The sequence below is a fragment of the Gadus morhua genome, chromosome 9, assembly GCF_902167405.1.
Source record: "Gadus morhua chromosome 9, gadMor3.0, whole genome shotgun sequence".
In the NCBI taxonomy this organism is placed as follows: Eukaryota; Metazoa; Chordata; class Actinopteri; order Gadiformes; family Gadidae; genus Gadus; species Gadus morhua.
Genome location: NC_044056.1, coordinates 21,066,823 through 21,189,476, shown reverse-complemented (window position 1 = coordinate 21,189,476; position 122,654 = coordinate 21,066,823). Strand labels below are relative to the sequence as shown.

Sequence of the window (122,654 nt, the reverse complement as noted above, 5' to 3'; positions counted from 1 at the left end):
GAGTGGGAGGGGGAGGGAGGAGCAGGGAGAGTGGGAGGGGGAGGAAGAGAGATGGGAGTCGATGGAGGAGGTCAGCTACCTTGGATTTCATGTCACAATATGTCGCTAAGATCTATCTCTCTTGTACATTGCTGATTTTATGAAGTCTTTTATAAGAAAAATGGGAATATTTTGTCAGAATTTCGACATACATATAATAAATGCTAATATAACAATAACACAAAACATATTAATATCATAGTTCCATTATTCCTTTATATAAAAAATGTTTTATTGTGACCTGGTAAAATAAGGGCATCCCCAGTGGACTTGTGTTGAAGGTTCTCAGCCGTCGTCCATCCTCTGCAGCCAGGGGAGGGCCCACACAGTCGGCGGGGGCTGACCCCGCAGGCCTCTCACCCGGTCGCCGCTCCAGCCAGGGCACTGGGTGGTGTGAGGAGGTCCACGGAGGAGCGCTCGTTTTGGGGTGTTTGGAGAGCGCCGTGCCTGTGGCCTCCTTCCCTCCTTCCCAAGGATACTACGCGACGCCCAAGGAGACTTGAGAAAAATTGAGTTCCACCAAAATAAACCTGTCTTCTAAGATGCATGTGCTGCAAGCACAAATTGGCCTACTTAAAGGCATATCCATAGACAGACTTTGAATAATATTGACTTGCAAAGCGAGCTGTAGGTCAAGGACACCACGCGGCGCTGTGCTACTTGGAACAGAGGGAAGACAGAAGAAAGCTCAACAGGTAGAAAGGTCCAGAGCAAAGTTACGCACTGACATTCATTAATTTCCTGGGTGACTCTTATCAATTAATTTAATAACTTTCTGACAGCACTGTGGATTTGTTTTTCTAAAAACGTGTTTCACGCTTCAATGAGACGCACTTTCCTCGATATAATTAATTTTAAATTAAATGATTTGTCTAGAATCCATAACTCATTATGTTCTTCAGACCAAAATCTCCTGATAATACTCAACACTTCATCTAGCTTGATTAATTGTTGTCAATGTCAGTCTTCTATTAGAACGATATATAGCGTGAATTATCTGCTAAATGAGTAGCCGACATACATTCAATACCCCCTTAACGGTGGTGATATAGGCCTATTTTAGCAAGCTCTCCAGAGCTCAAGAACCCCTCTTCAAATAGGTTTTTAAAATACATCAACCAGAGAATTCACATGGCGTCTAAAATGGTAAATTATTACACTACACTTCAGGCCTACCTATGTACCACATTTTACGTGATTCTTACATATATAGCGCTATGCCTCTAGGACCCTGGGGAGCAAGGGGAGGGTATAAATTGGGCCTTCCTTTGTGGACCTCAAAAGCCTGGTTTAGGTGTTTCTTCGACAGTTATCAGACAATCACTTAAATTGTCTCTCAACATCAGAAGGAAGTAGCCGGAATGATGTGATTTTAACATTTGCCATAATGATATATTTTAATGATGAAACGATGACATGTTGCATTTGAATTGAACTTATTTGTGAATTCTGCTCCATGAATCCCGGGCCACTGTTTGCCTGAGAGATCCTGGGCAGCTGGTCACAGAGCCAACGAGACGCAAATGTTTGCTTCACATTTGTATTCATTTAACTTTACTTGATAATTAATTACAGGGAATACCTTTATATATACGTGGATGAAACTGTATTTGAATAGTGGATGAAACTGTATTTGAATATTTTACCACAGGAAGAGGGAACAAATTATATTCTATTCACATGTTTTCATTGTGTGCTACGTTATACATTTTACACATTGTGTCTTTTTTATTATTAAGGGCCTGGCAAGCATCACTTGAGCACAAGCTACAACATGGTGAGGGAGGAATGCTTATTGTGGGTTTGATATATCCTGAGCTTGATTGTTACTTAATCTTGAATATATTGTGGTGTTGTTGCTACTCCGGCCTTGTACTCATGTTTGGCCCTTTGTCTGCAGGTCCATTCCTTTAAATGTGTTGACATAATTGTGCCCTTCCTGTGTGGACTTAGATGCTGTTACAAACTAAATAAGGTAACCTGCTACTTTTACTTTGGCCCTTCGTCCTATTTACTGTAGACCCATAGGCCTACCTATTTCTGAATCACTCATCCAAGGTTGCCATCTATTACGGTCATATTCACTATTACGCAAACATTACGTGGCATTAACGAGGGGAAAACCTTCACCTCTCATTTCCATTAAGGTCACACTTATTGTTGTTATTCGTAAAATAATGATTGAATGATTTCATGAAATAAGACCAGGATGTTACACCACCACCCCACGCTCAGTGTTCAGGCCTATCGGACTCACCGACCAACTGTCTGTCTGAATCACTGCTGTCTATCTGAATCATTGCTGTCACGCTGCAAACAACTGCGCACAGCCGAGCGCCATATCCATATTCATGCGCTTTTTCGGCCAGAAGGCATTTGTGTGGACTAAAAATAGCGCAGTGAGCGTACACGGCTCCGACACCGTGCGTCCCAGCATTCATGAGCTCGGTCCTCCGAGGAGCGATCGGCTGTAAACAAGCGTGTCCTCGCCGAGACCATCTCTCACGGTAGAGAGTAAACACACGTAAATAATGGCTGTCGGGCCAAAATAAAAGACATAACAGAGTTCCCACCGCATGAATCAACAAAGTTTGCATGCATTGGGGCCTCGGCGGAGATACGTTGATGTTTGTTTTGGTGAATATCTTCTAATGAGGAGATAATGAAGTGACCGCGCGTCCGTGCAAGTGCGCGTCGGGGAGGAGCGCATGTGCGCAAGTGCGTTTGTTCGGTGGATAACAGCACACAAGTAGGCTATACAAGGATTGGGATTGATTTATTTTAATCTTAATTCAAAAGCTGCATTTTACACTACCTCAAAAAATCGAATGCCCTTTGTGGGTTTATAGTTTATTTGTTGATCTGATAATATCACATTTATTATTAATTGTAACAAACATATTAATAAGTTAACCTGTATTAACTGCCAATGTTGACCATTGTTGTACTAAATCTGCAAAATATACATTTTGTGTATTTTAACAATTACTGTAATTTTTATATTTCCCAGCAGGTGGCAGTATCTTACACGCCAAGAGGTTTTAGTGAACCACAACAGGCGTAAGAATCACGACCATCTATTGTCCACACAAGTTTCCTTGTATGACATGATGCTTACTTTAAAATTAGCTTCAATTTCTTTGCAGTAGTCAAAAAAATATATACCATTATGTTGACACAGACAAACCATGTTTGGAGGCATTCCAACAATCTCATTCATTACAGATAGAACAGGGAGCCAAACAATATACCACTATTGTCTTCGGGACATTTAAAGCAACACTTTACATATACCAAAATAACTTTACTTTCCATTTCTGGAATCTTAAAGGAGGTCTTTCAATATATGCGCCCTCAGATGAGTGAGGTGCAGGTCACTTCCGTTTGGCAGACTAATAGCTGAGATGCCTGGAGGCTCTGCTTCGACCGCTCCCACAACCACCATGACGACAAGACGTGGAAACTATTCCAGTGAGGCAGCGTGTGGGAAGAGGCCCTTTGAATGTGAACACGTGCAAGAAACACTTTTAATGCTGGAAGCAGGCACAGAGACGCCGGTGCCCAAGGAGTTTTCACAAGAAAATAATTCGATTAAATCTGGTAAAATCAATTAATCTTCCCTTAGTGCAGTCTAAGGGCACGCTAAAAGGATACAATGACACAATATTTGCACAGCAGAAAACACCTTGCAATGGCTGGCTTCCAGTTGGGTTTGAGTGTAGTTTAATCTCTTTCCCTCTGTTTACCTGCTATTTCTGTTCAGGGTCGTGACTTGCTACAGTTAGAGCCTGTGTTGAGTGCCAGCTGTCAGGGAGCCACACATACTCTGAATATTCACGTTATTAGATAGTGAGAACCATCAGGGGAATCAGCTAGGTTGTGTGTTTCTCTAATGAGTCATAATAACAGTCATAATACATTCCAGTATAAGCACCAAAGAATAAAAAAAAAATGTGCCTTTCAAAATGAATAGCGTATAAATTGATATTAAAGTTAATATCAGTTAACTTAAAATTGTAGGTGTACCTAACTACTACAAAACATTATTGGGCACTATGTAAATATTCAATTTGTCAGACAGCAACAGGTCCATACAGAAGAGGTGGAGTGCTGCTATCAAGATTCGATTGATCGCAGCTGATAGAAAAGGTTGTTCGGTTTTCTCTCTATAGTTCCAAGGCTAAGAGCGTATTTCAAACCAAACAGTCAACACTCATCATGCTGGTGTTGTGCTTCCACAAGCACAAGACCGGCTCACACCTAAAGAGGTGCAGTGAGGCGTTGCCAATGTTTTAGATACACTAAAGACATTGGCTGTTATATCAGGAAAGGTCAGCCTGATTCCCGGCACCACAGCAGACGTGTCAGGATTTCCATGACTTCACCCTGAAATTCATTAAGTCTGCTGCACGTCAGTTACACGTGATCGTGTAACGTGTCTCAATTACTTCTATGAAGCATGAAGCATGCATAAACACACATACAGGCACACACACACACACACACACACACACACACACACACACACACACACACACACACACACACACACACACACACACACACACTTGCATCCTCCACACACACACACACACACACACACACACACACACACACACACACACAAACACACACACACGCACTCACACACACACACACACACACTTGCATCCTCCACTCACACACATAACAGGGACATGTGGCTAGACACACATGTGATCGCTCACATGGTGTAAAGGTGTGCACTGCTGAGGCCTGAGCCTAGTGGCCTTTACAAGACACACCTCCAGATTGTGCACAGTTGTGGACAAGCTGTAACAAAGTAACAACAACACGTGAAGGATTGACCCATCATGCTACCTCTCTGGGATTAAAGTCGTATGATTCTGAGAGTCCTCACCTGTTGGTCGGGTAGCACTTTGAAATAACTTTAATCAAAAGTTATATCCAAAAATGTATCAAGTAAATTGTGAAATGATAGTGAATTCAGCCTTTTTCAAACTAGTTGAATATTCAACTTTATTCAGTTATATTTTATTAAGATAATGATTTGTAAGATAATTTAAGAAGCATAAGCTGCAATTCAAGATAAGTTCAGGTAAAAACTCTTAGTCATTTATTTGTGTGAGCTTATATAAAGTGAGTACCATATATGCCTTGCTCCTAACTTATAATTACTTGGTACTGCTGCAAAGATACTAAGGCTTGGCCAGCTTTTAAATGAGATTCATAAATACAGAGTAAACAAAAGATAGTCGCCAGTTTGATGAAATCAGACCCAAGACAATTGGATTGAAATAATCGATCCATGTCCTTTTTACCTGGTAAGGCATAGATTCACAGTATTCTTCACAGGCTCAAACTAAATACTTAACGCTTTTTATAACGCTTTCTCACACACTATAATGATCACACATAAATTAATGAGGTATTCACTATTTACAGCTCTTTTATTAATGTTGTAAAGCTGCAGCTATTCTTAAGTGCTTCCAAAGTATTTATTTAGCCTTTTATCAAAGTACGTTATACCGGAATCTACATGAAACAACAGAAATATAATTAAGAACAGATTAACTGCACCTATTCTTAAAACAAACAAAACTTAAAATGTGATCCATTTTCCTTTCTCACAGAGCCAATAATTAATTATTCATTTTGAATAGCATAAACAATCTGAAATTGATCCAGGTGATTGTATCTACCTGACTGCATTACAATCAGTTTTGTATCAGTATGTTGACTACTACCCTCAGCAAGGCCTGCCGACATTACTCTTACTGCTTCTGTTCACAAAATACGTGTGGGTGTGTAGCACGAGGCCTGCTTCGGACAAGCTAATGTATGATGATATGATATCTACCACTTAATGATGAATACAATATGAGATCAAACCTAAACCCTAATAAAACAAATAAACAATAATAAATGATAAATATCACCATGTTGATCGTCAATAATATCATCATCATGACCGATTTTGAAATGTGCATAAATAATGAACATTAGGGCACTTAATAACTCTGTTATTGACAACAAATAGAAAGATGCGTTGTCATTATGACCTGCTGACCAAAGTTTTATAATAATAATAATAATAATTATAATAACAAGCACATTTGAAGCTCATATTCCCTATGTTGAGCCACGAGGAGGTGTTGTACTGCTCACTCACAGAGCACCCTCCCTCAAACCCAGACGGGCCTGATCAACGCATGGGTCGGTACAAAAGGATGTCACACATGAAAGGCACCATCTCCATGGTATCGCTCACAGCGAGCCTGGTTGCCATGGGAGTGGAATGAGCCAAAGCAAACGGAAAAACACACGCCCGCATACACACACACACGCACACACACACACACACACACACACACACACACACACACACACACACACACACACACACACACACACACACACACACACACACACACACACACACAATCCACCATCTAAAGCAAAGGACTTGTATCATATCTGTGCTGCCGCTGCGTTTAAGTTTATAGCACTGCTATATGTGAGCATGCCCTTATTGTGAAGGGAACTTTCAAATGATGTTCTCCATATATGAAATTGTAGAGCATTAACCCTCAGGGAAAGTAACTCTATCATAAACCAAGGAGCCAGCGAGAAAGTTACATAACAGCATATTGTGTATTGACGTTAGACAGGGAAACGTGTGCCTTCAGGCATATCTATCCTCACGACTGTTCATGGATAATATTGGGAAATTCTGAAAGTCTTCCTAATGGAATCAACCAAGCAAGCAGCCAGGACAGAGAATGTGGGCTCGGATGATACTTAAACCCTCTGCTAATAATCTAATGCCAGTAGGTCCTACCTGAGACCCACAGAAGATAAGCCTCCTTGTTTCAGTTATTAACGTCCCAGTCAAAAGGTTGTTTGGTTTTTTTTTTCTCAAACATAATCCTAGCCATTGCCTCAGTAACTGTAAAATAAAATCCAATGAGTTCAAACCCATTTGCCCCCTTGACCTCAGGTTGTTCAGATGTAAGGTACCATAGTGTGTATCAGGGCCGTACAGAGACCTTCAGAGGGGTGAGGAATAGGTACATTATTGTTGCCTCTAGGATGCAGTTGTAGTAGCCGAAGGGAAGCACGCCCGCAAACACTCGGTCTGTCGCTGAACACGGCCGTGTGGGGGGTCGTCTGTGTGAACGGGTCAGCTAACTGCGGCCATCTGCTGCAGGGGGACCCTGAGAAGGAAATATAACATGATACAACCAATTGATTTTAAACACAAATGAAACGACCATGCGAACGTCACTGAGCGTCTGTCCACAGCGTCCCAGGGTTGCAGGTTCAACTCCGCAGGGAAGTTGGGTTCATCATGTGACGCAGCCTCACTGACGGCAGCCAGTTTGTTTTATTTAAAGCTAAATTAATGTTAAATTATTAAATGTTCTTCTTGATAAGGTCCTTTGAAAAACACATGTGACATCAAGGGGCAAAGGGGAAGTTTGCATCAAAGCCCCCCCCCCCCCCCCCTCTTTGTGTGTGCACACTGTGCTAGCATGTGCGTTCGCTTGTGTTCTTGTGCGATTGTAAATAAACAACTATACTACCAAAAACTTTGTAGGGTTCTTCCTCCAGGCTTTTTTGTAAATTGAAAGTGTCAGAGATATTCAGGCTTGGCAAGGGTCAGCTACGTAATTAAAAAAAGAAGCATCCAGATACATTCTAGTGGACCAATTCAGAATGCAGTCATCAATGTATCAATGGCGATCGATTCAACAGATTGATGTCCTCCGGGGTTTGGGGGATCACAATCACGCGAGAACCCGTCTTGCCGGACTTTAAGTGACGCACCTGATGCCAAACCACAAGGATTTGGATCAATCTGCGTCCTGTGAGGAACTACCTGATCGCAGGGATAGATGATAGACGGTGATTGACAGATTGTTGTGCCAATCCCCTGCCAAGAATTATCTTCCAAGGAGGAGTTCCCAGATGGTTCTGTGTGACATACCATCTGGAGCGGCTGGTTAGCTGGAGGCATTCCTTGCATGCATTCCCACTACAAGTGCAAAAATAATAGGAATCAAATTAATAAATACAATACGAATAAATAAAACTTGGTAAAACAGTCTACATACCAACTTGAGAGAGAAAATGATTTATGAAAAGTGGAGCGGGGGATTGTTACGACCCCAATTAGTATCCAGGGGGATAAGGGAAGCAACAAAGAATATTGTTTTTCTGGGGGGCAAAGAAGAGACACAGACAGAGGTAGAAGTAAACAAAAGGTTTATTAAATGAATCAAGATAACAAAGAATCTTTTTTCCCAAAAGGGAAAATCTCTAAACAAAAACAACTACTAATCATCCAAACTACAACTAAACACTATCTAACCAAAGTAGCTTATTCGACCACTTCCATGAAACAACACGAAACACAGCAGTGCATTCACTAGGTTCCACACACTGGCCCTGTGCTCCTCTCTGCTCCCAACTTCTATGTATCACACTCTGCTGAGCACAGGTGCACTCGATTACCTGATTGCTAGACTAGCAGGAAGGAGGGGGAAGGGCGGCAGAGAACGCAGATAAAGACACTATGACCGTAACAGGGATTGTTTGCCTGTCAATCAGGTGGGGAGCCTTTAAACGTCGCCGTTCATAGAAATGTCGCCTTTGTGAGCCTTTGGATCTTCAAAAATCCACAAATTGTTTGATTGTTCAACTACCAATAGGAAAGATGAGTTGGTGTTTCAGTGTCCAGAGATGTTTTCGCTTTACGGCTGATCTGTAATTGGGGTGTGGGAGGGTTGCGTAGAAAAAAATAATAATAATAGCACGCATAAACATGACAACTGAAAATTGACAAATGCTTCTTTATTCAATTTGTTGAGCTCCGCTTGCCTGGGCTCAAAAACCTCTACTCCTGACATCCCCCCCCGGGTTGGAGCGGAACGGGTGTTACCGGATCAGCTGAGTGGGCCTTCAGCGCTGCGTGCTGACACTACTGCCTTCTTCACTACTGCCTTCTTGAGGCCTTGCCAGGGGACCCTCGCTTGAATGTGGTCCCTGTTTTTTCGTCCTCACCCCAAATGTGCCCCAAGGAGGTGATAATGTGCCAGCACTACCATGAGTTTTTGTCCACTACTTTCAGTCAATTCCTCGCTTGTGTTAGCTTCCAATCCTAGATTTTGCTGTGCCAGCAGTTGCCTCTGGTCACCCCTTCTGGCCTGTCCTCACTTGGGACGAGTTTGCAAACCGATCACATCCCGTGGAGACGTCCTGTCGTTTTAGGTGAAGGTCCATTTGGCCGACATCACTGTTTTTTTTTACTTTCGTTTTTTTAATTACTAGTCGCAAGTAATTTCCGGTACACCGAGCAGACTCGTTCTAGCTGTAGAGGCAAACGTAAATTTGGCACAACCCCGGTGGTGAAAGGGCATTTACCCCCCTTTGTGGCAGTTAGCGGGAGCTGAGCCACAGAGGGTACGTTTTAGAACCTCCATGCGGACAGAGAAGGTAGCCAGACCTCTGCCAGACCACCTGGTGCAGCTGGACCGGTGCAATTAAGCTTCCCAAGTCTAGCAGCACCGAGGTGGCTTTACTGTTTAAATGCACCAGCAATAACAGTGTTTAAAATAATATGTAGCTTTGTCCTGCTGCACACCATGAAATATTTGTCTACTCCTGATATTTTCTTTATACCCAGATCCATTGTTTACGAGGTCCCACCATTCCTTAGAACTTTTCATTTTTTGGATCCTGGATTACATTTATTTTGTTTTTCTTTGCAGCTTTCATGAGTTTTTGCACTTTGTTTCTCTTCCCTTTTCCCTGCGTCCGTCTTTCCCTACCTACTGGATATTCACTTCCCTATAGTGATGTAGGTTTTTTTTTCTCTTCATGTGCATGCAGAAATCATGGGCAATGGATAGAATGAAATCTCTCAAGCATCCAGTTGATGCTGACTGTGCACCAGGCCAAAGCCTTCTTCATGTCCCTTCCTTCCCTATGTCTCTTCCTCCATCCCATTTTCCACTTTCCTGCTCTTTCTGTTTGATCATTTGAGGAAAGGTAATGCTAGCTGGAGCAAGGTGGAGCCAAAAAGGTGTAAGTGTAGGGTCTCTTGAGGTGGGTTATGATCCAAATCCAGGAGAGTCTCCCCTGGATATTTAACCACCTGCTTCCTGTCCGGATGGGAGTTTTCAAACATCCTAACAGGCAAGTGGTCAAAACCTCAGCACAGAATAAGGCCCATTAGAGTGCGAGGCCAGTTTGATTATGGCTATGGTGTTGATAAGCTCACACATTCAGAGGAGGATGCTCTAGATCTTTGGAGGTCCATACATGTGCATAAATGCCGTTTGTGTGAATCCATATAACGGCCTAGCTGCATCCTGATCAACAGCCCTTGTGCAAATGCATGTAATCCACACCCTGCCCACGTAGGAGGAGGTGGACAACCCAGAGGTGGAGGATCTACACAGAGGATCAGTGGAGGAGGAGTGGACCACCGAGGAGGAGAACGGAAGCCAGCTTACATAAAGAATTTTTCTTTGGATGTCTTTGGAAACACAAATAGAAAAATGGACATTGCATGAATTAATTCTGATGCATTGTTTGTTTCCTCAAACAATTGGCTCATCCATCTGCTTCATCTGCTCTCGCTCAGCTCGGGTCAGGCGGCCTCTTTCACCAGCCAATGAGGGGAAACATGGAGGAAAAGCACCAGCATGTGCTGTAAAAAAAAAAAAATGAACCCTCAATATTTCACTTATTTAAGTTTGACCAGGTTAAAGCCAGAGTTGCCGGTGCTACTCAGACGTTAAAATGCAACTTTCTGGTGCTTTCTCTACTGTCTGTCATCATCTTCAATTGAGCTCTTGTCAGCTGTGACTGCAAGCAGGTTGCTGCTCAAGGTGTGCCTTCCTTTACCTTCTGTCCATTCGACAGGTTGTGGGCAAAGTCATGTCTGCTGGGAAGATTCAGTGTTGAGACAGGATGGACTGAATGCCCACTGGTCTCCCTGTGTTGGCTCCCTGTCTCCCGGTTTTCTCCACAGACCTGGTGTTGTGGTCTGTCAGCAGGTTCTGGTGGCGCGGGTTCTGAAGGACCCTATGGGCTTGACGATTGGGTTTTCAGTCGTAAGGCCCAATGCAAATATGCGTTGCAAGCTCTTCCCCAAATTCCCCTGTTTATGGACTGTAGCCGTTATGTCTCCGGCACGTTTCTACTGGTTAAATGCGGATCAAACCACTAAAAGGTCAAGAATATAAAAAAGGTTAAAAAGAATATGTTGGCATCACGGCTAGTGTTCGCCTCCAGCCAATTGATGCTCTGAGTTGTTATATGGAGGGTTTTCTAACGCCACACAGGTGAAAACATGCTTACAGTTGACTTGGAAAATGCTGATAAAGGCTGATGTACCGTTTTTTTTGTGTTTAAACCTCATTCACGCAAGATACATTACAACACAATATCTGACACTAATGTAATACAAACACCAGGAATGGCTTATAACATTTCTATGTCAAGAGCCATCTCATCATACAGCCACAATTTGGATTATATTGTTCTGTCAAGCACTTTGTGACCTGCTTTCGAAAGTTGAACACAAATAACGTTATTTTTACACAGAGTTTGGATGTTGTGGTGATTGGAGACATGTATTTGTTGTTGAAATCACTACATCATCACGTGCTGCTTGGTTGGATGCTTCGTGCAAAGTGCAGCAGATTAAGTGTCTGACGTGTGTGGCTTGCAGGGTTAGCTTAAAAACAAAATCTTTATCTTCCGCCCTTTCAATCTTGCAATCTTAAATCAATAGAATCCAGTGACATTAGCGAATTGTGTATTTGCTTGTGCAATTGCTTACTGATGTGGCAACTCTCCCAGAAGGTGGATATTCTGTAAGACAGTGATCTGCTTTGAACATAACAAACTCACACCATCTGTCCATGCTATTTCAATGTTATTGCACTCATTGCAGCCAATGATTTGGCCCATATTTTATAGCACACCTTATCCTTAAGTATCGTTCATCACAGAACAATGAGCACCAGTTTTGGGCAATGAAATCACCACTGATCACCTTCAGAAATTGTGCCCAATATTTTGTTTCTGTGTGTTTTGTCTTGTAAATAACCGTTTTTGAAACATGTTGCATGCAAAATGGAGGAATAATAATATTAATTCCAGGAAAATATATCACAAAGTTCTGGTTCTATTTTATTACTTTTATTTTATTGTACTTTCTACTTGGTACCTGCACTTTCAAGGAGAGTTTAGAACACTGGAATTTCATTGCCAGCCATGACTGATACTGCATGTTTCTTGTGCATTTGATTAAATAAAGAACTTGAACTTGAACTTACCATATGAGAACACAAGAAGGCTGAAGGTATATTCTAGCGAATACAGACTTCCTTTTTTTGGCCACAATTAAGAGGCCTGGTCAAACAAATTTCATGACAATCAACCTTGTTTAAAGGACTTTAGATTTGACTGGTCCAAATAAATTGTACTTGTTCTGTGGCTTCCAATACATGGTTACCATTGTGTTAAGATAGACAGAACATGTATGGGGGCCATCCAAATAAGACAAGCTGTTTAAATTGACAATCAATACGATTGACAAACAATATATCACTAAAGGTGACTTTGCTGTGTTTTAAGCAACACTTTACATGTACCAAAATAACTTTTCTTTCTTTTCCCATTATCTAAAAGGAGGTCTTTCAATATATGCGGCCTCAGATGAGGGAGGTGCAGGTCACTTCCGTTTGGCAGACTAATAGCTGTGATGCCTGGAGGCTCTGCTTCGACCTCTCCCACAACCACCATGACGACAAGACGTGGAAACTATGAGGCGCATTCCAGTGAGGCAGCGTGTGGGAAGAGGCCCTTTGAATGTGAACACGAGTGTGAGAAAGGTTTCTATGCTGGAAGCAGGCACAAAGAGGCTGGGCCCAAGGAGTCTTCACAAGCAAACGACTCTATTCAATCCTTAAAAAAACATTGATGAAAGCAATTCCGATTTCCTACTGCAGAAGGACACAATATAAGGATACAATATTTGTACAACAAAAAACACCTTGCAATACATTCCTGTTCCGTTTGTGAGCCTATTTCTCTCTATTGACCTGCTATTGCTGTTCAGAGTTGTGGGTCCTGCTACAGTCTATATACTTCTATAGCAGGACTATATATACTATAAAGTCTATAGTATGATATAGAGCTTTCACAGTTGGATGCCAGCTGAGTCAGTGGCAGGGCAACAGAAATCACTGGAATCACTGAAATGTACTATTACTTGGATAGTATAAATCCAAGTAGTTTATCCAAGTAAAAAATGTTCTCCTATCAATGTATTTTGATAGTTGCTATTAGTTACAATTTTTGTCGTCAATAATAATTATAGTGAAATATACCTATTTAATTGTTAATATCAGTTAACTTGATGTTGTATGCATGACTAACCAACCACTTTAAAAAATATCTTTCATCTGGTATATGGTTCTGCCTATTGGGTATTATGTAAGCTTCCGATGTGTCAGACAGCAACAGGTCATTACAGAAGAGGTTGCTGCTATCAAGATTCGATTTATCGCAGCTGATAGAAAAGGTTGTTCGGTTTTCTCTCTATAGTTCCAAGGCTAAGAGCGTATTTCAAATCAAACAGTCAACACTCATCATGCTGGTGTTGTGCTTCCACAAGCACAAGACCGGCTCACACCTAAAGAGGTGCAACGAAGCGTTGCCAATGTTTAAGATACACTAAAGACATTGGCTGTTGTATCAGGAAAGGTCAGACTGTCCCCCGCCCAGTATTGTCAATGCACATGGTAGAAGGCAAGGTCGTGATTAATTTGAATTCTGGTTTGAATTGTAAGTGGTCGAAAAATAAAACAGGCAGAGAAATGAAACAACCAGACACCACATTAGACGTGTCAGGATAACCATGACTTCACCCTGAAATTCATTAAGTCAGATGCACGTCAGTTACACGTGATCGTGTAACATGTCTCAATTAGTTCTGTGAAGCAATCGTAAACAAACAAGCGCACACACACACACACACACACACACACACACACACACACACACACACACACACACACACACACACACACACACACACACACACACACGCACACACACACACACACTTGCATCCTCCGCTCACACACATAACAGGGTCATGTGGCTAGACACATGTGATTTCTCACATGGTGTAAAAGGTGTGCGCTGCTGAGGCCTGAGCCTAGTGGCCATTATAAGACACACCTCCAGCTTGTCCACAGGCAGCATCATGTGGAGGGAAAAAGATGTGCGCAATTCTTCATTATTTAACAAGTAACAACAACATACGAAGGATTCTCTGGGATTCTCTCTGGGATTAAAGTGCTATGATTCTGAGAGTCCTCACCTGTCGGTGGTACATGCAAGAAGTATTTCTATAGCCTTCTTACAGAATATTAACCCCTGAAAGGTCAAATCTGACAACACAGAGTAAATTAGTTTATTCCTGATAAACATGTGAAAACCATTTAGCTGCCAGCCAAAATGCGGGGATTCTTAAGTTCATGATGAGTTGGGTTCTTCATAGATTAATGTAATAAGTCATTCCTGGTGTTATGACATTAGTGTTAGATGTTGTATTGATGCATCTCCATGCATCTTGAATGAATTGGGGTTAAACACAAACTAAAACACGCAAAATAGGTATCCTCCTTCCAATGAGGCATAAGGGCAATAGGCATTGAACAGACAAGGCATACATAATGGTAGTTTCAACACTATAGCTATAGAAACATTCATTAAAACAGATTAACTGGAATCTATTCTTAATCCTAACAAAACAGAACAAAACACGTTATCCCTTTAACTTCTGTATATTTAATTAAGCCTTTCACAGTGCATATACAATTGGAAATTGATACAGATGATTTTATCTGCCTGGATTGCATTAGCAAGTTTTGCCCCGGCATTTGTCCACAACTCTCCCTCTCTCATTTAGCCTGGGAACCAGACGGTTATCTCCCTGTACCAAGGCCAGAAGTCTCAGGCACAGCTCTATGTGGACCAGATGCTGCAGCTTGGCATGGACTACTCTGTCGAAGGCCTCGGACCTTTTGGCCAGCAGTGGTGTCTTTGGCTATTTGATAAAAGTGTGCGGCTCGCACCAGAAAAGTTGAAGCACTGGATCGTGGCAGGTAGCCATATTGATTGTTGCACTCGGAAAACACTGTTGCATTGAGTTTCGTCACATGAATGAAACTCCCAGTAACTTGTATATGACACAAATTGTTTTCCATGTTGCATAGTGTGGCAGATTGATACATTTTTTGTACTAATCGACCAAATGGGGATACAAGCACCACATTCTGCATATACAATTCATTTGGGTCAAAAAAAAACATTTGGGACACTTTGGGACACATCAAAAGAGAGGCCTTGATATGATATCTGCAGTTCCAGGGGCGGCTGAGGAGTAAGACTCTCTCCCTCCAGGGATTGCAGCCTCTCTGGGTGGATCTCACCCCCTGCGACTGCAGAGCTTCCTCTCCGCAGTGACTTCTGCCAGAAGAGATTGGGTTTGACCCCCGTAAGCATTTCTCGGATTCAGTTCATACACACTTATAGGAGGCTCATTTAGCTATTCACAGTGGTGAACTTGTGTTATTTTATTAGAAAATAATAAATTGTTACAGCAGTGCTATATTTCGTTGATGGTATGTGAGGATACTGTCCGTAGCATAAGCTATGGCACGGTCAATACATAAAATTACATTTGTTCCATTTTTAGAGCCTTATATTTTATATAGCGTATTACAAACCAGAATGAATTTAACTGGCGTTTTTAAAGAAAACATCTTGCCGCGACCGTGAGCCAAAGTTATGCGCACGTACAGTCTTTAATTTAGGTTGCCTTACATTTTCATATTTAATTGTATCACATTATATTTATTGAGCATCCAACCAAGCATTGTATGACGCTTGGTTGGATGCTTCGTCCAAGGTGCAGCAGATAAAGTAACTGACCAGGTATGGCTAGCAGGGGTTATCTTAAAAACAAAATCTCTATCCTACGCCTTTAAATCTTGCAATCTTAAATCAATAGAATCCAGTGACATTAGCGAATTGTGTATTTGCTTGTGCAGCTGCTTACTGATGCAACTGTCTGCATATTCTGTAAGCGATATCTGCTTTGAACATAACAAAAACACACACAATCTGCACAAGCTATTTGCTTGGGTTACACTCTTAACAGCCAATGATGATGTAAATGACAACACAAAATGAAAACATGAAACAACTTGGTTGTCATGATCAGAGTTAGCAAATTGCGATGAAGAATGCAGACATCTTTAATGCCTTCAAAACTGAGGGAATTTGAATAACGGTTGCAATATCAATGCAATAATGAAATGTATTCCAGTAACATATATCACTGCAAGTCTTGCCATTAGTTTCTGACAATGAGAACATAACTAGGCTGAAGGTAAACGTAAGAGGCCATTGCAGGCTTCTTGTGGTTGGCCACCATTAAGTGGCCTGTTCAAACAGAATTCCTGATAATAACATTTATGTACTGGACTTATTTAACATTCGGCTGGTCCAAAACATAAACAGAAGATAAGGGAGAGGAAAGGAAAAGCTCTGTTTTCTTTCCGATGTGCGACAGCAGGAAGGAGCAGGAACGCGTGTTCTGAGCAAGCGGACCACATCATGAAGGACAAACACTGGAGAGTGGAGCCCCAGGCCGAGCAGGGGGCCACGCCCGTCACTCCGTCCTTTGTATACCACTGCAATGTCTAACTGGAATGCTCACCAGATATTGTGTGTTTGCAGGTATTTTTTGTATTATTATTCTGTATTATTCTGTACAAATAATGGCTAAACTGACTAATATACACGATATTAAGATTTTTTTTTTGCTCATATTTGTTACAAATCTCGAAAATCTTCCATAAATCTTGTATCTGTATCTGTCGCAGGCCTGTAATAAGCCTGTCCACTCATTATTGGATGGCCTACCTGTCTGTCTACCCATCTACTTGGCTACCATGTATTCCAGAAGGCTGGGCACACCTAATGCTAAAGCACAGGACCAAGCAGGTCATGTGCTTCGGGGAGTGGCTTTAGAGGGAGGCCTGAAGGGAGGGGTACGATACTCTTCAGTACTATCCAAATCTAGCTTACTCTGGTTTTGGGCGGGTTTCTGCACATTGCCCACCCTAGCTTTTATATATCATGGGAAGAGTGTTAGGGTTAGGACATCAGAGGCTGACCCAAGGTATTCTCCCTGGTTCCCATTAACAGTCACCATGTTGACCTCCAGGCATGAGATGCCCTGCAAAGGAAGAACATCGTTCATTCAATTCATTAATTCCTTCCTTTGTAGGGCATCTGATACCACAGAGATCCTAAAGGTCAACTTGGTGTTGAACTCTAGGCATGAGATGGCCTGCAAAGGAAGGAATTCATTGAAATAAATTTCTTAACCTATTAGAAATAGGGCAATATTAACTTACAAAAAACACAAGCAGTCCAATATGTCACTATATATATATTAGATAATGATGGATTTATAGCAGGATTACATCTGGAGTGACAAATATATTGATATATATGATATGTAACCCGAATGGTATTGCATTCAATGACTGTGGGTATGCCTAATAAACACACACACACACACACACACACACATATATATATATATATATATATATATATATATATATATATATATATATATATATATATATATATATATATATATGTATAATATAACATCTGATTCAACAAAGAATGTTCAATCTGCTTGTATATATATATATATATATATATATATATATAATATATAACATCTGATTCAACAAAGAATGTTCAATCTGCTTGTTGATCTCAGCCGTATTATTAAAGGAGTATTAACTAAAACATAATATGCACAGTGAAGGCTAAATGCTGCTACATGATCAAAATGGAGTCCTACCACTGTCACAAGTGGCCTGATGTTTATTGAGAAATGAACACCCCCTCAAATCGAGTGACGCACTCCAGCCATTGTGCTCTGCTGAGAGCCATTTTATGTGGCTTTTTTCACAGAAAATAAATTAGAAAGCTTAGAATGTTATCAGGGGTTGACCAGAGAGGAGAATCCCTGGCTGTTCCTCTTTTATTGCAAGGCACGACACAGCTGAGTCAACACTCAGATACAAATGAATCCAGAGGCTTCAGAAGCACTCCTAACATAATGGACAAAGAGCTAGCCTGGTTGTAATTACAAAAGAAAAGTAAGTGTTATCAACAAAATTTCTCCCTGGGAATTGGAGGAGACTCCCATTAAATAATGAATAAATACAAAAGATATACAGAGATGACTATTGATGATAGATGATTGTAATTATTTGTACTTTGTTTGTATTTATTTGTGTGTCAGATCAACCGACTGTCTGCAATTATTCTCATAATAGTTTCTATGTTTATTCTCTGTAGCACATGACATCAGTTATGGCTGATAGGCTATACCTGATGAACCTTTAGGCCTTGCATCATCACCACAGTAAGCATCGTTCTCCCTTTGAAAAAAAGAAAACCCAGAAAAATACAATTTGCATTACGCTACGCTGTCAGCCAATGTTATGGATGTCATTGTAAGTGAAAGTCATCAGCCCTTTTATCTCAGAGATTTTGTAAGCCCATGGAAATCTATTAATCTTTAACCAGGAGCAGTAGTGGAAACGGATGCTTTTAAGTCCCTTTTCTCGACCAGTGAGAAAAGCAGGATGTGATTGCCCAAGGTCAATCTCTGTGTAAACACTGACCTATATCATGCACCCTAAAGTCTATATTCTAGATATAATACCATTCATAAGATGTATAGTCAGTGTTCCTCAGGGCGTGCCTGGGAAATGACCTCTTTATCAGTTTGTTCATGCAGACCACGTTGGGCTGGAGCTGCTATAGTGCAGTTTATAAAACACAGCTCTATCACTTTGTATTTTCATGTCTTTTTACCAAACCACAACTGTTATGGTTGCAGTTCTTTGGGAGATCCACTTATTTAAACATTACAAATTTCAAAAGAGATAACATAGAAAATAAATAAAATATAGTTAAAAAAAGAAAATATTCACATTGAACCACCAGGTTTGTTACAGCCTGATAAAGCTGGAATCATTTGTTTTTGCTGATTAAATGTATGCCATTGGGTCGAAGCTCGCATTGAAATTCTCTGGTTGCCAGAAACATTTCATTAAAAGAAAGGTCACGAGGGAAGCAACAGGCTTAAGAGAAACAGCAGAAGGTGAATAATCAAATCCTGACAAATTGGCGGCCTTGTTGATGCTAAGAGATACAGAGGAAACCCAGGGAACCTAAAGACGTGTTTAGACCTCAGGGTTATTTTTGGCCTGACTAATGACATCTGCTTTGGCCCCTCATTTCTTAAAGAGCATTCACTACAATGCCAGGGAGATGTATTTAACTGACAGGTTAGGGATTGTTTAATTAAAAAAAGTGCAAAGTACAAGAAACGACAATGTTTCATGTAATTTAATTCATATAAAATTATGATATAAAACGTAGGTAATAAATAGTAAAAAATAAAAAGGTTTAAAAAGTTACAAAGCTAGAGAGAGGCAGATCACAATCCCCCAAAATATAGTCCCTCTTCATGGACGACTTCTTGTTCACCACTTTGAACCGCAGAGAGCGCAGACAGAGGTCTTCTGCGGTGAGGCCGTCGAAGAAGAAGTCCTCGTTGAAAATGGGGTTACGGCTCTTCCGGATCACGGTGCTGCGCTGCTTCTGGAGCTTCCCGGGAATCAGCGAGAGGCTCACGCTGCAGTTAATGCCCTTGGTGTCCGAGCTGGCCGCATACAGCCCCTCTGCGCTGATCAGCCTCAGCCGCAGTCTCTGGTTGTCGGCCGAGTACTCGGCCGAGATTCGAAGGCTGCCGTTGTTCCCGAGCGGCACCGTGCTCTCCCGCATCGCCCTCTCCCGGCTAAGGGTGAGGTCCGAGGGGAAGAAGGCGGGGGGCGCCAGCCTGTAGCCGCTGGACAGGCCCTCCGTCGTCTCCTCGGACAGCCTCCTCATGACGTTGGGGCTGTTGTCGGTGGAGCTGCCTTCGTCCGTGGACAGGGAGTTGTTGCGTGAGGGCAGACCCCTCCTCTGGTTCTGGGTGAGCAGGCGCTCCTGGCTCAGTGTCTTGAAGATGGAAGGCTTGCCGGCCGCCCCGGGGCACCTGCCCAGCAGCGGCGAGCCAAAGGGAGAGGACTCGTTGGAGGAGGTGGTGTCGCTGTCCAGCGTGCTCTGCCGGCTCAGGGTGTAGCTCCGCGGGGACAGCCTGACGGCGAGGGCGTTCAGGCTGTAGGAGGACGGGGAGGTGGAGGGGCTGGGCCGGGGGGATGTCCTCTGGGTGTAGGTGTTGGACCGGCTCCGGGGCAGCAGCAGGGGCAGGGAGCCGGGCTCCACGTGGAACAGGGACTCTTTCCTCCGGGTGTGGGGGCTCTCCAGCAGCGTGCAGAAGCCGTAGCAGGTCTGCGCCCGGGCCACGTGCGGCAGCGACAGGGCCGCCTGGCTGCGGGGGTCGGCGTTGGTGGTCTCCTCTCCGTCGCTGCCCGCGTCCTCGTCGTCGGGGCCCTCCTCCACGCTCTCCACCTGGATGATGTGCGGGCGGGGGGGGCCGCAGGGGGCCTCCCAGGGCTTGGGGCTCCCCCCCTCGCAGGGGGACACCCTGATGCTTGGGGCGGCTCGGGCCTGATCCGAGGGCTTGGCCTTCTGGATGGGCTGGATCTGAGGCGGGATGAAGAAGTCCGGTATGGTGTCCGGGGTGATGACGTTGGGGCACAGCGTGATCCTTTGGGCTCCTTTGGCGGACTTCTCCCCAAACAGGACCATGCTCTTCCCCACCGACTCACAAATCTTTTCAGCCACCCACATGGGATCTCCTGCAGAGGATTAGATTAAAATGAACTGTGAATAAACGTCTGAGCAGGAATACACATGGGTGCATCCGGGTTGTTTGGGTCTCTTTACAAACAATGCTCTTACTAGACAAATAATACATAAGTACGTATTCAAACCCTTTCAAATAGTGGACTAGAGCAGGGGATTTTCTTACCTTATAAGAATTGATATGCTGATAAATCCATGAATCTGTAGAATTTGTAGTGGAAAAGCGATGGTTCTCGACCGGTCTCCAAATGCCACCGTGAGGTGTTCTCCTGTGATGCTGAGCCGTACCTCTGGCATTAAGAGAGAGGCGGTCGGGTTTAAGTACAGCCCACCCGCGGGGGAGGCAGCCACCAGGCCTAACACACACCCCCCCACTCCTCCGACAGAACCGTGGTTCCCATGGAAATACCGCAACCGTGTGAGGCAACAATGTCTCCGGCCAGATGTAAGGCACAAAAAGATAAGCCCACTCTTACACACAACTGGGTTCGACAAAAGGAGAAGCATTTTAATTTGTTTGTTTGAGTTTGGGCTCATGGTGGAGATAGTGTGAGCGCGAAGGAGAGACCTTGCTTTAGTTGAGTATAAACAAGGTTAAATTATATGATATGAAGTGTGTGGGACAGATTCGGTGGATGTGATCAGGCCCTGACCTATACGTGGTAAACATAACCTACGTTGGCCTCAACTGGAGTTTTGAGTAATATGCCGTTATGTTGTTGTTAAAAGGCTGGTTGTTAAACTCACCTTCTCCTGACGTCGGCTGCTGTTTATTCAATGAAGTCAGTGCATTGTTCATAAATGTTACAGGGAATATTTATTGAACCCGGGCCCCAGGCATTTTATCAACGTGTTTCTTGTTGTCACAGCTAAACTGTGCGTCACTATGAACTCTAATAAGTCACTATAAGTGTCAAAAGGTATTCTGTACTCTTTTAAGTAGTGTTTAAGCACCGTTGTTTACTTTAACAACAGTCCAAAGCAAAGACAAGTCAGTTTGTTCAATGGCAGATTCCATTTGACGCATGAGGTTCACGCAAAATGAAACCTGAATAAATTCTGTGTGAATGGGAAAATAGTTACCCTTATAACTCATAACACATCCAGGCTACAACTTGTTCTTATTTGTATAGGCTGATATTTAAAACGTTGGCTGTTAATATGTTTAACTAATCCAGATAACAAAGGGGTTAGCAGAGTTTAGATGCTACTACATGTTAATACTCCCCTCTTCTGGTGGGACCGTTTAAACTGCACATGGGCACAACCCCATAGCATAGATAGCCTCATACCACCACTATGACATAGAGCAGGATAAAGAAAAATTACAAATATATAAAGCAAGTTGCTACACCTCAGTTTTTACAATGTTTTACGATATACTTTTTACTGTAATGACAATAGTTGACGCCATACTGTGCTTAATAAAAAAAAAGCCTGACGAGAGAAGAAACACAAGAGAAATATCCCTTTGATGAATCTCTCTGCTCTGCGGCGGCCGAGGTTCAAGTGAAATGACTCGGTTGCTAAGTGACACCTTAACAGCCAATGAGGATGCACGCACTTAGACAGCAGTATCCGAGAAAAAGGTGATTACTGAAAGCCTTTCCTCGTTCCCCGAAATGTTTTCCAAAATGCCCAACGCAAACAAGGACAGGGTGACTAAGATGGCATAATTATCATAAAATCCCATCATTAGGGAATCACCTAAAGTAAGTAGCATGGAAAGGATAGGATGGATGGGATGTTTAGAACTAAAGGCCTAAACCTTAAACTAACGGACCATCAACTTAGAATAATTTGAATATAATTTGAATTTGAATACTTAAGGTCAGAGAATGAATTATTGTTGGTCGTTTTGTCTTTTATAATAAACGAGTTAAGTAATTGTATTTGGACCGGGGAGCAAATGCAGGCCAATATGCTACCTTGAGGTTTACTTCACATGTTTGTCCATTAGATGGCAGTATATATTAAGAAGCACAAATGCATCCCGGGGGGCCCAAGAGGACTAGTTAAATCCCATTGTACAGTTAAATCTCCTTCAGCGACTATAGTACAGTGGGCCTACCCCATTCCACACAGATTCACAGGAAGATAGCATGTTCCTTGACATTCGATTTCTGAATTGATGTACTGTCGCCGCGTCCCTGGTTAGGAGATAATTATTGAGTGAAAGTGCAAACATTTGACTAAATGTCATATTCGTGTGCGATAGGTAAATGTTAAGGTTATGGTTGGTTGGAAGTATTCGTATCCTTAACATGATTAAGCAGGGCCACAATGTAGGCCTGCACAATGACCTTCCTCTGGCTGTTCCTCATACGCTGCATGGTGACCTCCTGGTCGAGTGTGGACTAATTAGTGAACCCAGATGACGGAGTGTTGGAATGGACCACGCATACCTCTGAGTCAGGATTTCACACGGGTTTGTGCCACAGGTCTAGATAAACACGGTTCACCACGTGACATTACTAAACGGATCTAACCTGATCTCATGTCTCGGGATGTGAGCTCTTGTTCGTATCGTTATTTGCTATCATCATACGGTTAGGCGTGCGGTGTGAGGTGGATGAAAACCGACCGCTAAATCTATATGGACACCGTCAGAACGAGTGTCAGTCGTAGAGCAGTGTCTATTTGGTTTAACTGACAGGCGCTTGGCAGGGAATGGTTCGCTGCCCAAATCAACCCCTGATAGGCGCTGCACGCACGCGGACACGCACGCGCCAGGAAAAACTACAATTGGTTCGGCGCGAAAAAATTGACACGATATTCTCTCGGTACAAGACGAGCGCGGCGAAGTGTTAAATTGGGCACCGAATAACGTATCATTGCTTTTTTTTCGAAGCACCGTGAACTCATCGTGCCAACAGGCAGAAAGCCCATGTTCCTCGTGAAGCCCGTGACGCGCTTCCCTTCTCACTGCGCACAGCGACGCGCGCTCGTGTTCCTCCTGCGCTCTCCGCTGTACGGTAATGGGGCGTGGCTTGGTGGAGGCGGGGCTTGGTGGTGCCGTGGTGGAGGCGGGGCTTGGTGGTGCCGTGGTGGAGGCAGGGAGAGGAGCAGGAGTCGGAGGATCGCTTGCAGTGAGCGTAACGCCTACATCCAAGACAGCGTCCATGCAGTAGGACTAACGATTCAAACCAATATCAGGTAGGAATTTGCATTATTGGACCCTCGTGAAACGTTTCGGACAGTGACATCTCGCAGGTAGAAAGTGATGGTGGTCACATGTGATGATATCCAGAAAGGCATCGAAGGTTGTGTGTTAAACACTTGGATCTTTCGGCTTAGTAGTAGTAACGTTGAGACACTTTAGATGCACCATCACGAGACCATCCTTATTTTTGTTGAATAGCTACGTGTTTGACATGTTTTGATTTCTTGCAATTATTGAGCCATTGATTTTATGTATCTTGTGTATCATCCTACTACCAACATTTGTTTTATCTCCCGGCGCGAGTCGCACCTGACATTGACTTTAGACGGCTATTCCGTTGACCTACATGTTCGTCCATCCTATTTGAGATATGAGTCAATCAATGTCACCCAAATCAATCAGCTCGTCGGTCCTTTACAACAATTACAGTGCAAACTTCAAACGGACAGGCTAGAACCAATGATATCTGGGTGCAAATGCCTAATGTATTGTCAGTGCTCTTTCATATCATACATCATACCGGATTAACGTTTCAGGGCAGCGGTGGTGATCGTCCAGGCAGATAGGCTAAGTCAATAATAATTAAATAGATGAATGAAATCATATATAGTATATCTGCTATAACTCTCAATACAAATCTAACGTAATATATTGGAATTTACATTGCCAACGCAGAAAAAAATGTATATTTCCTTTTTTATTACAATGATAAATTAGCTATTGAAGACTGATTGAAATCACTGTGAAAACTGGACGGTTTGAGGGTATGTTTTTTCGATGATGTAACGAAATTTTTCGATACAATATCTTTATTCCCTATCACATTATGTACACATGGTTCCAGATTCTAAGTGCTAAATTATCCTGTGGATTACTATATATTATGATTAATTAATACATTTGATCAAGCAGCACCATATTCACGTAGGATCTAATGTCCAGAAAGAGAACTCATTAAAGATCGGAATAGAAATCGGTCTTGATTGTAATATGATACAAGCCAGTAGGCTTTATACATCTTACTACTGATTGCTTATAGGGTTGATCTGTTTTGGTCCTTGGTTTCAACACAAATTGACCTGATCATGTGATTAACTGATTATACGCATTTATGAATGCAATTGTTCTCGGTAAGAAAATGAATCAAAAATCGGTTTCATTTATTTTATTTAGATATAGACGATATATACATTTCTTTCCGACCATATATGTTGTCAACTGGTCAGCATTTGGGTTAACCATAAGTGGAACATCTTGACTGTATTCATATGAACATGATAATGCAATATCTTACTGGAAGTACTAAGGCCTGACCATACTCTTGGGATTCATAAAAAACATATTCTCATTGTCAAACCAAGAAAACAAGCTGTTTCCAAACTGTAACTGGATTCAATACCAACATATTCAGAACAGTGTGTTCACCTTTGTGTACCAGCTGTTTGTTAGAAAGTGATCCAATGTCCAGTCGGCTGTTTCAGTTACTCCACAATCACAATCCTGGATGGAATTCTCCAGGAAATCTACCTTTTGACAGTTGAGAAGTTAGATTTTATAATGTGTGTGTGTGTGTGTGTGTGTGTGTGTGTGTGTGTGTGTGTGTGTGTGTGTGTGTGTGTGTGTGTGTGTGTGTGTGTGTGTGTGTGTGTGTGTGTGTGTGTGTGTGTGTGTGCCTGCTAGCCTGTGGTCTTTTGTGCTATGTTTACCAGTGAAAGCGATCTTCCCCTATGTATATTATCAGTATCTTTGTGATCACATCTCTATAGGGCCTCGCCCGCAGTCCTTTTCTTAGCAGACAGTAGCAGCTGTTCATTTGATACCCCATTGTTGTTGTCAATCATTTCTAACATCATTATGTGAACAAGAATAATAAAAGATGATTAATCATGAAAACCATCCATTCCGAGTGGTGTACTGCAAAACAGCCTTGCAGCCTATGCAAAGAACAGATCATAAATATTCACAAACTAGAAACTCTCATTTCATATATACAATGTCAATGACCAGATTCACCAACCAGACACTTTCATATGTACAATGCCAATAAAAGATCAGTTTAGGACGTTTGTGGAGAAACGTTGAGAACATAATATGATCAGATATTGTTGATGCAATGCCTTCAGTCTTTTTGGCAGGCGTTGGGATGTGTAATGGTATATTGTCTTTTAGTTACAGTAGAGGAGGAAATGGATATGCCAATCTTAATGTTATCATTTCACATCTGTTCTTGTTTCACATGTTTTTTTTATTTGTCTTTTTCCAAACGTTTATCCCACATGCCAGTTCTGATACATTATTTGAATGTCCTACAAGTCCATCGTTTGGCCAAAGAGAGAACTATCTGTCAGAGCAAGGATGAGCTAGCGAAGGCAACTACAAGTGTATTGCATAATGCCACTCGGGCTGACGAAGGTGGCATCAGAGTTTGTGTGACGCTGAGATATGTGGCCCTCACTGCAGGCTGTGGCGCCCGGTCTGAAGGATATTCAGGAAGTAGGTCACCTCATGCACAATTGTGTGGCTTATAGGACACAAATTATGTCACGGACCAGCCAGCCTGCTCATCTGGAGGTCAACTGAGTAGGAAGTCTGAGCCAGCTGCACTTTTGTCATTGTGACATTATCTACCAGACATGGTACCAGTCTTGGGTCCCGGCTTCAAGCATCTGTGGGGCCAAACGAGTGCAGAAGACATGCATGCTATTGGTGTTTGTTTGAATAATAGAAGGATCCTTCTAGTTTTTTCGATGGCTTTGATGATCTCATCAGATGTGAATTAATCCAAAATAAATACAGATGAACATCTCTTGGGTGAGCAGGACTCGTGGCAGCCTACGGTTGAATATATTCATTTCCATAATCGGGATGAACAAACACTCCCTGAAATAGGAATACTTGATCCTATGTGTTTTTTCGAGTTGGATTTGTTGACAGATTGTGTTGTATTGTCTCTTGTGGTTTCACTAACCATGCATGGTTAATACTGGGTTTAACTGTGCGTTAATGCAAATGGTCATTTTGGCACTGCCATTTACTACTGGAGTTAATAAGAGACTTGGTCATAGACCAGCGGTCGGCCCCAGGTACGGTCCTCGTTCACCTGGTTGGACGGCTGGCTGTGGTCATTGAATAATGGCCACCATGTTGCAACCCAGCCTGCGCTTTTATTTATTGGTTTGTTATCATTGTGTTGCTCAGAACATGATCTACTTGTTTATTTACTTAAAAAACCTTTAGAATTCCCTCCTGAAGGCCCAGACATAATCACATACTCTTAATATAATTGGTTGTGCTGCTCTTTGGAAATAGCGGTACTTAGCTCAGACTTGATATCCTGGTATTCAGATATAATGAAGTGAGTCTGAGACAGAGGACTGTCGTCTCACCTGACCCCAGGCTCATTTTATTGTGCGTTTCCAGTGACTGCAAATGATCGTATTTCCATTCCCTGCTCAGAGTATGTAAATATGCATGTGTACAACTTTGGCAAGGTTTCCATTGCGCCTATTCAAATCTCAGATTGGGCTGGCCTCCATTTTGATTCAGCCCTGGCAGTTCAGGCCTATATCGTGTTTCCCTTGAATTTTAAGCTGAAGGCAGGAAGCTGTCTTGGACAATGTGGGAACACCAGTATCCTAGTGTCGAATACATTAGCTAGAGTGCAGTCAGGTGTTCCAATTGCGATGGCTTCAATGACATGCAAATGACAAACCTCAAATGACAAGTGTTTCCTGAATCCATATTCCTATAAATTATCCATCCATGCTTCACTATGAATGTGGTTATTCTTTGACCACAAGCAAATGAAAAGCATTCAAATTCCAATGGGTCTCATCTTGGATTGGTTTCCGCCTGTGTTGTTGGCTGTACCGTACAATCCTGATTTTGAACCAATACCAATGTCATTATCATTTGTAATTAATGTGTTGCACCCGATTAGTCAAAATCCTTTACAATATCTAGCCTGCTGTGATAATGCCAACAGCCACCCATGTTGAAGCCCTCACACTGCGTGAGTGTGTTTTGTGTTGACCGATGTCACAATGGGAGCACATAAGAGGCATTAGCGGCGCGCTCCTATCAGGCTGTGTTGATTACCCCGCCCTGTTCTCTCAGCGTGCTGCGAGTGCTCCTCCCTGCCAGCCAACCCCTCCAGCCCCCCAGGGAGCCATGGGGTCAACGGTGGTGGGGCGGAAAGCGTTGCGATGTTCCCACATCTGAGAGATCTGCAGAATTGACATGGAACAGGCTAGCATTGCTTAATACGGCCGTGGAGTTATAGTCTGTGTAGTTGTTGGGGGGGGGGGGGGGGGCAGCCATTGTTTACGGGCTGTAATAGGCAAAAGTCCAGAGTTAAGGAGGCTCAGCCACCTTTAGCACGGTGGGAGGGCAGAGGCTTTGACTTCATTAGAACATGGGTCAGATGAAAACACAACATATCGATCAAACGGCAGGACCTCGTTGTTGTGGCATGCTGCTGCTTTATTTACACAGTAAATGGAATAATCTGTGCTTTATCATCAAGGTTATTTGGGGCCAGGTAAGGGCTTTTCTGAGTACAGCAGCCTTTGGGTTGTTTCCATGGCTTCCTGGCCAGCAAATTAATGCCGTCCTCTGCTCTGATCCTCTGCATGTCACTGGTGTTGCTGATCGAGCAAAATTTCAAAGCTCTCCAAACCCCCAACCCCAACAGCCTCCCTCTCTCCCTTCCTCCCTCCCTTCCCATCACCCTCCCTCCCTACCCATCATCCTCACTCCCTCCCGATCACCCGCCCTCCCCCTCAGTGCTGTAGCGGTTCTGTGAGAATGTGGATTGTCCTTACAGATTGTGGCCTAAATCCTTCCAAGCCGGACTCGAGGCAGTGCGTCAGGAAGATGCAGCAGGAGGCTGTGAAGCACGAGCCATTGTTACCTGAGCCGTGTTGGGCTCATCAGCGGTGACCTTGTCTTAGCGGCACAGAGACTCTCCAGTTACCCTTGGCCAAGGAAGATAAGATTACAACATGGATCGCTATGGCCTTTTTGTTTGGTTTCTTCTTCTGCAGTATGTGTTGCAAATGCTGACACTGTTGTCGGCGCTCTAACATTTTGCATCATAGCATTTCTGGATATGAGGACGGATGAAGGGAACTCAAATAAGGCCCCTCAGTGCAGGACGCAGGGTGCAGTTGTTAATTGGATCGCCGGGCCGCTCGCCTGACTCCCTCGCCAACACGCGACAGGCCTTACACAACCCGGCTCGTTACTTTACATTAGAGTCGATGGCAATGACGTGGAGTAATTCACAGCTCTGCCCTGGCCGGCCGCAATCTAATCTCTCATCCCTCCAACCATCCGCTCACGACGCCGCCATCCCAGGATCTCCGGCTGCTGTTTGTGACGTCAGAGAACCCCAGATTTAGCCCTAATCTGTCCACTTTTGCCTTGGATCCTGTTCATTTCATTCATCAAGGATTGTGTGTTTCACTCACCAAAATAGGGATCTGCAACAGCTAGAAAGATAGTTGCTATCAGAAAATCTGTATTTTAACGCTGAGTATAATAAGGAGCCAGAATGATATGATACCATCAGACTTCTTATGGGCAGCAGATAAAACAACTAGAAGGTAGAGTTTAAGGGTTTAGTTCACTAATTACTGTATAGTCAAATCAATGAGAATGTTATCCCTATCGACCTAGAGATGCATGGCTTTAGGAAGCAGGCATGGGTGACAGTGCTAAGCATGTGGCTGAGGATTCCTCATAAGCTATGGACAGTTAGCTACACCCAAGCTCCTTCGCTACCCTTTCCCTGTAAAAGTCCAGACAACAATGTTATTATAGCTAATCATTTGTGACTGTCATTTAGTGCAATGGTTTCAGAAGGACAGTGACTCACTCGAGCATGTAGTTACCTGGTTTTTGTAGTCTGCAGTTATTTATTGAAAATCAATTGAGTTATTCTAGCAATAAACCCTGTTTCAGGCAATGTAGCCGAGCACAGATGGGAAATTGGAGAACTGATAATGCAATCAGGTGATGTTTAATTGAATGATGCAGTGATCCTGTCTGTATGTAGTCTTGCACCTGTTGGGAACATGTGGGTTCCTCTGGGTACTCCTCTTTCCACCCATCACTCAAAACATGCATGTTAAGATAATTGGATACCCTCAATTGCCCTTGTTGTGGTTGAGAATGGGGTGTGTGTCTGTATGTCAGTCTCTTCGCTCCTATAGTCAGCAGAGATTGGCTTCAGGCTCCTGTGATCCAGGAATGAATTGCACATCATATTTCTCAACAAAACACAATTGTCTTGAGTTGACTTCTTTGTCTATTTATAATGATACTGTCATCATTTTTTCGCTGTCGCTCTGCTTGGCTCACAACCAGCCTGCGGGCCTTCCCTGTTCACACAGGTGATTGATGGACCATGAGGTGACACAGGTTGAGCAGCCCACCCACTGCGACTTGCTTTACCCAGGAGGATATTACTAGTTTGTGGGATGCTGATGGTGTAATATAACCCGGCTAAGCTGATGGGCCAGCCTGCGGTCAAAGGTTACACTCACACTGACCACCATGTCCAGATTGTGTCCATGTTGGGCAATGTATCACTGCGCATACGTGTGTCTTGCATTTGTGTCATGTCATGTGTGTTGTGTGTGTGTGTGTGTGTGTGTGTGTGTGTGTTTGAGAGACGGTGAAAGCTGCGTCTCAGCCATGAATCTTCTTGAACTTATTTTGACCTTTCTTTCAATCTAAACACAGTTTCTGCAGACCTTTCTTTGCCAACCCCAGTCCTGCCCCTCTAGTTTGCCTGTGCCGGACTGAATCTACTCCACCCTTCCTACTACAACCAGCTTTGCTCCATGAAGATTGAGCTAATTTCATTACAACCCCCCCCTCCCCCTCCCTCTGCCGGCCCTTTTCCCATGGACGGCAAAACTAATGTGGTTAGGAGAGTCTGTGTCTCTTTTTTTTCAGGAATGGAGGTGGGGGGCATTGGGCTGTGTCACATAGCTCGTCTCTAGGAAAGGGCGGATGTCTGTGTCCATCGAGGTTGCCCTTCCTAACTTATATCCATATAGATTGGATGAGATGGCATCACACCAGACGTTTCCTCACCCCCTAACCCCTGGATGGCTCTGTCGGACGACAGCTGCTCCCCAGATGTACCCCGCCCCCGCCGCCGCCGCCGCCGCGGTGTATGCGGCTCGTTAATTAGATAAGAGGTCTGTTCAGAAAGTCTGCCTGATGACCTTTAAGCGCATTACTTGATTGAGATGACTTCCACGTTTCACCAAGAGAGATGCCGCGCCTTGACATCACCACCCCTCCCGTGTTCCTTGGCAGGCGAGCTGTGACAAAAAAATCTGTAATGACGTTGTTTTTTCATACGTTTCGGTTGACAGGTGACAAAGCACACCGAAAAACGTGGGTTTGTGTTTAATGTGTGCTGTGTTGAGCAACGCAGCGGAGAATATGGGCGGGCCCCCCGTGTGCCCCTGCCTTTCCTAAGCACCCTTTTAGAATGATGGCTCAATTGATTTTTCTGTAGGCTCCTTAGCTTATCAGTTACCTCTAATTAGAAAATCGGTTACTTTAGTAGAAAATGATTTCCAAGTCACAAGCTTAAAGTATGGGTTCATAAATTACAACTCTGTATCGCATTCTGCCTGGGCCCCAAAACCGGGAGGAGATGGGCATGGAATCTGATCCCCTTGTCTGTCCTCTGTCCAAACATTGGTAAATGCGGAAGCGGGGCACAGCGCATTTTTAGTGCCCCTGTCATCCGCAGCTGAATGAATTTCCCTGTCTCTCTGCGGTGCTATCATTGTCGCTCCTTTCATAAATCAGATTTATTGCTACATCTGTAGCGCCCATACTAATGAAGTAACGCCCAGTAATGAGAGCCCGCATTGATTTCATTTCCTGCTTCTCTCTGCAATGTTCTGCGGCTGACGGTGGTGGTGGTGGTGGTGGTGGTGGGGGGGGGGGGGGGGGGGGGGGGGGAGGTGGAGGTGAAGGGGAGTGGAGTGGTGTTACAGCAGCAGTGTCCCCAGTACATTGGAGATGCTCTCTTACCATGTGCATGCCATGTAGATCTTCCGAAGCACAGCCTCTGCCTTATTAGCTGCTGCTAGTTGTGCAGGACGACAGGCGCTTGGCGACCCTATTCCCCGCCGTCGGGGAGTCTGTTGATGCCATCCTCGTCAGATGTTGCACAGAGTGGCAGCGGAGGAGCTGGATAGGCTGTGTTTATTGTTCAAGGAGTGGAGGAGCCCATGCAGCAGCATCTGTCCAATAAGGGGAACAAACCTGTTGAGAATTAAGACATCCTCCCCTCCTTATGCGGTCTGATGACATATTTTTTTTAATCAGGGGACAGCATGCTTCATGGGAGCTCAATATATAAATAAATAGTTTAAATTAATTGTGTTTTTTTAAGTGGCCATTTAAGATGCAATCTGGACTGCATATTTGTTTTCATGAGCATATGCTGTGCTGGTGTCAAATAAAGAAAAAGTAATAATTATGATGATAAAAAAAGTGCTGTTGCCTTTTTAGAGATGAAGAATTTAATAATAATGTTTATAATTTAATTCTAATAAAATTCAGTCTGTTTCTCGTAACATTATGAATATAATTTCCTGGTCTTCATTCAAATAAAATGGCAACATTTACAGAGCTTATTAGACTATTTAAGACGTGTGAAATGAACAGTGACTGATTGGTGAGTGCTAATATTTCCATTAGAATATTGATACTCATAACGACACACAACGTAAATATGTATTGATTTTGATTCTGCCAATTTAAGCCTGGAACGTCTCTTATATCTCTCAACCTTCTCCGTACTAGCTACTTGATACCTGCTTCTTTAGCACCACTAGAAGGTTGACCTCATACACCCACCCACATTGGACTGACTAATACAGCATTTTCCAGCACTCCCAGCATGTCTGCTTAAGCACTGTTGAATGATGCACGAGGATATGAATCACGACTGGATTAAGGTCAATGCAACAGTGAGATTTATTGATTAAACAGAGGTCCATGAGATTGTTTTGTAGCAATAAATAAACATCTACCTAATACAATGCCAATACGTTATATTGCCTGACTATTTGTCGCTTATTTTAATTTGAAAGAGTGCCGAGTTAAGGCATTTGAGGATAGAAGAGCATTTGAGGATAGAAGAGCATTTTCTTGCGTTGTTGATGGATTTAGGCTGGGGTGATGTAAATACCCTGGAAAATTGCATCACTAATAAAACAGATCCATTGTTTTGTATTCTTGGATTTGATCATAATGCATTGAGTTAAAACAGAGATTATATGTAGTATTAAATCCTTCTTTATAATCTTTATTGATTATTTAACCTCTTTTTTTCGACCCTTCTATTGAAAAAGAGGGCTTGTAAAACATGTATAACATCCTCCGTTTATATAAGTGCCGAAAGGTTTTGATTGTTGAACAATTCCTTTTAGATAAGAATTTCTTTAGGCCTTTATTAGAACCTATTGATTTATGAGGCTATGCTTCTTGTTTCTTTTCTTGTGTAACGTCTCGGGCTGGTAGACTGAATGCCCCCACTTTACTAATTATAATCCTGTGTCAGCATTAATCAGTTGTGGTATGGTAGCAAAAGAATCGAGTCAATTAACCGATTTCTTGGCACGGCACAGATACCTGCCGTATTAACTTTGGTTTATCATGATGAAGAATGTATAGGCCTATACATAATAAATATATGCAAACAATAAGGCACTTTTGTCTCTAGTAAAGACGTGTATCAGAATATGAATCAGAGTGAAGAGATAATATAAAGATATTGTATCCACAAATATGCTTCTAAATGTAATCTGGCTTTTCAATATGACCATACAACATGTGGTAATCCCATGACGTTGAAATAAACTATTAGTGTTTTTCCGACGTGAACTACTTCACAAGTGTTTTTATCACACTTGCAGAGAGACAGGAGGCACTGGAGTTTTAAGGACTCCTTGGATATCCTGTATGCAATCAGATGACTCATAAAGGAAATAAAAGAAATTGTCCCAGGACAGTACATTAATGCCAAGCAAATAATAGGAATTGTTAGCTAGTATAACAACAGGAAGGGCAAACCCAGAGTGATGGTTACAACTGTGGCAGAATCATTTCTGATTGCCCCCTGGTGAAAAATAAAGACTTAATGCAATTCAATTGTTTTTGTTTATGTGAGTGCGTAGCTACAGCTATTTGACTACCATGCATGCTAGACATCTGCTTTAAGCAGTGTAGGGCTGCTTGACGTCATTGTTCATTTGGTGTTGCCTTCTGCTGAAGTATGACACATTAATCCCCACGTTGGCTGGGAATGTGTTCATGGTGACGTGAATCTAGTAGATGCTGGTAGACGCAAGCTAACACATGTTCACTCTTCTCAAACAAATAAATGGTAGAATATTTAACCATTGTACCATCCATAGTCTATAAGGAAGTTGGAGATGTGTCAATTGTGGTTTTCAGGGCAATGTGTCAATTATACATTTATGTTAACATTGTCAATACAGTGGATAGGCCTACAGATAGGCTTGAATGTCCATATAGCAGTTGCAGAAAATGAAATTAGTATTTGGAGAAAAAGACTGATAATGTAAATGGAGTCGATCCCATTTGGGAGCATTTCAGACTCTCCCCAACAGAGATGAATGAATGCCATGCAGTCAATGATTGCTGGGAGAATTGAACCGTGTCACCAACGGAGACAAAAGGATCTTTTATCTCAGCGGGGCTTCAATAAGGTTACCCTCGAGATGCAGTGTCACATGTACAGAGCCTGAATTCCATCCACTCACTGCTGCTATCTGGCACAGATAACAGCACAGCTTTTTACTTTTACTTTAAACCACCTTCAGAGGACTACGGAGAGGAAGCCTGCTCTTCTATACCCAAGGTTAGTAACACGAAAACGGGGTCGTTTTCAGGGAGTGCGGCGACACTTTAGTATCGACGACGGCTGCCGAGCACTTGATTAAAAGGGAGGTGGAGACTCAAAATGGGAGTTGCACATCGCTGTTTGTGAGAGTTGAGAACATCTGTCACGGCTGGGCTGCCTTGGGGAGCACCTCTGGGGACGCTCCATACATCACAGGCATAACGGAGCCGCAGCCCACGTCAGGAATGATGCGCTGCTTGTCCACGCTAGAAGCAAGCCATCATTTCAACTGCTCCCAAAATACATTTGTGGAAGCGGTTCTTTCCATCACTAACAACTATATATTTCAAAGGGGAACGGTGGTAGCATGAGCTACTGCGGTGTTGTATTGTGACTCTACGCGTACATTTCTACCCTGGGATGAATATAGGTCAATAACACAAGAAGTTGCTTTCTCTTTTCCCATTGATTTCAAGAGTCCTTCACTTGTAATTGCTTTTATTATTGAAAACCAATGTACAAAACGTATTGATCCCCTGAGGGCTAGCTCGACACCAGCTATTTCTGCCATAAAGCCCCTGGTTCAGATAATTAAAAAAGATCTCTGCACAGCTTCGAGCTAGTACCGTTCTTTATTTATGAAGGTCACACATCAAAAGCCGTGAGTTTCTTGAAAAAAAAAATGACACAATCAACCAATAATTCACAGCTCCGTTCTACTGTCACAAGCGTTGGCAACTTGATCTGGGTGAAGTATGACATCCCCTACCCGTATTAAACTAAGTAACTCGCCTCTTTAACCTTCTCATCCACTGAACTGTCCCTAGTGGACAGCCCTGCCTAATGAGCCACGCGGATATGCGTGAGATCTGAGGCTGACGATGCAGTTTGCATTCATCATCGTCCCAGCAAGAGCCGGCGAGCGGCTAATGGAGTAAGCGAAGCAGCCCGTCGTGGTGCATGTGTGTTTGATGCTGGGCAGTCAACAGCCTCTGTAAGCATATGAACGTAATCAGGTGGAGGGCGGAACTGTGCCTGGGGGTTGGCCTTGCTCAGGGGCAGGCTCCCTCTGGCGTCTGCCCACGTGAGATACAGAGAGCTCTGGTTGTGTGACTGGGGTCCACCCACTCATCGTCGCTTCTCGCCGGTCCTCTGTTTGTACAAATCATCCCATGCTATCATAACGACTGGCTTGTAATTGCAGGGTCTATTCAGATCCGACGCCCCCACCCCTCACTATCTATGGATCCCACTGACACTAAACATGCCCCTCTCATCTCAATCATTCCCCTAATGTCTCTTCACTGATGAACACTGCTACGCAAAGGCGTACGCCAAGCCCCCTTTTTAGAAGGAAGGTTGTACGTATACATGTCATATTCCGTAACGCTCAGACACACAGAGCTCATTCAAGCCAGCATGGCTTCGGGAGATCGTTCCTGAAAGGGGGGTTGTCATGGCAACCGGGCGGACATGGTGGCACATGGAACAGTGCGGCAGCCATGCGGCTCCACACACGCATCACTCCTAATCCCATCCCCGTCCTGTTTTATGGGGACGTGTGTCCAGGAGCTGCAGGAGAGGGCCTGGCTACAACGGGAGCCGGGCAGATATACATGCAGCAGGGGTATCATCACCACCACCACCAGGCTAGCTTTGTGGCTCTGTACGCCAGGCAGTGCTCTCCGTGTATCTGGGCCACCAGTCTCTGAGGCGAAAAGCGTTGTGTTGGAGCAGATCTTAACAACAGCATGATTGTCATAATAAGAACCATTTGGGAAGGGGAGGGGAAATGGCCTTTAAGGGAATACAGTTTGACGACACCAGTACTTTTAAAGTGTCTGATTTATAAACAGCTGCATCCAGTACAGCATTTTATGTACAAAGGCGAACTTGTGTAAACAACCGAAAACAAAAGGGTTCCAGCGGGAGTGGACATAAGACCCAAACACAGTCGGTTTAGAAGATTCCGGATGTCATTGTTTCAAATGCATATGCATGCATGCAGATGGGGGCTTTGGCAATGTTATGTCATCACAATCTGTTGTTTGTTTGGTGTAATGTTAGCTTTTTGCCACCAAGTGTATTTCGTGTGTTCACCCAAACCTTTTAGAGGGGGGGCAATGATTGAAGACGGGGGGTAATCAGCTGTAGCCCTCACAGAGTGACTGCATTGTGGGACGTCTTAATATCAAATATGTTCATCTGTCACATCTTGACTAGCTTTTGAAAGACATTCTTGCCAAATTGTCTCTGGGCCTAATGCTGGGGAGGAACCAGTGTGGTCTGATGTGTTGGTTGAGGCACTGTGGTCGTATACAGCTTTCCATGATTTCTGTTTTATTCTCCAATAAATGTAGTTCTAGCTGAAAGAACAAGGCAAGAGAAAAAGGGGCTAACGAGAGTCATTTTTTGTTCATATATACTCCAAAGAATATGGCCAATCACGTCTCAGCTTTTTGCTAATGAAAAATCGTCTTGGAGTCGGGCATCTTCATTGCAAATGAAGAGCATGGAGTGAGACTTGCATTAGCACTATCGCTTTAGCCTTTGTCCCGCTGATATGATAAGCTTCGGGCTACCTCTGTACTAGGAGAATAGCATCGTCCAGGAATTCACCAGGGGCTAATTAACAGCCCCATTACATTCTTAGTGATTTTGTTCAGGTGATCTGTCCTTTGGCAAACAATTACTTTCACGTACAGCCCTTTTGGTTAAAGAATGGTGTTGTCCTTCAAACTACCTTAAAAGGAATTGTAAGAGGCTGCAGTGTAATGCCTGCTATTCAGAGAGTTATAGTGCGGATACACTCGCTGTTTTTTCTCCCCTCTCCTGTGCATTCACATGCACTGAATACTCTCTTTAATCTTTTATTTAGGTAAAACCTGCCAACCTGCTTCTGATGATGAATGGTCTGAGAAGAGAGCATCGTTCTGCTATTGAATCTGTTATTTTAAAACAGTTTTAAGGCTCATTCACTCGGTTGCTGACAGCAACAACGTTTTTGGTGAACAACGACCACCTCTATTAAAGTCAGCACCCAAGTTCTGTTGCCCGCCTCTACCTCGAACAGTTAACAACAGGGCTTCATTTTTTTTAGGGCAGTATTTCATCCAGAAATTCTCGCCCATACTAAAACTACTGCCAAGTGACATTTCACTGCCAGTTCCTTCTACTTTTACTAAAGGGGTTGCCATTTGCAATTGGAAAAGAAAATGTGTGGTTGGCCCTTGAAGGAACATCAAAATGGTTCACCAAAGAAAGCAGCCTTAAATTGCGGAAGCTCTGACCTTTTCCACGTGACATTTGAAAGGTGGCTCATCCCCCATGAAGCTGACCTTGAAACGGGGAGGGCAGCTAGGGAGGACTTGGCTGCAGCCGCCGTGCAGCCTTATATGTCCAGGAAAAGGTGGGCATGATGTCAGCAGCCAAGCGACTGTGAGCAGGCTCACTGACCAGGATTGAACGGGCAGACAGGCACGTCCTCTCCATGAACCGCTTCGACACTGCGCTGAGAGAGGTCCATACTTCCTTCCTGTGCACACTTCAATAATAGATGTGCTACCAGGTGTCACTGAGCCAACAAAAGATCCATCAAACCGCACACCTCTTTACGTTCCACCGAAATAACAAAAAGCTGCCAACGTCTGTGATGCTTAGCCACTAACTGAAGGCCTGCAATTTGTTCTTGGAGTGACAAAAAGGGATAAAAAAAGAAGCGAACATCGATTCTCTTTAATTGTTTTTATCTTTGAATTATGACATTGTTCGATCCAACACTTGGTGGTGGATATCCCACTCACCCGGGCCTGTCAGGGCACAGCACCTTGGAGCGTGGCCAGCTTCTGTTCCGTCCCACTGCTCCTGATACTGTAATCAGCATCCCAGTGTCAGGTGGTGGTAGGAGGCAGACTACAGAGGCCTACTGGGGCATGGGTAGTTCTGCGTGTGGCTCAGCAGCAGTGACGGGGCGAGAGAGAGCGTCCGGACAGGAGATTGCAGTCACCTGATTTAGTAGACATGACCCTCAAGGCAGGATTTATGTGGTCGCTGTGGGGGCTGTGAGGGTGCTGTTTAGTGCTACTGCTTACAGCCCGCCCCACCGCAGGATCATCCATAATGACTACAGATGTGAATGAAAAACATGTTATGGTTGTCTCTTTTTGTGCATGCGTATCTGTGTGTGTCTGTGTCTGTGCATGTTTGTTTGTGTGTCTGTTGTAAACGCTTCATTTGATTAATCTATCCTGTGTTTATAAATACACCTTATTGGTGTTATCCACAGTGGCAGGATCGGGCTACATGTTTTGTGGTTTGCTTGTGTAAAACAGAATCAGGGAAGTAAAGAGTTTCAGACATCCCATAATACCGATGGAAAACCTTATGCCACATGAAGGATTTCAACTGATTTGAAAAATAAATATCCAAATGATTATAATTTAATGAAATTATTGTGTGTGTGTGGTTGGTAAATAATGAAGAGAAAATAACGGGATAACAGCATAACAAACATGGAACAAAAAGGCGTCTTCTGTGAGCCTGCCTGCTGGTTTCCAGGATATGGCTGAAAGAGCATTGACCGTAATTTGATTTCACTTTGCAGAATAATCTCATCGTCTCCCGACATGATGCATTTTAATGGATACAAATATTGTTCTTCTGACGGGTAAATATGCCTGCTACTGCTGGCTGAGCCATCTTGTCAATGCTATGAAAGATCCTCATTAGATATTTCTGTTTTAATTTGATGAGACACAGATACGTATAATGGACCCATGGCTTGACGAGCTACATCTTTTCACAGATTCACTATTCTGTTAATTACAGATTCTGATCCCACATTACATTAAAGGGCTGCTGGTTCATTTGATGAGTATTACTGTTATTATATTTAAAGTGACTAAAACTTAAAAACTGCAAAGGCGCACATTTAATAAAAATGGTCTTTCTGTTGAAGATTATCTACAATTTCTAATTAATGGGAAACACAATAGTATTGGTAGCCAAGTGTCAGTCAGTATGTATTGAAGAAGATCTTTTGGTTGATCTGCGTGCATGGCACAGTCTGTAGTTTCCCCAGTTTCACATGATTAATGACACATTTCAGCCAATGATCTCAATGAGTCAGACTTCTGCTGAAAACTGACACTTAGTTGGTTATTAAAAAGTTAACTTTGACCATAAAACCATTTCTCTGGCTGTTCCAATGCCAGAGCGAGATGTAGGCTATATATTTTACAATGTGCAACGAATCAAATGTTTTCCTCCGTATTTGATGGCTTGTTATCTAGAAAACTCCAGGGACTCTCTGCAAAGCTCCAAGATGGAGCTGAAATCTAAATGCTAGCTGTGTGCATCTTGTGTGTGGAGAGTTCCCACAAACAGGGCATCTGGACAGAGTGCTCCTCATGTTGCTGCCACCCACATAGCTATGGCAATAGATCTTTTAGAAGAGCTAGTGTATCCCGGCTATGCAAAGCGCTGCATGCAATACATTTTATCTCACTTTCTTGTTTATTCATGCTCTTATCTTCAGATATTTGGTTGATGAAAAATAATTATGGATTAATAATTGATTGATTCATTATGAATTGCCAGAGATTAGTACAACCATATTATGTAGTTTTTTTTACCTTTCTGCAGCTAAAACCTTTAGTCTCCACATCAAACTTTACCATCTTACACCTACGTCAGTATAAGAAGTACCACACAAGAAAAGCAGTTGGATAAATAAAGGATGTGTAAAATGATACTCTTCTGACAGATGGCGGTAATGGTGAAGAGACTCTTAATGGTAGAGTCGTATGTTTGAGACAGATCAGCATCCATCTCACAGCTCAACCACCAACGACGAATACCACAGCCACCGGTCGCCTCTCTCCCCGGCTGATATATTGTTGCTTTTGGGTGGAGGAATGTAAACCCTTGAGTGCAATAAATATTTCATCCTAGATAACTTATTCTGCTCAGCCACATGCAATTTATCTTTCAAGTCATCGAACCGTTTTACCCTCAAGAATTAGCATTTTCAGAATTTTGGGGCATAAGATGCTGCATTTGTGTTTCAACCAACAGACACCAGATACAGATGGAAATGTTCTGTTTGGGGTCTTCTGCTGCACTGTTGGCTCATGTTCATGGCTTGATATTAAAACCATGCAGCAGGAGAGCTTAATCTATCCCTTCTTTGGACAAGAATTGCCTTTGTAATTGCTGTGCGTTTGTACCACTCAATAGCAAGAAAACATAAAGCTTCTCCTTAATGTTTGTCTGGTGTGGGATGGGTTGGGGTTCATTGAATTGAACAGATGACTATTGTTTTATCCATTTCCCTTAAATGCACAGGATTAACAATTCCTTGTATCCGAGGCAATTTAAAGCCTATGGGTAGAATTATCTCTTGTAAAAATAAATAAATGCCAGACCATGATAGCAATTCACATCTTCGGTTGTAAGCTGAATCGGACAAAGCGATTTACAGTGCCTTTTTAAATAACGAAAAGAGGAAATTATGTTGAATATGCAATAGGTATGGCTTATAGTACCCTCATTTACCCTCAAATGCACAACAAGGAAAAATGGGACAGGGAAATCTTGATAGGAACACATTTAAGCTGTACCAACGTAATCACGTGATATATGTTAATGACCTACGTGATGCATGCTAACGAGCTGATCGATTGGACGATAAATAGGGTTATTTAAACTTTTCCAATTCCCATATCCTATCTTTCAGATGTTGGAGAGTGATATATTGTATGCTCCTTCTTTGTGTGTGCTGATGAATGCAGTGGATAACTTTCTGAATCCAATCAACACCTCAGATTAGCACCCCGGGCGTGCTGCGGCAGTTCGTCCCCCTCCGATGTGCAGGTATAATTGAACTCCATCCAAGTGTCTTCGCCAGCCTGCCTAAAAATTGCCAGGCCGGATACGACGCACGTGAAGCAAACGTCGTATTCACAAACTCAACAACGGAGGGAAGAGGAGGAGTTGATTTTCCCTGCTTCTTTCGTGGCCATGTTCTGTGCCTTGCCCAAAGGCACTCAGAAGCGATGTCGGATACCAGCCGCCTTCTCCTGGCTCACAACCAGATGTCTATCCCCCCGTCCTGTCCTCAATAGACTTGCGTAAGCCGACCTGTTGTTTCTGGGCGGACTCCCTTCTCCCGGGCCATCACTCTTCGGGGTCCGGAGCTAAACGGTGGTCTTGAGTCTGTGTGTATCTTCACCGCAGGCCGCGGCCCTTATCGCCTGCTCACCTGGGCGTTACCTAGACCTGCAGGAAACCACTCCTGCTCTCACTCATGCCGGCGCCTTCAGAGGCTAATGCTTCGTTTTCCCTAGATGGAGCTGAGATGAGGATTAAAGCAATAGAGTAGAGGAGACATTTAGCTCATTAGCATGTTTTCAGTAAACACACTCTTTCATCCCGCGGTGTTCCGCCACCCTGACTTCTTCTGAGGCCGGATTTTGTCAGGGATCTCCCATCAGTGTTATTGAGGTTATACGTGCTTATACATTTTAACGGTGTTCCGCATGCATAGTTATACACTTTTTGAATGATCATTGATGTGATACTAGGCCAGTCACTGTGGCCCTGAGATTGCTAGGGTACAAATGTGAGGCCGAGTGAGGGTTGGAGGGTTTGGCTGTCGTTTGAAGTTAGTTTGTAGTTCTGTAGTAGGAGGCTCAGTGGATTCGCCGGTTAAATCGCCACTCAATATTAATTGACCAGAGATTAGATTTGATCCTATAGCTCTTGTCCTGAAATCTTTCCCCATTTCCAATTATCTAGCTGATGTGCTGACTTACGCACTAGTGGGTCGTTTGCTATTGTACTGCATTCAGACTATTGCTGCCCTTCCATCCATCCTTCATTCCAACCTTGCTTCAGTATCAAAGTAGGTACAATTCATTCTACATTTCATTTGAAAATGTATTGTTGAAATGAATAGCTTGACATTTCCCTTGATAAAGGGGAATTTAGTTAGTTGTAGTGAGACACACAGTATTATGTTATACGATCACCCCCTCAGATCATTTCATTCCGGTCTTAACACGGCCAAGGAGTGCTTTTGTCATTTGCAGGAATCAGTCACTTGAATATGCATCGGTGTGCTCACTCACGTACCGTGTTCATCTTCTTGTTAGCCGTAATTGAGGAATCTCCAGGGAACAAGTGCTGTTATGTGTTTCCTGAAATGATGCATCACAATATGCTGCCACTGACGACAGTAAGGATTGCTTTGCTGCAGAGTGACTCTGCCTCCCTGACAAACGCCAAGCAGCTGTGGGAGAGTGTTTACCCTGGTCCAGCTGGAGGCATGGTCGTGGGTGTCTTCTAACCACGGAGCGAAGACATTTCATTTTCCTGCTGATTGTAGCCTGCGCTGTGCTCTGCCTGTTCATCTCCTCATGCCCACACAGACCGAAACCACGGAGCAAGCAGTCACCATCAAAAACCACCATGCGTAGGAATATGTTAGACGTCGCAAATAAGGACCCTTATCTTCCTTATTCACAAGCAGGCGCCATGTTCATGCGTGGGGAGCAGTCTGGTAGAAGCCTTCGTGATGAGCCTTCCTGGCTTTGACCGTGTCTTTTTGAACAAGGCTCCCTTGGTCGGGGTGTGACGGACTGCTCTGGTAATCAGACCAGTGGTTTTTCTCCGGGCTGCTGCTGTGTCTTATTATTACACCCCTTCATTAGAACCGTCACCCTTCCAGATGGCTTCTGCCTTCCTTGGCCTCAATTGAATTCGTGTTCAGATGGCCCTCCAAGCTGTACTCTGCGGCCATTTTCACAGTCCATCGACTGGACTGGTAAACAAATGTAATCCAATGCAGGAGGCGCTCTGGTGGACCCGCGATGAGCCATTAGTCGAGGTTGTGTGTATCTTCTACACACACACGCTGGGGCCATGATAAACAGGCCTGAGCTGGGGCTCATGTGCCATCTGAGATAGTTCCAGCGATGCTTGAAGGCTAATGAGGAGCTCCCTTCGTCGAGCTTGGCGCTCGCTGCAAGGGCTGTGGCAAAGAAGAAGTATAAGCTTCCTTCGCACCCCTGTAAGATTAGCGGGATTACAATGATCCCCTCCAGTCGATTCTTACTTTTTTTTTAAAAAGGTTGGATTTTTACGCACAAACGGAAACTTAAAGATAGCATGGTTCAATTGTTTGACGTTATTTTTACACCTGTCCTTATCTGTGTGTATCTGGTAGGTCTGGTGGGCAAGAAATCTACGCCAATGGTTGACCTGTTGCTTCTTGCTATTGAAATGGTCTGAGAAGGCTACGCCTATGGTTTATACATCCTCGATGCGGTACCCCTGTGTGCACATACACGTCCATGTGTTTCGGGGCTTTTTTGATTTTGTATTCTATCTTAACAAGCCGGTGGCCTACGGTGCGGCCAGCTGGAGCGGTCCAGCTGCCCGTGACTGCATGAGGGGGGGTGAGAGCGCTGCGGCGGGGCTCTCTCTCCGCTGGCTGTGAGCAGTAGGGCCCATGCAGTGCCATTATGTGCCCTGCATTGTGTAAGTGTCTGTCACTTTGCGTGGAGGGGATTGCAGGCGGGCAGAGATCCCCTTGCAGGCTTTCGCCATCCATGGAAAAATCACAATCATTGCAGACCTGCTCATTCATGGTTCTGGCTTAGAGGGAACTATGCAATGTTCTCCAACGGCGGCGGTTTCTGCTGAAAGAGGCGCTGGTCTGTGTGATGAATCGGGATGACAAGGTGTATAAACGCCGGGAATCTCGTCAACAACCGGTTCCCATGGAGAATTTAAACTTTGTACAGGAACAGACAATATTTCTGTCTTTATATTTAAGAAGAAGACTTACTTTTTGTCTCTTAATATTTTCTGCTGACGGCACCCAGTTCAGGACTTGAGGCATGAGGGAAAATCTCTATTTTTTCGGTGGATTGGTTCTGCTGCTACTGTCAATAAATACTCTCTGGTTTAATGAAAAGATCGCAAGGTCACTGCTCATCCTGCACACCAATTACACTTCTCATTCCAACCAGGGCAGGGTTTTCCCCACCGCAGTGTGACCCATCAGCGCCTCTTGACCCTGCGATTCCTCTCCCTGCACGCTAAGTGACAGAGACAGATGCAGATGTAATGGAATCACATTGGCCATAGGACACACAGGTGGACATAAACCTCACCACACCCGACTCGTTCATCATCTCCTGGCGGCCCTTATGCTGCCACGCTCTTTTTCTGCTCTAATGCCATCATGGGAGCTTTAATGGGAAGGATTCTGGTCAAAGCATGTATTTTATTAATGTAAGCACTTTAAGGTTTTTATATATTTCGTTTTTACATGACATTTGAAAGAGATGGTTGTAGAGGTACAATCGATGCAGTTGTACAATGGAAAAGGCTAGACTTACTGAGGATTCACGGGCTGTGCATGGCTCCCTTTGAACAGCTCGCGCCCCGTTTATCCTCACCGCGGCGCTTGCCAAGTACAATAGCACTTGGCAAGAAGAACAATTACAATGCAGTATGCATTGTTCTCGCACTTTTTTCCATGCACAAGATTAAAGACTACCGGTAGATGAATTTTCCCCCCAATTACCTCAAGTGAGAAAACAGCCAGTGGCTTATCTCAGTGCTCTGTCTGCTGGGTGGAACTGGACACAGCCGAGGAGAGATTATTTCGCAACCGGTTATTTACTTACTATTTTGATGCTTCTCCTATTTTTACTCGCAATTAGAGCCTGGCTACAATTTCCTTTGGGTTGAAGTGGTATGTTGGGCACCTTGTTACACCTCGGATAAGAGCGCTGTTATGATGAAGAACTGATTACACAGACTCCATGTCTGTATGCCAGCGGGGATGAAATGGCAGCTTATTGATTCAAAGCTCTTATAAAACACTTCCTCCTCAATAAGTCTTTCAGAGCCTTTTTATGCAAATGTTTTTTCTGCTTACATCACTGGTTACAGTGTATTCCGATTAAAATACAAACCTCTGTTCCTTTCTCATAGTTTTTTTATTTGATCACTGTATTTGCATAAAGTCGTGGTGCCACTGAGGTTAATGGAAATGGTGCACTTTGGGACAACTCTATGTATTTAATATATCCAATTTGCATTACTCCCTCCTGTCATGTTCCCTTGTTGTGCAGGTTGGTGAGGCTGATATACCACACGCCAAAATGGTGGCCCTGTCACTCAAGATCTGCGTGCGCCAGTGCAACGTGGTGAAAACCATGCAGTTCGAGCCGTCCACGCCCGTGTATGACGCCTGCAGGATCATCAGAGAGAGGGTTCCGGAAGCGCAGAGCGGACAAGGTACTAGCGAGTAGAGTCTGTCTCGACACACCTTTGCTGCCTCACATGGAGAAATGCATAAAGGATGAGCCATGAGCACGTAACCCATTGTTTAATGTTTCCAGCCTCTGACTACGGCCTCTTCCTGTCCGACGAAGACCCGAGGAAAGGAATCTGGTTGGAGTCGGGCCGGACCTTGGACTACTACATGCTCCGAAACGGGGTAGGAACGGGGGGGGACGATCCTGGACAGAGAACCATCACGTCCACATCATTTATCACTGGCTTAACCTCAACTGGCATAATCTAACTGACTCAGAGGTGTGGTTCGTTGTTGTTCGCTGATCGTTCGTTCCGTCAGGATGTTCTGGAGTACAAGAAGAAGCAGAGGCCCCAGAAGATCAAGATGCTGGACGGCGCGGTGAAGACCATCATGGTGGACGACTCGAAGACGGTGGGGGAGCTGCTTGTCACCATATGCAGCCGGATCGGTGAGTAATTCCCCTCCCTCTATGCGCTGCACATTATTCTACTCAACCCACATCCTAGGGTTCAATTATTCATCCTCTGTGGTATTTTTAGGTCCTTGGCAAACGCTTCATTATATTCTATGCGGTGTCTTGGCTCTTAACTAGTTTCTTGGAGCAACGAATCCCGGGTTGAACGCGAACAGTGCATCGGGCTTCGCTCTCAATATCTTTTTTTTCTGTACAGCCCTCGGTGGGCATTACTTATCAACATCAACGCAGCTTCTTTTTGCCCGCAGAGTAAGGCCATGTTGAAACATATTACCGAATAGGCGGAGAGTGGGTGCCAGGCACACTTGTCGTGGAAGTGTTCCCTCTGCCGTGTGTTTCAAACGTCTCTGGCCAAGGGCCGAGCTGAATCGGAGGCTGACGTGTGTCTGGCGTCCGTCTTTATTGGGGATTGAAGTGGGCCTTGTGTGTGTGCTAGGCTTCCATTATGTTTTTGACAATGGGAGCTTGAGAAATCTTCCTCTCTCCTCCCTTCCAGGAATCACTAACTACGAGGAGTACTCGGTCATCCAGGAGCTGACGGAGGAGAAGAAGGAGGAGGGCACGGGCACACTGAAGAAGGACCGCACTCTGCTCCGCGACGAGAGGAAGATGGAGAAGCTGAAGGCCAAGCTCCACACGGACGACGACCGTGAGTGGTCAGGGCTCTCAGAACTCTGGTCAATACATGCACATCTCCCTTCCAAACGCGGTGTTATATATGAATACCCAGGACAGTCATAAAAGGGTAAAGGCCTTTTATTGCTTAAGTCAAATTGATAGCTGGGGGACATAAACGTTTAATGAAATTTACACTGCTATCATTTTGGCCCACGGGACTCCGTTTAACAATTTTTCAATGTAGGAATTTATAAAATTACCCTCCAGCGACGGCAGATAACCATCGCTCGTCTCATCAGAGGCTGAGTCAGAATTTCTCAATGCAGGCTAAAGATGACATTCAATTTGAATCTATTTAGTAGGTTCAGCTGTCGTCCTGTTCGGCTAATGCGATGCAGCTCTCCCCCTACTAACCAGTGAAGGGTCCTCTGCTAGGAGGGGCTATGGAAGGCCCTCGATTGTGATGGGAACCGCTGTGTGTGTGTGTGTGTGTGTGTGTGTGTGTGTGTGTGTGTGTGTGTGTGTGTGTGTGTGTGTGTGTGTGTGTGTGTGTGTGTGTGTGTGTGTGTGTGTGTGTGTGTGGTTGGACAGTGAACTGGTTGGACCACAGCAGGACCTTCAGAGAGCAAGGTGTGGAGGAGAGCGAGACACTTCTGCTCAGGAGGAAGTTCTTCTACTCAGACCAGAACGTGGACTCCCGGGATCCTGTCCAGCTCAACCTGCTCTACGTACAGGTATAGGTTTACACACGCACATGCACACGCACATGCACGCTTTTCTTTTCATGATCTAATTTCTTCAAATCAGATTTTGAAGGAAAATGGTAAATTCAATACAGACTGAAAATACTTTTCTCATACTTATGAGCAAAATAACCTTCATCGATTTATATCATGAGGATTATCCACTCGACTGAGTGTGAAAGAGTTACCGCCAATAATCAATGTTATTGATCTAGCCAGACAACACAAAGCTTCATCACCGGAGGGGAAGCCTAAGCTTTTACCGTTTGAAGGGTAAACTGAATACACAATATGTATCTCCTCCTCTTTGCTGTCACTATGATGTCTCTCTGCAGCTCACACACACATATGCTCTCTGTGATATCTCTGTCTCTCCTCTCTCCGATCCGATCCCTCTCCCCTTCCCCTGTCTATCTCTGCATACCCTTACCCCCGTTCTCCCAACGCGATACGTGTGCTGCGTAATCGTGTGTATCCATGTGTGCTTGTGTGTGTGTCCGTGTTTGTGGGTTGAGCAAAGCCGGTCGGGCTAGTGTTGTGAACATAAGGATGCCCGCTGGTCTCAGAGTGGGGTCACATGAGTCAGGCACCCCCCCACTGCCCACGAACACACACACACACACGCATACACAGACACACACACATACACACACACGCACACAGCAGGCAAGCTTTTCTAAATGTGATGTCATCCTGGGTGGGGAGGCCTCTATTAAAAACAGGGCTGGATTTTGCGGGGGGGGGGCTTTACATACCCAAGCGCACAAGGGTTTACTCATGTATCCACACACACACACACACACACCACAAACACACACACACACACACACTCTCTCTCATCGCTGATGCCAGCACATTGTAAGTAGGATAGTGATTAGGAGAGATGGAGAGGCCGGGAGAGAATGAAAGCAAAGCTAATATTCAAAAAGGTACGTACGGGAACTGCCAAGCAATCTCTATATGTGCTAGAGACGAACTAAATTAAATCGCTGGAAGTCTGCGCTTTAAAACAGAGCGGAGATAGCGATGGTGCGACACAAGGGCTCTCTTGCCGAGAGAGAGCATGTCTAAAATATGAGCAGTTGCTCATACTTGACTTTGCCTTTCATCTTTTTTTTTTTCGGATCCAGCTGCGTTGGGAGTTCCTGAAAATATCCACAAGCAAGCACATCCACCCAGAGTTTGCTCTCTTCCTCGCTCCCCTCCCCCCGCTCCCTGTCTGTCTCTCTCTTAATGGCGCTCTCTCTCTTGTCCTCGTTTTCCTCCTCTTGTGTTCCCTCCCGGTAGAAGCCTCAGCGCTACGCACGCTGACATAATCACACACGTCGCCTCCTCTTACACTGCTTGGCACCAGAGTGGGCCGTGCGTCATGTGATCTCCCCCACACTGCACAGTCACACGCCCCTTTTACTAAATAAAATCCCCCATCAACCTTATTCCCTCCTCCATGCTTTGCACGCATCATTCTCTCTCTCTCTCTCTCTCTCTCTCTCTCTCTCTCTCTCTCTCTCTCTCTCTCCCTCTCTCTCTCTAACACACACACACACACACACACACACACACACACACACACACACACGCACACGCACTCTCCCTCCCACACATTATTGCCCAGGCTTATCATAGAGGCTCCTCACATCGCGGCGGCGGCGTGCTGGCTGAGATGTGGCCGCTGTGTTCAGAAGGCCAGCGGGAGCCAGAAGAGAGACTTCATTCTTCAGCGGGAGGGAACACAACCCCAGGCCTCCCATGTTTAGACCTCTATTCTGTCTGCGGCACGATACTCCTACCCCTCTCCTCCGTCTCCTTCCTGCTACATTCCCTAATAAGCAGCACTTTTCCAACCCTCTCCTTCCCCGGCTCCTAAGATCCTGCAATTTCTTTCCCGCTCCTCCTCTCTCTCCTTCTCTTTCTCTCTGTCTCTCTCTTGCTTTCTCTCTCTCTCTCTCTCTCTCTCTCTCTCTCTCTCTCTCTCTCTCTCTCTCTCTCTCTCTCTCTCTCTCTCTCTCTCTCTCTCTCTCTCTCTCTCTCTCTCTCTCTCTCTCTCTCTCTGTCTCTCTTCTTTCTCTCTCTCTCTCTCTCTTTCTTCCCCTCTCTCTCTCTCTCTCTCTCTCTCTCTCTCTCTCTCTCTTTCTTTCCCTCCCTCTCTCTCTCTCTCTGTCTCTGTCTCTGTCTCTCTCTTTCTCTTTCCCTCCCTCTCTCTCTCTCTCTGTCTCTGTCCTCTCTCTCTGTCTCTGTCTCTCTCTCTCTCTCTCGCCTCTTTGCCTCGCTCTTCCTCTGTCTTTCTGTTGTATCTCCAAGAAGCGCCTTACAGTGCAGTCAGAGACAATCTTCACACTTCAGCCTCACACCAAAAAGCAATAATCTCACTCTATTCACTACAATAGATCTCCGAAAGTCTGTTTGCGGGTTTCTACAGATGAGATAGACATTCCTTTGGGGCAGCATCACTGCAAAGAGCTCAAATGTTTATTAATGATGTGGAGCTTCCATGATCTCAACACACCCCCCACACACACACACACACACACACACACACACACACACACACACACACACACACACACACACACACACACACACACACACACAGAGTCATTGGGGGATGCTCCGCCAGAAATAGACTAATCTCTTTTACTACACACAGACACTCCCTTTCTGCTGGCAGCCCATACACAATACACTGAGCACACGGTGGGCTGCTGTTGCGACAGGGTTTAGCCGGCTCTCATTTAGCTCAACGTTCAACAAATGAGCAACAAATTGTTCTATTCTGCCCTTGCAGTAGCAACATCAACCCGCTGCAGGATGAGACAGAGTGTTCGTTACAAAAGCACTTCAGTGCCATTTGCTCTGGAGTAGAAACATGACCTCGACACGCTGGCCTATTCAGTTTAGCATGTTTATCAGAGCTTATCGTCCGGTCCGTACATGCATCATTTACACACTGGAACACTCGCAACGTACCTCTTCCTTTTTCCTCCTTAGAGGAAACATGTCTGTTGTGCAAGCTCCTGGAACTGCCACCGTTGATTGGTCGGCTCTAATGATTTAACAGTTACCCCGTCGATCGATGCCTTGCGTCTGCGGGCTGGGCGGTCGCCTCGCCGTATCCCCTTCCTCAGCGTTTATTTCCGTCCTGGTATTATGTGAAGTGCCTCAGCACGAGGCCACGGTGGACGGGCCGACCTCGCTGAGTGCAGCCTGAGGCGGTCAGTGTCAGAGCTTTTGATGTTTCGCGGTTCATTTCCACTACGCAGCTGAGCGCTCTTGAACGAGTGGCCTAGTATCAGCGTCCGCCGTGAGAGGGGATCTCCTGAGCGCTGGAACGGGTTTAGTCTGCTTGACTTCGAGTGAGTCAAACATGCCCCGATTCCACGGTCAGCATTGTCCATTTTGAACCGACTGTATTCATTTGTTAAAGGAAAGGGAGTAAATGTATGTAAAAGAAAAAAAATGATGGTTAATGAATAATAATCCAACTAAATAAACTCATGTTTGATGTGATCCAACATAATGTTCTTTATGAAACTTGTCATGTATTCCTTTAAACGCTATACTTCCTTCATACTGGGGACTGAGCTGCATAATCACCGCACATGCGAGTGAGAGAGAGGCTGCGGATTTGAGTTGAGATGATTCTTGTTCCGATTGAGGCAATAAGCATCTGCCTAGTTTGGCGTTAATGTAACAGGACATTGCAGTGAGCCGAGCCGGGGGTTGCACGGCAATATGGCGAGGCTGAGAGCTCTGGTGGAGGCTCTCTTGTCAGCTTGCTTTCCTATCTTAGTGAGCTATTAATCTTGGAAGAGTGAAGGAGAGGCGTGTAGAGAGTGTACGTGTAAGAGTGAGAGAGGTGGGGCGGGGGCGAGAGAGGGCGCGAACAAGAACCGAATGCCCTCCAGATAAAAAAAAAACGAATACACTGGCAACTATTTTTGAGCCGGCAACAAAGACTCGCACTAGCTTCTTCTCTCTCCGAGCGACTAAATGGCCCTGTGACAACAGACAGCCCGCGGTTGCTCCCTGAGAACCCAGCGCCCGAGCAGAACCCCCCGTAATTAATAGGAAGTGTGTCCACCGCGTTCTGAGTGCCACACACCCGGCAACGATGTGATATTGCATCTTTTTCGTTTATTGCAACAAACAAGTCGTCTCTGGTCCCGCCGAGTGTGTTTGTCACGCGGTAATATTTGATGAATGCAGCGTTCCGCAAACACTCTCTCTAAAAGCAGCCTTGAATGGGGGTTTAATCCCGGCGCTGTGTTCGGAGGGGAGTTCCCACAACGTGCAGTGCACAGTCGCAGACTGAGTGGTTTTTGGTTTATCCGTGCGTGTGTGCGCCCGTGCTTGTGTGTGTCTTTCTCTTACCCACGCTTCCTTCCTGTGCTCCGTCCCCCCCCCGCTGCAGGCCAGGGATGACATACTCAACGGCTCCCACCCCGTGTCCTTTGATAAGGCCTGCGAGTTTGCCGGCATCCAGGCTTACATCCAGTTCGGGCCCCATGTGGAACACAAACATAAGCCAGGATTCCTGGAGTAAGTCCTCCTTATCGGACAACACACACATTTAACACCCCGACCGGCCGCACCTGGGTCGCTTTTCAGTGGCCGTGCTCCAGCGCTGATTTGGTGCGTGTGTTTGTTCAAACAGTTCCCAAGCCGCACTGCTCTTCCTGTGTGTGTGTGTGTTTTTGTGTGTGTGTGTGTGTGTTGGTGATTCCTTCCAGGGATTTTCCAATCTGAAAGGCTCAGTGCTTGCTCACGTCAGCTGCTAGAACTGTTGCTGTTGATCAGCAGGCACCGTGGCAGGAATGACCTCATCTGTAGAAGTATGTTTGCAGAAGAGGAAATGCCGGCGGCACAATTTGTAACCTTGTAAAAATGTCCTGTTCTTGCCCCCCCCTCCGCACCCCCACAGCCTGAAGGAGTTCCTACCCAAAGAGTACATTAAGCAGAGGGGATCAGAGAAGAAAATATTCCAAGTATGTTAAGTATTAGGAGGATTTGCCCGACATTCTTAGCACTGTTATGTTAAACTGTCCCTGCATTAACTGGCATGTAACACGACCGAGATAACATTGTTCACAGCACATTGCTGAAGGTCCTGTAATCTGTCACAGGAGTCTTGACACGTGTGTGTATTCTTTCTGATGCAGGATCATAAGAACTGTGGGGAAATGACGGAGATCGAGGCCAAGGTCAAGTACGTCAAGCTGGCCCGGTCCCTGCCAACCTACGGAGTGTCCTTCTTCCTGGTCAAGGTGAGATCCCTCAGCTCCTCACCTCCCCAGGCAGGTGGTGCGCCATGCAAGAGCCCCACGGCGGGCGAGAACATGCAAAGAAGTTCCATGGATAAATCCTGATTCAAGATTGGATATTACGGTATTGGTCCCAGTGTCGTTCCGGGGAGGTATAAAAAGAAAAGATCAATGCAAGCCTTACTATTAGAAGCGATTTGTGTGCCATGAAGGGAAGCTGCTTAATGAGGGGCTGTAGTTACAGCAACAGACTGGCTCCCCTCCAGCATTAACGAGCAACAGCAGCTGTGTACTAACCGAGTGTAGCCCTACTGTCAAGTGCTGTCACACATTTATGACTTTGATGAAGCCATCGAAACATGAAACGTGGTTCCGGTTTCACAGCACAAAGCAATATCTTTCAACAGTAAGGGGTTCACTGCACTTCTGGAAGCACGTTTGAGACCATGATAATTTGGGCTTCGGGCTGGACCGGCAGAGTGAGAGTGCAGTCTTGCCGGCATGATGAGAGACAGCAGGGACTCTGATAAGAGCTTTTCGGCGGAGGACCATTTGGGTTCTAAACCGTGTTGGAAATGGGGAGAGAGTCTCGCCCGCTATTGTGCTCCTAATGGACAACAATATGCAATGTTTTCGCAAGCATCTGAGGCAGGGAATCCAAGGTCAGGATTCATTTTGGTGTGTGTGTGTGTGCGTGTGCGTGCGTGCGTGTGCGTGCGTGCGTGCGTGTCATGAGGTGAGGCGATTGAGATTTTAAGACACTGTTAAATAATTCATTCCGTAGCCACTTTCTCTTGCAGCTGAAAGAGGCAGAGAGACAAGATGCGTGATCGCTGTAGAACTGGAGCACGTTCTATGAATCTCTGTCTGACTTCATCCTGGAGAGCTCATGGTTAGCTTAATTCACGTCAAAAATATTTAATTTAGGTCAAACAATATGTAGTGAAAGAGGAATGATTTCCACCCGATAGGGGGTTTGCGTGCGCATGTGTATGCGTGTGTGAGTGTGCATACATGTGAGTGTAAGAGTGTGTGAGTGCATACCTGTGTGCGCTGGTACGTGTCTGGAGCCAATTAAAGACTCTTTTGACATTGATTCAACCTTCACTTTGGCTCCTTCCTGCCAGATATCTTCCCAGGGACGTTGGATTAAAAATAAATGTATGAAACTGTCTAAAAAAAAAAGCACAGAACCACTTAAGATAGAAAGACTTCCTGACTTGAATTCAAAACTTGCACACTGTCACACAAAGCAGTTGCTTTAAAACAATGGATGGCTCCTTCCAACCCTGGGAAACCATTGTACTTGTCACTTTAAGCTCCTTTGTCCTTGTGAGAAAGAACATTGAAACGCAGGGATCCAGCGCCTTCGTTCCTACCTCTTCATTTTGACCATGAGCTGCACAGCGCCCCCGCCTTATGGATCTACGACGCCTGGTCGACTCCCTCGCTCCTCCAAACCTGTAATCTCCTCTGTCGTGCCGTCATACGTTCCTGGAGGCGGGCCAAGAGGGCCTTCAACCTAACAGCCAGACATTATAGATTTGCATCGAGCGACGGGTTCGCAGCGGAGCCATCGGTGCAGAGAGCCCCACGCTGGGGGGCTGACAGTGAGTGCAACCTGGGTAGACTGGGGCCCAGTGGGTACAGCGGTTTAACAAGACCCGGCTCGGCAGGGTTCACAGCCAGAGTCCCTCGCCTCACCGCCGGCCGTGAACCCACAGACTGTCTAAAGGTCGGGAGAACCGATGAGGAAGGGGAGCATTATTAAGACGGCTCTGCCCAAGCAACGCAGCGCTTGCGTTTGGTTACCTTTTTTACTGCTGTGTCTGAATCATCTCTGTAGGTGGGGGACACCCACATGGTCTTCATGTCTTTCTTTCTTTCATTCCTCTTTTGATTCTTTCTTTCTTTCTTTCTTTCTTTCTTTCTTTCTTTCTTTCTTTCTTTCTTTCTTTCTTTCTTTCTTTCTTTCCTTCTTTGATTCTTTATTTATTTATGTATTCCTTTCTTTCCTTCCTTATTTCTTTCCTTCTTTTTTTCCTATTTTCTTTCTTTCTTTCCTTCTTCCTTTCTTTTTCTTTGATCCTTCTTTCTCTCTATCCTTCCTTCCTCCTTCCTGTCCTTCCTTCTTTCCCCTACCTCAGGAGAAGATGAAGAGCAAGAACAAGCTGGTTCCCCGGCTGCTTGGCATCACCAAGGAGTCGGTGATGCGGGTGGAGGAGAAGACCAAGGACGTGGTGCAGGAGTGGCCCCTCACCACCGTCAAGAGATGGGCCGCCTCGCCCAAGAGCTTCACCCTGGTAGCGCCTCGCCGTCCCAAACTACACACTACATGATACACACATGGGGACACCAAGCTACTGCTCCGTACAGGAACGCATAGGCCTCCTAATGGACCGCGTTTAACCACAGCTCCCACACGAGTTGTCCTCCAACACGAGTCTTGCATTGATTGGGCTTTAAAGGGAGCTGTATGTGGTTTACTTTGAGGCCTTTTAACCTGCACTTTCCTCCCAGAATATAATAGATTCTATAGGGGGAGACATGGGAGAGATCAATGTTTTATTCATTCGAGAGTTATTTCCATTCTGTAACAGCGGCTGTTGTTGACAGCACAGTATCTTTCCCCACTCAATCGTCTTATTAGGCCGGTCTGCTCCCCGCTAGAAAGGAACACTGCATTTAAAGATTAAATAGGATGTGCCCATTCGGAATTAGAAAAAACAAAGGAAAAAACGGATTGGGTGTGTTTACCAGCACTGATTTGAAAGAATTATTGTATTTCTCTATGGAACGCTTTGAAGTGAACAGTGGAGAGATTTCCCACTGAAAACGTCTAGCTGTAAATCAGCAGCTAGAAGATGCTGGGACAAGCGTGAAAGCCAGTCAATTTTCTCCTTTTATCCGTCGAAGGAATGATGGCGGTTTGAGTTGGCGGTTTTATCGAACCACCTCATCTTGTGAGGAAACCACAAGTCACCGGAGCAGAAATATCCACTGGACTTTGAAAAAATAATGGTATTTTAAAAGCTGCTAGATTTACCTGAGACCCCTTTTGCTTTGTCTTCCGTTGTGCTCTGAAGGATTTTGGGGAGTACCAGGAGAGTTACTACTCGGTTCAGACCACAGAGGGAGAGCAGATATCTCAGCTAATCGCCGGATACATCGACATCATCCTCAAAAAGGCAAGACATCATCTCCAGGCCTGTTGAAAAGACTTGCCGGCTTTACATTCTACTATGCGCGCCATTCTTACCATGCTATGGGTCGTTAACGTTAGCCATGTTGTGCTAACCATGCTAGTGGTTGTTAATGCTAACCATATCGTGCTAACCATGTAATGCTAACCATGCTCTTGTGTACCTGGATCTTACCAGGCTGGTGTACGTTAAGGCTTACCATGTCATGCTAACTATGCTAGTGTAGATTATTGCTAACCATGCTCGTGTACGTTAAAGGAAACTTTGATATTTTCCACCTGGACCCTATTTTTGGATCATTTTGGGTCCAAGGGACTAATGCAGACAATCCTTTGGGAAATAGGTCCAGCATTGAGAGAGAACACTGCTTCCGTAATCTAAGGAAACGGGCTAATACTGGCTGTAATCCTTTGGGGCCATAGAGCCACGCCAATGTATCCTCTAAGGGACTTTTTTGCCCCTCACAGGCTCAGATTGTATCCTAACATTATGGAAGGGATCCCTACAGGGAATGAAACTTGTTTCTTTACCTTTCACTTGAACACGTCTGTTTGGTATTATATCCAACCAAGTCTTCCGCAAAGAGAAGTCTTGCAAGGGTTGAATTGTTGCAGGAAGAGAAGAGTAGAAACGGGAGTGAACTGGAGAGAGCAGAGTTTGTTGTGTTGGCCTACAGAAAGCTTAGTGTTATCTAAAAGATTTGGGTGAAGGAAAGTTGAGAGGGTAATGACATAGGGAACATCCTGCAGACATTCCGAGAGAGACTTCTCCTTGAGAGAGACTTGGTTGGTCACAATAACAAACATAGCAGATCCGCAAGACCCAAAATAATCGAAAATAGCGTCCAGGTTGACCCTTGAATGTTTTTCCTTGAATGATAACCATGTCATGCTATCCATGCTAGTGTGCATTGATGCTAACCATGTCATGCTAACCATGCTTGTGTATGTTGATGGTTTCTGGTCTTTCATTTCAACAGAAGCAGAGCAAGGATCGCTTTGGCCTTGAGGGGGATGAGGAGTCCACCATGCTGGAGGAGTCGGTCTCTCCAAAGAAGTGAGGGATTACGTGTGTGTGTGTGTGTGTGTGTGTGTGTGTGTGTGTGTGTGTGTGTGTGTGTGTGTGTGTGTGTGTGTGTGTGTGTGTGTGTTTGCGTGTAGAGTGCTCATGCTAGCCCCTGTGGGGTCCATACTGGGCTAAACACAAGCGTCTGCTGACCATTCATATTCAGGCTCTGAAGGCTGGTTACCCCTCATGTGAATTCAGCCCTCACTGTTTAATTGTGCATGTAATTAAAATTGTAGATGGCCAGGCACAGTAACCACAAGAGGAGTCATGTAAAAGTAAAACACACACAAACGTCGTGGAAATACTCAAACGTAAGTGTTAGTTTACCGAAATATATATATTTTGACAAACTAACTGTCCCCCAATGGGACAGTGAAGCTGCTTGATTATCATATTTATTTTGCTCATGAAGATATCTTCTGCTTGAAAACATTTAATTTGCATCTTGCCTCTGTAATGATTTCACCATTGGGGGCCTGTCACTCCTGGTCTGTGCGGCTGGTGTCTCGGTGTGGGGAGTCAGATGAGGGCTGACGGGCTGGTGTTCTGTCGCACCGCACTGCCGGGCCATTCGTCACTGGATATATACGTGTCCTTTTCTTCTGCTGAACACGCCAAGCCGTCCCCTCCCCGCCCGGCGACAGATGCAGAACGGCAGGATGCGTGCTGCTGCCCTCCCGATTCATGTTTTGGCTCTCACAAAATCATAATTGCTGCCTCTCAAAACAAGCCATAATTAACAATTAGATTTGGTGTCATCTGTTGAACATGACAGCGTAGCCACTCGTGCGTGCGTCTGTGTTTCTGCGTGCTTGCGTGTGTGTGTTTGTGCACTTGTGCTTTTGCTGTTGCCAACAAATAGTGGATGTCTTGTTCATCAACTTCTTTGCCTTTGTATATCCTCCATTGTGTGTCTTATTCGTTAAACAAAAAGTAATTCAAAAGGTTTTGCTAGTTTTGCGGTTAAACCATAACTGGGAAGGCGATTCCGCTCTAAAGTGAAATCCTACACCTAGAGACAGAGAGCTGCATGCCACATCAATTTATAGAGAAGCAGTGTCTTAAGGCCTGCACGGCACTTGTACAGTTGCCCTGACGTGTTTCATTCACATCAATAAACGAGACAAAGAGGCTCTCTGAGGCCTCAGTATACTGGGAGTGTGTTTCTGATGCTCTGTAGAGATAACTTCTGGGACTAGCCAGAAAATGTTGTGCAGCAAGCGAATCCACCGTCCTTGATCGGGGTCACGAACTGTCTCTTTAGCAAAATGCACCGAATTGATTTCCCTGTTCCTCCCAGGAACGTTCCTAATACAACAGCTCCCCTGTTCATCAGTACAGAAACATTCACTTTGTTTAAGGGCAGGGGAGGCAGCTCCCCTCACACCCTCCCGACCGCCCTGTGTTGCTGCAGGTCCACCATCCTGCAGCAGCAGTTCAACCGCGTGGGCCACGTGGAGCACGGCTCGGTGGCGCTGCCCGGCATCATCCGGTCCGGCTCGGTCGGCGGGCCGGAGAACTTCAACCTGGGCTCCATGCCCTCGGGCCAGCAGCAGATCACCACGGGCCAGATGCACCGGGGCCACATGCCCCCTCTGGTAGGCGTTACAGATGGTCTGGAGCTTAAGACGATAACGGCGGGAACCAGGGATTCATTACTAGGCTGGCTCTCGTTTAGACGGTACCGGCTTAGTGTCCGATCGGGACTCGTTTCCTTTTGAAGCTATTTAGTGTAAGGGTATTTTAAACAGGGTTAGGATGGTGTTGTAGATAGGATGTTGGACCCCCAGCTTCCATGAGCCAGGTTTGATCCCCTGTGTCTACAGCCTTATCTGCAGGCATCCTTTAAGCAGATGCCTAACCTCCACCTACCTAGTGGATTTTATCCGTGGCTTTCTCCAATACCACTGGATATGGATGTTTCAAAGAAACGTAGCCCTCCGTTACATGACCCATAGAAGGGAGTGGATCTTCAAAGTCCAACGAGGTCTTTGTGAGCATGGATGAGGAATGGTGAACTCCCTCCTGCCAATGGGAGTTGGATTCAGATGCTCTGCGAAGATAACGGCGAGCCAGAAAATGTTGTGCAGTGAGCCAATACACCGTCCATGAAAAATGGTCAAGAATCTTATTTTTAGCAAACAGGTTGTGCTAAACGGACTGAGTTAATGTACCTGCTGCTGACAAGAACATTCCTCATATAACAGCTCTTATGCACATCAATACAAAATCGTTAACATTCTTTAAGTGTTTAGTTCCAACATATTACAACACAAATTACAAGTGATGTGTGCTATGAGGATACACAAAAACATTGTGTATTTACATGTATTTGCACAAAAATATCATAATCTGGAAAACCTACACTGATTAGAGAAACATCAAAGATGCCCTTTCATTTTTATGTCTCACCTCACCTGTCTTAGCTTGCCATATGTTCCACCACCTGTGTTTTTATCGCTGTTTCTGTGTCTGTGTGTGCGTGCGCCTGTGTGTTTGTGTGTGTGCGCCTGTCTGTGTGTGTGTTTGCGTGCCTGTGTGTGTGCGTGATCTCGTCCTGCCAGAGCTTGGCCCAGCAGGCCTTGATGGGGACCATCAACAGCAGCATGCACGCGGTGCAGCAGGCTCAGTCTGACCTGGGCCACGTGGGAGACCTGCCCCCACTCGGTCACGACCTGGTGAGCTCAGTGCGCCCCCACAACATGGACACACTCAATATCGGGGTTACATTTTACAAATATTAAATAGTTTCCTGGTCTAATTTTCGAATTTTCATTTTTTTTTTTTTTTCTAAATATTATATTTGGATCCATGGAGCTTTTGGATCAGTGTTCAAGTTAACCCATGGTTTATGGCGGTATTACTGGCTTCATTAGCGAGAACTGGTTGTCATGTCATTGTATTTGTCTCTACTATGGCGATATCTCTCCTATAGAGATTAAGTATTGTGATCATAGGAAAGGCCATCAGTCAATAGGATGTATATTCATTTTATACAAAGGAACTATGCAATGGATGACATTACGAAAGGATTGCAATGTATCGCAATTTATTGAATGGGGACCATTGTATTGAATCGTAGTTTTAGATTCTTGCCCAAAACAACCCCAATACAGAAAAGCAGTAACAAGGTACAATATGCATTAAGGCCTAATATATAGTCACACGTCTTGAATTCTTCTCTTACATTTTGAAGGGCTGTACGGTTCCAGATATGCTCATTATTTAATATTGCTCTTTGATCGTCAGATCTCACGATAATTATGTGGAAGGTTCAGCAACCAAAGTAACATGTATTTAATTTCTGGGGCCAAGCTCCCACAATGCAGTGGGAGTAGTACAGCTTTAGCCCTGTAATCCTCTACAAAGAGAATAAGTTGATATGAGCGGGAAAATCTCCCAGCGGGATCAAAGCCGATAGCCAGTCTTTGTTTCTGTCTCTCGCCCACTCAAAGGCGTCCAGGGTTTGGGTGCAGAACAAAGTGGATGAATCCAAACATGAAATCCACTCTCAAGTCGATGCCATCACCGCCGGCACAGCGTCCGTCGTCAATCTCACCGCAGGTGAGTGTGCAACGAGTGCTCCATCGATACCCAATGAAATCATGCTTCTGCATTACTCTCAGCTATCAGCGGTGGTGAAAACCTGCCGTGGTGAAGGCAGACCTAAAAGTCGACTCCACCCGCCCTGATAAGGTTGTCCTTCGATGCCAAAAGTTTTGAGAAAAACGGTTGTCTTTCAAGCAAACCAAAACAATAAGAGCGTTGCAGCGGTTCCCCTGGTGCTTGGCCCGGGGCCAGCCCACTTCCTGTCCACCTCTCGCTGCGTTTTAATCTCTCGCAGCCATCTGCTCGGACGCTCCGTCCCGCTCACTTGCTCCGTCTTGATTGGCCCGTCCCTGCGTAACCATGCCAAATGGCCCCTAATTATGACACTAACGTTCCTGTCTCGGTGCAAGTGTGTGGGTGTATGTATGTGTGTGTGTTGGGGGGGGGGAGGTTATACCTGGCACCTGCACGCCTTCACTAAGCTTTGTAAATCGATGCGGCAGAACATTGGGTCTAGTCCTGAAAGAGGGGCTGGCGGATGTGTGCTTTATCAGGAGAGTGAGTGTGATGGCCAGGTGGTTAGGATTGCTTCCCTGCCCAGCGGTAGCCGGGATCCAGCCCGTGTCCACCGTCTACCTGTATGAGTAATCCCAGGGCAGGATACCAGCTCAGAAGTTGCTTTTAAGCCTGTGATAAACGACTTAAAGGGGAACCGCCACGCTCTGCTATTTTTTGGAGTTTAAGAGAGTTCTGCTTCATACACCTGTAGTGGTGAAGTGTAGTGTAGTGAAATTATCACGGCCCGCAACATCGACTCCATCCCCGTGAAAACGTGGTGGGAAATGAGCCCCATTGGGTTCTTTTCTGAATCCGCCTAAAGCCAAGCCCCGGACCAAAAACGTAAACCGTTTGCGATTTGGTCGCAGAAACACCAAAGATGCGGTGCTCTCTTATCGTGGAAAACATGAATCCACCCCCTGCAGGAGAGCCGGCCGAGACGGACTTCTCCGCGGTGGGCTGCGCCATCACCACCATCTCCTCCAACCTGACGGAAATGTCCAAGGGCGTCAGGCTGCTGGCGGCGCTGATGGACGACGAGGTGGGCAGCGGGCACAAGTTGATGGGCGCTGCCAGGACTCTGGCGGGGGCCGTGTCAGATCTGCTCAGGTCTGTGGAGCCCGCCGCCGCAGAGGTGAGGAGAACGCCGTCTCAGTGCACACGCTCACAGCCAGCGGCTGAGGCCGTTTCAACCTTGAGTTTGTTGTTGTTGCTGAAACCTTTTTTCTTTATATATATATATATATATATATATATATATATATATATATATATCCTCTCTTCTAAAGCTCATGTTTGCAGAGCCTGAAGCGAAGGCAGTCGATACACTTTCTCAACAGTTGGATTGCGTATTATTTCGGTTTCCTTTAATCCTGCCGTCGGTATCTCATGTTTATTCGGTGCTGGGACGGTGGATACACGATCCAGAGCTGGAGTGTGTTTTAGTTTTTTTTTACCTTACTTCCTTTTGATCCGACGAGTGTGATATGATTGACCCGGTTCGCACTGCACCAGGGGCCCGCCCCTCCCCCAGCACATGTTGTGCACGGTCGGGCCCGGGGCTGGGGGGAGGGGCGCGCTGCGTGGGAGAGGTACGGGGTCAGCGGCGGCGTAGTGAATGCGATGATGTAATCCCCATGCAGCCCAGACAGACGGTGCTGAGCGCAGCCGGAAGCATCGGCCAGGCCAGCGGGGACCTGCTCCGCCACATGGGGGAGGGCGAGACCGACGAGAGGTTCCAGGTTGTGCACCCACCCACGCACGCACGCACGCATGTACACGCGCACACACTTACACGCATACACACGCGCACGCACACACACACACACACCGCCGTTGCTATGGCAGCCCTGCCAAACAGGAAGGGACTACACTTGGTTACAGGCAATTGTTTTTAAAACACATATACAGTTGGGCCATTGTTGTGGAACACGATTGTACTGTAACGCTGTTGTCATGTCTGTCAATGTCATTTGCCCTCTTTACTTTTTATCTTCTGCTTCCGTTAATTATTATCATTTTCTTTCAAAGATTCCCCTACCTTCATGATCTGTCTAAGTCAATCTCTGCTAAATGCTGATCCTAGGCTAATACCATTCCAACCTTTTTAAAATGTTTTCAACCTTCACCTACTGCAGCAGCACCGTCGTCTCATCAACAGCTCTATGAATTGGCATCATGAGTCGATTTAACTGAAGAATGCACAAAACATACTCAGAAGTACTCACATACTCACATACTCCAGAACCGGAACATTCCGGGGTTCCCTGAGGGCCCCGGTGCGAGGCAGCTGGGCCCGTGGTCACGGCGGTTTGGGTTGTTTCCCCAGGACATCCTGATGAACCTGGCCAAGGCCGTGGCCAACGCGGCCGCCATGTTGGTGCTGAAGGCCAAGAACGTGGCGCAGGTGGCGGAGGACACGGTGCTGCAGAACCGCGTGATCGCGGCCGCCACGCGCTGCGCCCTGTCCACCTCCCAGCTGGTGGCCTGCACCAAGGTACGGGCCGGGGGCCGGGTCGCATGGGGGGTGGGGGAGGGAACGAGGTACGGACCGGGGAGGGGCGAGAGGGAGGGAACGAGGTACGGACCAGGGGGGGGGGCTGGTGAGTCGTAGCGGCTGCCTGTGGATAAGCCGCGTTGAAGGAACACAGCCTTCTTCAGTAGTAGCGTCTTCAGCAGCTCGCGTCGTGTTTTAGGTGTCACACACTCAAGAAGTTTTTTTTTTTTTTTTTTACAAAGACAACTGTTACGTAATGTTCTTCAAATATACCTTGTGTAATGAATATGCCATTGAGTGAGGTATATTGTTGTGGATATTAATTCAATGGTTGTTACATACGGGTAAAGCTGTGGGTGGAACTTGTGTTAGCTTACTGCTAAACGTGCAGATATCATATAGAATTTACATATTTACACAGACCACCAAACAACACTCACATAAATGTAATTAAATAAGACACATGTTACACTTTTAATTGTCACAGATAGTCATTGAGCACGAGGACTGTAGATTAAAGAAACAAACCATGAAGGGCTTTCCTGTCATTGGGAGATAATGGGAGGTGCTTCCCACCACGGAGGTGATTAAACACAGGGTATGAATTACTCTGATTGACATTAATGTTTTATATCCACTCAATCATCGGAAATTAAAATCTTTGTCTGCGGCGCTTTCGGCATAGTGTTTTTGCGAAGTCACGCAACAGCTGGGCCATAGCTGTGTGTAACCGCCGTTGTTCGTGTAATGTTGATAGCGCAGTGCATAGGAACCGTGAGCCGGAAGAGGTGTCCTGTTAGTGGACGATAATGCACACCCCTGGAACGTTATCGGCTTTTCTATTGGCTCTACTATTGGCTCTTCTATCGGCTCTTGTATTGGCTCTTCTATTGGCTAATCGGAATCCAGTATTGTACCAGGCGGCGGTATAAAGACGTGTCCATCCTGCCCGCCCCCCCCAGGTCGTGAGCCCCACCATCAGCTCCCCCGTGTGCCAGGAGCAGCTGGTAGAGGCGGGCAAGCTGGTGGAGCGCTCAGTGGAGACGTGCGTGCGGGCGTGCCGCACGGCCTCGGAGGACGGCGGCGGCGGCGGCGGCGGCGGGGAGCTGCTGGCCCAGGTGGGCGGGGCGGCGGGCACGGTCAGCCAGGCACTGGGCGACCTGCTGCAGCACGTCCGGCGCTACGCCAGCCGCGGCGAGCCCATCGGCCGCTACGACCAGGCCACCGACACCATCATGAACGTGACGGAGAACATCTTCACCTCCATGGGCGACGCCGGTGAGCCAGGGAGGGAGGAGGAAGGGAGGGAGGGAGAGGGAGGAGGTGGGGGGAGACGGACGGAGGGAGAGGGAGGAGGTTGGGGGAGACGGACGGAGGGAGGGAGGGAGAGGGTGGAGGTGGATGGAGATGGAGGGAAGGAAGGGGCGAGAGAAGGGAGGGAGAATGACTTGGCACAATTAGCGTTCACATTGTGAGCAGTGACTCTGCAGATTTTTATGTTTGATTCATATATAAACATATAAAATGTTAATGTACTTTATGACAACATTATTTGTATAAATTCAGTATATGCATGTACATTTATCTATCATTCATACATTTTATATATGTATATATTAAATGGTAATTAGTAGTCTTGGAAAACATGTAAGTTCATGTTTTTCCCAGCAATGTATATAGTATATTCAAGACGTCGTAAGAATTTTGTTATACCTCATTCACATGGTTCTTCTGGACGAGACTCAAATCTCTTTGACACAAGAGACCTATTTTACATTACTTAAGAAGTACTCAAATTTCCCAAGGGCAGCTGGCTGTTATACTATTTACAAGTTTCATGGAGCCCTTTGAGTATTTTCATATTCATGTGAAATCAATATGGAAACATTTCTTTCATCATCAGCCGCCTGTGAGTTTGTGAGACCTCCATAATTACTGTCTGCCTGGTGGTGTGACAAACACAGTGTCACAATGTCAGAACCCAGCCTCCACTCCAGGGTGGCAGAAAGCATGCCATCCAGAATGGCTACAGCTTTTACAATCTGGCTTCAATCTGCATCAGGCTTTGAAACCTAAGAAGAAACACATGACCTTGGCTTTCCTGTTTCTTTTCAAAGACAAACTAAATTGTCGACAAGGTAGAACCACTAGCTTGGAGAAAGGTAGAACAGCTAGACAGAACAAAGCTAGAACATATCTTGAACATATCTTGAACAAAGCTAGAACAAAGCTAGAACACCTAGCTAGAACAAAGCTAGAACACCTAGCTAGAACAAAGCTAGAACAAAGCTAGAACACCTAGCCAGAACACCTAGCTAGAACAAAGCTAGAACACCTAGCTAGAACAAAGCTAGGACACCTAGCCAGAACAAAGGTTTAACCCCTCGCTAGAACAAAGCTAGATAAAGGTGGAACAGCTCACTGAGGAGCTCCGGTCTGAGCCGGTGCGAGGTGTGGCCGTGTAGCAGCCTGGATGTGTTGTCAGTGTGTGAGTGAGGGTTATTTATAGATGCTAGTGGGTGTGTGGGAAAAACTGCTCATTATGGCTATCGCAATCATCGTCACCTGCTAGAATGGATGTTCAGTATCTGTCGAACTGTAATTTATGTGAAAGTGAATATCCAGCCATTTCTGGCTATCCAGAACAATTACAGTTGGTATTCTTACGATAATCATAGTTATTGAGCTCATGTTCATTCATGGGTGCATGTCTGAACACTGTCTGTGGGTGGGTGTGTGTCCGTGCATATGTATGTGGACGTTTGTTTTTGTGTGTGTGTGTGTGTGTGTGTGTGTGTGCGTGATTGTGTGTGAACAGGGGAGATGGTGCGTCAGGCCCGGGTGCTGGCCCAGGCGACCTCTGACCTGGTGAACGCCATGCGGTCGGACGCGGAGGCGGAGGTGGACGTCGACAACTCAAAGAAGCTGCTGGCCGCCGCCAAGCTGCTGGCGGACGCCACAGCGCGCATGGTGGAGGCGGCAAAGGTGGGGCGGGCCGGGCCCGCACGGCGGCCACGACGGCGCTCTGTAGAACAGGATTCAGGGCGACATTAACGCTGCTGCCCGAACCCATGGGGGGGGATAGTGTAGTGAGTAGCGAGGGGGTTTGAGACGTCACAAACACGTAGCCAGTGTAACTCTGCCCTGTGTGCTCCTTAATGACGTGCGTCTCCAATGACTTGCTTTGGATCAAAGGGTCCGCTAAATGTCCAAATAGTAAAAAGTGTTTCAGTTTTTGTATTTGATTTCGTTCCCCATGAAACACAAACACAATCTGTGCTCAGAGAAATATTCAATTAGAACATACGGATTATTGTTTATTGCAGTGTGAAATAAGCCGTTATTTTAAACTCCCGATAATTATGTATGGCATCAGTGGTTTTTAATAAGCCCCTGGCAGCATTGGCTGCTATAAATGAGTAGGATATTATTATAACCAATGTGATTTTCTTGTCCAAGTGCAAGCATTGCGTGCAACTCATTAGATGTATTTGATCTATGACACATTAATCACCACATCACTGGGATCCTGATGGAGAAATATAATGCTGCCGAGGCTGGTCTCCTTGGCAACAGTGACAAAACACTGCTACATGCATCCCATCGCTCACGTAGCCGGGGCAGACATTCAGATGTGACGAGATTGCACAATTTTTTTCCGTCATTCAATATGTTAATTATAAGTCTGTGTGGTTGTGTGTGTGTGTGTGTGCATGTGTTTGTGTCAATGGTGTATTGATGTGTGTGTGTGTGTGTGTGTGTGTGTGTGTGTGTGTGTGTGTGTGTGTGTGTGTGTGTTTTAATCCACATGCATGTATCTGTTTGAATCTGTGTGTGGGTGTGTGTGTCTACGTGTCTGTCTGACTGACTGACTGACTGACTGACTGACTGACTGACTGACTCTGTGTGGTTCTGAATGTTTGTGTGTGTGTGTGTTTCTGCCTGCATGTGTGCATGTGTGTTTCTCCATGCATGTGTGCATGTGTCTGTTTGTGTGTGTGTGTGTGTGTGTGTGTCCAGGGGGCGGCGGCCTACCCGGACAACGAGGACCAGCAGCAGCGTCTGCGGGAGGCGGCGGAGGGGCTGCGCGTGGCCACCAACGCCGCCGCGCAGAACGCCATCAAGAAGAAGCTCATCAACAGACTGGAGGTGAGACGCCAGCCCCCCCCGCTGCCCCCACGGCCCCGTCGCCCCCACACCCCCCCCCCCTCCCTCCCTACGCCCCCGTCAGAACACAGACACATTAGAGACGCTGCTTCACTCATCAGCCGCCCCCGTGCGGCGCTCCGTAATGGGACTGCGCCCGAGGACAAGTCCCAGAGATCGATCAGGGCTGCACTGCACAAACACCGCCCCCCCCCCCCCCCCCCCCCCCCCCCAACCCCACCTGCTGGGCCCCTGGGGGTAATGGGAGTCTTAGTCAAAAAATGCAGAAATAATTTTGTATTGATTTTGTGCAAACGAGGCGATGTGGGATATCCTCTTTTCTCCGGGCCGCTGTCGCAAAGGGCAGCGTGTCTCGTTAGCTCGCTAAATGAGCCGGTCTAAGTATGATAATAGATGGACGGTTCTCCCCCTCTGGTACCTGCTGCAGAACTCATTATGCTGACACACTCAACGCACATAAACATCACCTCTTGCTCATTACCTTTTTTCCGGTTATAAAAACAGTGCTAATAGAGTCTGCATATTGAAGAGGAATGTCTGAGTGTAAAGTGTGTGGGTCAAAAAGTGGATCTTAGATGGTTGATCTTTTGCGCACATTTAGTTGTGAGTTAAACAATGTATACGAGATGAGCCTAAATATAGAATTACCTAGCTATATACTGACATTTGTAAAGAGGAGATCGAAAAGGGAACTATACACACTCCCAACCATTACGAGTTGCATATGATCACCATGCAGCCCATACATTTTACGAGATATATTGTTGTAATGCTTTCCTGCTGCTGACAATCTACTTAACTCTATTCTCCCAACATTCAAGCGTTGAAAGGATGAGTCACTGAACACATTGTTATTAAATCCTTTTTTCTTTTGCTGCATTCCTCTGCGGGTATATATAATAGGATTTCTGTTATTTTCACAGCCAACTCTATTCAGCTTCTTAACTGACTTCAAATAGTACTGTCATCATGTTTGTTTTCCCCAGGACAAAAGACAGCATTGTTGATCAGCTCCCTTCCCATTGTTTCCTCTCATCCACTCAACTAGGACCGTCTCCTCCCTCTATTTTCCCTTATTTCCTCTCTTCAAAGTCAGCCTTGTGTTTGCTTGTGTGGACATTTGACAGCCGAGGGAAAATGTTTTCAGTGCAGCCCTGTTAAACGGCTGTAAAGTCAGACCAGTCCCCGCACGACGCCGCAGCGAGTGCAGCAATCTCCTGGTTAAGTGATGGACTCGTAAAAGAACATGATTGTCCTTGGGACCGGCACGTGGCAGATTAACACCTCACAGAGAGCATTGGCTCTGTCACCCTGTCCGAGCGGCGCTGGTTGAGCCCTGACGCTGTCCACGGGTTTCCCCCCCCCCACAGATAGCGTCCAAGCAGGCGGCCGCAGCCGCGACCCAGACCATCGCAGCTGCTCAGAACGCCGCGGCGTCCAACAAAAACACTGCGTCCCACCAGCAGCTAGTGCACAGCTGCAAGGTACGCACTCACACGCGAAACACAAAACCCACGCACACATGTACATCCCGATCGCACCGCCGGGACACGGCGCTCACATGAAGCCCGGCTGTGGTCTGTGGTGAAGGAGGTGCGGTGTGCTTTCTGAGCAGATTGCACTCCGTTGACTAGAATCTGGGCCATCGTCTGTTTTTTCCCCCTCAGTTGGTCGCAGACTGCATCCCTCAGCTGGTCCAGGGGATGAGGAGTAGCCAGGCCCAGCCGGACGAGCTCAGCGCCCAGCTTGCCCTCATTATGGCCAGCCAGAGCTTCCTGCAGGTACACGATGCACCCCTCTCGCCCATTAGCATATGGAGCCAAAGCCGCCTTCTCGTGTGACATGCGACCGCATCCTGTTTGTGTTCCCATTACCCTGCCCTTTTAGCCCTGCAGCAAGATGGTGACATCTGCCAAGGCGGCGGTTCCCACGGTGACGGACCAGGCCGCCGCAATGCAACTGGGCCAGTGTTCCAAGAACCTGGCCACCTGCCTGGCTGAACTCAGGACCGCCACCCAGAAGGTTTGTTTATTCAAAACAACGGCCGTACCACCGTTTGTCAACCTCAGGCCCACCTGTTCCACTCGGCCGGGCTGCACAGATGCGCCCGTGTGTTCCTCTGGGGCTTGTGGCGGGGAGGGGGGGGGGTTTGTCCGTCCCCGCCCACCAGTGGAGGGGAGAGACGTTCTTATTGTAACGCCAGATCCTCTTCCACCGCTCACCACCACAGGCCCATGAAGCGTGCGGGCCCCTGGAGATCGACTCGGCCCTGAAGACGGTCCACACCCTCCGGAGCGAGCTGCAGGACGCCAAGATGTCGGTCATCGACGGGCAGCTGAGGCCCCTCCCCGGGGAGTCGGTCAGTACCACACCGGGACCCCCCCCCCCCTAGCTCTCAGAACACACTGCTCCTTCATACCCGTTCCCGCGTCACGGGGCGTTGGGCCCAGACGCTGGCTCCGGTTATTAGATCATCCTGCATTACGTCTCATTACAGGACGCCCCGGCCGTGCGGTTTATTCCACTTGTACCGCAGTTGCCAACAATAAATTACGTATTGGATACTTTCAACTTTAATGTTATTGTGTTTTATCGAATCAGATGACATTTAAATATTAAAGCGGTGCTTTGACCGTCCACAAACATCTGGTGGATAGTTGGTCGTTTATTGTTGGATTCGTAGCAAATTGATTGTGAACAGTTAAACGGCAGAGGAGTCCCGTTAGTGAGGAACAACCATTGGAACGTTAGTGACCAATCGGTATCAAGTATTTAACAAGGCTGGGGTATAATATGAGATGGATACAGTAGCTCATGTGTGCTGCTGTTGTTGTGTGCCCCCCCCCCCCCCCCCCCCCCCCCCTCAGCTGGGGAAGTGTGCTCAGGACCTGGGCAGCACCTCCAAGGCGGTGGGCTCCTCTATGGCCCAGCTGCTCACCTGCGCCGCGCAGGGCAACGAACACTACACAGGTGAGGGGAGCGTCGGCCAATCACAGCTCTGCAATGACTGCCTCTTCTGGTTTTCTGTGTTTGTTTTTTTTTGCCCGATTTTGTAGAATTGATTATGCTGTATTGCTTTTTTGGTTGTGTAATTGTAGACAAGACAAACGTACCGGTCACTCCCGCCATACAGCGTCTAGTGTGGATAAGGGCAGAAGTCGGGCGATGTTGTTGGTTGTGGTTTTAGTCTGATCTCCTCAGAGTGAACCCGGCTGGGCCTGGCTATCCGTCTCCGAGTCAAGCTGAATTGGTGCTCGCGGGAGAGGGGGAGGAGACAGCGAGTGAATAGTGGAGCCGTAGCGCCACGGCTCTGGGGCGCTGGGAGGCCCTGGGTGCTGCCGGCCGCTCGTTCCTCTTCTTTTCATTTGATTTAATGTTATTTCAGCCAACCGCCCGGCGAGGTCGGATAATGCAATGAGCCAAGGGCAGCTCTCAGGCAGCGTTTCAATATATTAGCCGATAGGTTTAAATAATTAGCCTGCCACACTTTATAATTATTCAAAGTCGTAATACCTGGTGTGTGGGTGATGCCTTGCTATTCGATACTGGGTTAATAAATGAGAAGAGATCATGTGTTCAGCGGGCTGCTTTGTCCGCAGACGGCAGGTAATGCAATGAAATGATGGCGGCAAAATACTAAATTGGTTATTCAATGAATAAAGCGCTGTTTCCCTGTCCCAATCAATTGCCCAGACCCGAGACAAAATCTGTGGCTTCTGGAGTGCAGGAGAATAGTGGCTGATGAGAACATTCTAGCTAGCTGCGGTGTGGATGATTTCAGAGCTGTAAAGCCAGAAAACAGAAAAGAGCCGTAAAGAGCAAGATTCAGAAACTAAACCACCCAAAAATACCTCCCCTTCCTCCCTGCACCCCCCCCCCCCCCGTGTTGCTGCCGCATGGAGAGTGTCTCATTTCACCCACCTGGGATTGTCAGGCATAATGTATTCCCCGAACCAATCAGAGAAGAAATTCCCATGATTGGTCAGAAATGAGCCGGGAGCATATCTGCAATCCAAATTGGCTGGTGCCGATTCAGGCGCACAGTCGACCAGAACGCGGGTTTTCTCAGTGAGCGTTTTACCCGCTAATAGCTGACGGATGGCTGTGGCATTTCTAACTAATTACGCTCAAATGATAGCTCTTTAATCTTACCCACAGCACCTTTTAATCTCAGACGGCAGGCAATTCAATGTCATTATGACAGAAGATTACTCATTAATTGAATGCGGAAATAAAATATGCCGTTACCCTGACGTAACCCCAACCGGAGCAGAACGCGTTGGGCCTATAACTCAGTGGTGTGGACCCTCTGGATAGGACCCTGCGTCCACTGACTCCCCTGCCCGGCGCCCCCTCTCTCCCCAGGGGTAGCGGCCAGGGAGACGGCCCAGGCGCTGCGGACGCTGGCCCAGGCGGCCCGCGGCGTGGCGGCCAGCACCATGGAGCCCCAGGCCTCGGCCGCCATGCTGGACTCGGCCCAGTGTGTGATGGAGGGCTCGGCCATGCTGATCCACGAGGCCCACCAGGCCCTGCTGCACCCGGGGGACGCCGAGAGCCAGCAGAGACTGGCGCAGGTGAGCCCCCTGTCCCGGTCCTCGACCGCAGCGCGGCCACGGTGCGTCCCACCGGGGGACAGCCCCACAATAACTTTCTCCTGCTCCATCTTCAAGACGATCCTGCACTTGCTTGTTAGCGCTGTGATCGTCCTCCCCCTCCCATCTCCTCTGGTGTAAGAGGTGTCTCCCTCTCAGGAGTGCAGTAACATGGTCGAGTCTGTTTGCATGTAGCTGGCGCTGCTCCAGCGGGATGCCTCTGTTGTTTGGCATGTGTCGGCGACAGCAGCCATTACATTAGCGACATGGATCGCAGTTAGCCGGGAGTGTAATTTGCATTGAGGAGCTGTTGTTTTTTTGTCTCTCTCGCCTCAAGCACTGCCCTGGGACCGCGCGGGCCTAGCCGGGGTTGTTAAGCTGATGAAGGAGGGCCTACTTACGGAGAGCGATGTGCCAATGTGTTTCAGGTGGCCAAGGCCGTGTCCCACTCCCTGAATAACTGTGTGAACTGCCTGCCGGGCCAGAAGGACGTGGACATGGCCCTGCGGAGCATCGGGGAGGCCAGCAAGAAGCTGCTGGTGGACACGGTGAGTCCAGGCGCATCACGCCATGAGCGTTCACTCCTCTCGGACGCCTTGTAATCCCGCATGCTGTTATTAATAGAGAATCCTCTATCGCTGTATTTGGTCGTCGATCAAAAGTTTTGCACGCCTCCACTTCCCTCTGGGCTTTCTGACAACAAGAACCCAAATTAACCTTGTTGTTGACTCATTAACGGTGTGTTTATTTCTTTATATATAAGCTGCTACATGTCATGATGGTCACCGTGTCCCCCCCCCCTCCCCCCTCCCCCCCCCCCCCCCCCCCCCCCCCCCCCCCGACTGCGGTGCAGCTGCCCTCCTGCGGGAAGTCGTACCAGGAGGCCCAGACGGAGCTGAACCACACGGCGGCCGAGCTGAACCACTCGGCGGGGGAGGTGGTGCACTCCTCGCGGGGCACCAGCAGCCAGCTGGCCATGGCCTCGGGGAAGTTCAGCCAGGACTTTGACGAGTTCCTGGACGCCGGCATCGAGATGGCGGGCCACACTCAGGTAGGCCCCCATCATCCTGGTTCCTGAAGCCCCCCCCCCCCTCCAACATTAGAGTATTTCTTTGGTCTTTTTACCAGTACAAAAGGCTTTTCAATGTAAACCAGGTTTGACATGCTGAAATCGACGAAGTGTTTGTTGGTGGTATGGGTTCATTTTGGACTCTGCAGACATCAGAGGGTTAATATCAAGTGGGTTGATACTCGATGACCTCCTTCCTGTCGGTGGGAGCGCCGTGAGGGTCTTGGACGCGTTCGGTGATGACGGCTAACGGACTCATTCTCTTCACAGGCACGCGCTTGTCCCTCCGAGTATTAGCACAATGAGACGTAATGAGATCCGCGATGATGTTCTGGTTATTCTGCTCGTTAATTTGCTCTGATCACCAGGGAGTAGGGAGGCTGTGTGTGTAGCACAACAGGCAGAGTGGTCGGGAGGGGATAGACGGGGGGAAAATGAGCACGTTCATTGTCCTACTCTTCGTTAACCCTTAAACCATGGATGGAGATCAGTTTCATTACTCTTGTTTTTTTGCACACAATACAATGAATGAAAGATCTATTACATAACAAGGGGGAAGGGATGTTTGACACATTCGTCCGCAGCGATGGTGATTCATCACTGTGGACGGAACCCAGACTGAAAACAGGTGTGCCTCTGTCTTTCGGATTCTGCAGAGTTGCGACGATCAGATCCAAGTCATCGGTAATCTGAAGAACATCTCCATGGCGTCCAGTAAGCTGCTCCTGGCCGCCAAGTCTCTGTCCGTGGACCCCGGCGCCGCCAACGCCAAGAACCTCCTCGCCGTTGCCGCCAGGTAAGACAGAACGCCGTGGATGCAATCGAGATACAACACGCGGGAAACCTGTCTGCATCGGACAAAACGCTCAAGTTCAGGGCTACATCTCGGGGCCGCTCCCGGGCCGTCTCGCAACACCGTCCGTCCGTGGCGTGATCTTCCTCTTTCTGCCACGTCTGTCGGCCGGGGCTGGAGGAGAAGGAACCTTCTTTTCTCAGTGGAGAGGAGCCAAGTCCCGCAGCCAGCCCCAGAGGGCCACTGCGGGCCTGGCTGCCTCCTCTCTGTCCAATTAGGAAGATGGAAGCGCTGGCTGGAGCCCATCCGTGCTCAGCAAGGCACGACGCAGGCATGCTTCAACACAGCCTCATCGCTCCTGTGTGTCGCGGGCGGGCGGCTCTTGTAGGGAGAACGCGCGTGTGTGTGTGTGTGTGTGTGTGTGTGTGTGTGTGTGTGTGTGTGTGTGTGTGTGGTTGGGTGGGTGGGGGTGTGTGTGTGGGTGGGTGTATGTGTGTGTGTTTCTGTGTGGACAAGTGGGTGTGGGAAAGAGAGTGAAGGGTAAAAGGTATATGTTGTGTTTCCAGGGCAGTGACAGAGAGCATCAACCAGCTGATTACACTGTGCACACAGCAGGCCACTGGACAGAAGGAGTGTGACAACGCCTTGAGGGAGTTGGAGGTAGGGCACTTTGGTGTCACGCACCATCATGTACTCTGCCTATTAAACCCGGACCTGGCACTCATCTACTGCAGCCTTTTACTGCAAAATATCTGAACTCGACAGTTTCTCAGGAATATACCGGCCCTTCCAGGAGTCAGTCCATCAAGGGATTGTTTTTCTTTAAATCGTTGAAATCCAGTCCACTTTAGCCCCCTATAGCTATAACTGTACAGGTTTAAGTATAGATACGGAACACAACCGATTATTATCCGCTTGGCATGCGGGAATCCACAGTGTTTTGCTGATGCACTGCCGTGCACCGTCTCCATGGGAATTAATCAGCCAATCATTGACCCCCGCTGAGCTTCTAGTGCCTGTAGCTCGTCCCCCTGCCTCTCGGATGAATCAACTGCCATTCATCAGCCGCCATGTTGTCTGCAGAGCCCATGAACATCTAATGGCAGCAATTTCTACCTTTTCAAAGAAAAACACAGACTCTGTTTGTTTAGTCGACACACACCCATACATTAAGTTTAGTATAAACACTTAGTTACATACATTCAATTCATGACGTTTCTATACTATATTCATAATTTTATTTCTATTTTCTACATGTAAATTACCCGCTTTCTGTTATCGCTGTCTCAGTGTAACTTATCCGACCTTGTAGTTGTACGAAACAAACCTCGCTATAATACAGTTCTGTGTCTGTGTGTTTTTGTGTGTGTGTGTGTGTGTGTGTGTGCGTGTGTGTGTGTGTGCGTGTCTCCAGGCCGTGCGAGGGCTACTCGACAACCCTAACGAGCCGGTGAACGAGCTCTCCTACTTCGACTGCATCGAGAGCGTCATGGAGAACTCCAAGGTGACAGGAACACCTCTCCCGCTGTTTATACACGCGGCCAGCCGCTCAAGGCCCCCCATGTCAACCCCCTGATCTCCATCCCCGCCACCCGCAGGTCCTTGGGGAGTCCATGGCCGGCATCTCTCAGCACTGCAAGACGGGCGACGTGGCCGCCTTCGGGGAGAGCGTGGGCGTCGCCTCCAAGGCCCTGTGCGGGCTGACGGAGGCCGCCGGACAGGTGAGATCACAGCCCCGCTCTCCCCCCCACACGGATGAATCCCCCTTCTCCTTTCATCTCCTCCTCGCCCCCTCGCTGTCCTCCTCCTCCTCCTCCTCCTCGTCACGAGTCCTTCGGAAGGCTTTGTAGTTTGCAGACTCCCCAGAAGAAGAAAGCAGAACCACTGTGCCGCTCCCTTTAAACAAGGCACCAGCCAAACTCTCCTTGTTATTTTTGTACTCTTCTTAATAATAGCACTATTAATCTTTTAATGCATCACTTTTTTAAATTAATTTTACAAAGTGCGTGTTCTTACCTTTCTACTACTTTTATTTAAGGCCAGGTTAACAAAGTGCTTGTCGTGTTCTTTGTTTATTATTCATAATTATAATGATAACAGTAGAAACCCGTCTACTACCCTTATTAAGAGCCAGGTAAACAAAGGGCATTCTGTTCCTGCAGGCCTCGTATCTGGTGGGCGTCTCGGACACCAACAGCCTCTCCGGCCAGGTGGGCCTGGTGGATCCCATTCAGTTTGCGCGGGCCAACCAGGCCATACAGATGGCCTGTCAGAACCTGGTGGACCCAGCCAGCAGTCCCTCGCAGGTGGGTCCGGGGTCCGCGAGGAACCGCTCATACCAGTGCTGTTGTTATCATACCCGGAGGCGACTGCAGAGTTTGCTGTTTAAGTTTTCAAAATGTCGTCGTATCTGCTTTGAGAGAAATGGCACAGTACGGGATTTGTGAAAAAGTTTTGCTTGGTCTGGTATCCTATTTACAGTAGTTGATGGACAGTTATGGACAGCATTGCACATTTGTTCTTTTTATTACCTTGCTCTATTAACCTGACTATTTCCTTCTGACTACACCTTTGTTTCTGTTTGTCCAGGTCCTGTCTTCAGCGACCATCGTGGCCAAGCACACCTCTGCGCTCTGCAACGCCTGCCGCCTGGCCTCGTCCAAGACCTCCAACCCGGTGGCGCGGAGGCAGTTCGTCCAGTCGGCCAAGGAGGTGGCCAACACCACGGCCAACCTGGTCAAGACCATCAAGGTCGGACCCACCGCCACACTCCACAAGACACTGGGCCTACTCTACATTACATTTATATTGTGATATACATAGTATACGTTTCTTCCAATCTCACTGGCATTGATTTCATAATTCTAATAATAAATCATCATAAATATCGTCGTTGTGTAATATAGTATCAAGTCAGCATCTAAAGATGTGTGGTTGTATTCTTATTCGTATGAGATTGTTAGCATGGCTGAACTATTGGCGTGATCTCTCGGTTCTCAGTGCTGTTCTCTGAGTTGTGAGCCGTGTTAGTGGGGAGCATCAGAGCTGAGCGCCGGTGTGGTTCCTCTGCCCCAGGCCCTAGACGGTGACTTCTCAGAGGAGAACCGGAACAAGTGCCACGTGGCCACCAGCCCCCTCATCCAGGCCGTGGAGAACCTCTCCACCTTCGCCAACAACCCAGAGTTCGCTAGCATTCCTGCTCAGATCAGCCATGAGGTAGGTGTTCAGGGGGGCTGTCGCGTTGCCTGTGTGGGCGCTGTGGGAGAATCATTATTTTTTTATCGTAGAAATGATCGGGAAAAACGATTAAAATCAGCTTTATTCCTTCTCATCCAAATCCCCAGTGGAGTTTGGTTCAAAGACATGAAGGGAAGTTATTTGTGATGAATCGGTGCGTTCAGTTCCCTGAAAACGGTCCCAGCCTGTAGCAGGGTGTGCACAAGCAACTCGGGCATGAATCGGCTGCATGTGTGATTTTCACTCTTTTAAAGGCATAAGGGCTGATGGAAAACGGGCTGTTTTTTTCTTTCCTCGAACAATGTGAGCAGCAGCAGCAGCAGAGCCGTCGCGCCCACCTCAAGGTTGTACGGCTGTTATCGGTTGCCGGGCGGTGTTAACCCAACGCTCATGTGCAGCTGCTCTAATTCACACCTTGTTAATCTAATCACGAGGGACGCCCGCATCGTAAAGACCCACACGTTCCGTCTTTTACCTGCCGCTCAGCCAAAAGAACCCTTTCAATTTGTGATTAAACCTTGTGATCCCTCTGAGGAAGCGTAAGAACAATTTCTCTCCTTGTACCTGTGTGCTTTTGCCTTTTACCGCTCCAAAGGACCAATGTGATTTTACCGTAACACGTTGTGCTCGTGTTTGTTCCTCCATGTCCCGCCCTAAAGGGGTCCGCGGCTCAGGAGCCCATCGTGCGCTCGGCCCGGTGCATGCTCGACAGCTCCACCTACCTGCTGGAGACCGCGCGCTCATTGGTCCTCAACCCCAAGGACCCGCCCACCTGGTCGGTGCTGGCGGGCCACTCCCGGACGGTGTCCGATTCCATCAAGAGTCTGATCACCTCCATCAGGTCAGTGCCCCTTCCCCCCCCCCCCCCCGACCTCGCCCTCCATAGAGCTGGAGGATTACCACAGCGAACACACTTCAGCACGCTGACCCCTAATCGAATTGAACCATTAGAGGAACGATACGACGTAGGAGGATGCCTCTCGCCGGGCGATCTCCTCCCCAGTAGGTCCTCTACGCGTGTCCCCTGGGGACGTTCCCCCCTCCCTCCCTGAGTCAGTGTTCGGTCCTTTCAGGGACAAAGCACCGGGTCAGAGGCAGTGCGACTACTCCATCGACAACATCAACAAGTGCATCCGGGACATCGAGCACGCCTCGCTGGCCGCCGTGGACCTGACCCTGCCCTGCCGCGACGACATCTCCATGGAGGTGAGCCCCCCCCCCCCGCCCCGCCGCTGACAGCCCCGCGGTGCGGTGCCCCCCCCCCCCTGGTGCTGAGTGCTTCGATGTGTGTGTGCTCCTCTGCACAGGCCCTCCAGGACCAGCTGACCTCCTCGGTGCAGGAGATCGGCTACCTCATCGACCCCGTGTCCACCTCGGCCCGCGGGGAGGCGGCCCAGCTGGGACACAAGGTGCGGCCCCCCCGACCGCGTCTCTCACACGGTGCTATTAACCCTTTACCCTCTGGTCAGACCGTACCCACCACCGCAGACAATAGATAGGCAGTTTGGAAGCTGTAGTGCGTCTGTTACAAACCGGTCCAACCTTGGCCCCTTGTTGACCGCCATAGGGAAGTATTCAGGCTCCGTTCAACCCTAACCCCCCCCCCCCCCAGGTGACCCGTCTGGCCAGCTACTTTGAGCCTCTGATCGTGGCCTCTGTGGGCCTGGCCTCCAAGCTGCTGGACCAGCAGCAGCAGATGACCATCCTGGATCAGAGCAAGACCCTGTCCGAGTCGGCCCTGCAGATGCTCTACGCGGCCAAAGAAGGGGGCGGGAACCCCAAGGTGAGGCACACTCGTGCACACGCACGTGCACCCACCCACGCACAAACGCACACACACACACACACACACACACTCTCCTTCTCTCTCCCTGTCTCCCTGTCTGTGTGTCTGTCTGTCTGTCTGTCTGTCTGTCTGTCTGTCTTTCTGTCTGCCCGTCTGCCCGTCTGCCCGTCTGCCCGTCTGCCCGTCTGCCCGTCTGCCCGTCTGTCTGTCTGTCTGTCTGTCTGTCTGTCTGTCTCTCGCACACACACTGACTCACTCACTGCCTCACTTACTCACTCACTCAAACACAAACGACCACACGCACAAACACACACACGCACACACTATGTTTTGAGTCCTCAACCTCCATTTTGGCAAGACTGTTGACGGTCCAAAATAAAGCTGAAGAAATACATTTCTGCTGTTGGTAGGCATTACGGGAGAACGGCAAAAACAAAAACAAAAAACCAAATTCCTCCAGAAAGCACAGCGGCTGTCGTCTGTGGGGTCCACGGCCATGGCCCCACCCAGCAGCTCCCTCAGCGGGCCCCCTCCCTCTGCAGAGACACAGCGGGAGGATAAACACGGGTAATGCGGTCACGCTTGTTTACGTCTGCCTCTCTCTCCTCCCCTCCCAGGCGGCGCACACCCACGACGCCATCTCGGAGGCGGCCCAGCTGATGAAGGAGGCGGTGGAGGACCTCATGGTGACGCTGAACGAGGCGGCCAGCGAGGGCGGGATGGTGGGCGGCATGGTGGAGGCCATCACCGAGTCCATGTACAGGGTGAGTGGGGGGAGGGCGGGGCCAGGGGGGGTGGGGGCGGGGCCAGGGTGAGTGGGGGGGAGGGCGGGGCCAGGGTGAGTGGGGGGGAAGGCGGGGCCAGGGTGAGTGGGGGGGGTTCGAAAGGCTCACATGGGGGGTGTGAGCCTTTCGATCCTATCCGAATGGAATAGGATCGTTATTCAATCTTTTAAGGTTAAGTTTGTGTGTGTGTGTGTGTGTTCGTGTGTTTGTTTTAAACTTGTGAATATCTGATTTCTGATTTCATAGTGTTTCGTTCTAATCGTTTAACCGTGTGTGAGTGTGTCTACTAGTGTGTGTGTGTGTGTGTGTGTGTGTGTGTGTGTGTGTGTGTTTTGCGTGTGTTTGTGTTCTAAACCTCTTAATGGGGAGAGCTTCTACTCCTAATCCATCAATATTAATGGGGTCTGTGTGTTTGTGTGTGTGTGCACGCACGTGAGCATCTTTTGTGCTGACTATTTTCTTTGGCTCACGACGTATCCCTCTCTCTCTCTCTCTCTCTCTCTCTCTCTCTCTCTCTCTCTCTCTCTCTCTCTCTCTCTCTCTCGGCCCGTCGAGGTGGAGGGGAGCCAGAGTCCTCATTAACTTTAGACTTTCAGTGGAGGGGAGACACTCGCACTGGCAGTGCTGACGCTGCTCAACGGACGGAGCGTGTCTGTCTTTGCGCTGCTCATTAGGCTAATGCATGGCACGGGCCCAGTCCGCTGCCCACTGGCGGTGTTAGCTGTCACTCGACGTCGCTGCAGGACAGGCTCCGCCCCCAGCTGGCGGCTAGCTGTGTTAATAATAGCGACAGGATGCTGCAGATGTAGCTACCAACGTCACTGACGCCGTACAGTGAACCATACGTCGGCAGTGAGGGGGATGTGCTGCCTGTTGAGTGGAGTCCTCCTCCTATGTGTTAGGACAGAACGCAGAACAAGACAGGACGAACCTCTCATAAGGATAAGGATAACCCATGAAAGGTGTCGTGTCAGTGTAGGATCCTGTGTGATGGGGGTGTTGACGCTGACGGGGCTCAGCCGAGATTGCTAACAACATTATATTTTATTCAGGGGACACGCCAGAGTGGTTTATTTAGCTTTCATCCCCGTTGCCGACGAGGATTAGATATTCGTTGCTTAGATCCACAAGGTTATTGGTGTTTTATCGAATTTACCAGCTTCAATTTAAATATTGCTCCCCACTGCTTCGAGCATACTGCTTCTGCGTTGCCACTCCACAGCTGGTCGATCGTTGTATCTGAGCCTTGTTGTTAATGTTGGATTTGTAGCACCTTGATTTTAAACTGTTGGTGTCCTTGTGTTATTACACCACACTATTGACCAATCAGGATGCAGTATTAAACAAGACTAGTGGGGAGCAGGTTTAACGCATCCATACACTAGATATGACCTGCTGGTTATTGCACATGCATCTAGGCACATGCACTTCAAACCAATCAGGCGCGTGAACATTGAGCTATTCAGCATGAGGTGTTATGAACACCCGTCACCGGTGTCCTACAACAATGGGGTGAACCACAGTGAAAGGGATCACGTTGGGATGGACGGATCGTGTGTACTGACACCAGAATACTGTTCTGTTTTGCGGACTGCAGTTGGACGAAGGAACCCCCCCAGACCCGCGCGGCTCCTTCGTGGACTACCAGACCACCATGGTGAAGTTCTCCAAGGCCATCGCCATCACCGCCCAAGAGATGGTGAAGCCCCAAGCTCTGCTCCTCTCTGCTCCCCCCCCCCCCTGTCGCCATGGGATCTAACCCGTCTCATTCCACCCATTCTGCACAACCTGCCATCTCATAGCAGTATCGGTACCTCCCGCCCATCTGTGTGTGTGTGTGTGTGTGTGTGTGTGTGTGTGTGCGTGTGCTTTGACCTATGTCTCTCTGTGCCCCCCCCCCGCCACCACCACCACCAGATGACCAAGTCGGTGGCGTGCACGGAGGAACTGGGTGGCCTGGCGTCCCAGGTGACCGGGGAGTACGGGCAGCTGGCGCAGCAAGGCCGCCTGGCAGCTGCCACCGCCGAGCCAGAGGAGGTAGGAGAGGTCTGGGGACGGGCCAGAGGGCTGAGGGGAGGGAACCAGAGAGAGCCGGGGCTCTCTGTCTGTCTGTCTGTCTGTCTGTCTGTCTGTCTGTCTGTCTGTCTGTCTGTCTGTCTGTCTGTGTGTGTGTGTGTGTGTGTGTGTGTGTGTGTGTTGTTTGAGTTTGCCAGTGAAATGTCTGGGATATCAATCTGCGGTCCCATGATTGTTTGCTTTGTCGTCTGTAAACACAATCTGCTGTGTGTAGGCACACACACACACACACATGCTCATGTAAATAAACACAAACACTTATGGACAAGCACACGCACACACACTGTCACGCACATAAATAAACACACACAGACACTAAAGACACATAGACACACTCACACACATACCCACAGTCACCATGAAAAACACAACCACAGGACACACACATAGACGCTTAAACACATTGAAATTCACAGACATTGACGTAAACACACACAAACACATTCACACTGACACTGCTACATACAGATACATGCAACCACATAACCCATGAACACAGACATTGATACACACAGAGTCAGCTCGCACAGCCACACACAGCTACACAGAGGCAGAAAATACACACTAAGACAGATACAGGGAGAGAGAGACACTAACATACAGAGTCAGAGAGAGAGAGAGAGACACTAACATGCAGAGAGAGAGAGAGAGAGAGAGAGAGAGAACGAGAGAGAGAGATAGATTAACCTGCAGAGAGAGGGAGAGACTAACCTGCAGAGAGAGAGACAGACTAACCTGCAGAGAGAGAGAGAGACTAACCTGCAGAGAGAGAGAGAGAGAGAGAGACTAACATGCAGAGAGAGACACTAACATGCAGAGAGAGAGAGAGAGAGAGACACTAACATGCAGAGAGAGAGAGAGAGAGAGAGAGAGAGATTAACCTGCAGAGAGAGGGAGAGACTAACCTGCAGAGAGAGAGAGAGAGAGAGAGCGAGAGAGAGAGAGAAAGACTAACATGCAGAGAGAGACACTAACATGCACAGAGAGAGAGACACTAACATGCAGAGAGAGAGAGAGAGAGACACTAACATGCAGAGAGAGAGAGAGACTAACCTGCAGAGAGAGAGACTAACATGCAGAGAGAGAGAGAAAGAGAGAGAGACTAACATACAGAGAGAGAGAGAGACTAACATACAGAGGCAGATGTTTTGTTATTTGACCTGGCGCCTTCCCCGAAGGCTGTTCAGTTTTTTTCCCGTCTGAAGTCAAACAGAAATCTATTCTCTCCCTCCCCGCCCACGCCGCGTTGTCTCCCAGCTCCGTGATGAGCAGGGAACGGGAACATAAACAGAGAAAAAGGCCCTCGAAACAAAACACACCGCTCTTATCAATACCTCTCGTTATACGCTGAGCTGCGGAGAAACAAATAGAGGATAGAAACCGTCCGGTAACCATGGCGACGTCGCTCCCCCAGAAGCCTCAAAAAGGCTGTAGTGGCTGTTGTAATGAAGTTCCACCCACCCGTCGATCCGTCAGGAAATGAAAGGTGCAGCGCCGCCACTACACCACCCACGACCACCCTCTAGCCTCCACCCCCACCCACCCCTCCCCAACCCCCCCGCCCCTCCGAAACAAGCTCAGTCGTCCAGAGCCCACCCAGCTGATCAGAGCGCACCAGCCTTGGTCCGTGGTGGGGGAGGCCTGGTACGAAGAAGGAGGAGGTGGAGGGGTTGGAGGAGAAGGTGGAGGAGGAAGTAGAAGTGGGGAAGGAGGAGCTGGAGGAGGAGGGGGGGACGGGGTTGACGGGGAGGGAGGAGGTGGAGGAGGGTTGGGTGTAGGATGACGGGTCTGATTGAGCTGCCGCTGCCTGACGCGTGTGCCTGCAGGTGGGGTTCCAGATAAAGACCCGGGTGCAGGAGCTGGGCCATGGCTGCATCCACCTGGTCCAGAAGGCAGGCGCTCTGCAGGTCAGCCCCACGGACAGCTTCTCCAAGAAGGAGCTCATCGATTGTGCCCGCGCCGTCACCGAGAAGGTAAGCCCACCGGGGGGGGGGGGGGGGGGGGGGAACACGGGGGGACATGTGGTATTATACCACAGTCTTGTGGGAGAGGTGATAGTAATTGGTCGATAAGGTTCCAAGTGGGCATTCTTTTTTAATAACCGGACACCTCTGCCTTTGGCACCCCTGTCCAAGTCTATTATCAATAAGATGTTTCCATGACAACCCAACGTTAACATGCTCAAAGCACCGCGGAAGAAGTTGTAACGTTGAAATGACAGCGGATTCAGTCAACAGACATCGATGAAAGCAGCTCATATCTGGTGATTGTTGGTTACCGTGGTGTAAGTGGAACAGACCTCTTACGATAAGGTGCCCCGGCACTGGGAGGAGACCTCGGCTCTCCTCGTCCGCTCTCCTTCCGTAGTATCACCGGAATGATCTTCTCTCAGTTCAGCTTTTCCGGTCCTTTCAAAAGTATTAGTTTCTGGCGTTGACATCGGCGCTAACTGAAAGAGATGTTCCCGCGCTCTGTTTGTTAGCGCCGCCGCCGCCGCCGCCTCGGCACACCCGCTACACGTTTCCAATTAGTGCTTAAAGTGAACCGACACGGTCACTCAGCGGGAACACGGCTTTAATTCCCCTGCATAAGAGCAAGAGCAAGAGCTTATGTTTCTGGCCCCCCCCCTACCTACGGGCCCGTGAAGCGTGCGACGGCAGCACCCCTCCCCCATCCCCCCCCCCCCCCCCCCCCCGCCAACGTGTCCCCCCACATTACCATTCCGCTCCCCTCCCCGGCGACGTAATTCGATTTCCGTCTCCCACAGCTCAAGTCTGACCTGAATAAAAGGCGTCCTCATGTATATGGATTAGCGAGCCTCATTGCCATGTGCGTCACGGAGAGCCCTGGCTTCTTTACCATGAGGGAGGGGCTACCACCCCCCCCCCTTCCCAGACAGATCGGGGTGGGAGGATGCGGTGCGACTCGTCGGGTCTAGACGGATGTCATTCGGCAGAGTGTGGGAACACTAAAGCGTGGTTAACCCTAGTCTCCCCTCCTGCTGCATGCCTCCTGCTCTGTTCAGCTGAGCAGGATACCTGAGTGATGCTAGCGACTGATGTCGTCGACGGATGTTAGCGATGACTGATCTTCGTGATGACTGATGTTGATTACAGTCGGCCACAGCTGCTGTCTGAATAATTATCATACCGGTGAGGGTACCTCGACACATGTGGTAGAAAAGCACCGGCTCGGCAAGGTGTACAAGCAGTGAGTCGGCACGACGTAGCGGCGGAGCTCGCTGTGGCGGTGGAGAAACGCTTTGGTTTCCTGCATCCTGGGCTTCTCAGTATCTGTCGGAAGATAAGACATCCCTTTTATCTCTGCACCCAAGTGCAGCCCGGGTGATATAGCAGCAGAAATAACAGCAAACACAACACAGAAGATACAAACACCTAAACAACTGCTATATATATATATATATATATATATATATATATATATATATATATATATACAGTGTTGGGAAGGTTACTTTCAAAATGTATCCAGTTACAGAATATATAATACATGCCCAAAAATGTAACATGTAACGTATTCCGTTTCATCACTCATTCTGAGTATTGTATTCTGAATACTTGGATTACTTCCACATTGAATTGCATTTTATAAGTGTAGGAATGCGGCATCAAATCCTGCTTACTAAACAGGCCTATTCTGGTGTGTTCTTCTTCTGTGTTAGGCCCAAGTCTCCCTGAAAGTGAACTATTTTATATAATTTGCTGTAGTTGAACAAAGACTATAAGGGTATGTTCATGCGAAAGATATTTGCTATTGCATCTAAAAAAGAATTCACTGAGCTAAGTGCATAGGTGGTGCCTGTTACGTCCAAAGAGGCATATGCTTTGTAGAACTGGATCGGACCGAGGTGCGTTCGCTTCCACATCACAAGCGAACCGTACCAGGGTTCGTTTGGAAGCGAACCGAGACCAGCTGTTCCGGGAGGTCTCGGTCGGCTGATCCGAAGTGAGATGGTTGCATTCACACCTCCGCAAACGTACCGAACCAAGGAGACCAAACTCGTTTAGTGCGCACTAAATGCTGTTGGTGTGAAAGCACGAATAAACCGCTGAAACAGAAGTATCGTCATGTAATCCATTGATTTCAACAATGTAACTGTAGTCTAAATACCAACTATTTAAATTGTAACTGTAACGGAATACAGTTAGCTATAATTTGTATTCTGAATACGTAACGCCGGTACATGTATTCCGTTACTCCCCAACAATGTATATATATATATATATATATATATATAACACCTTTGCACTGATACATCTATTTGAATAATCGACAGTAAAAAGAATAAACTTGGATAAACTTAAAGTAAGAATATGTATTATGATTTACAGAATCCGTACGTTACCTGGCCAATGGGACGCCGCCGGGCTAACATCAGTATACGGTGGGAGCGCCTCGATGACCTAGGTTCATGGTCATCCTCACGGGTCTGTGTTGTGCGCCCCGCAGGTGTCCCTGGTCCTGTCGGCGCTGCAGGCGGGGAACAGGGGCACGCAGGCCTGCATCACGGCCGCCAGCGCCGTGTCCGGCATCATCGCCGACCTGGACACCACCATCATGTTCGCCTCGGCCGGCACGCTGAACCCCGAGGACGACGAGTGCTTCGCCGACCACAGGTAGGAACAAACGGGGACAAACAGCGCCTGTAGGAGGACGGGGAGTCCTCCACATCAGAGGGAAAGGCGTACGCTGCTCTTTAATGTTGGGAATAACATGTTCTCTGGAATAACATGGTGTATATATATTCAATCTATTTTTATTATATATATCTATACATATATATACAGTAAATAGTATATTTGTTTTATATCATATTTATATCAAAAATATATCTTGATTAAGAAGTAAGGTGTATGTATCCTATGCATATATTTCACTATTTTGCATAAGCATTTATCGGGAGTGATTTAACGGTGGCCTCTGATCCGTTTGGTTAAGAAGCAGGTAAAGGCTGGGCATTTTGCTCTAGGTGCCTACAGGTAGACCGCAGCCTTTGGGATCATCTTACGTCTAGAACTCCAACACCCCCACCTCGACACACTATCCTCATTACACACACATTGGAACTTGACCTCATCGAAGAGCTCTTTCACCCAACATTCTGCGAGGGAGTACCACGAGTTCAGCAGAAACCAATTTGCTAAGCTTTAACCTAAAACCCCCAGAAAACAAATTGTTGTCGTGCAGTTATCTCATCATAACAACAGTCTTTCATTCTTTATCTGGGCAAAGTGCTGTTATTTCAGACTAAACACTGTGTTTGCAAGCCGTTGTGATAAGGAAGCGCAAATGCAGAGCAACCATTAGTGTCATTGCCTGCCCTATTCCAGAGATGAAGGCACTTTTATTCATTCCGATGGCTGCTGGGATGGGGATGTGTGTTGGGGGCCAGATTGGGTTTTAAACCCCACATGGTTCTGTTTCCCACAGGGTGACACTGCTGTGATGGGAGGTGAAGTCAAGATGCATTCGCTAAGTGTTTTTAAGGTGGTCGTCCGATCAATTTGAGGATACCCTGAAATGAAAAGTCCTAGCTCACGGGGGTAGGCTTGAGTCGTGGTTCACTGGGAGAGCAAACGAAAGGGAAACAGCTCATGAAAGGGAAACATACCGTGTGTGTGTGTGTGTGTGTGTGTGTGTGTGTGCAGGGAGAGCATCCTGAAGACGGCCAAGGCCCTGGTGGAAGACACCAAGCTGCTGGTGGCGGGCGCGGCCTCCAGCCAGGACCGGCTGGCCCAGGCCGCCCAGTCCTCCGCCCAGACCATCACCCAGCTCACCGAGGTGGTCAAACTGGGAGCCACCAGCATGGGCTCTGACGACCCAGAGACACAGGTGGGCGTCTGGTGGTCTCTCTCTCTTTGTCTAGCTGTCCGTCTTTGTCTGGCTGTCTGTCTCTTGTCTGGCTGTCTGCCTGGCTGTCTGACTCCTTGTCTTCTGGCTGGCTGTCCCTCTCTTTATCTGGCTGTCTGTCTCTTGGTCTGCCTGGCTGTCTCTTGGTCTGTCTCTTTGTCTGGCTGTCTGTCTCTTTGTCTCGCTGTCTCACTTGTCTGTCTCCTTGGCTGGCTGTCTATCTAGCTATCTCTGCTATCTGTTTAGCTATATATCATCAATCTATCTGTTTGTCTGTCTGTTTATTCGTCTCTCTCTCTCTCTCTCTCTCTCTCTCTCTCTCTCTCTCTCTCTCTCTCTCTCTCTCTCTCTCTCTCTCTCTCTCTCTCTCTCTCTCTCTCTCTCTCTCTCTCTCTCTCTCTCTCTCTCTCTCTCTCTTTTTTTCTCTGATGCGATTTGTGCCAAAAAATAGAGGATGTTTCAAAACGTCTAAATTCCTCACTGCATTTGCAGGAGTACTTCAATACTTTTTTTTCGTATTCAACTCATCAAGTAGCCTGGTGCAATACATACACTCTAGAAACCTATCTTGAGCATTACTCATGCGGACACATAGAGGCTCCATCAGGCACAAAACACGCAAGAATTTAACCCATCTTCCCATACCAGGGATAGTGCCACCGGGCCAGGCATGCCAAACACTTCATTATGAACTTATACAATATTCAATAGAGAATGATCTCAAAATGATGTCATCTATTGTGTCACGAACTACAGCGCTGAAGGTTCGGTTTGGGATGTGATCACTCTATCGCGCCATGGACTGTTGACGTTTCAGCGCTTTACTTAGTTTTAAACACTGTTTGAGGTATTTTATTGGTGAATTGGTGAAGGTATCATTGATCACTTTGAGGGGGGGGATTCTGTCTCCACCTGGGGAAAACATAATTCAGCACAGGCAGGAATATATAGACCAGAAAGGGGGAAATCCCACGCACCCCCCGGCAAATCATACCCTGTATATATATATATATATATATATATATATATATCTCTCACTGACTCACTTACTCACTTTCCTACTCAGTCTTTCTCTTTCACCCTGTCTCTGTGTCTCTCTGTCTCTCTCTCTCTCTCCCTCTCTCCCTCTCCCTCTCCCTCTCCCTCTCCGTCTCTGTCTCTGTCTCTGTCTCTGTCTCTGTCTCTGTCTCTCTCTCTCTCCCTCTCCCTCTCCCTCTCCCTCTCCCTCTCTGTCTCTCTCTCTCTCTCTCTCTCTCTCCCTCTCCCTCTCCCTCTCCCTCTCTGTCTCTCTCTCTCTCTCTCTCTCTCTCTCTCTCTCTCTCTCTCTCTCTCAGTGGCTGTGTCTGTGTCGGTCGGTCTCCCTGTATCCATCTATCTGTCCATGTATCCATCTGTCCACCCATATGTCTGTCTGTCTGCCGTGTCCTGTGGGCTGCACTGATGCTAAAAACAACTATGTGCTTGATCAATCAGCCGTGTGGGAGTGCAGATTGACCCCGTATTGTATGACGGCGTCATGAAACAGTGAAACAACACACTCAAACGGGACGGCGCCATCCATCATGGTTAGCTATCTCTCCCCGCCGCACGCCCGGGGAGACACCTCCCCCGTTGTAATTACAGCCTCTATCTTCCTCCTCCTCCCCCTCTCTCTGTGTGTCAGCCCCTTGTCTCCCCTCCATGTCAGGGCCCGGGTAGGGGGGGGGGGGGTGATAAGCACCGCGTGTCAGAGTGCTGTCTCCCCAGGGAGGAAGGGAGGCCGGGTCGAGGGGAGCGGCTGATAAACCCATACAGCCATGGCCGGTGTGTCCTATTGATTCTCCTCCCCCCCCCGCAGGTGGTTCTGATCAACGCCGTGCGCGACGTGGCCAAGGCGCTCGCCGAGCTCATCAGCGCCACCAAGTGTGCGGCGGGGAAGCCAGCCGACGACCCGTCCATGTACCAGCTGAAGAGCGCCGCCAAGGTGGGGATGGTGTCACACACACACACACACATGCATGTAGACTCACACACACACACACACACATGTGTATGTAGGTAGGGTCGCGGATGTTGTGAATGCGTCAACGGTGGCAGCAACGGCGCCACCGGCGGTCGTGGAGTTCTGTTTGTTGGTTTCCGTCAAGGTTTGTTCTGTGAGAGGAGGGTGGGCGGACATCTTGGAATCCTAGCTCGGCTCAATGAGTGGTCTTGTTGGGAAGGGGGGGGGGGGGGCTGTTTTATTTTGTGTCGTTGCGTAACACCGCAGTGCTGTGTTGTAACCGTAACCTCTTGGTCTTTGCTCTGCCGTTCAATAGACCCTGAGATATTTTTACTTGATTGTGTGTGTGTGTGTGTGTGTGTGTGTGTGTGTGTGTGTGTGTGTGTGTGTGTGTGTGTGGTTGTGTGTGTGTGTGTGTGTGTGTTGTCTGTGTGTCGCTGTCACCAGTTGAACGTCTGTGGACCTTCCTATTAACCTTGCACATAACTCTCACAGGCCACGTTTCTTCCCAGCGGCAGATCATGCATCGGTATGAAGGCTAAAACCAGCCCCTTTCAACAACTATTCAACAACAACGTTATTATATATGCTCTCAGAAGGACTCACTTTCCTTACCGCAGCAAATGTACTTTGCTTGGAACGTGTGCGTGCATGTGTGTGTTTGTGTGTGTGTCTGCGTGCGTGTGTGAGTGTGTACAGTAAGAGATTGGCTCCATGTCTTAAAGCGGGTCTGTCCGTTATCACACCGTAGCCAATCAAAGGCTTGTTTTCCAGCCGCTGCTTGGAGACCTGGACCCTCTGCTTTTGTTTACTCTGGAGCTCTTCCCTCGCCGGCCGTCCGGCCCCAGCTTGAATCCATAACGCTCGGCGGCCTCCCTCATTGAAATGGAATGGGGGCCGCGCATGGGGCCCCCCCAAGCACACACTGACAGATTGGTTCTCTACCTCCAACACATGGCGGCCCCTGACCGCTCCGAGGGCCATGGCGTCTCAGGTTCCTGAAGCCTTTGCCGGTCCGCAGCCTGGCGTAACCTCTTGTAACCGATCAGCTCATTAGAGCGCAGCGATACAGAGCCCTGCTGTATCCATGCACCGGACTAGACCAGCTCCTTCCAGTGAAATAACACTCCTTTTTCCTATGTGCAAAAGTTCTCCTTTCCCTTTTTTAAACATTATGCAACGTGTTGAGCCATCCGATCACTATTTACTACCAACAAGGTCATGTTGAGAAACAACCTGGCAACGTTTTGTTTGGGTAGTGTTGAACAGAATAGGGGTGGAGGAGAGAGGGCTCCCCCTGCTGGTCTGACCGCGTTCTGCGCCCTCTGCTCCCCGCAGGTCATGGTCACCAACGTGACGTCGCTGCTGAAGACGGTGAAGGCGGTGGAGGACGAAGCGACCCGCGGCACGCGCGCTCTGGAGGCCACCATCGAGTGCATCAAGCAGGAGCTGACGGTGAGGAGGAGGAGGGGGAGGAGGGGGAGGGGGGAGGAGGAGATTGGGAGGAGGGGGAGGAGGGGGAGGGGGAGAATGAGATTGGGAGGAGGTGGAGTAGGAGGAGAAGCTGAGGGGGGAGGAGGAGGGGGAGAAGGAGATTGGGCGGAGGTGGGGTAGGAGGAGGAGCTGAGGGAAGAGGTGGGGGAGGGGGGGAGGAAGAGGGGGGGAGAAGGAGATTGGGAGGAGGTGGGGTTGGAGGAGGAGCTGAGGGAAGAGGAGGAGGGGGAGAAGGAGGTGACGTTGAGGAGGAGGAGGAGGAGAGGCAGGATGAAGGGGAGAAGGAGGTGTGGGAGGAGAGGGAAGAGAAGGCGGTGGAGGATGAGGAGGGGGTGAAGGAGGTGGGGGAGGGGGAGGAGGTGATGAAGGAGATGGGGGGGGAGGAGGAGGTTGGGGGAGGAGGAGGACCGGAGGAGGTGAGGTAGGAGGAGGAAGAGGCTGGGGAGGAGGAGGAGGAGGAGGAGGTTGGAAAAGAGGAGGGGGGGAAGGAAGAGGTGAAGGATGTCTAAACTTCTATAGCAGGTGGCGGCGGGCTGTGGAGGCTGTATTATAGTCGCCACGCTCAGTGGGTGTCTCTGCCGGTTCTTTCATACATGTGTGTCTGTGATTGTGTGCGTCGACCGGTGAAAAGGGACACTCGCCTTAAATCAGTGACACGAGCAATCTCTATAATGTGGAAAGTGTCTTTAATCCGCTCTACGCCGGTTTAACTGTTGACCAAGAGATCCGGGAGCCACCTAGCAGCTTCAGAGTCCCTGTGTCCCTCCGCCGTGGCGTTCCACTTTTAGAGGGGTGCAGGTAAGCCTCGTGGCAGCCCGCGAGCGGCACCAGCTGCCGGGCATAAATCATCCTTAAGGCCCCGTCTGGCAGCGGGGCCCAGAGCAGGTCACAGGTGTATGGATGTCCTCATTGCTAAACAACAACTGGAGCATCCCAGCTCCCGTCCCCCTGGTACTCTGTGGCCCGGGGTCTTTTATTCTTCATCTTATCAGTGATTGGCCAGCATGTATGACGGAGTGGATCACGCAACCGGTTGTTGTTTTTTCTTTTCTTTTTTTATTTTGCAAATGTTTGCTAATTCTTATCAGCAGGCGGCCAGCGTCCGATCGGACCGGGCCAACTACAACACAGCCCACGCTTAGCTTAAAGCAAAGCACAACAAAATGTCCTCTTTGTATTGAGGTCACGCTCGGACCGCCCCCCCTTCTCCCAGTACCGTCAGCCCAGGATCATTGTCCTGTATCTGTGTCTGTGTGTGTGTATCAGTGTTACATACGTGTGTGTGTGTGTGTGTGTGTGTGTGTGTGTGTGTGTGTGTGTGTGTGTGTGTGTGTGTGTGTGTGTGTGTGTGTGTGTGTGTGTGTGTGTGTGTGTGTGTGTGTGCGTGCGTGCGTGCGTGCGTGCGTGCGTGCGTGCGTGCGTGCGTGCGTGCGTGCGTGCGTGCGTGCGTGCGTGCGTGCGTGCGTGCGTGCGTGCGTGCGTGCGTGCGTGCGTGCGTGCGTGCGTGCGCGCGCGCGCGCGCGCGTGTAGCAGTGCTATGTATGTGTGTGGGTTTTTGTGTGGGTTTGTATCAGTGCTGTGTGTGTGTGTGTGTGTCAGTGCTGTGTGTGCATCAGTGCTGCCAATGTGTGTGTGTGTGTGTTTCAGTGCTCTGTGTGTGTGTGTTTCAGTGCTCTGTGTGTATAAGTGCTGTGTATGTGAGTGTGTATCAGTGATTTGTGCACGTTTGTCTGTGTACCAGGGGGGGTGTGTGTGTGTGTCAGTGCTGCGTGGGTGTGTATCAGTGATGTGTGTGTGTGTGTATCAGTGCTGTGTGAGCTACCTCACCCCCCCCCCCATGTGTCCTCTGCCAGGTGTTCCAGTCCAAGGCGGTCCCGGACAAGTCCACCACACCCGAGGAGTTCATCCGCATGACCAAGGGCATCACCAAGGCAACGGCCAAGGCCGTGGCGGCGGGGAACTCCACCCAGCAGGAGGACGTGATCGCCACCGCCAACCTCAGCCGCAAAGTCGTCTCCGACATGCTGGCCACCTGCAAGGTGCCGCTCCTACGCCTCCCCAGCATGCCCTGCTGCCCACACACACACACACACACACACACACATAGCACTGATACACACATGCATGCACGCAGGCACGCGCACACAAACACCCTGATACACTCACGCACGCACACACACATACCAATGATACAAAAACACATGCAAACACACCCAAACACACACACACACACACACACACACACACCTACACATCACGCCTGCGGCCACACCTCGGCCTGCGGGGGTCTTGGTGTCGTGTGTGTTTAAAGACCACTGTGCCCCCACTGTTTACCGCTAGCGGCAGTGACTCTTTCAGTTTTTCAAAGCCAGGTCATTTGAGGCCGTAGGGGGTGGGGGGGGGCGTCCTTGAATAAGAGAGTAAACAGACACACAAATGCAACAGGATGACGTGGGATCTGTTAAATCACTGTTTTTTACGTGAAGATAGAGTGCAATACGATGTTCTACTGCTAAGAAGCTGGTGTCTGATTTGTTTCCTGTTTGTGGTGAAATAATATGTCTGCTAGGGCTGTAACGATTTACTCTGTGGCTTCCGTAAACCTTTAATTAGACACACGCTCACACACACAGTCCCCTTCAACGGAAGCCTTCCTGCAGAGCTCTATGAATAGTGTTTTGCAGCCATTGAGAATCATAATAAAGTGACCCCTCAAATGTAATCAAAATTTCCTTGAAAAATCGGTGTGATTTTTAATGACCACATTGAATCAATCTCTGTTACTCTATTTAACCAGAGTTAAACACAGTACTTCACCCTCCAAAACTTCGACCTTGAGTCCAGGGCCAGTGTCAAGCAGCTTCACTCTCTTTAAACCCAAAGCAGCAAACCAAATAATATTCCTATCCAAAGTAGGGGTGGGAATCGAAGGGTACCTCAAGATACGCAATACATGGCCCGCGATACCGATAATATTGTGATACAGCGATTCTGCGATAATCTAAATATTGTTAAACAATCATGTAACAATACCAACATCACAATATATGTCTCACTATCAGTGGTGATGGGTCAATAGAGGGCACTAGGGCGCCGCCCCTCCGTGAAATATTCACTTGAACATATCTGCCAACTATGATGAATAAACCAATACAAATACGAAATAAATCAACAAACAAACATAGAGTTTATCCTTGTTTGATTGTGTGATGGATAGTACTTGCCTTGCTAGCAACCATTTAAATGCTCCTGAATGAGAATTCTTTGGGCTAGGCTTGTAATTGGTAATTTGAGATAAAGCCCTCTTTCAAGTCAGGGGCGCCGGTAACGTTGAAGTCTATGTGAGCTCACAAACTTTTTGCTGTCTATCAAGCAGAGACAGCTTTTCATTGGCGCATGAAAATTAGACTTCAGGTCGCAATTTTGTGTGCCAAGATCAATGGCATTGTTTTTCATATTTTTGCTACCTCCCTCAGCAGCATTCGTGCTACACAACTACATGCAGAGAAGAGATAGATAGCTAACTAGCAGAAAGATGTAAAAATACTTTCCAACCATTTCAGTGGAGGAATTGGACTCACCAAGCAATTTTATGCTTAAAATGAGCAAGTAAGTAACATTAATTTAGTCTTTCGGCCTGTACTATATCAACAAAATGAAGCAACTGTCCAATATGTCTAACTGCATTTGAAATAGACCTTGAGACTCACAAAAAATGGATGCTATAGGAAAGTGATCATGATTTGCCTCAATATCAGAATAACAACCATGGGTCCAAAAGCAATGGCTAGTGGGATGGCCATTAAGTAGGTCTGTATATGCAGTGTAAGCTTGTCCAGGCCCTGCAAGTCAGGATGAAGCCTATGAATCTGAATGAATTTTTAGGCTGTGGCCATCCCCAAAACGATCCAGAAAACAGGAAATCAAATCTACCAAATTCTACAATTTCAGGGGGAGAACCCCCAGGACCCCCGTCCATTACTGCGCCCATGCAATTTTTATCACCAGCCGCCACTGCTCACTATGAATACAAAATGAGCGTGAAGTGACAAAGAGCTAGATTTATTTTGTCTTTAGTCATGGTCCAAACCTATTTTATTAGATATCGATATTTGGCCACCCCGATGGTTCGCCTGGTATAGCGCGTACTATTTAGGCTCAGTTGTTTACCACAACAACCCGGGTTTTTGGTGCATGTCCTCCCCTCTCCCGCTCCCATACCTTCCTGTCTAAGTCTTCATGAATAAAGCATAAAAATGCCGAAGAAAATCTTTAAAATAAATATTCTGTAACATTTTATATTGAGGTCCTTGTAATAAGCCTTTGTTAATATCTAATAAGAACCTTATTATATGCTTATTAACAATAATTTGTGTTAATTAGACTATGGTTCCCGCTTTAGATCCCGTACCTGCGAAATGCATAATTAGCAGTTTAATAAAGGATTTATTAACCTTAATAAGCATAACAAATGCTCAGTAAAGGTTTAACAATGACATAATAGGTAAATTAGTAAGACTCAATAAATGGGTTGGTGATGCTTTTATTAACAACTATAAGAAACTCATAAGACTATTATGAATGTTATTAAGCAATCGATAAATCGTTTCTTATAAGCGCTTATAAAAGTCGTATAATCTCACAATAAACATGTTTATTATGTTATTATTAACACCTATGGATAGTCTTAACACCAATTAATGTTAATAAGCATTTAATAAGTGTCTTATTACCTATTAACAAAGGCTTATTACAAGGACCTTAATATAAAGCGCCAAATATTCTAATAATTAAAAAATATATATATAATCAAATAATAAATGTATATGTATATATCGATATTTGGCGCCAGTGTGTCGATTCTCGTACCTCAGGAATAAGGGCGAGGATGAATCGGTGTATAGATATTGTGTCCGCCCCTCATCCAAAGCGCTGCTGCGTGGTGTGCTCTGCTCGGTCTGAAGCCAGCGCTTGTGTTCCTCTGCGGGGTCGCGCTACACATACTGAGCAGCCCGCGTCTTGTGGTCCCTGCAGCAGGCGGCGTGCCACAGCGAGGTGAGCGAGGAGGTGAGGCACCAGGCCCTGCAGTACGGCTCAGAGTGCACCCTGGGGTACATAGACCTGCTGGAGCAGGTGCTGCAGGTGAGGACACGGCAGCACACCTCGCCATGCATAGACGTGTGTGTGTGTGTGTGTGTGTGTGTGTGTGTGTGTGTGTGTGTGTGTGTGTGTGTGTGTGTGTGTGTGTGTGTGTGTGTGTGTGTGTGTGTGTGCACGTTACCAGAAAAGTGGGTGTATTCAAACATTTGTGTGGACATTCTTTTAAATGTTAGTTGGATCTGTATTTGATTCTTATCATCTGTGTCCCTCATTATAGTGCTGTGAATCGCACACAAGTGTGGGTGTGTGTATGTGTCATGTAATGAGGGATTCTTTTCCAGCGACAATGTGTTCTATAAAAGAGTGTGTTTGTCTGCGTGTGTGTTCAGGTTCTCCAGCGGCCGACTGGAGAGCAGAAGCAGCAGCTGGTGGTGCACTCCAAGCGGGTGGCAGCGTGTGTGACGGAGCTCATCCAGACAGCGGAGGCAATGAAGGGTAGGGCCACACACACACACACACAAAAACAGGCACACACACACATACACACTAGACACACAAACACAAACACATGTAGAAACACTCTCAGAAACACATGCATGTAGACACACACACATACACTCTTGAGCACACTGCTACCACACTGTCCCCTTTATTCTCTAGTACTTGGTACTTTGTACCTGGTACTTAACAGAAACACATCTCAACTGCTAAAAGCTCATCTCAGCCCTTTTGATTGGGGAACGCAGAACATTCGTGCTGTTCGTGTCGTGTGTCGGCCTGGTGCACGCACTCCCTAATCAAGGAGGCTTTATGGAAATCACCTCACCAGAATGTGCTGTAGGGCAGTTGCAGTGGAAATGGCTCCAAATTGAGCGCTGCCGGCCGGTTATGACTGGCCGACGTGGGCGCTGTTGCCTCTGGAAGCGATATCCCTGACAGCCGTAATGGATTGTGTTTGGGAGGAAGATTAGATTTCACCGTATAGCCGGGGACCCACCGGGGCTATCCACCTCACCCCTTTAATGTCCCTTGTGCTCTCTCTCTCTCTCTCTTTCTGTCTCCCGCTCTCTCTCCCTCTCTCCTTCGCTATGGCCTCAGATGGAGGTAAGTAGGATATGGTGTGTTTTTTTCCCCTCCGTGCCAGATCATCTTTCTCAGAGACTCTAGGGGAGGGGGGGGGGGGGGGGGGTATGGAGGGGGGGTTCTGGTGCAGGGAGAGCAGATTTCCCCTGGGCTCCACCGAATCCATGAAAACATCTTTCCATCTGCGACCCCAAGCTGTTCCAAAAACAGCTCAATTTATTTTACGGCCACTTTAGAAATCGATAAAATGACGGAGAGCCATCAAACGTGCGATGTACACCAAATTGTTTTTAGCAAGCCTTGGTTAACTTCGAGGCCTGAGACCGAAGACGCTCCGTTTGAATGAATCGGGTGTCAAAACTCCGACCACCGGAGCGGTTTTCTTGACTCCATGAGCTCCATCGCCTCAACAGAGACGTTTTCAGTGACGAAACAGACAGTTTTCGGGCATGGTTCAGTCTTGTTTTCTCCCTCCTGTCCCTCCGCCCATCATCTTCCTCATCGGCCTGGATCCAGATCAGGGTCAAGGTAGATAGGACTGGTTTTGTGTTCTTGTGGTTGCTGTTTTTGCTGTGAGGTGTTGTTGTGAAGTGGCACGTCATTGTTATGTCCCCCACCTCCACCATCAGACTGCTCAGTGAACTGATTTGATCTACCTCGCTGGACCCCTGTGCTGCATGTTTGACCTGACTTGGACCTTTCTGACTGCTTTATACCCGCTCTCGTTGAATCTCTTGTAATCGCAAGTCGTCTGTCTCACATGTCCTCAAAGCACTGGAACTTGTGTCTCACATGTCTTCAATGCACTTCAATGCACTGTAAATTGTGTCTCACACGTGTCTTCAATGCACTGGAACTTGTCTTCAATGCACTGTAAATTGTGTCTCACATGTGTCTTCAATGCACTGGAACTTGTGTTACACGTGTCTTCAATGCACTGGAACTTGTGTCTCACATGTCTTCAATGCCCTTCAATGCACTGTAAATTGTGTCTCCAAGTGTCTTCAATGCACTGTAACATGTGCCATGCGAACCCAGTTCGCATGGCACATGTGACAGTGCATTGAAGACATGTGAGAGACATGTAACCTTGTGCCATGCAAACCAGGTTGAAGGTTAACAAGGTTACTGTAACAAGGTTACAGTGCGTTGAAGACATGTGAGAGCATCAAGTGATCTGAACCGAGTGGACCCCGCGCACCACAGACTCACCAGCCCTCCCCTACAGGCTCCGAGTGGGTGGACCCCGAGGACCCCACCGTCATCGCCGAGACGGAGCTGCTTGGCGCCGCGGCGTCCATCGAGGCGGCCGCCAAGAAGCTGGAGCAGCTCAAGCCACGGGCCAAGCCCAAGGTACCGTCACCCTAACCCTAACCCCAGCCGCCCATACCCCGACGCACGCCACACACAGGCCTGAACCACACACAGGCCTCCGGACGTTGGGTGTTGGTTAGCCGGTGGAGCCGGCAGGGGCTGAAGCTACGGGAAAGAAAGTGAGGCATGAGGAGGGAGATCTGCAATATTAAATGACTCTTAGTGGTTGTGTTGCCTTGCCGTTGACGTCGGTATCGCCACCTGAGCCACGGGGCTCTGTCCACAATATTACGGTGGCGTCGGTCCGTGAACACAATTACACGGCGAGGTCCCGAGGTTTACGTTGGAACGAGGACACAATGAGCACTGGAGATGGTGTTGCCCTCTTTCGCGAGGGGAGGTCAGCACTGTCATTGAACAGAGCGCCGCGCTTGTAAAATAGAACACAGTGCAATCCTGAACTCAACGAACCCTCGCATTAAACCATAACAAACAACAGCGGTGTGGAAATGAAATTGAAACACGGCCGCATGCGTTGTGTGTGTCTTTGTTTTAGCGTGTAGGACGTTTACCTGTTCGCCTATCTCCGACGACCAAATAGAAAGACTCCCTGTCTGCCACTAGAGTCCCTCTGTTCCCCTCTCCTCACTCCCCCCATTCAATCTGGCTGTGTTTGTGCTGGATTCAGACGCCTCAGAGACATAAGTTTAGCACGTAGCATGGAAGCTACCCCCTCCACTGCTATGTTCAGATGTTGAATGGAAGCTTATGAGTATGTAGTGTTTGTATTTGTGTTAGTGTTGGGGTAGCCTGGCTCCGCCCGCCTAAGTACTTCCGCTCAATTTGTATTTCCCTTCAGTATTACGTCTGGGTCTGCGGTATGTTAGAGGGTTTTCTCCGTCCAAATCTTGTGCATCCAATCAGCGAAAAGAGGGAGTGGCTGAGAACAATGACGTTAAAGTCAGCTCTCCTCACGGTGTTTGGTTTGTTTACAGCCTACGCGCAACGAGGTTCCCGCCCAAACGTTAGCGTTTGGTTATGGCAGATCCAGAGTGGCACTGGGCAGGTCCAATAGTTTTAAACTTCAACAGACTTCAAGTGAGTTAACGTGTGTAATTTGAGTGGGTCCAGACTGAGATGAAGTACGAGAGTCTGGTAGGACCAGGCTAGTGTTAGGGTTAGTATGAGCATGAACTTAGTGTTAGGGTTAGTATTAGCATGACATTTATGTTAGGGTTAGTAGCAGCATGAAACTAGTATTGGGGTTATTATTAGTACAAAATCAAACGACACAGCTTTTCAAATAAGTTAGAAATGTGTGTTTCTCCAAAAAGCGCATGTGTATGTGTATGTGACTCTGAGGACGGTGTACACTGTATCAGGGGTGATTCACCGCTGAGATAGGGGCTATTCAAGACCTCCTATGGATGTGAGTCAGCAGCTTAGCAGGAACGGCCGCGGGTGTTCCTGCTGAGGCCCAGAGCTGACCAGCGTTTTCCCTCTTATTTTAGCTGCCGTCCAGGGGCGGCACTGCGCTACACGGCGCCGGGGGCGGCTCTCCGGGGCCCCCCAAATATGCCCCCTGTCGCCTGATCAAAAGTGTGGCTATTTGTGAAATAGCTGATGGTTGAAAGGCCGTTGTAGGTTAACAGGCCTGTCGACCGCGGGGAAGTTTTTCTTGCTGTGATGATTTTTGTTTTACACATGCGTAGTTGTTTTGTTGAGAGGTGATTTTTTTTTCAAATGTGTCTCAAAAGTGAGTTACAGCACAGAAATGTACCATGATTACCTGTCAAGATGAGGATTCTCCATATTGGATGTATATCTTCAACATGCTGACGTTTAAATAGCTGAACTTTATTATTAATCAGCTAGGGTAAGAGTGGTAGCCACCACTCGTATTGTGATGACCGCCTAGTCTAGGATACAGAGGGGGTAGAGGAGACAACATGAAGCTGACTGACAAAAAGACAGAATTACACAAATTAAACAGGTACATGTTTCGCCTCAAAGGCCAATACTAAACATCAGGTTCGTCAGGGAGGCTAAAAGACCTTCTTGATCACCTCATCGGTGATTGATCATATATACCTGATGCAGTTCATGCATGATTCTGGAACATGTAACTAATCATCAGTCTGACTCTATGCCTAACACTTCTATCTGTGAGACCTCAAGACTAATCCCCGTCTTCTCCCCCTGCTCCCCTCCCTCCCCCTCATGTGTTCCTCCTCCACCTCCCACTGTGGCCTCTCCCCCGCTGTGCTTCCTGTTCGGCCCGCTGCCCTCCTGTCCAGCAGGGGGCGATCACCTCCTCCTCTGACCCAGCATGCCTCCCCCCGTGCCCCCCCCCCCGTCCCCCTCTCTCTGAGCCGTGGAGGCCTGGAAGCCTTCGCTGCAGGGCTCTGTCTGATATGTTTGATATATTAGGTTGTTATTCAGTCCAACTATATATCAAACATATTCCTACAGTGTCCCGCCCTGTCTCCAAGACGCTGTGGCCTTGTGTGTTTCACTCGTGATCTGTGCTATGAACCTGTTACTGTCTGAGGCACCATATATATAAATATATACATATATATACTATATATATAGAGATATATATATATTAGGGCTGGAACGTTTCACAAAATCCACGCTTTGGTTTTGTGTTTGCGGTTTTCAGTTTGGTGCGGTACGTTTTTCGTAAGGCAGGGGATGACATTGTGTCAAGGGCAAATAATGGTTTTAAGGCAATTTTTATATTATATGTATGCATTTTTTATATATGGACATATATAATGATATATACATATGCAAACATAGCTCTATTTCTCAACTATGTTGGATGGCCCACGTGGCACCAGGATTCCGATTCTCACCGGGGGTGTGTGTGTTGAGTCTGAGCCTCAACGGGGGGTGTGTGTTGAGTCTGATTCTCACCGGGTGTGTTCATCTTCTGTCCCCAGCAGGCGGACGAGAGCCTGGACTTCGAGGAGCAGATCGTGGAGGCGGCCAAGTCCATCGCCGCGGCGACCAGCGCCCTGGTCAAGTCTGCGTCGGCAGCTCAGAGGGAACTGGTGGCGCAGGGAAAGGTCAGCCCGGGGTTTCCTCACACGCACGCGTTCACACACTGCTGTGCGCTCACGGTATCGTGAGGAGCAGGGACGCTGATGATGTCACAGCCAGAACCACTGCACTGCGCACGCAACGTTTGTGTTGTACCTTGCTGTGTCGCTGCCCTGCGGCCTGGGACATGATGCAACAGTTCTGCTTGTTTCCAGGTTCCCATTGTCTGGGTATTATCCCTCATATTCCACCAATGGATCCCTCGGAAAGACTAAGACTAGCTTATGTTATTTATTGTTGTTAAAGGTGTAGTTATTGTTATTAAAACGATTTAAAAGCTGTTAATTTAGTGTCATTTTTTAGAAATGGCATAGCCGTCGGTCAGCTGTTAGTGAGTGAAATGCGTGTACGAGCCAATTTTGTTTTTTGAACATTTCTGGGCATATCTTGTTTCTGGGAATTCATCTTACCGTTAAATCAGCGGTGTAATGCAACACTTCTCAATGCCGCAGAAAAGCAGCGAGGGAAAGAGCAGAGAAGGAAGGGGACGTTTTCCGGGGTTGCTTAGATTCGAAGTCTCGCTCCCTTGAGCTCTCTCCCCCGCCCTGTGTCTTCACCTCCCTCACCCCTCTCCCCTACACCACCGCCCACTGACGTCTGCACTCCTCCGTCCAGGTCGGCTCCAACCTGGCCAACGCAGTGGACGACGGCCAGTGGTCGCAGGGCCTCATCTCTGCCGTGAGTACTCCCTTTAAGTCTTGAGCCCCGTTCCGTGTAGCCACGCCCTGCTCACGCTCTAACCCCGCCCCCCTCGGCCCGCAGGCCCGCATGGTGGCGGCGGCCACCAGCAACCTGTGCGAGGCGGCCAACGCGTCGGTGCAGGGCCACGCCAGCGAGGAGAAGCTCATCTCCTCGGCCAAGCAGGTGGCGGCGTCCACCGCCCAGCTGCTGGTGGCCTGCAAGGTGCGGGCCGACCAGGACTCAGAGGCCATGAGGAGACTGCAGGTACGCCCCCGGGATACACCCGCTCATCCACCAACCCCTCCACCTGGGTAGGAGGGGTAGCGTAGCCCATAAGGAGGAGAGAGGTGGCTAAGAGACATGAGGTCGAGCGCATAGCCACAGGGTGTTCGTTGTTCTGCGTGGAAGCTGCTCCCCCTAGTGCTAGTTTGATGAATGGGAGTGTTTAGTGTTTGTGCTGGTGTTGGTATCAGGGTTAGTATTAGTATGAAATTAAACGACACAGCATTTCAAATAAGGTAAAAATGTGTGTTTTTTTAAAGCGTGAGTGACTGTGAATTCGAGTCTGAGGATAGTGTGTAGAATGTATCAGGGTAGGGATAATTCAGTGCAATAAAATGTGGCGAGGGCGTAAGAAGAAAATGAGGGAATGGTGGAGGAAACGAACAAACGTGTACCTCGTCCAACTTTTTTATTGGCACTATTGATTAGTCAGAATAGCACGGCCGGGGTTGGTTTGATCTGATTCCCCATCTCCATGGAGACCCAACTGGTCTGAACTAATTAGCGAAATTAAGCCTAATTTAGTACAAATGCAAAGGACTTCTTCTGTCTTGACCAGCAGAAATTAAATTAACTTATTTTTAAGTATCCTTCCCTAATTTACTCGCACAGATTGGCCAGGGTCTTTGGGTCTAACAGAGATAGATGAGTCCTTTAACTCTTTGTCATGGTGCTTTAAAGACAATAGCTTAGTGTTCCTTGACCTTATCTTTCTGTTGTGGTGCTTTATCAGAGATAGATGAGTATTCCGACTTGAGCCATCTCTCTCTCTCTCTGTGTGTGTGTGCGCTGTATAAGACATGGCTGACTGTTCTCTCTCTCTTGTGGTGCCGCAGGGTGCAGGCAACGCTGTGAAGCGAGCGTCTGACAACCTGGTGAAGGCGGCCCAGAAGGCGGCCTTTGACAAGGCGGACGACGCCAACGTGGTGGTGAAGACCCGGTTTGTCGGTGGCATCGCCCAGGTGAGACTACAGCTTGGACTGAATGACTCTGGGGGGGGGGGGTACGTTTTGGTACGTTCTCATTAATGTTCTCAACCCTGACGCTGGAGACTGCTGGATCCCACACAGAATTATAAATAATAATAAAATGGCTGTTTGACTTTGGTAGGAGGGGGGGGACTGTAGACCTGTTATCTACAGTCGTCCCCCCCCCTACCAAAGTCAAACAGTCATTTTGCAGGCTGAGGGTGTTCCTTCGCAGCTGAATAAACATGAGATCCTCTAGATCTTTTATTTCTGCCCCCAGCTGCATGCATGCGCCATGTGCATGCACGGCTGTGGATATGAGGATATGTATGCACAGGGAAATATAATCTCATCTGGGAACCCCTTTCAGCAGCATTGCTCTTAAGCCTTCCCAGTCCTGCAGACTGTAAAGTAGGCCAGTCATAACAATGCACCAAGATACAATATGCCAGAATCTAGACATTAATATAAATAGCAACCCAGTTAAAATACCAACCCAACACACACACACAAGCACACACACACATTAGCGCACACACACACACGCACACGCACACGCACACATACATACACATACACACACGCACACATACATACATGTACACACGCACACATACATACGCACACACGCACACATACACATATGCACACACATATGCACACATACACACACGCACATATGCACACGCACTTACACGTATACACACAGACAGACAGACAGAGGCACACACACACACACAGACACACACAGACGGCTCATTCCTTTAGACTCCAGAGATTCTCTATTTATATTCCTGCTCTCTGTAGAACTCCTGGGGTGAATGTTCAACATCCCAGTGTTGTAACTGGGTCCTTTATTCTGCTCTCTCCCTGTATGTTTAATTATGTTATCACCAGTCAAATGTCAGAGACCGGCTTACTAGAGGTTAACATGACATTATGCAAACCCTCTTTATTCACCATAATTTACCTGTTAAAATCGATGGTGCTTTATCAATCCCAGAAGTTTGAATGTCAGTCAAATGTTACACGACTGAAGTATAAAGGAAAAGAGATAACAAATATCAATGTAACGTCATATTGTTATACATTACTGACCATGATAAATAGGTGTCTTAAGTAACCTGCTACATTGAGGAGTGACAATTGCATAGAAAACAACCACAAATATTTGATTTTATTGATTTCGAAAAAAACAAAGTTCCAAGCTTCACAACCGTATTGTGGGTTTGAATTCAGCAAGCCCCACTGGAAAGTAAATAGCGAGGAGAAGCATCTCCTTTATGCATGTCCCCCAACCAAAATATAAATAACACAAAATGAAAAAAAAGAATAATAGGATACAATAAAAAAAAAAAAATAGAAATTTAACCAAGTAGTTCTATCCACATTATCTAGGGATATAGTGTGGAGGTGATCTAACACCACTACGTCTTAAAGAGCGTTGTCTTGATCCTCTGTGATCGTTGACCTTCCAATGGACCTCATACCACGTGTACGTGTGAACCCTCCCTCTGTGGCCCTGCAGATCATCGCCGCCCAGGAGGAGATGCTGAGGAAGGAGCGGGAGCTGGACGAGGCGCGCAAGAAGCTGGCCCAGATCAGACAGCAGCAGTACAAGTTCCTGCCCAGCGAGCTGAGGGAGGACCACAGCTGATTGGCTGCCCAGGGCCCCGCCCACAGCCTGTTGGATGGAACCCGTCGGGAGCACAGAGTACCGCTGGCCAGCGCCAAGTCGGTCTCCACTCCCAAATAATTATAATTAAGGAATATATAGGACTTGAAACAGGCCTGTTTGAAAAGGTGTAAAAGTGCCTGTGCTCTATATTATGTATGTGTGTGTGCGTGTGTGTGTGTGTGTGTGTGTGTGTACCCGTGACTGAATGGGAGTTGGCTTTCAAACAAAACAACAAAAAAAAATCCTGGTTGTTTGTGTACTTACTATAAGAAAAGTTAAGACGATGTATCTAAAAAAAAAATATCGTACTCTTACCACTCGCCGCTTGTTCCTGAGCGGAGAGTCTAAAGCAATCCTGGACCTCGCTGGGGGATGCTGGGGGAACTGGACCGGGGAGGAGAGGGGGCTGCTCTGCGTCTCCACACGGGACGGTGATACGGGGGCCGTGGGTTCAGCCCCGCCCTCCACAGGCAGCCATCTCCACGGCCCATCCCACGGCGGGACCCCATCGCCTCGTGTTACCATCCGCTCGCAGCGACCAGCGACGGTCCTCCTATATACATATCATTTCAGCTACCGACCAATAGAGTAGCAGGACAGGAATGGCACTTGTACTTTACTAACACGAAGATGAACTCGGGTCTCCGCGCTCTTAATGTGAAGGAGGAGTTGATGAGAATGGTTCTGAACGCTTCCGCTCAACTCGCTGGCGGTGTGGCTCTGGTCCGACGTGGTGGACAACAAAAAAATACATGAACAGCGGGATGGTCATCTCTAGGGTCGCTGTTTGTCGAGCGAGACTCAACTCTCAATAATAATAATGATATATTTTTTATTTCTCACATCTGTCTGAAGAAAATGCTGGTGCTTAAAAAGTGAACAGGTCACACTATGTTGCTTTCGATAACAAAAAAAAGAAAAAGTGTTTGTCATGCTGCTTATGAACTTGAACCCCACCCCCCACTGCCCCCGGCCCTCTGCCCCCCCACCCCCCCCCCCCGGCCCCTTGGCCGTCGGCCCCTCATGCGTGTTCGAGAGAATCTGTTTACATACCGCACCGTGTTTGTCCTAGCTTGTCCTAATGTTTTACTTCCAGCCCTGTCAACAGGAGCCAGGTATGATTTGAGGCACTAAATACCCTCCACACATTCCCTCCCTGGCTCTGTCCTGGTTCAGACGCTCGCCCGCGTCCAGACCGTCTACAGCAATACCGAACCCGCCGAAGGGCCCCCCTGAATAGCGATCGCGCTGTGTCCTTTTAGACGAGGGCAGCAGCGCACGGAGACGGCCACCATGACACTTATGCACTGAGGAAGGCGTCTGATAGGCTGCTGGGAGCGTCCTTGCAGGCCGCGTCCCCCACACACGAGGAGGAGGGGCCCTGGGCCGACTGTGTTTCTGTGTTCTATATCCTAAGTATAATCTATTCTGTATCTCTCTCTGTCCTCGTCTGCTCCACATTTTGTACTAGTGCCTTACATGAGTCTGCAGCATGGGGCATGCGGTGGGATAGGGGGGTGGTCTTCTACCCCCGGATCAGAACCATCAACGCCAATGTATCCCCCCTCACCCAAGTCGGGCTCTGATGTTACCATCCCCTATAGTCTTCTAAACATCCGATTTGAATGCCTTGCCCGATGGTCTGATGAGGCCGCCGTCTCCACGGTGGCCGTGGTGAGGGGCAGCCTGGACGCTGGGGTTTGAACTAACATGACTAACACTACATTGCATTCCGTCAGCATGAGGCTACGACTTATATCAACACATTGTTCTGCCTTGGAGGTGGCTAGGAAGCCTGGTCCCTCATCCAAGGGCAGAGCCGAATCAACTTTTTTGTTTTCGTCCTTAAAACCACTATAAAGTTTGTATTGATATAAATGTATGAATTATCACAAAATATATTGTCTAAACTATTTGTCCAAATATTAACTGGAATAGCAAAAGTTAGTAGTACTCTTCTGAATAGGTGTTGTGCTTTCTTCAATATTAGTTATATTATTTCATGAAATATGTTTATTTATCTGGTCCCAAAGGTATTTTTTGTATTCACCAAAAATTAAAAAAGTGTAAAACAATCACGTCACCGTTTGTTAGTTTTTTCGTTTTTTTTGTTGTATTTACCTTGATTTCACAATGTCATCTTTTGAAAATAAATACACAGACATTCGATGTTTCGTTCCTCGTTTATTTAGCTTATGTGTTTCGCTCTGAGCTCTGAACATTTGCCACAGGAAATCAGTTGCCATTGCAGAATCTCTCCAGTAGGTGGCAGTGTTTCCTACACGGTTCAGTGTGAGGGATCGCCCTGGCCTTTGGAGAACTATGCTGTGGTGGAATCCTTGGCAGACCAAGCCACACCAAATATGGTCAGCGTGTCATATACTTTTTTCCATCCGTTTTGGAAATCAGAAATATTTTTACGTAATGAGACCTTATGTTGTGCTGGTTTGACAGATACACACAATGCAAACAGATTTAATCTAAATATCTGGAGTACCGGTATTCTATAAGTATAAAAAAGCCTGGGGTACAAATGCATCATTATTGCCGATAAAATGTAAGACCCATTTGGCCTGACGGTAAAGCCATATTTGTGGCTTGGTTCTTTGGCCCAAGAGGTACCCACTTTATTTAAAACTAGTTATCGCTGTTCCGTATACATCAACGTGCTGGGAACTTTTAAGGCCTGAGTTGATGCTAGATGGTTCAGAGGTGCTGAGTACAATAGCTTCTCCTAATGAAGACCATATTTGGTTTGCTGAGAGTTTGAGTCTCATGCAAAGCCAGGCCACACAGTGGAGCAAGGAATTCAGGCCATGCATTTAACAAAGAGTGTCCTTCCACTTACCACTATATCTCTGTTTCTCCTTACTGCTCTCTCTCTCTCTCTCTCTCTCTCTCTCTCTCTCTCTCTCTCTCTCTCTCTCTCTCTCTCTCTCTCTCTCTCTCTCTCTCTGTCTCTGTCTCTCACTGTGGTGTTTCCCTGTTGTTTATTTATTTCTTTAATCACTTTCTCTCCATTTCCCCTCTCACAGACTGGGACAACAAGAGGGCATTCTGGGGGATTAATTTGGCACATGTTTTGGTTCTTTCGAAATCCCTCACTAGGTTGAAATTATTAAGTGGTCCCTGGTCCTGCACAACCACTATCTGATCATTAGCTCTGTGTTTGGAGGCTAGTTAGTGGAACAGTGTAAGATAGCTGCAATCAGGGCCTACCACCGTGCCAATGCATTTTGGGTCTCGCTCATCCAGAACAAGATGTGGCGCCAGTGGGTTCATTCATACCCCCATGCCAGCATTAGCCCATATGTTGTTTTGGATGACTTGTTTTCATTGATCATTCTCACCATACTCTAACCTTTAGCCCTCGTAGACTTGAAGTCGATATGTTTGAAGTGCAAGTTTAATTTTCTAACTAATTTGTCTCACCAGATGAAAGTTGGCAACGCACCTTTTTGATGCAAAGTCTCACGAGTGGCCACACATGTCATCAATAACAGACCAATGAGTCTCCTTTCCAAGGATTTCCGGTGTTCCATGTGGCGAGCAGTGACCCGTGGTCGCTCAGCCCAGCACTGGCGTGTAAATGAGTTGTGTTGGTTAGGACCAGAGTTTGTACTGCAGAACTCCAGGACTCTGCCTTGCCACACTTAATCCACAAGGCCTGGCACGTATTCCATCTCCCTGCTTTGTTCTGGGCTTCAGTTCATAAGCAATGCTCAGCGACCTCACAGCATCCAGCCTGGTTCTGTTTGACCATGATCAGCTTCATCCATTTTGTAAGCCGTTACAAAGACTTCAGAAAAGGCATATTATAATAGATTTAATTGAATCTAAAACTTGAGGTTTTGACTCTTAATTGGACATTTTCTGTGTGTGTGTGTGTGTGTGTGTGTGTGTGTGTGTGTGTGTGTGTGTGCGTGTGCGTGTGCGTGTGTGTGTGTGTGGGTGTGTACAGTAGAAGTATTGGAGTTTGTGGTTCTGCTTACGACAGTTTGAGTTTGGGTTAGAAAGTGGATGTGTGTTGTTATGCTGTTATGAATCCAACATGGTGAAACGGGGATACATCTGTTTCTCTATTGATCTTTCCTGGGAGCTGCTTTTACAGCTCTTTGACCAGACTAAACAGCAGTGGTCTATATATAAGTACTTCTCTCGCATTCCTTCACACCAAAACTCCACTGTTGTATGTACAGTATATGTGTGTGTATATTCATTGTGCCTGTATATGTGTTAAGCTTAAGATTGTGTCTCTTGTCTGGATGCTATACCAAAAATCTGAAAGCCTGGTGTGATTATAATTTGGATAAAATCCTCAAAGTCAGAATGCCCTGAGATATGTTCCTGGGAGGTTGTTGAAACCCTAATGTTTTCCTCATGCTTTTCTTCTGGCGTGAGATTCATGTGTTGAAATGGAGTCTACATTGGCGATTGTGTTACAGATAGTCTTGTCTGTCTGTCTGGTGTGCTGTGGACACTGTCGCTGCTCAGAGAGAAGCAGCTCTAAATGAGGGTAATTGGCTCCATTCTGTTGAGGTAAAACTGACGCACAACTTATTCTGACTCACATAAGACGTATAGCTGTTATATTCTCAATCTAATCCATTCATTTGTATAACTGCGATTATTTTTATGTCATACCACTGGGAAAACTGATTTGGAATTTTTTGAAACTTTGTTTTTGCATTTTATACACAATCATGACCTGTGAGCCCTACCTAAGCCAGTGAGATCTGTGTGTTAACCACCTATCGCTCTGTGGCCGACATTCCAGAAGGCAGCTGGATTCTCCGAGACACCAGAAGATAAACGCGCTCTAAGAGCCAGCAATGCTTCGTAACGTAAACATGGAGGACAGGAGCAGGATGGATCAGAGAGGGAGCCTTTTAACGCACTGGCCCCTGAGAATACATGACTATTTTAGGCCAACAGCGGTTCTCCCCTCAGCCTGCTGGCCATCTCAGGCTGCAGGGCCACCGTGTGTCTTCTCCAGTAAACAGGCGTGTCCTGTGGCTCCATAATACCCTCTCCTATAAGGTTAATCGATATGGTTTGAGCAGTTTTATGAAAAAACTAGACTTTTGTCTTTCCTTTACTCCATGGAAGAGTTTCTTTGTCAAAGAAAAGTCTATTTTTCCCCCATTTAATATTAAAAAGCAGACAACAAACAAGTCAATACAAAATAATAATTAGACAAACAAATAAATGAATGACTAAATACCAACATGATTAGTAGCTGAACCGGAATAAGTCCTGGGGGGCTGAACCACTATTTGGTTCATTATATAATCGAATATTATGCAGGGAGAGACGTGCTTTCTAAAAGGATAATTATCGTCTGGTAGGTAGGCCCATACATCTTCAAGAACCTGTCTGTGGTTTGGGAGGATGTGTGGGAAATTTGAATCAGACTGAATCTCATGGCTGCCTGGCCACATTTTAAAAAAAACAATATTGTATAAAGTGTCCGCTTTCAGGAAATGGCCTACATTCCAGTCATTATGTAAGGGCCCTCGTTATCCAGCCCTTTTCATCAGATATACATGAGGGTAAGGTGGTCTGCCATTAGCTCCTCGCCGCGCCCGCGTGTTAGCGGCGGCTGGCTTACGACCCTCTGCATGCGAGCTGTAAGGATTGAATGTCTGTCGCTCAGAGGAGGGCAACTTCCTGGGCCATGGTGTAAGGGAGGTATGGTCTTAGTCAGCAGTAGCAAGGCAAGGGGGGCTATATTGGGTTGGAGCTGAGACTTAAGGTTTGCGGGCTAATTTTGGACGACTCCACCAGTAACAGAAGGTGAACCTATTAAATGAACGCGGTGGGAGACACAACGCCCACATTTCTTCTTCGGGGTCTCCAACGGTTTCGCTGGTGTTTGTTCCTCCGTGGAAGTGTTGGAGAGGGGAGCGAGGTGGAAGCTAGGGGGCTCTCGTTAGGCTGTAGAAATGCACTCAGGCTCCCAGGACACAGGCAGTCTACAGTGAAATGAAACGCTGCTCTTCTCTCAGTCTTAATAAGGAAGGTTTGCCGAACACTATAGCTAGATGACCGGCCGCATCTCTGGAAATTTCATTGGAGAGGTATTTTCTCTCTCTCTCTCTCTCTCTCTCTCTCTCTCTCTCTCTCTCTCTCTCTCTCTCTCTCTCTCTCTCTCTCTCTCTCTCTCTCTCTCTCTCTCTCTCTCTTCCACCTTTGTAAGATCCCCACCACTGTGTTAAAGCTGAACAAACAGCTTGGCTGGATTCTCCCCAGATTCTCCCTATACTCTGCGGCCTGATACCCAGGGCTGTGAGTGAGTTTAGACTGAACAACCGCCAGTTGCTCAGTGACCTCTACCACCTCTCCCCCCCCCCCCCCCCCCTTCCATCCCCCTCTGCTCCAGTAACCCAGCCAGGCCTGATACATAGCTTTCACCTGGAGTTCATTCAGGCTGATTGAAACTGAAGCGCTGGAAGAACAAATCAAAGCTTAATATTCTCTCTCTTATCTTGCCTTTCTTTTTCTTCATTGTGTGTAATTGTGTGTAAACTAGAGAACCTAATTTCCCTGTTCCTACTGGGTCAACAAGGCGTCAGACATCCTATCATATAAGGGCACCTGGTGAGGCCTTCCAAAGAACTGTGTTCAGACAGCTATGGTAGATAGTCTAGTGGTTGGGGTGTTTGATCCATGATTACGGTGTTAATCCTCCGTTTCAACCCAAAGGCCAGTGCACCGGTAGACATACTGGAGCAAGACGCCCCGACCATCAACCTGCCATTGGACGTCATGTCTCTGAACTCACTGCAGCTCTCCTTGGTTCAGCGTCTCCTCAAGAACTCAATGGTAATCATGGATGTGCACTGAGACGGCCTTTTCAATGGGAGCTTGAGGCTCACTATCTGAGTGCTGCTGGCAGAAGGGGGGGGGGGGGTTCAGGAGGTTTGAGCGTGCGTAGGAGGGGGGGGGGAAGCGAGTCATGGCGTCTGAAGAAACATGGGGGTACGCCGCGCTACACTTCAGTCAGAGAATGCAGGTAACGACGCCGGGACGGGCGGCGGGCTTGGCATTCCTCACGCTCGCGGAGTGACGGGAGACCGAGTCCACGGACCACGCAGACCGGCAGGCAGCTCGCAAACAGTCGGTCAGAAGAAAGCCACACTGGAATGCCTGATCATCGTAGATCTCACACAGGCTCAAAATTACAGCCTGGCTCCAGCCAAACCGACGGTCATTTGTGGGTTTTAACTTCATTCTTCCTAAAGTACAGTCAGACTCTTGTTTTCTAATTCAAACACTCTGGGCAGTTGGTTTCAATTATTTGTATTTGGCTTTGGAGTCTTTATGAATGCAAACGTCCATTGACAAAATTGAGCCGATTACCAACGGGTTCTCATGACCAAAATATTGAATATGGGCTTTCCCTCAGCAGACTTTAAGTCTGATGTAGCGGCCTCTGACGTACTGCTTCACAAGCAGAACCCCCTCCTTTGTGGTCCGCCCGGCTGCGGTGCCAGCAGAACCAGACAGATAGGGATAGGTGGCACAGAGCACCGGTGGACCGGCTCTTTAACTGCATACCGTGAGGTTAAAGAGCTGTGGAATGGAAAGAAGGATCAAGTACGTCTCTCCACTACAACATCACCCAACCTTCTCTCTCCCTCTCTCTCTCTCTCTCCTTCGCCTTCTCTCTCTCTCTCTCTCTCTCTCTCTCTCTCTCTCTCTCTCCCACCTCTCTCTCCCTCTCTCTCTCTCTCTCTCTCTCTCCTTCGCCTTCTCTCTCTCTCTCTCTCTCTCTCTCTCTCTCTCTCTCTCTCTCTCTCTCTCTCTCTCTCTCTCTCTCTCTCTCTCTCTCTCTCCCACCTCTCTCTCCCTCGCTCTCTCTCTCTCTCTCTCTCTCTCTCTCTCTCTCTCTCTCTCTCTCTCTCTCTCTCTCTCTCTCTCTCTCTCTCTCTCTCTCTCTCTCTCTCTCTCTCTCTCTATCTCTTTCCTCTCTCTCTTCGCCTTGCGTACCACCAACACAACCAAATGAGAGCCCATATATGGACACGTACACACAAGTGTCTGCTCCTCTGCACAGGGGAAGCAGCAGGGGTTACACCCTCCTGGAGCGATGTCGAGAAGAAATAAAGCATTCTCCGTATTAAGTGGACGGACACACAGACATTTGACTATTTATATAACATCCAAAAGTGGGATTCAAAAGGCCAACTGCACAGGAAGTAGTGTTCAGATCGCAACCTCGCCGGACAGTGAACCACCAGGTCAACGACATGAAAGATTCCCCTCTTATCCCGAGTGAGCTCTCAGCAGCCTCTGATTTGCCGAGGGCAGTAATCCCTTGTAGGGAATCTCTTATCAGGAGCGGGAAGTGGTTTGAGCTCCTAGTAAACGACCACTTCACTCCCCTGCTTAGGTCTGTTAGTTCGCCCCTTGTCCCAACCTAAGATGTACATGGAAAGTGATGCTAGGCTCAACTTGTGACAAGGATCTGTCTGTTAAACTTCCTCTAAACGTAATAGCATGAAATAACATTTGACGTTAGGACGGTCTGAACTCAATCACTGGGCTCGTTATCCGCCGCTGACGCCAGGTGGATTCTTGAGTAAACGGTTGTGTTGCTGTGCGCTGGGAGCGGGAGTCCATCAGCAACCAGCGTGACGTTCAAATGAGTCGTGACAGTTCCACTGAAATGCACCCCCACCCCTCTCTCCTCTCTTCTGAGTCCAAGCAGAAGGCCCAGCATCAGATATGGCTGCCTCTCTCTCGCTCCCCGCCTCTGTGCTTCCCCCCGGCTGTACATGGAGAACACAAACAAATGGTTTGGGAGGAGCCCGGAGCTCCCGGCCACAAGTATTCCTCCGTTATGTCCGGCGCAGCCACAGCCGCTCTGGCAGCCAGAGGAAGGCCTTCGTATGCCTCTCGTTTTGCCCACAGCTTTGTGTTTTGCCGCTGCCTCCACAGCCGTCGCACACATCCAAGCGAACAAAACACAGCACGCTCCGAGCATTACATGTCTCATTCGTGTGTGACCAGCCGTGCTCTCTCTCTCTCTCTCTCTCTCTCTCTCTCTGGATGTGCACAGCAACATCTGGGGGAGCTGTCAATCCAAATATCTCCTTACCTCTCTCTACAGATGCTCGCTCTCCCTCAGCCTATTTGCAAATTTCTATTTCTCCCTCTCCTGTTCTTTCTCTCTCCCTACCTCTCTCACCCCATCCCGCTCTCTTACCCTCTCTCTCTCACTCTCTCTCTCTCTCTCTCTCTCTCTCTCTCTCTCTCTCTCTCTCTCTCTCTCTCTCTCGTTCTCTCTCTCTCTCCCTCTCCTGCTCTATCTCTCCCCCCCCCCCTCTCTCTCTCTCTCTCTCTCTCTCTCTCTCTCTCTCTCTCTCTCTCTCTCTCTCTCTCTCTCTCTCTCTCTCCCTCTCTCTCTCTCTCTCTCTACGCGATGATTCCACATAGCAAATATAGTTTGATACAATATGCAATTCTGCCCATCTCTACGCAGCACAATTTGAAGCTAGCGATGACCTAATTAAACATGCTATGTTATGATTCAAGAGATTCATTAGACACGCAACTCTGCAAAATTAATGAGCGTCACCTGCCAAAATGTTTATTAATCATCACTTTGTGTATTCAGTGTAATAATCATTGTATTTCCTGTAATTGCATATGTGCCTCAGCTGTGTGGCTTGGTGTGTGTGTGTGTATGTGTGTGTGTGTGTGTGTGTGTGTGTGTGTGTGTGTGTGTGTGTGTGTGTGTGTGTGTGTGTGTGTGTGTGTGTGTGTGTGTGTGTGTGTGTGTGTGTGTGTGTGTGTGTTCTGACGGCACCAATGAGAGTGGTTTGGAATCGTACGCAAGCCAAGACAACATAACTGAAGAAACCTAATGACATTATGGCATCAAATTACAGCTGGGGCTGCACTCTGCTGCACCCCCTCTCCCTCCCCCCCCCCCTCTCTCTCCCTCCCTCCTGCTCACCCTCTCTCTCTCCCTTTTTGCAGTGTAAAATGAACATGCCCCTGCATGGAGCTTTCCAATCCCCCAGAGGTCCTGTCACCAAGAACCAAGCGACTCTCTCTCTCTCTCTCTCTCTCTCTCTCTCTCTCTCTCTCTCTCTCTCTCTCTCTCTCTCTCTCTCTCTCTCCCAGCCTCACTCTCTCTCTCCCAGCCTCTCTCTCTCTCTCTCTCTCTCTCTCTCTCTCTCTCTCTCTCTCTCTCTCTCTCTCTCTCTCTCTCTCTCTCTCTCTCTCTCTCTCTCACTCTCTCCCTCCCAGCCTCACTCTCTCTCTCCCAGCCTCACTCTCTCTCTCTCTCTCCCTCCCTTATCCTCCGTCTTTTTCTATGTTCTTCCCTCTCCCTCTCCTTCTCTCTCTCTTTCTCCCTCTCCCCTCTCCCCTCTCCCCCTCCCTCCCTCTCTCTCTATATATATCTGAACCATGTCCATGTGAAATCCTCAGATGGTTGTCTGCCACCACTGTGCTTCTCAGTCTTCCCAACCGACGTGGTTTGGAACCCAAGGCAGTAGCGAGGGGGATCATTTAACACTATGCGGTCGGGTATCGAACCCTAAGCCTGTCAGGAGTGATCTTTAGGGCATCGTGTCATGTTGTGTCGTCGCATTATGCCAGGGCTTTGACTGTGAAGCAGACTGGAGCTCTGGCAACAATAATAATTAGCGGTATTATTATCCTAATAATTATTATGGGTGTCCCCCGCTGAGGCGCAGAGATTAGTGCGTCTCGGTCAACGGCGTCCGAGCCATGACAGACCTCCTCGCCGTGCCTCCCCAGGGTCCTCTCACTCAGGCATGTTCTCAAGCAGGGTGGCCAAGTCCGGCCCCCCGCCGTCTCCCGCCTCCCCCCAACCCCCCACCACCCAAAATAGCAGACAGAGGGCCGGACGCGACATACACACTGACGGTGGGCAGGGTGGGGGGGGGCTGGCCTTCCCGACCAAACCGACCAATCCAGGGACGTAATCAAATGATTTAGTGAAGTTAAAAAACATTCATGTTCTACCATGTTTCTTTTTTATTATTGGAGGAAATGAGCATGGATCATGTGATCGTTGAATTCAAGATATCGTATGTTGTGTCATATTGATATATTTTTTAACAGGAGGAATAGTGTGGGGAGTTTATTGAACTGGGTGGCGGCTATAATCATATTCATACATGGTTCTCTGTGATCTTATGGGTGGAGAGACCACAGTGTGGGCAGTGAGCTGACAGATACATGTTCATGGACCATTTCTTATTTCAAAGTAAAAGCTCCATACAAATATTGTTATAGTTTGCATCAAGACTGTATGTCTGAGATACACTTGTCGAAGACAAAACAAAACCCTTGAAATTGTGAGTGCAGGAAAGCTTTAATCGCTTTTCATTTTACAGAGATAACCAAGTTAATTCTAATATTATTGACAAAGAATAAAGTGTGACTATTTAAACGTTTCCTACTGTGATACACCTGTATTAAAAAATAAAGGTTTTCACACGATCATAATTTAAAATCCCCCGTTTAAGGTGCAATAATATAATATACAGTATATTGGTGCAATTTGCTGTCCTACTCTCCCTTTTCTAAATTACTTCAAATCTAAATGAAGGACGTTAAAGGAAATCACCATAATAAATATGGTAACCCTACCTCACCCTATTTCTGCTTCAGTGATGTCACAACCCATCCCAGCGGGCATGATATAAGATTACAAAGAGGAAGTGGAATACCCAACTAAATATCAATTAATAAGTCCCAATAGGCAGACCTAATTAACTCACTATCTCAATATGCATTAAGCTCTTGCTGCTGATTGCCAATTGGCAACTTAAATAAGGCTGATATAAAAAAAAACATTTGCTTAATGGCTGTTTGTGCTGATGGTCCAGGAACCATTGGACTATAAGAGTGTGGCGACTAAGGATGAGATGAAGAGATTATTTTGGGGGTATATGTGATCGGCAGCCATCCGACACTTGCGGGGTGTCTTGGTCCCGTTTTATAGACCAGGGCAGGTGCAAGAAAGAGAGGCTTGCCCTAAAAATATCTTCTTCAGGCCGAGACTCAAAATGTCCTCCTATCTACTGCCTGCTTTCTTCTCTGGCGTCCACGACGTGGAAAGTGGGAGGTCTGAACATACAGCGGTCTGCGTCCTAACTTCATTAATGGTATTAAAATGGACGCGGTCACTAGTGCCGTGGCTCAGTCCAAATGTAAACACCTGGTTTACGTGTATGTGAAAACAGTGTACCTTGTCAACACCGCCCCTTTCATTAAGTAGCTATCACTATTCATACTATTCATAACATTAGACCATTAAAAATTAGAACAAGATAAAAAAAAATGGTGTGAGCATTGTTTGCCCGGGGCCTAGTCTGCCAGCTGCTAAGTCTGGGTAATGGGGCTTAAAGTGGAATCCTGCTATGTGTGTCGGGCCGGCTCTGTGGCCGGCCAACTGACAGATCAACAGCTACACACTAGCTCTCTGGTGCATTATCAGGTGTGTCCGGTAGCCTCTCCTATGTCTGTCACGTTGTGAACAATGCCTCTGGGGTCCCCTTGACGTTTCTGTCTCGCTAGGCTTGTGTGTTTGTTATGAGACAAAGCCCTACGGCCAATATGTGTCTCTAGCTTGGCCCGCTATTGAACCACGCGCCCAGCTGTCCCCTCGGTCCCGATCCCTGCTCTGTGGGAGGGGGCAGAAGTATCAGAAATATCAATAAGATGCTGATGTTAAGTCAATGGGACATCACACATGAAACAGTGTTGACTGAAAAAGTAGAAAAGATAAAACTGAATAAAAAAGAACATGCATTGAATTTGTGAAACAGATATCATGATGATTACCCCCACAAATCCAACATGACAGGAACGGACTTTACGTCCATGTTCTCAGTGGACCCAGTGGCTTTTATTACACTTGCAGCAAGAAGCCTTCCTCATGGAAGAAGTGGGCCCAACCACCCACAACCCATATATGGTCATATCACTGGTCAAATGTCTGGGAGCAACGAATCAGCAGGCTGGACCTTAAAGACGACGGGGCATGCTGAAGGTATCCCCGCACGCCTTCTGCGAAAAACGTATTGGATGTCCAAAGGAATTCAGTCGCCCCCCCCTGGAAGTACATATTTGACAGGCCACAATCAGGAAGAGCTCGCACTCCAGCTTAGCGTTCAGTTAGGTACAGACGCTTCAGTCTCTTTCCCCTCCGATTTCTCTGGACTTTTTGGTGAGGCCAAACAACAATAATCAGCCATGGACGCCATCAAGAAGAAGATGCAGATGCTCAAGCTGGACAAGGAGAATGCCTTGGACAGAGCGGAGCAGGCTGAGGGAGACAAGAAGGCAGCGGAGGACAGAAGCAAACAGGTCGGTTCGCTTTGGAGCTCTACAGATGCCGTTAAAAAAGAGAAAAAAAATTGGGGGATTCTTTAATGGATTTCCTTTTCAATTTTTCAATGGATTAATTCTTGGATATTTCGAAAGTTTTTTTGAGCTAAATAATAATAATTAATACTTTATTAATTCTAAATAGTCTTGATTTTAGAATATGGATCGCATCCGTATAGCCCAAATGTTTTGAAATGACCTAGTAATAGTAAGTAACAGTTAATGATATTTACGTGTCCCCCTGATCATTTCTTTACTTGACAATGTGTATTTTTTAAACACCAATGTATAGTTAGAGGATGACATAAGAGAGTTGGAAAAGAAATTGCGCATTACCGAGGACGAGAGAGACAAATTGTTTGAGGAGGGCCAGACCGCGGAGGAGAAGCTGCTGGCCGCTGAGGAGGTGGCCGCTAAGGTACCGCTCCATGCGCACGGGTCTAACTCCTCTTCTCCTTTCCTCCTCCTCTTGTTGTTTTTCTCCTGTCTGCCTCTCTGCCTCTCTACGGTGCTGTACGCCTTCACGCACTCCTGTTTCCTGCTGATCACCCCCTGAATCTTTCTGCACCACCACTCCAATAAAACACACACACACACACACACACACACACACACAAACCAGCTTGAGGACGATTTGGTAGCTCTGCAGAAGAAGCTCAAGGGAACTGAGGATGAGCTTGACAAGTACTCCGAGGCTCTTAAAGACGCACAGGAGAAACTTGAGTTGGCTGAGAAGAAAGCCGCCGACGTGAGTATATGGGAGACGAACAGGGCCCCACTGACAAGGGCCCCGACACACACATGCACTGTTTCTGCACTTTCCTTTACACATTTCCGCTACGTTACCACAAATATAATGACAAGTGCAATGCCAGTGGAACCTAATGTCAGATTGTGTGTCCAGTGTCATTATAAATATAGGGCCAACTGTCATTTGACCCTTAAAGTTATCTTGACCCAACATTACCTGAACAGGCCTGTGAAATACACTTGCCGGTTATTGGTGACAATTTGACAATTCCCTAGAATGACATTATGTCCCATTGATGCATTAAACTGTTGTTATATTATATGTCTTACTACAACTATGTCGTATTACTTGAATCAACACAAAGAAAGCATGGCAGACTGTTACCCAAACGTAGAAAAGGATCAATAAATAACATGGAGATCGACTATAGTGGGTTCTAATACCTAATTATTTAACCTCTTTGGGGTTTTTTCTGGGGTGGGGTTTTTGTTTTACAGTTCGACCTAAATATGCAGCTTCTCAAGAAGGAGCCTTCTTGAGAAGCTGCATATTTAGCTCGCCCTCCACTGGACGTCTGACGTGATAAATATAGCCCACTGCTTTATATGGTCAACGCGGAGCACAGGGCTGCGCGCCTCGGGGCCGCGCTCCCGGCTCGCGACAGCGAAATAGTTCCTTCTCAATTAAGCATTGATAAAAGCCTAAAGAAACTGAACAACGATGTGATTGGTCTATGTTGTATGTAGATTAACCAACCCGAGCCGCAATAAACATTTATATCAGGGAAACGTAGGTCAGGCGATTTTTATAAATTAATTAAATTGTTTTTTTTGTACAGCTTAATCATATTTTTTTCACCCACAACTAAAGGGTTTGTATAAACTCGGCAATGTCATTAATCACCATCTCAAAGTATAGATAATAATAGTTATCATTTCAGATTACTGGAGTAAGCCTGCACTACTGACATTTAAAACGTTGGTTGTACCACTGCAAACAGGACGGCAGATGGCACTGTTTTACAATTTGACATGAAGCAAAAGGATGCTGATGAAATTAACTGGGCGTGTTCTTGCAAATAAAGTGGTAGTTATATACAATTAGTCTACGCGTTAACTTTTGATATATTGATTTTTATTTGAAAACGACACCATTCAGTTTAATAAAATAATGCCTTCCAAATCCTCTCATACAAATATGTATGATTATTATTTATTGTCATTTTCTGTACAATTGGCAATCATGACGCGACGCTGAACGCCTGGGCAGCTCAATGTCTTCCTGTTGTACCATTCAAAGCGTCATTGCGCCTCATTTAAATTTCAAGGAATTCCTGAAGCAGTGTATAGCCCAGTGTGTTACATCTATAGATACAATGGCCGGTGCCATATCGCTGGAATCAGTCAAACGAAAAATAAAATCTTTACAAGACCAGGCAGAGGTTGCAGAAGACAGAGCTGAGCGATTAAAGCAGGAGTTGGGACTGCAGAAAAAAGCCAGAGAAGAAGTAAGCATGACTATCACATATAGCCAGTACCGCCTCATCGTACAGACTATAGACTGTTTGAGGTACAAACTTGCTTTTAAACGATGTCGGTAGCACATGAGATATTCATGCATTCAATGTAACACATTCGTTGCATTTAAGTCATAACGTCCCATCGGATCACTGCGTCGCATCGCTTCAGCTTGGTGGATGTAACGGGAGTTTACGGATGTATTGAATTGCATCCCTTCAAAATATATAAGTGTTAAAGGCACACTTTCAAATCGTGCATAGGTTGAGCTAAAGCGAGTTATTGAATTGGCCATCAAAGTGATAAAACCCGTAGCTCAGGCGGTTGTTCGTCAACCTGCCCATATAAGGTCTCTTGGACTGGAAATGTGCAAGGTGCTTCTGACTGCAGGAGTAGGCTACAGCTCAGCACTGGCTGCCCGTTTAGCTGATGTGGCTCCGCACACAGTGCAGAAGCCACCTTAGTTCAAACGTAAGAAGAGTCCCTCCTGGGCTGCAACACAAACCAATGCGCACATACTTTCTAAATCTAGCCTTGAGTGTTAAAATTGCAGCAGAAAAACAAACGGATTGGAGTGACTTCTGCCTCCATTTTAAGGAAGTGGTTGGCCAGAAAGTGTTTCTGCCGATCCTTATTTCAGTTTCTGTAAACGCGTGGCCCGGGCTCCTGGTCGTTGAGCACAGATGACGAGCCGTTAATTAAAATGTAGCAACACTTGCGTTGAAACTTCGGCAACTCAGATGGGGCGGCATCAGTTGCGATGCGCCTGTGGAATTGCCTGTCTTTGTCCCTTAATCTGTCTCGCGGGTCTGATAACGAGTCCGCAGGGCATTCAACTTGACTTGAGGCTGGGGAGATTTGATTAATTATACATGAACGGCGAGGAAAACGACTAATCCTATGGGAAGGGCTACTCTGCTTTTCCCAATGCGGCACACACAAATACACCAACAATGCAGCCGGATATCGCTTAGTAGGCTATAGCAGCATGAATATTGATTTACAACCAACCTGTATAACAATGGGCCGAACCGTGCTGCAGATTGCATGCTAACAAAACCCAAAATCAAAATGAATAAAAACA

At 47.2% G+C, this 122,654-nt stretch overlaps 3 protein-coding genes across 22 annotated transcripts in view; 2 read left to right on the top strand and 1 right to left on the bottom strand.

Moving 5' to 3' along the window:
- Positions 1-18,155: 18,155 nt before the first annotated feature.
- On the bottom strand, positions 18,156-21,334 carry c2cd4a (C2 calcium dependent domain containing 4A). Its single transcript, XM_030367148.1, has 2 exons — positions 21,152-21,334; positions 18,156-20,978 (listed from the first exon to the last, which is right to left on the bottom strand). The coding sequence occupies exon 2, from the start codon at positions 20,968-20,970 to the stop codon at positions 19,642-19,644; it is 1,329 nt and encodes a 442-aa protein (XP_030223008.1). The 5' UTR covers positions 20,971-20,978; positions 21,152-21,334; the 3' UTR covers positions 18,156-19,641.
- Positions 21,335-23,990: 2,656 nt separating this feature from the next.
- Positions 23,991-108,094, top strand: tln2b (talin 2b). 7 transcript variants are annotated; one of them, XM_030366857.1, is made up of 58 exons: positions 23,991-24,141; positions 46,202-46,367; positions 46,472-46,569; positions 46,708-46,837; positions 47,361-47,513; positions 48,074-48,216; positions 52,637-52,764; positions 53,147-53,210; positions 53,385-53,489; positions 55,634-55,789; positions 56,573-56,674; positions 57,669-57,745; positions 59,172-59,355; positions 60,322-60,435; positions 61,213-61,321; positions 62,290-62,498; positions 63,007-63,105; positions 63,693-63,860; positions 64,823-65,138; positions 66,679-66,845; positions 67,881-68,009; positions 69,398-69,511; positions 69,695-69,808; positions 69,915-70,049; positions 70,258-70,386; positions 70,895-70,997; positions 72,393-72,601; positions 73,048-73,167; positions 73,473-73,670; positions 74,345-74,484; positions 75,048-75,141; positions 75,896-75,985; positions 76,080-76,202; positions 76,644-76,787; positions 77,071-77,232; positions 77,557-77,697; positions 78,378-78,559; positions 78,792-78,924; positions 79,026-79,127; positions 79,331-79,501; positions 80,122-80,268; positions 81,887-81,988; positions 82,207-82,326; positions 84,192-84,338; positions 86,836-87,002; positions 88,035-88,218; positions 90,074-90,199; positions 91,556-91,672; positions 93,565-93,750; positions 96,749-96,853; positions 97,201-97,306; positions 97,910-97,915; positions 99,123-99,247; positions 102,157-102,282; positions 102,932-102,994; positions 103,079-103,261; positions 104,116-104,241; positions 105,776-108,094. In XM_030366857.1, exons 2-58 carry the CDS (start codon positions 46,232-46,234, stop codon positions 105,902-105,904), a joined length of 7,656 nt encoding a protein of 2,551 aa, XP_030222717.1. In that variant the 5' UTR covers positions 23,991-24,141; positions 46,202-46,231; the 3' UTR covers positions 105,905-108,094. The 7 variants fall into 7 exon arrangements, with proteins under 7 accessions (XP_030222717.1, XP_030222716.1, XP_030222713.1 ...); XM_030366856.1 differs by having other exon boundaries at positions 96,746-96,853; positions 102,160-102,282; XM_030366853.1 differs by having other exon boundaries at positions 96,746-96,853.
- Positions 108,095-118,974: 10,880 nt separating this feature from the next.
- Positions 118,975-122,654, top strand: part of tpm1 (tropomyosin 1 (alpha)) — an 11,258-nt gene continuing 7,578 nt past the window's right edge. For 4 of the 14 annotated variants that reach the window (XM_030366839.1, XM_030366838.1, XM_030366841.1 and 1 more), the window contains exons 1-2: positions 118,976-119,281; positions 119,925-120,050. In XM_030366839.1, the coding sequence (XP_030222699.1) occupies positions 119,168-119,281; positions 119,925-120,050 (240 nt within the window). In that variant the 5' untranslated portion in view covers positions 118,976-119,167. Of the gene's footprint in view, positions 119,282-119,594; positions 119,721-119,924; positions 120,051-121,312; positions 121,561-122,654 lie in introns of those variants that run through there. The other 10 variants (XM_030366845.1, XM_030366840.1, XM_030366842.1 and 7 more) reach the window with 8 other exon arrangements.

Excerpts from the sequence above, each read along its gene's own strand:
- c2cd4a (XM_030367148.1), bottom strand. The coding sequence starts at position 20,970 with ATGTGGGTGGCTGAAAAGATTTGTGAGTCGGTGGGGAAGAGCATGGTC.
- tln2b (XM_030366853.1), top strand. The coding sequence starts at position 46,232 with ATGGTGGCCCTGTCACTCAAGATCTGCGTGCGCCAGTGCAACGTGGTG. Across the intron at positions 46,368-46,471 it reads GGAAGCGCAGAGCGGACAAG|CCTCTGACTACGGCCTCTTC; the intron begins GTACTAGCGAGT and ends TAATGTTTCCAG. Across the intron at positions 79,128-79,330 it reads CGGCCCAGCTGGGACACAAG|GTGACCCGTCTGGCCAGCTA; the intron begins GTGCGGCCCCCC and ends CCCCCCCCCCAG.